At 39.9% G+C, this 144179-nt stretch overlaps 3 protein-coding genes across 4 annotated transcripts; all 3 read left to right on the top strand.

Moving 5' to 3' along the window:
* The first annotated feature begins 54354 nt into the window (after nucleotides 1-54354).
* Nucleotides 54355-58205, top strand: LOC104228722 (uncharacterized). The gene is made up of 4 exons (XM_009781248.2): nucleotides 54355-54534; nucleotides 56590-56739; nucleotides 57028-57159; nucleotides 57571-58205. Exons 2-4 carry the CDS (start codon nucleotides 56635-56637, stop codon nucleotides 57826-57828), a joined length of 495 nt encoding a protein of 164 aa, XP_009779550.1. The 5' UTR covers nucleotides 54355-54534; nucleotides 56590-56634; the 3' UTR covers nucleotides 57829-58205.
* Nucleotides 58206-76980: 18775 nt separating this feature from the next.
* Nucleotides 76981-78643, top strand: LOC104228721 (transcription factor bHLH30-like). 2 transcript variants are annotated; one of them, XR_011406623.1, is made up of 3 exons: nucleotides 76981-77203; nucleotides 77309-77398; nucleotides 78055-78643. XR_011406623.1 is itself a non-coding variant. In XM_009781243.2 (2 exons), the coding sequence occupies exons 1-2, from the start codon at nucleotides 77060-77062 to the stop codon at nucleotides 78532-78534; spliced, it is 624 nt and encodes a 207-aa protein (XP_009779545.2). In that variant the 5' UTR covers nucleotides 76981-77059; the 3' UTR covers nucleotides 78535-78643. The 2 variants fall into 2 exon arrangements, 1 of the variants encoding a protein (XP_009779545.2); XM_009781243.2 differs by lacking the exon at nucleotides 77309-77398.
* A 395-nt stretch (nucleotides 78644-79038) lies between these two features.
* Nucleotides 79039-87851, top strand: LOC104228720 (AP-4 complex subunit mu). Its single transcript, XM_009781242.2, has 13 exons — nucleotides 79039-79246; nucleotides 80339-80433; nucleotides 83449-83652; nucleotides 84295-84411; nucleotides 84533-84661; nucleotides 85063-85192; nucleotides 85385-85488; nucleotides 85606-85710; nucleotides 85903-85997; nucleotides 86195-86282; nucleotides 86385-86445; nucleotides 86571-86644; nucleotides 87540-87851. The coding sequence occupies exons 1-13, from the start codon at nucleotides 79189-79191 to the stop codon at nucleotides 87636-87638; spliced, it is 1359 nt and encodes a 452-aa protein (XP_009779544.1). The 5' UTR covers nucleotides 79039-79188; the 3' UTR covers nucleotides 87639-87851.
* Nucleotides 87852-144179: the final 56328 nt, after the last annotated feature.

Below are 144179 nucleotides of genomic sequence, written 5' to 3'. Positions count from 1 at the left end.
CACGATGCGCGCAAATATATATGGATTATTGTGAGAATTTAAACATGATGCAAATTCCCTTTGGACCATGAAGGTTGTCTTTGGATGGTGATGATGATGTCCTTAGACCATGATGTCCCGGGCCATGAATCATGAGATAAGGGATTCACAGGCCATGAAATGATGTTCTCAGGCGATGAGAATGGTGCCTATGAACCATGACGCCTTTGAATAATGATGTCCAATATTAAGAGATCCTTAGACCATGACATGGTGTCTTCAGGCTATGAGGATGACGCCTTCGAACTATGATGCCTTTGGACAAATTGGTTATATATCAGCCCATGAGATGCAGAGACATGATGCTAGAGGTAATAACAATACAAAGTTTAGTCTTGTTTGGGAGCAGAGCTTAACCCCGAGAGAAGAGGACAATGCAAGGTTTAGAATAGAGCAACACTTATGCAAAGGGAGATAGTGCTTAGTCTCATGAGAAGGCAGTGCTTAGACTTATGCAAATGGAGAGGCAGAGCTTAGCCTCATGCAGAAATTGAGACGAGGCTTAGTCTCATGCAAAAAGAAGGCAATGTTTGGACTTATGCAAACAAGGAGGCAAGTTTTAGCCTCATGCAAGATTTGAGACAGTGTTTAGTCTCATGCAAGTGGAAGTCAATGCTTAGCCTTATTTAAATGAGGAGGCAGAGCTTAGCCTCATGCAAGATTTGAGACAGTGCTTAGTCTCATGTAAGTGGAAGGCAATGCTTAGCCTTATGTAAATGAGGAGGCAGAGCTTAGCCTCATGCAAGATTTGAGACAGGGTTTAGTCTCATACAAAGAGAAGGCAATGCTTAGCCTTATGCAAATAGGGAGGTAGGTCTTAGCCTCATGCAGGAATTGAGACAGGGCTTAGTCTCATGTAAGGGGAAGGCAATGCTCAGCCTTATGTAAATGAGGAGGCAGGGCTTAGCCTCATGCAAGATTCGAGACAATGCTTAGTCTCATGCAAGTGGAAGGCAATGCTTAGCCTTATGCAAATGAGGAGGCAGAGTTTAGGCTCATGCAAGATTTGAGACAGTGCTTAGTCTCATGCAAAGAGAATGCAATGCTTAGCCTTATGCAAATAGGGAGGCAGGGCTTAGCCTCATGCAGGAATTGAGACATGGCTTAGTCTCATGAAAGGGGAAGGTAATGCTTAGCCTTATGCAAATGAGGAGGCAGAGCTTAACCTCATGCAAGATTTGAGATAGTGCTTAGTCTCATGCATTGGACAAATTGCAAGTAGGAGCAGAATATTTCTTAGCTAAAGATATATTTGCGCTTGACAGTCCAGTTGTTATGAAGGTGATGATTTTAAGGTGCGCGTACTTGTGGTTATTCCTTGTTCCTGCATCCAAAGAAAAACTGTGAGTTTTGCGGGGGAGGTTGGTTCATGCCTTTGTCTGTTTGCTTTGATCTGCTCTGTACAAGAGTCTTATTCGAGTCACCTTGGGTAGCATTTGGCTAAAAAGAAAAAAGTAAAGTTTTCAAAAATATGTATGCATAGTTATTTGGAACATGGTAATATGCAAATTAGAAATCAGTTAGATGAACCAGTAACTATGACGTTATTAGAGACATTGCGACCTTCATGACATAGAATTTTGAGGGCCCTCCTCAAAATTCTTCCCCAGTTATCTAGACGAATGTTTGGCTATTCCGCGTACAGTGCCGTTGGCTGAACTTGCTTCGGAATTTTGAGGGTCCTCATCAAAATTCTGTCTCAATTTCTGATTATGGGGAAAATAAAAATTTTATTGAATTGTGAGCGAACTCACATAGTTGCCTATGTATCCCCTCTTAAATGGGAATCAGGTCAAGCATAGTTCAATTACATCATATGAAGAAACATAAATAGTTTATACATAGTATCTTTTGATTGCATCTGAATTGATAGGCTTTGACCAGATTTCTCCATCCATTGCTGCGAGTATGAGTGCTCCTCCTATCAATACTTTGTGAACCATGTAGGGACCTTGCCAGTTAGGTGAAAATTTCCCTTTGATGTGGAAAGATCCACTTCAACACCAACTGCCCCGGTGTGAGTTGTCTTGGTTTGACCCTTTTGTTGAAAGCTCTGGATATTCTATTCTGATAAAGCTGACCATGATACACTGCATTCATCCTTTTTCCATATATGATGGCTAACTGCTCATAGTGGCTCCTTATCCATTCTGCATCACTGAGTTCGGATTCTTGTATGATTCTTAAAAAAGGAATTTCTACCTCGGCAGGGATGATGGCTTCAGTACTGTAGACCAGCAAATAAAGAGTTGCCCCGATTGATGTGCGGACTGTGGTGCGATATCCCAACAAGGCAAATGGTAACTTCTCATGCCATTGCTTGTGATTCTCTACCATCTTCCGTAGTATCTTCTTGATGTTTTTGTTGGCGGCTTCAACGGTCCATTCATTTGAGGCCTGTATGCTGTGGGGTTTTTGTGCTTGATTTTGAAAGTTTCACACATGACTTTCATCAGAACACTATTGAGATTGGCGGCATTGTCAGTGATGATGGACTCGGAAACCCCGAGTCGACAAACAATACGATCCCTGACAAAATCTACGATTACTTTCTTGGTTACCGCTTTGTAGGATGCAACTTTAACCCACTTAGTAAAGTAATCGATGGCCACTAAAATGAATATGTGCTCGTTCAAAGCAGTGGGTTCGATTGGACCAATGACATCCATTCCCCAAGCAGCAAAAGGCCAAGGTGCACTTGTTGCATTGAGTTCGTTTGGCGGCACCCGTATCATATCTGCATGTATTTGGCACTGGTAGCATTTCTGGACATACCGGATGCAATCTATTTCCATAGTCATCCAAAAGTATGTGGCTCTGAGTATCTTCTTGGAAAGAACAAAACCGTTCATATGCGGGCCGCAGGTTCCAGCATGTATTTCCTCGAGTAATTTGGAAGATTCTTTAGCGTCAACACACCCTAATAGTCCTAGATCAGGTGTTCTTCTATACAAAATTCCTCCACTCTGAAAGAAATGATTGGACAACCTCTCTGCAGTGTGCGTTTTTTAGTATGGTTCGCCTGCTCTAGGTACTCTCCTTTCGCCAAATATTCCTTGATGTCGTGGAGCCATGGATTTCCATCTGTTTCTTCTTCGACATAAGCATAGTATGCCGACTAATTGTGGATTCTTACTAAAATGGGGTCGATGAAATTCTTGTCTGGATGTTGTATCATTGAGGACATGGTGGCCAATGCGTCTGCAAATTCATTCTAGATTCTGGGGACATGCTAGAACTCTATCTTTGTGAACCTCTTCATGATCTCTTATACGTGATATAGATATGGCAGTATCTTGGTGTTTTTCGTAGCCCACCCTCCTTGTACCTGATGCACCAGCAGGTCTGAGTCACCGATTACCAGCAATTCCTGAACATTCATGTTGACAGCCAAATTGAGCCCTAATATGCAAGCTTTATACTCAACCATATTATTGGTGCAAAGAAACCTGAATTTTGCGGACACCGGGTAGTGTTGACCGGTTTTCGATTCCAAGATGGCTCAGATACTGACTCCCTTGATATTTTCAACTCCGTCAAAAAATATTCTCCAATCGTCATAGGCTTAAGCAATGTCCCCTTCTACGAATGACACTTCTTTGTTAGGAAAAATACATTTTTAGTGGTTCGTATTCTCCTCCTACAGGAATTTTGGCAAGATGATCTGCTAATGCTTGTCCTTTGACTACCTTCTGAGTTACATAGATATATCGAACTCACTCAGCAATATTTTCCACTTGGACAGCTTCCCGGTAGGCATAGGCTTCTGAAATATGTACTTCAGAGGACACATCCTTGATATGAGGTATGTGGTATAGACACTGTAGCACCCCGAAAATTTTTGAAGTACTTAAGCGCTATTAAGAAAGTTGACGTGTGCTAATTGTACTATTTTATGTGCAGACGAGGACTATTAATATGATGGATATTAATTGAATATGATAATAAGTGTACGATGTGTATTTGAAGTGATATAGGTCATAAGGATAGCCCTTGGGGCAAATTAAGATGGAAATTATATGGTAGACTAAAGTTCCAAATGAGTACGCACAAGACCTAACTTTGGACGATCATATCGATATATTTATAAGGAGTTATGTGATGTAAAACATATAAAATGAAAGGTATTTGAGTATAGTTTCTAAAGCTTCAAACCGTTCGTCATTTGGACCTTCCTACAAGAAGTTATGACCAAATTACCAAAGGCTAGCGGAGGAGTGTGCGAATGCGAAGCATCCGAGGCCGCGTCCGAAAAGAGGGGCTGGCAGTGAAGTGCTGCCATAGTGTCCAGGTCAGCATCCGAGCTTCGAAGAGGAGTGATCTGCGGATGCGAAGCATCCGAGTCCGCGTCCGAAACCCAGAAATCTGGGCCTATAAATACAAGGTCGGGGGAGGAGAGTATTTTGAGTATTTGGGGGTTAGGGTTCTTGAGGTGAAGGGACGATTTTGAGCTCAAATCAAGTCCAATCAATCGAGGTAAGTTGTTAATGATGTTTTGGGTTGATCTTACTCAATATACATGAGTTCTAACATCATTTTAACATCAAAATTCTAGATTTCATCATCAAATCCTCAAGAACACAAAAATCACCAAAGTTATGATTTTTCAAGATTGATCTACTAAAGGTAATTTCAATGCTTCAAACTCGTTTATTATGAGTAGTTAGAAGTATTTGAAGTATTTGTTACAAGTTTTATTGGTTGAAAGATTTGATTATAAAACTCTAGTTCATGGCATGAATAGTATTTTTGAGAAAATAAGAGAGAAGATGAATGATGAATCTTGGTGATGAAATTGATTGAACACAATGAACCTATGGAATTATTGTTAGCAAAAGATGGAAGTGATCAACTAAGTAATCATCCAAATTGTATATTGTGAAAGTTTTGATTACGGAAGATGATGAATAATAACTTGGTGGAATTGGACATTTGATGTAGTATCATTAATGACTTCGAATGGGTATTAAAATATAAGGATAAAGTTGAATGGTCTAGCTTGTAAATGTATTTGACGATTTGAGTTGTTAGAGGTTTGTAGCCAATTTATGAGCCATATATGGATATTGATTAACATCTTAGGTCATATTTTGATGTAATTAGGATATTTAATTGTAGATATCGACTTGTTGGTGATGTTGAGCTTTTTAAACAACATCGGAATGATGGAAGAGAATTGAAGGCTTGTGAATGTTAATAAAGCAAAAGCGAGGTAAGTTGATTAAAACTTACTCTTCTTGAGGGACTTTCTCTAAAAGCATGTTTCAAGTTAATACTTAAGTTGTTTGCAAATGTGCTTTCGTGCTTGTGGGGACAAACAAGTAGGGATGTCTCCATATACTAATACTATGTTGCATATGTAGTGTCATGTCGTTTTGTAAAATTTTACTTTAAATCTTGTTGGCAAGATAACACTCAAGGTAAATGTTATAAGTTTTTATCAAAACTTATGTATTGACAAAATGATACATATTTGAGTGCTAAAGAAAAGTTTTCATGGAAAGTATTTCTTTTGGAAATTGATGTGCAGAATAGCCCTTGTGGTATCTTTTAAAGGTTGATGTTAAATTGCTAAAGGCTTTAGCACGTAAAAGGCTGTTTATTTAATTTTTGTTCAAATGATTTAGATTTTATACAAATGCTACGATTTGATAATAAAAAATAGATCCTTTGAAGCTACTATGCTATGAATCTATTTTTGAAGTATCAAATGTTTTGGGAGTTACTTGTGTTCACCGAGGTTGACTTTGGATATATTGTGTTCGTCATCATAAAACTACATGTGCCGGTGTAGGCGTAGATCGCCATTTTGTGGTATAGACTACGGCAGAGTGATCTCCCTCGAGAGAGTACTATTTTGTGCTATTATTAGCATGGCTGAGTTGATTCGTACGGCACTACGATGAGACGACCTGAGCAAGTAGGGTATATGATACTTACCGCTGGGTACATAACCTAGTTGAACTTCTTATGTCGGTGATAGTATGGTACTCCCAGTGAAAGGTAATGAAAATTTTCTTATGATTAGGCCTAAGGAGCCAAAAGCGATTTCGATGACTTAAAGCATACGAAATGATTTTGTACAATTTATCCAAAATCTTGGATTGATGTAAATGATTTAAAAGTTTATATTGTGAGTTATATTCACTTGGTTGTTATTTAAAATAACAAGGACCATGAATTGATACAATTTCTTATCGTTTTATATCAAATGTTGGTGTATTATTGTTTTATAAAGTTTGTCCCAAGAACTTAAGTAGAGAGAGTCTATGACACTTATTGAGTACCGATGTGGTGTACTCAGCCCTTAGGGTCCCCCCTCCAGGGCCCTGCTTACTTTGCATGTTTCAGGATGATGTATGATATGTGGCATGCGGTCAGGCCAAGATGACTCTCTTTCCGAGGTATTATGAAGCACCACTTTTATTTCGTGGTAGCTATCATGTTCTTCCTTATTTTATTTTGTTGGAATTACTCCAACTGTTGGTTCTATTCTTTGGTATAGAGGCTCCATAGATAGTTGTGAAAGGTTATAGTAACGGGGTTGTACACGACATACATGAAAGTGTATTTATCTTACTTAGTCTCATTGTTATTATTATTATGAAAGGGAGTCATGTGTGATTTTGAATTGGAAAATATTTTATCATTTAACTTGAAAATGTATAAGATTTTCAATGAGCTTCCACAGTTAAATTGGTTTTCATGCATATGATTTGGGTGCATCATATGGGTTGGTTCACTCGAGTCGGGTAGTGTGTCGGGTGCCGGTCATGTGGATTTAGGTCGTGACAGGCACAAAAGTAGTGCCTCAATTTTTGAGTTATCCATGTCAAAGCACAGCAAGTGCGTTCCAGCAGAGAGTACCGTGTTCATAAGGGGTAAACTTCTTACTCAAGTAATATATAGCTTGCTCATTTCTTCCCGTCTCGTCATGTTGTCCCAAAACACAACCGAAAGCCCCATCTAATACAGAGAGGTAGAGTAGCAGTGGTCTACCAGGATCTGGCGGGACTAGGACTGACAGTGCAGATGGGTATTCCTTGATTTTGTTAAAAGCCTTCTGACAATCCTCGGTCCAACTAATTGTAGCATCCTTCTTCAGCATTTTGAAAATTGTTTCACATATTACCGTGGAATGTGCTATGAAACAGCTGATGTAATTGAGGCATCCTAGGAAACTCATCATGTCCTTCTTATTCTTTGGTGGTGGTAATTCTTGGATAGCTTTAACCTTTGACGGGTCCAATTCGATTCCCCGGTGGCTGACGATGAATCCCAATAATTTTCCGGCAAGAACCCCAAATGCACAATTTGCGGGGTTCAACTTTAGATTGTACTTCCGCAGTCGGTCAAAGAACTTTCTCAAGTCTGCTATATGATCTATGGCCTTCTTGGATTTGATGATGACGTCGTCAACATATACCTATATCTCCTTGTGTATCATATCATGGAAGATGGTTGTCATGGACCTCATGTAGGTGGCCCCAGCATTCTTCAGGCTGAATGGCATCATTTTGTAGTAATATACTCCCCATGGTATAATAAAGGCTGTCTTTTCTGCTTCTTCTTCGTCCATCCAGATCTGATGATAACCTACGAAGAAATCCACAAAGGACTGGAGCTCATGCATAGCGCAATTGTCGATCAGAATGTGTATATTTGGTAGTGGGAAATCGTCCTTGGGACTTGCTCTATTTAAATCCCGATAGTCAACACACACCTTGACTTTTCCATCTTTCTTTGGAACTGGTACAATATTGGCTAACCAGGTTGGGTACTCAACTACTTTGAGGACTTTGGCTTTGATTTGCTTAGTGACTTCCTCCTTGATTTTTAGGCTCATGTCTGGTTTGAACTTTTTGAGTTTCTGCTTCACCGGCGGACACATTGGATTGGTAGGCAGTTTATGAGCCACTATGGATGTGCTCAAACCGGTCATGTCATCATATGACCACGCAAAAATATCCTCATATTCTTTCAGGAAACGAGTGTATTCTTCCTTCTCTGACGGTGACGGGTGAATACTTATGCGAGTTTCTTTGATGGTTTCAGAATCTCCCAAATTGACTATCTCGGTTTCGTCTAGGTTGGACTTAGGCTTATTCTCAAAATTCTCAACTTTTTTGATAACTTCCTCAGGCATCACATCTTCTTCTTCCGAGTCACTATCCTTATGTTGCATTGTCTCATTACATATCACAGTTGTTGGTTCATCAAGGTAAGAAATAATAATGCTGTAAAAGAAAAATATGAAAGATAACAATAATAAAATATCAAATTATTTGATAAATGCTGAAACGTTAAACAAAATATCATCTAGATGACTTCAAAATAATGTTTTCCAAAACAAAATACTGAAAGAAAGATGTTTTTAAATCAAAATGCTCAAAAGACTTATTTTTCAAATAACATTAGTAGCCATGCTACCCCGGGACTCGTTTGGCCCTAGATGGTGTGGTGGTCCAGTTCCTGAGAAATACTCTCTTCTCCATCGTTTGAATGGTAAGGCCTTCTTCCTCCTCCTCCTCAACTATCACATTGCAATTCATATCTTCGTCTTCTTAGCCTAGCCAAAGCTTCTTTTTCTTCAGATTCCTATATTGTATCGGCCTGATGAAAGGTCTGACTCAGATACAACATTGGCTGCTCAAGAGGGTAATAGGGACCATGCCATGGTGGTGACTAATCATCATATTCTTGTAATGTATACGAATATCCAAGCCCAAAAGTTGTACCATGACGTTTTAGTTGTATTGGTTTGGTAATGCCTTAGAGTTTCTTCCCAAGCCCTTTGCCGGGTTCATACCCTGACCATGCTAGTATGCTTTCTATTTTGCTGCTCCACCATTTATCTTTCTCAATTGCATTGACACGCTCGATGCGGTGATAAGTTTCTCCTTCTATTCTCTACGACCGAAACGGTTTGATTGGTGTAGATGGGATAGCTCCCATCTCCATGAATGATTACCTCTTAATGATTCCATTCAAATTTCACAACTTGGTGCAAAGTGGATGCGACAGCCCTAGCGGCATGTATCCAAGGTTGTCCCAACAATAGATTATAAGAGGCAAATATGTCTAACACCTGAAATTCGACATCGAACCAAGTAGGACCCATTTGCAAACATAAATTGGTTTCCCCAATCATGGCTCTTTGCGACCCATCGAACACCTTCACAATCATAGTTCCTGCTCGTATTTCATGCAAACCCTTGCCCAACCTTTTCATAGTTGTCAGCGGACAGATATTGAGTTTGGACCCTCCTTCTATCAAAACCATGGCAATGAACTTATCCTCGCATTGCACTGTGATGTGCAGTGCCCTGTTATGGCTCAATCCCTCAGGTGGCAACTCGTCTTCGTGAAAAGTGATCTTGTGGCTCTCTAGTACTTGCCCCACCATGTTGGCCATTTCTCTGCTGGTGATATTGTTGGCCATGTACGCTTCATTCAACACTTTCATCAGAGCATTCCTATGCACCTCAGAATTTTGTAGCAGGGACAGGATGGATATCTGGGCGGGAGTTTTGTTCAGATGATCAACAACAGAGTATTCGCTTGCCTGTACTTTCCTCCAGAGATCATCTGGACCAGTTTCAATGATGGGTTGTTTGGCAGCAGCTTCCTTGCTTGTTCCTCCCAAATTTTCAGGTGTATAGATTCTTCCACTTCTGGTCATCCCTTATGCAGCACCAAACTCTTCCATTTTTGCTTTCCCTTTTCTCCTAGCTTTGGCAACATAATCCTAAGGTACGTCATTGGAATTGAAGGGTGGTGTGGATGCCACCGTCACAGTGAAGGGTGTGACTACTTCTACTTCAAATGGAGTAGGTGTAGTTGTAGGTGATGTCACTTCGATTTCAAATGGAGCTGATGCGGCTACCTCAACTTCGACCGGTGGATGTATCTGTACCACAATAAGAGTGAGTGTGACTACAGGTTTCTTAGGGTCGTCACCTTCCCGAATAAGCCCAATTGACCCTTCAGGATCCCATTTCATCAGTTTCTATCACATTTACTCCTTCACCCCTATGATCTGGGAGGGGATTATTGTGGACATTGGGTGCGGCTTCCTTTGCTTGTATGACTTTGGTATAAATCAAGGTCTGAATCTTGTCTTTAACAATGCAACATTCATCAATAGTATGCCCCTTCATGTCGGAATGGTATGCATATGTTTTGTATGGGTTGACCCACTGAGAGGAGTTTTCCATGGCGGCGACAGCGGGAATATGGGAGACATATCCAGCAGCCTTTAGTCTTTCATATAGCTGGTCGATGGGCTCAACAATAGGGGTGTATTGTCTCGGCGGCTTGCGGTCGAAATTGGTTCTGGGTTTTTGATAGTTTTGATGGGTTGGAGGTGAATAATAATAGGCTGGCTGGGTGTTATAAGTATGGTAGGCGGTAGCGGGTTGAGGATATCTGGGAGGTGAATGTTGGTATGTTGGTGGAAGTGTTTGGTATATGCGTGGAGATATTAGACCTTGGGCTACCATCGCGGCCCCTATCTCTTTCTTCTTTGATATACCTCTCGATTGTAATATTTGTTCGTAGCCTGCAACACCTCAAAATTTGTTACCATTCCGCTTTTAATCCCTACTTCAATCCTTTCTCCAAGTTTGATGATATCAGAGAACTTGTGATTCTCGATGACCATTAACCTCTCATAGTATTATGGATCCTGGGCCCTGACGAAGAATTTGTTCATATGCTCTTCTTCTAGTGTCGGCCTGACCTTTGCAGCTTCTGACCTCCATCGAGTAGCTTACTCGCGAAAAGTCTCCGTCGGTTTCTTCTTGAGGTTTTGTATGTAGAAGACATCTGGTGCATTGTCTCTATTGAACCTGAATCTATCCATGAAGTCTGATGCCATGCTTACCCAATTAACCCATTTCTTGGGATTTGACTTATGTACCAAGATAGGGCGTCTCCAGTGAGACTTGTCATGAACAGCTTCATGCGAATCCTTTCATCCTTCCCGACCCCCATGAGCTTGTCACAATATGTTCTCAAATGTATCTTTGGATCGCCTGTTCCGTCAAACATCTCGAACTTAGGAGGTTTGTAACCCTCCGGCAGTTCTACGTCCGACTGAATGCATAGATCCTCATAATTCAGACCCTCAATTCCTTTGCCTCCTTCAACACCCTAGACTCGGCTTGTGATCTTCTTGAGTTCCTTTGCCATATTCTTAATGAGCAGGTCCTTCTCGGCAGATTTTGGAGTGTATGAGATTGGTTGAGTAGAGTGGGGTAAGGTTTCCACGTATATGGGATTGATTTGGTGGGTGCCGGGGGTTTGAGTGTAGTGGTAATCATTAGTTGAATTTTGCGGGTCAGGGATAGGTTATGGGGTATTCTGAGGAGTATGATAAGTGGTTTGTGGGTGTTGACTCAGGAGATGCTGGTGTTGAGGGGGTGTCGGTATGGGTAGGGGATTAGGATTTTGAGGAGGTGTTGTGTATTGGTAGGGTGCAGGAGGGTTTTACGGACGTTGGTTTGGTGTGTTTTGAGGAGGTACTGGGTTTTGAGCATTTTGTTGGTTAATGTCTGGGACGTTTATGGTGAGGGAAAGGTTTTCCAAGTTGCGGACCTGCTCGAGCTCACCTTGCAATTCTAGTATTTTCTGTTCCAACCGCAGGATCAAATCATTTTATGTCGGAGTACTCCGACCGTCTAAAGTTTCCACATTCTCAGTACGTGTAGCATTATCTTTCCTAACACCACTCATTTCATCCATCTTAGATTTTCCCTTGCTTTTCACATTACTTGGAGGAGGAGGAGGTGGAGGGCCTCTGGATCTGGTGTGATATGCTGACGATGCCAGTATGTGTTAACCAACCTTAGGGGATGAGAATAATCAAAAGAAAGAAAACAAAAAGTAACCAAGTCAATAAAGATTCTGAAAAGTATTTGCAGTATTTAAATTCGCGGCCTAATTTAGGAACCTCGTTGTGCCCGAGGTAGGCCTAGAGACAAGTAGATTTGGAGAAATTTAATGCCGATAAATGTATCATTTTATTAATGTAATAAATAAGATGAACCTAAAAACGACAATAAATAAATAAATGAGTCAGTAACGGCATTTGCCTTATTACATTCGAATTCCGAAATAATTCTAAAAACAGATAATCTTAATCTACTTGGTCCTAGAGGGACCTTCTCCAGGCTTGACCCTCTCAGCTCCGTCGATCAGATTCCCCAGGTCGCGCATGTCCAGCAGCAGATACGCCCTTGCTAGGTGTCCTCCTTCATTTCCCTCTGTGTTCTGATAGTCTACGGCCCTTTTCCTCATCTTCCCTTCCAGTTCCATTAGACCCTACTCCAAATATTCCAACCTTTATGTCAACCTTGTAGCCATTTCCCTCCACTCATTAATTGACTCCGTGTCTATCTTGTGTTGTTCCAAGTGCCTGGCCTCGGACTCAAGGACTCTTTTGCGTAGCCTCTTATACTTCACATGTGCTTCAGCAGCTTCATCTATGACCCTGTTTCCTTAACCGACCCCTAGCTCAACTATTCCTGCTATGCTATCTTCCAACCATGATGGGCAGAAGTACACATGACCTGCGTGATATCGATTTGGCTCGATGGTATCCTTTTCCACGATAATCTTCAAATGCCACATGTGTTGGGCCTCATATTTGTATGGAATGGCATCGTCTTGGGAATCTGCTTTGTAGTGACCCATTTTGGAGACTCGCCGTATGACTTGTTTTCTACCAGCTTGTCTCATGACTCTGATAGGAACATAGGGATATATGCCCCTTAACCTGATCAACACCAAATACGGAACATCCCTGGATCTGATGATGAATTCACTAGTAAGGAACCACTCGATCATCCAGTGAACCTTATCCTCGGTCAAATTACTGAAAAATTGTACCCATTCTGTAGCATTCTCTGGTTGCGCAAACATGTCTGGGAAAAAGGTCATTCTTTTCGGATGGTGGAAAGCCATGTGATCATTTGGTCTCCGTGGAAACTCTTGGCGGTATTGGCCTCTCTGAAGATGTTCTAACAACCAAATCTGCAGCAGCAAGTTACAACCCTCAAAATGCTTGAACCCTTTCTTGCAACAATCCAGAGCCCGGTATATTTCTGCTACAATCATCGGAACAATAGTATATGTTTGTCCCTTGATCCCTTCCATTAAATCTTTGGTTACCATGGCCAACCTGGTGTGAATCATATCTCCTTGGCTTGGAAACACTATCATACCCAGAAAGCAGATGATGGATACGAAAACCCTACGATGATTCCAACCCAGGGAAGTGATAGAGAATTCGTCATGAAAGATACAATAAAATTTGTTGTATCCATATCGTTCATAGAGGAAGTCAAAGGGTATGTAGGACTTCTTCAGGCATGCCTCGATCAACATGTTATTTGGCTAGATGTCTAATAACGAAGGTAGGTTTCCGAGAACCCTTTTTACGTGATTTTTGTCGCTTGGGGAATGGTTTTCCTACCAATCCAGCAATAACGGTGGTATATTTTGGACCATGCTGAACCTGGGGACTTCGTGCCTCAATTTCAGCAAAATAAACAAAGTTAGACCCTTTCCCCCTCCGGATTCGACTACTTATACATTAACGATTAGCATGACGACATTTATCTCTCCAAAAATACACATATCGTGGTTGCGCCCGTTGAGATTATGGAAACCCCGGTGGACTTTGGACAAGGTTTTTCTTAGAGGGTTATTATGCAGACAATATATTAACCCAGGCTAGGTTTGATCATGATGCATGTGCAGTTATTATCAGAGTAAGGTTTTTATAGAAGTCTAGACTGTTACTCCCAAGTGGACAACTTGAGGTGAAAAGGCACATAATCATCGATTGCACCGCTGATCGACTAGTTTTACGACAAATAAGCCTTTCCAAATTCAACAGGGTGATACAGGAAGAGCGCAGACACTCATCAAGTGTTGCTATGGTATTAATTATGCATGAGTGGAATATGATGTTGAGCATGTGTTTATGCAAAAAGAAAATAACACGTTGTCAAGTATTTGCACGATGAGAATGATAAAATGCGCTATTTAATAATTGTAAAGGCATTTAAGAAAGAAAACAAGGAGAAGAGTTAGTTTCCATAATAAAAAGCAATAAAACAAAAAAGAAGAAATTTAGTGAGCATAATTGAATGAAGGAAGGCAAATAAGTTCATACAGAGTGGAAAGGGAAAGGGGTTCGCAAGTATTAACAGAATAATAAGACATGCTTATTGAGAAAAACTAATTCACAAAACAAGTTCATTATGGTAAGAGCCTATGTATATCCCTAGCAGAGTCGTCATGCTGTCGAGCCCCCTTTTTCTCGCGAAATAGGGTTTCGACATTTTAACAACTCCTTTTGATAAAGTAGGGAAAAGGAATTGGTTGTTAGAGTTGCCACCTAACAGATTAAGGAGCGTTAGGGCACCTATAGCAAATAACTCAGATTATACCAGTTTGCATCACCAGAGATCGGGTAAGGGCTCAAATTACCTTGAGGGGAAGGAGTTAGGCACCCTTTGAGGTCCATAACGGTGGGTCCCGATAGAACTTAAATTATGCAAATTAGTCTAAGGAAGCGAATAAATTATTTAATAAGGATGGGGGGTCCTAAATTTTTTAGCTTATAGGATCACCCCGTGCAATATAAATAATACTTCATAACTCTCCCAAGACGGGGGTGTTACTCATATTATTCAGCGGGCACAAACTATCATCTCCTGCTACCCGATTACTATCATTGAGTTTTTATCTAAAGCGCTCTAGTTAATTATAACTCATGTCCTATGCGTGCACTACCCGTCCCTTTACCTAAGGTCCTAGAGGCATTGGGACCTCTTTAGGAAGGTCCTAGACTAGGCCTAAGATTCTCAAAACTGTAAAATACTAGGCGACAAGCAAAACAATTAGGACTTTTTAAATAAAGACAGATATGGGCTCAAGTTAACCTCCGTATGTAAACAACAAATGCACACAACTAGTTTAGCAAGCTTTAAGAATCTTGGAGTCCTATGGGCAGGATATCTATGTGATGAATAGGCGAGCAGTAGTATGTAGAGTCAGTTCTTAATGCGAGTGTTAGGGCCTATATATATTTGCCTACTGATTTTAATTCAGTACAATATCTAGGCGTTTCATACGTTAATGAATAACAGTAAATCAAAATCATAAGTCCAGAATTATTGTTCAATCCTATAGGCATGTTGTCTAAGTGATTGACAGTGATAATCGAATTCCGGATTAGTTAATAGAATCCTATAGGCATGACTTCTACAAGTGTGATGATTATTACCCTATAGGCATGATTTCTAGGTTTGAACTGGTTTTAATCTTATAGACATGATTTCTATCATTGAGCTGACTTTAATCATATATGCATGATTTCTAGCATTTTTATCCTATAGGCATGATTTCTAGAATTGAACAGTATGTGAGCGGGAATTTATACACATTGAGCCAGAAAACAATTAAGCCAAATATTGATCCTATAGGCATGATTGCTAACACACGTTTATTGGACAGATTGATACACCTAAAGACATGATTCTCAACAAATTATAATGTCAATCCTATAGGCAGGATCTCTAGTATGTAAACATAAGATAGGACTTTTGAAACAACATAAATGAGATCCTATGGGCAGGATTTTAACCCAATTTAGCAAATGAAAATAAGAAACCCTTCCCGATTTTAAATACCCCAGAGTTGTTTGTCACAAAATTATTACAGACCAGATTAATGAATGAATTACATAATAATAATGAAATAAACTATAGAGACCCTACAATAGGCTCAAATACACCGGGGCAACCCAGGACTTCAAACCATAGCAACTCCAAGGCTCACTTTCACAGATACAGAACAAATCACACAAAGAATCCAGATTTCTAGTGTGTCAAAGTTCCCAAGGGCTTCAAGGACCCAGGGCAATGCTCACACGAAAGGCCAAATGCTCAGAAATAGTTCAAAGGAGGTTAGAAACCAAACCCCAGTGTGTTAGAGTTCACACGAGTCTCACATGGACCCAGAGCAGTGCTCACATTGAGGAGGTGAAGGATAGAACCTAAAGGACTTAAGAATAGGAGTTTGAGAGTAGCAGCATATAAAAGGAGACAATGGTAAAGGATAGATTTTAAAACAGGTTTGATTTTAGAAAAGCCATCATGACAGAGTTTAAAACACAGAATATAGGCAGAATTGTATTAAGAAGATAAATTGGCAAGATTTTCAAAGTTGTTCATGCACAGTATCTAATGAGTTAAAGTATGAAAGGCCTAATTAGGCTAAGTGTACATGCTAACATTTTAGGACAACTTTGTTAAATCACAGAAAATATTTTGACAATGTATTAAGGCAAACAGTCAGATAATTACATAAATCCAAATGGATGCAAAACACATTAGAAGGCAAGTTATCAGGGCACATGAATGACAGAGAAAGGTTTAATAACACTACAAGTTTGTAAAGACTCAGGACTGATTAACTTATGAGCATACTAGTATAATCCTAAAGATGCTAAGTTCAGGATAATTTCAGAACTAGCAAAGCAGCATACATGAAAGAAGTTTAAAGACTTTAAGTTAACCTCTAAGAGAATTCATATTATTCAAAAATAACCAATCTCAAAACTTACAATATCAATTATAAGACTAAAGGAAATCGTAGGAACATAAAAGTAGTAAAATCATGCTCGGAAGGGACTTTAAACATGTTGGATCATAAACACAGTTCATAGATACATAGAAAGGAAATGTCAAAAGGATAGTCTACCAGTTAGACAAGAAATACACCACAATAGTCGAAAGCCTAGAATTACTTGGCCTTGGCTTTCAGTCGGCCAAGACTAGAAGCAAACGAGAGAGCCAGAAGAATCAGAACCAAACCCTAAGTTTTCAATGAGAGTATATTGATTTTCGTCTGTCTTAAAGGGGAAAAGAGAGGGGTTTATATAGCCTTAGACTAGGGTACGTAAACATGAAAATAATCAATCAAATTATTTAAGGAAAACTCATAATATTATTAAGGCAAATCAGAAATAACAGTAATCAAATAGGTCTGGGAACAACTAAGGCAAGTAGCCATAGACAGAATCAGTAAGAGGAGCGAAAAAAGAAACCCTAATTTTAAGGGTAAGTAAAGTTAATCGGAATAATCAAAGGAAAATAAAAATGATACGCACATAGACAGATATATGAAACATTGAAAAAAAATGTTAATCGAAAAATAAGAACCCTTAACAGATCTGAGCCCTAATTTAGGGCCAATGATTTAGGCAAGACAATATCACGAAAATAGAAGGCAGATATATAGGAAGGTTAAGATACTCAACCAAAATAGGACCAAAACAGATCTTAGCGAGATCTGAGCCCTAATTTTAGGGAAAATAAATTAGGCAAAATTTTTTAACGGAAAATCACAAAGAAATAGACATGCAAGAACATAAAGGAGTTTTTAAACAAAAAATAAGAAAAGTATAAATATATCCTTAAAAGATCTAAAACCCTAACATTTAGGGTAAATAAGAATATAGAAAATATCTCAGAGATTCGTACATAGAGAGAGGAAAAATGAATGCAGATGAGAAAAGAGGAAGGTTCGAACCAGATTTGGTCTGAAAATAGAGATATCAGCTTGCCATGTTGGGCAAGCTACTAGGTTATATCATAATCGAGTAGCCAGTAGTAGGAGATATACAATAAGGTAAGGGAATCGTTGACGAATTCCATCTATGGGTTGGAATCGAAGGGGAAATCGGTTTACGGCGCTAGGTAATTTGGGTTGGTTTAGGTAGCCTAGGTCCGAAAAATAGGAATTTAGGGCTATTAGTTAAATAACCATTTTTAATTAATAAAATAATTCGTGAAAATGATAAATAAAATAGTAAAAATATTATTTGAGCATAAAAATGGTTAATAATAATTATTTAATACTATAAAAGTATAAAAAGTTGTTTTTTGCATAAATAGAGTGATATAAGTATGTACAGGATATTATTGCAAAATGTACAATTTTAACCTAAAGATGCAAAATATAATTATAATAAATGCATCAAAAATATTTTAGGCTTAATATGGATATAAATGATGAAGTTAGATGTTAAAATCATCATAAAAATAATTTGTGATGCAAAATATGGGAATAAATTGATTAAAAAATCTTTCAAAATTATGGAAAAATTAGGAAAAATACTTGACGATGCTCATGCACTATTTTAAAAGTACATATGCATACTTGAAATATATGAGGGGAAAAATGGGTATCAACAACTTTGATATTGTTCGATATGCCCAAAGAACCTCGGGCAGAACTTCTCTCACTTTCCTTTTTGTGTTGTTCAACCTTTTCTTCAAGTTTTGGATGATAGTCTTGTTTGTCGATTTGGTCTGCCCGTTCCCGCTCGGATGATATGGCGTTGATAAAATCATTTTTATTTTGTGTGCTTCGAGGAACTCCGTTACCTTGTTGCCGATGAATTGCTTGCCGTTGTCGCATACAATTTCGGCAGGTATCCCGAATCGACACACGATGTGGTCCCAGATGAAGTCAATAACTTCCTTTTCTCTGACCTTCTCGAAGTCCTGTGCTTAGACCCATTTAGAAAAGTAGTCAGTCATAAAAAAAATGAATTTAGCTTTACCTGGGGCCATTGGTAGAGAACCGGCGATGTCCATTCCCTATTTCATGAAAGGCCACGGGGACAAGATTGAGTGAAGTTGCTCTCCGGGCTAATGAATCATTGGTGCAAACCTTTAACATTTATCAAATTTTCTAACAGACTCCTTAGTGTCCTTTTCCATGCTATCCCAGTAATACCCTACTCTAATAATTTTACAAATCAAAGACTCGGCGCCGGAGTGATTCCCACAAGTGCCTTCGTGGATTTCTCGTAGAACATAATCGGTGTCTCCCGGCCCCAAACATACTGCTAATGGTCCATCGAACATCCTCCTGTATAATGTTCCATCTTCATCCAATGCGAACCTAGCAACCTTGGTTCGTAGAGTCCTTGATTCCTTATGATCCGATGGGAGATTTCCATTTTTCAAATACTCGATATACTTATTCCTTCAATCCCAAGTCAAACTTGTAGAATTTATCTCAGCATGACCCTCATCGACCACAGATCTCGATAATTGGACGATAGTCCCCGGGACATCTCATCTTCTTCAATCGATGATCCCAGATTTGCAAGTGCATTAGCCTCACTATTTTGTTTTCGGGGCACGTGATCTAGGTTCCACTCCTTGAAGCGGTGCAATGTCACATGTAACTTGTCCAAATAACTTTGCATTCTATCCTCTCGAACTTCGAAGCTTTTGTTTACTTGGTTCACCACCAACAGAGAGTTGCACTTGGCTTCGATGACTTCTGCCCCCAAGCTCTTAGCTAGCTTGATACCTATAATCATGGCCTCATACCCGGCCTCATTGTTAGTTAACCTAGAAGTTTTGATAGATTGTCTGATAGTGCTTCCTGTGGGTAGATTCAAAACAATGCCGAGTCCAGACCCTTTCACATTCGAGGCACCGTCCGTGAAGAGGGTCCATACCCGGATTTTGTACCCGATTTCAGTAGAAGTTCCTTTTCCACTTCGGATACGAGGGTTGGCGTAAAATCGGCCATGAAGTCAGCTAAGATTTGAGACTTGATGGTCGTTCGGGGTTGATATTCGATATCATACCCGCTAAGTTTGATGGCCCATTCGACCAATCGGCCCGATAACTCAAGCTTGTGCAAAACATTTCGGAGAGGATAAGTGGTTAACACACATATGGGGTGACACTGGAAATATGGCTTTAATTTTCTAGATGCGCTTATTAATGCAAGTGCCAATTTCTCTAGGTGTGGGTATCTAGTTTCAACATCTCCTAAGGTTCGACTCACATAATAAATAGGGAATTGCGTACCTTGCTTTTCTCGAACTAATACACCACTTACCGCTACTTCAGACACTGCCAAGTACAAATACAGCTTCTTATTTGCCTTCGGAGTGTGGAGTAGAGGTAGGCTTGATAGGTGTCGCTTCAATTCCTCCAATGCATTCTGACATTCCGGGGTCAATGCGAAATCATTTTTCTTTTTGAGTAAGGAAAAGAACATGTGGCTCCGATATGATGACCTCGAAATTAATCGGCCCAAGGCGGCTATCCGTCCTGTTAGCCTTTGTATAGCTTTCACACTATCTACAATAGTGATATCTTCGATGGCCTTGATCTTGTTGGGGTTGATTTCGATTCCCCGATTTGATACCATGAAGCCGAGGAACTTGCCCGACCCGACCCCAAAGGCATATTTTTCTGGGTTAAGCTTCATGTTGTACTTCCTCAAGATTTTGAATGTCTCCTGCAAATGAGTAAAATGGTCCTTTACGCGCAGGAACTTAACTAACATATCATCAATGTAAACTTCCATTGATTTACCTATATGTTCATCGAACATTTTGTTAACTAGGCATTGGTATGTAGCTCCAGCATTTTTTTAGCCCGAAGGGCATTACATTGTAACAGTATGTTCCAAATTTAGTGATAAATGAGGTCTTTTCCTGGTCCTCCAGGTACATCTGGATTTGATTGTACCCAGAGTAGGCATCGAGAAAGGTAAGGATCTCGTGACCGGTCGTGGCATCGATAATACGATCGATGTTAGGCAGTGGAAAAGAGTCTTTAGGGTATGCCTTGTTCAAATCCTTGTAATCCACATACATTCTAAGTTTGTTCCCTTTTTTAGGGACTACGACTACATTGTCTAGCCATTCAGGGTATTTTACCTCCCTAATGGACCCTATTTTGAGAAGTTTAGTTACCTTGTCCTTTATGAATGCATATTTTACCTCGGACTGGAGCCTTCTCTTTTGTTTCACTGGTTTGAACCTGGAGTCGAGGCTAAGCTGATGTGTTGTTATCTCCGATGGGATCCCTGTCATGTCTAAATGGGACCAAGCAAAACAATCTATGTTATTGATAAGAAATTGAATGAGTTTTTTCCTGAGTTCGAGGGTTAATCCCGTTCCCAGGTATACCTTTCGCTTGGGTAGATGCTCAATGAGTATCACTTGTTCCAGCTCCTCGACCGTTAACTTGGTTGCATCTATTTCCTCGAGAACAACGAAGGTTTGAGGAGTAAGGAAATCCTCTTCTTCTTCTTCGATTACCTGTTCCTCCAACTTGATCGAGGCCAAGGATGGTGATTTCTATTTGGCCATCTGCTTGTCTTTGGTGTTCGATTTTTTTGAAGTTGAAGGTACTGGTATCGGTGTCACTTAGTCGACTGCAAATATTTCCTTTGCAGCGTGTTGTTCCCCATAAACTGTTTTCACCTCATCCACTATTGGGAATTTCATCATCTGATAAAGGGTCGACGGTACTGGCCTCATGTTGTGGATCCATGGCCTCCTGAGTAGTGCATTATATCTCATGTCGCCTTCAATGACATGGAATTTTGTATCTTGGATGGTCCCTGCCACGTTCACTGGTAGGATTATCTCCCCCTTAGTTGTTTCGCTTTCCATGTTGAATCCGTTTAGGACCTGAGGTGTAGGCATAATTTGGTCCTGCAGGCTAAGTTGCTCTACGACCCTCGATCGGATTATGTTTGCTGAGCTACCTGGATCCACTAAAACACGTTTAACTTGAATTTTATTTAACAAAATAGAAATTACCAAGGCACCATTCTATGGCTGGGAAATGCATTTCGCTTCCTCGTCATTGTATAATAGGACGCCCTTGGGCACATAACTCCAAGTCTGTTTTTCTCTAGTGATCGACACCTCGGTGCGTTTGAATATGGGCCCTTGTGGAACATCGACACCGCCAACGATCATATGAATTATGTGTTGTGGTTCTTCTTGCTCATTTTTTCTATTTGTGTCTCTTTCTCTGAAGTGATTTTTAGCTCGATCACTGATAAACTCTCAAAGATGACCCTCGTTGAACTATCGAGCTACCTCCTCCCTTAACTGTCTACAGTCTTCGGTCCTATGGCCATGTGTGCCATGATATTTACACATCAAGTTTGGATTTCTTTGAGAAGGATCGGTTTGTATAGGCCTGGTCCACCTAGTGTATTTGATCCTTCCAATAGCCGATACGATCCCTGATGCACCAACACTGATATTATACTCCGACAACCGAGGTGCTTCTGCGTGATAGATATGTTTATCAAAACCATTCTTACTCATAAGTCCCTGAGAATTCTGTCCTCAATCGTTTCTTTGATCATTTCGAGGAGGATTGCACCCCAAACCGTTATTTCTTCGATTCGCAACATATGGCTAATACCATTCCCTATTTAATCTTGGTTCCCTGTTTGTATCCCTCACGGCCTTAACTGCCAATCTATTTGGATGAACTGAGTCTGAGGGGGCTCCCAGCTGGTCGTCCTCGACCCTGATCTTCGACTGATAGCGATTATATACATCTGCGCAAGTCACAGCTGGATACTCGATCAGATTTTGCTTCAACTGTCGTGACGCGATCGAACTCCACTCATTCAACCCCTATGTAAAAGCTTGCACGGCCCAATCATCCGATACTGATTGTAATTCCATTTGCTCCATTTGAAATTGGGATACGAACTCCCTTAGCATCTCATAATTCCTATATCTTATCTTTAAAACGTTTGATTTCCTTGTCCCAACCTTTATGGCCCCGGCATGTGCTTTTACGAAGGCGTCTCCTAACATAGCAAACGAATCGATAGAATTCGGTGGCAAGTTTTGATGCCAAATCATTGCTCCTTTTGACAAAGTTTTCCCAATTTTTTTCAATAATACCGACTCGATCTCATCATCATTTAAGCTGTTTTCTTTAATCCCGCAAGTGTACGAGGTAATGTGTTCATTAGGATCGCTCGTCCTATTGTATTTAGGTATATCGGGCATACAAAACTTCTTGAGAATGGGCTTCGAAGTCGCGCTCAGGGGAAATGGCTTTTGCACGAATTTTTTGGCATCCAATCCTTTCAAGACTGGGGGTGCCCCGGTATTTGATCAACGCAGGAGTTATACGTCTCTACTTTTTTGTAGTTATCCTCAATCTTTTTCTCCCCCGACTCGATCCTTTTGGTAAGCTCCTCAAGCATCCTCATGATCATGGGATCAGTCCCCGAGCCATTATCGTTTGATCTTTCTAGCATCGGCTCAGCACAGCGAGTGATTTCTGGTTCGACCTCACTTGGAGTTTTATGCTGACTTTGAAGCTGAGTGGTAGCAATATGTTGAGCTTGTAACATCTTGAATATTACTTGGAGGCTAACTCCCCCATATCATATGCCCTGTGTTCCTTGACCACCAGATCGGACTTCCCTATGTACATTCCCTCCGAGGTCTGCGCCTAAATCTGCATTCAAAGCAATGTGTGAACTAACATCGACTGGTTCAAAATTTGGCACTTCCCCAGGGTTAATCGGCGGTACACATGCTCCCGGAGCAGCTACATTATTGTTTTCCCCATGAAATCCAAGACCATCATCGTCGTGTAGGGGTGCGTTTGCTGAGTTTGACATGTTTTAACTTGAGAACAAAAATTCTTGACAAGAACAAGCGTGAAAATAACGTGTGTTATCAAAATCAGTACTAAAATAACCTTTTTTATCTTTAGCCCCACGGTGGGCGCCAAACTGCTTACCTCGAAAATACGAGTAATAATTAAACTTGTTTATGGTTTTAAAAATATGTGATTTAATTCAATACTAATTAATAACCAAGAAATCAAACGTATAAGTTAAGGAAATAAGTTGAATCAAACTAGTGCTTAGGCCAATATTGACCTCGAGCTGTGATGGCCTCGAGGTATGTCCACAAGAACAGTAAAGTAAAGACAATAAAGCTAAGAGATAATTCTGATGAATAATGAGAAAGAAAGTAAAAGAGTATATTCTTTTGTCAGTGATTGATGATCGTTACAAATGATTGGGGTCCCCTTTATTTAGTAGGGGAACCCTAAATAAGGTATATTTCTATTTACAGTAAGGAATCTTATTGGGACAACTGTCTACCATCTAGTACAGATCCGTACTAACTCGTACAAATCTATTCCAAAATTTACGCCATGATCTTGGGGATGTGGAGGGAATCTTGCTCTTTCTGTTACAAAACCACAACGGTATTATCTCGAGGTCGGTCACGTTCGGCCTCGATATTCGTCAGATGCTTTGATCTTCGAACTCTGCCATCAGCCTCGAACCCAGTATACTTCGGACTTATTCTTGAAGTGGTTCCTTGAGCCCACTAAATCGAGCATACTTAATTTTGACCGTATACAGTAGTACAATTCATGTGCTACATTCTTCGCATAACAATTATGAATTGTGATCGGGTGAAAATCATTTACATCCCTTAAATTCCCTTTAAAAATCAAACTCATCCCCCTACTTTAACAATAGTTATTTTCACCCTTCTATTCTACCGTAATGTCTATTTCACCCTTGATATTTTTAGTTTTTCATATATGTAATAACTTTTTTGTCATATATATGATATTTTTAGTTCATTGGAATTATAAATTGAATAATTATTTTATAAAATCTATTATTACTTTGTTATGGTTATTATTTTTATATTTCGTGTATTAAGTATGTATATAATATTTTTTCCCTCTTATTCTTTACTGTGTATATAGATTTTTGAGTTTTACTTGTTATTAATAAGAAGATTTCCAAGTTGTAAAATAAAATTCATGTAAAGTATAAATAGATAGCTTTTAGGAATTTGTTATAAAATTTGCTTATATTTTCATCCTTTTTTATTACATGCATGGACTAATTTACGGAATTTTCACTTTCTTTTATTCTCAATTTTACAAATCGATTTCGTTTTGTTTGTTATTAATAAATTTATTGATACTGGTAAATTATTTATTGTAATATTTTTATTTTCTCATTTTCTTATTATTGAATGTCATTATGCTTGATTGCTACTTCACATTTTTATTTCAAAAATAATATTTATTTTTTATAGATAGGATCATAACATATATTAAACCAAAAGGGTATAAAAAAGAGATAAATGTTGTAGAGGGCAAAATATGCATCTTAGAATATCAACTTTAATATGAGGATGAGAATGATTATTGTTCAAAAGTGAGAATGTATTTTATTTTCAAAGCAAATTTGGGATGTAAATGATTTTCACCCATTGTAATTCATGTATAACTAGTTTATAAGTCAGACGATTCATAAAGAAAACTGGTTTACATGTTTTAACAAATTTTAAAATTATGAGGTTTAAGGTGATTCTTTGTCACGACCTAACTTTTCCTCTGTTTGGGTATCGTGATGACACCTAGTCTTAGGGATTAGGTAACCTAACTCGTATGCAGCAATAATAAATGAAATTTAACAGTCTCGAAGCAGTAATCTCTACAAAACTTATATTTTTCTAAATCCGGCAGTACAAGTCATAAGTTCTACGGAGTTCGCTACAACTTCTAAATATAATTGTTTGGAAACAAATACAACAGTGTAAATACAAAGTAGGAAGGTGATTCTGAAGCCTGCGAATGTAGCAGCAGGTTTACCTTGAGTCTCCTCGGCAAGAATCTGCTCAGCTATTAACGATCAATACCTGGATCTGTACAAAAAAATGTACAGAAGTGTAGTATGAGCACACCACAGCGGTACCCAGTAATTATCAAGATTAACCTCGATGGAGTAGTGATGAGGAACAATCAAGACACCCACTGGTTTAATAAGTAGAACAAGTATAAGAGTAGAAACAACATAACATGATATATATATAAAGACTACGCGATATGGCTAACAATACAGTAATTGCAATAAGGAAAGAAAACAGCAAGTAATAGCGGAACACCATAATAAAATACAGAAAAGTGAACGGAAACACAACCCAAATCCGAAATCACAAATACAGTAAAGACAAGTCATAACTCAGCAACCATGACAGCTTTCACATTAGGTCTTAGCCAACAAAATTCAATCAATTAGTCAAATCGTTCAAGTGATAACAATATTTCGAAATATACTTCCTTCAAATAAATATTTTTCAAAAATAGTTCTTTAAAAATAAATACTTTTCGAATATAATCTTTTCAAGTAAATATCCTTCGAATATAAGTCACCTTGTGACATATTATCTCATATTCTTACAATACGGGTCTCAATAACTGGACCTTAATACTTGGCATCATATGCCCTCATCACACCTCATAATCATACTGACAACTCACGTGCCAAATAGATCCATTCTCACATGGAAGGCAAATAAACAAGGGTGTGCGTCTATACTCAGCAATACCACAAAGCATCTTATCCAATAAGGGTGCTTAGCTACGTGTATGTATGTGCAGGTGTCCTAATATAGTTCGTACCAGCCAGTAAGTATAAGGAAAGGAACGAACAGCACGTAGGATTTTTAAAAGAATGTAAGTATAGAAGATCAACAGGTCAGAACGCAGATATAACAACAGGGGATCTCCCATGATACCATCTCGTAGTCCCAAGCGTAAATGTGCAGGGGGATCTCCCGAAATACCGCTCCGTAGTCTCAAAGTAAATATGCAATGCTGGAGGATCTCCCGAAATACATTTTCGTAGCCCTAAAGTAAATATGCAGTACAAGGAAATCTCCCGGAATACTGTTCCATGGTCCCAAAGTAAATATGTAGTATAAGGGAATCTCTCGGAATACTGTTCCGTAATCCCAAAGTAAATATGCAGTACAGAGGGATCTCCCGAAACGTCGTTTCGTAGTCCTAAAATAAATATGCAGCGCAACCAATAGAGATAACAGTCACAGCACAACAGAAACCTCGTGCATCACCACAACAAATACAACAGCAACAATGATAATAATACAAGTACGACGAATGGATCAACTCAAGAACTCTAAATTACAAGGAAATGGTAGAACTCATTCACAAGGAATAACCACAGTAAAGAATGCTGGGCGTAAAGAGAGCAACTAACAAGGCAGGAACTAATATTCCACAACGATTCCACAATGTACAGTTCGACAACAGGGAAAAACTAACACGAGTCAAATAGTTCCAATTAAGGGCAAGTCAACTAAAAATGGGTTATCTAGACTTCTTTTAAGGTTGGGCAATTACGAAGAATATTCAATAATTCAATTAAGGATAGACAACGGAAAGGTAATCATAAACTCAATTAAGACTAAACAATTATAGGAGGAGATGATGATAATTTCAAATAAGATAAGCAATTATGAAGGGATAGCATGACAATAGAAAAGGTAAAATCTTCAGCAAGGTCAAATAAGAGTCAAATAGGCAATAAGAGTAAATCCTAAACAATTAATTCTAATTTAACATGTAGATGTGAAACTAGTAGATATGAACTCAGTCATATGAAGAACAACTTCCTACCACGTGAGTATAAGGACATAAGAACCCTAAAAGGCCAACTATCCACAAATAAGTCCGAGCACGAACTCGTCACCTCGTGTACATGGATTACAATCAACATAGAAGACTCAAATTCTAAGGGGAAGTCCCCCACACAAGGTTAGGTAAGATACTTACCTCGAAGATAATAACCGATACTCTAAAATGAACTTCTCAGGTGAATGACCTCCGGACAGCTCAAATCTAACCAAAGTAACTTCAAATCACAAATAAAACTCATAAGAAAATATTCCGGATCATAAAATCTCAATCTTTAACAAAATCTAAAAATCGGTCAAAAAGTCGACCCCAAGCCCGCACCTCGGAACCCGACAAAGTTTACAAAATCTGAATACTCATTCCCCTATGATTTTAACCATATAAAAATTATCAAATTCCAATACTATTTTTGAAATATGATTTTTTATTTTGAAAGTTTCCTTCAAAAACCAACATTTTCCTCAACTCAAAACACAAATTAAATGATGAAAATGAATATAAAATCATAGAATATGTTACATTCTAGGTGAAGAACACTTACACAATCGATTTGCTTGAAAAATCCCGAAAGAAGCTCCCAAATTCGAAGTCCAAAACTCAAAATATTAAGAAGATGGCCAAACCCTCGATATAAAGGATTCTGCCTAGCACTTTCACGTCTGCGGACACTTAAGCACATCTGCGCTATCACATTTGCGGGCAGACGTTCGCATTTGCGAACTTGACTTACAGGCTGTAATGACCCAGCCAGTCGTTTCATGAGTTACCGCTCTGTTTCCCCTATTTTTGCTTCTTTATGTCTTGTTCAGCTGTATTATGTGTTATCGGGCTGGTTGGTTCGGGTTCGGAGTGGTTTTGGAAAGAAATAAGACACTTAGTCTCTTTTGAGTAAGCTTAAGTTGGAAAAGTCAACCGGATATTGAATTATGTGAAAAAGGTCTCAGATGTGAATTTCGATGGTTCGGATAGCTTCATTAGGTGAATTGGTACTTAAGAGCGTGATCGGAATGTGTTTTGGAGGTCCGGGTAGATTTAGGCTTGAATTGGCGAAATTGGAATTTTGGCGTTTTCCATTTGATAGTAGAAATTTTGATATATGGGTCGGAATAGAATTCTGGAAGTTGGAGTAGGTCCGTTGTGTCATTTGTGACGTGTGTGCAAAATTTCAGGTCATTCGGACGAGGCTTGATAGACTTTTTGATCGAAAGCGAAATTTGGAATTTTTGGAATTCTTAGGCTTGAATTCGAGGTTGATTTGGAGTTTTAGTGTTGATTTGAGTGATGCAAAGGCTCGACTAAGTTTGAATGATTTTATGGGATGTGTTGGCATGTTTTGTTGAGGTCCCGAGGGCCTCAGATGAGGTATGAGTGGTTATCGGATCAAGTTTGTGAATTTGAGAGTTGCAGATTTTCTTTCAGTTCTGTTGTAGTGTCTTCTTCTTCGCGTTCACGTGAGAAGGCTCGCGATCGCGTAGATAAATTATAGAGGCAGTCCAGGTTGTTCTTCGCGTTCGCATATTTGGGGCTACAATCGCGAGAGTTGTGTAGGTAAAGCATCGCGAACGCGTGGATTAAGTCATGTTCGCGTAAGTTAGGTGGACCAAGGCTGGACCAGGCATTTGTACATCGCGAACGCGGTCCCTGGTCCACGATCGCGTAGGATTAGGGGAGTTGTGTATCGCGTTCATGTTGAGAGAGACGCATTCGCGTAGGGTTAATTCTGAGTCAGCAAAGTTTGTGCTTCGTGATCGTGATGGTCTTCCCACGATCACGATTAAGGAAATTTACTTGGGCAGAATGTTTAAATAGCCATCTTCGCGAATTTTAGGCCATTTCTCTCCATTGTTGGCCGGATTTGGAGCTTTTTGAGAGGGATTGAAGAGGGAATCGAAGGGAAACACTTGGAGGTAAGATTATTGAACTCAATACTCGATTCTATGGTGATTTCTACCTAATTAGACATGAAACTTATAGGATATAAAGCCAAAAATTGAGGGACTAGGGCTTGAAATTGGAGACTTTGATTTGATGATTTGAGGGGCCGTTTGTGGTCGGAATTTGATGTATTTGATATGTATGAACTCGTGAGAGTGTAAAGATTCTAGTTTTGTGATTTTTGTCAGAATCCGAGATGTGGGCCCGGGGGTCGGGTTTGGCCAATTTCAGGATTTTTGATGTAAATTGGTTATTTTCGAGTGGGCTTTGTTCCCTTAGTATATTTTGATGGTATGGTACTATTTTTGGTTAGATTTGGAGCATCCGGAGGCTGAGTCGAGAGGCAAAGGCAACGCGGGCTAGAGTTTGGACCGGATTGAGGTAAGTAATGATTGTAAATGTTGTTCTGAGGGTATGAAACCCCATATTTTATATCGTTGTGCTACTGTGAGGTGACGCACATGCTGGATGATGAGCGTAGGGTCAGGCACCATTAGGGATTGTGACTTGGTCCATCCTGTATGACTGTTAAGTCGCGTATTTGTTTAAACCTGTTTGATATCATTGTGTTTTGGAAATTATTACCATGTTTTGGTTGAATGCCATATTTGGGCCTCGTGCCAACTGTTTTGGACCCTTAGGGGCTTTTTACTATTATTTCTCACTATTTTGACTTAATACCTGTACTCACTCACGTTGTATTCTACTATTTTCATAACTCAGTCGTATTTACTTCATTTTGATATTTTTAAATGATATTTTGGGCTAAGCATCATATTTTACTGTTGCTCGAGGGGCTTGAGAGATTTGTGACTGATTGAGAGCGAGGGATTATATTGTGAGGATATTATGGGATCGGGCTGTACGTCGCAGCATGTGTACTGATTGTGATATATGAGAGGTCGAGGGCCTGATTTGTTATGCCACAAGATGGCTTATTATAGCGCTTGGGTTTTGGAGCCCCTCCGGAGTCTGAACACCCTAGTGAGCGCGGGTACCCAGTGTGAGATGTGATATTGCCTCAGGGGCTGTTGTTGTTTCATGTTATTGCTCGAGGGGTTGATTACGAGTGATTGTGAGGTAGCCCGAGGGGCTGATTCTGTTCATATTTTTTCCCGAGGGGCGGTTGTGATATATGTTTTGCCCGAGGGGCTGTTTACGTTTCTAGCCTTTTACTCACTGTTTTCATCACTCGATTGAAACTATTGAAAGTTGTTTTAAAATGTTTTACTGAACTGAGTTGTTTTACGAGTTTTATTGCTTTACTATATTGTTTTGGACTTGAACTGTTTTATTGTAGCGTTATGACGTGGTTTATGTGTTTTCTTACTGCTCAGCTGCTTTTACTTATATTACTTACTGAGTTGGCGTACTCACATTACTCCATGCACCTTGTGTGTAGATCCAGGAGTCTCAAGGCACGATAGTGAGTGTTGATCAGTCATCCAACAGGTCTCCGGAGTTAACTAGGTAGTTGCTTGGCGTTCGCAGCCTAGTGCTTCTCCTTCCTATCTTATTTAGCTTTATATTAGCTTTTGGTTTTCAGACTATGTTGTCCTTTCTTATTCCTAGACGAGTTGTAGTTGCTCATGACTGGTGACACCCCGATGTCGGGTTGTGTTTGTTTCCGCACTATTGATTTTAACTTATATTTGGGATTTTAGCTGATTAATGGCTTTTAATGACTTATTATAAATGTTTGGTTGGTTTTAGGGGTTTGTGTCGGCTGGCCTAGTTTCAAGATAGGCGCCATCACGATTGGGTCAGTTTTGGGTTGTGACAAGTTTGTATTATAGCCTAGGTTACATAGGTCTCACGAGTCATGAGCAGGATTAGTAGAGTCTCACGGATCGGTAAAGAGACAGATTATTGGGAGGCTCCAGAACCTTTAGGAAAAAATTCATATTCTTGAATTCTTGTCGTGCGAATCTGTTGATTCTAGTATTAAAATTCTGTTATTCTATTCTCTCACAAATGGTGAGGATACATGCTACTAGTCAGGATGGACGACCACCAGTACCACCAGCTGGGGCCACTAGAGGTCGAGGACGCAGTCCAGGCCATGGTAGGGACAGGGGTGTAGCCTACATAACAGCTAGGGCAACACCTGTAGATCCACCAGCCGCCCCAGTTCATGATCAGGTCCCAATTGTGGACGCTCCAGCAACACCAGATTAGGCATCGGGTGTGCCTATTGTGATTCCAGTCCTTTAGGAGGCCCTGGCCCAGATTCTATCAGTGTGCACTGGCCTAGCTCAGGCGGTCTTAGTTACTATAGTCGCAGCTACTTCTCAGGTCGGGAGAGGCACTCAGACTCCCGCCGCTCACACACCTGAGCAGGTCGTGCAGGGAATTCAGACACCGGGGGCACCTCCAACCCAGCCGGTTGCAGCTGCTCAGGGCTATGTAGCTCATGTTATGCTAGAGGACGAGCAGCGCAGATTGGAGAGGTTTGGTAAACTTCAGCCTCTGACTTTCAGTGGTACAGAGGGCGAGGATGCCCGGGGTTTCTTGGACAAGTGTTAGAGGATGCTTCGGACAACGGGTATTTTGGAGACCAGTGGGGTATCATTCACTACTTTTCAGTTCTCAAGGGCTGCACTTAGTTGGTGGGAGGCTTACGAGAGGTGTAGGCCGGTTGGTGCAATGCCCCTTTCTTGGTAGCAGTTCTCCGTTCACTTTCTGGAGAAGTTTGTACCTGAGTCTCACCGAGAGGAGCTGCACAGGTAGTTCGAGCAGCTTTGACAGGGCGACAGATCTGTTATACTGTATGATATACGGTTTTTTGAGTTGGCTCGTCATGCGGTCTGGTTGGTTCCCACAGATCGAGAGAGGATTAGGAGGTTTATAGATGACCTCAATTTTCAACTTTGGTTGCTTATGACCAGAGAGAGTATTTGGTGCTACCTTTGATGAGGTTGTTGACATATCTTGACATATTGAGATGGTTTGTGGTCGGGAGAGGATCGAGAGGGAGGCTAAGAGGCCTTGTGGTCAGGGTGGATTCAGTGGTACTCCTCACGGGGGTCAGTATCAGCATGGCAGAGTCCATCCATTTAGGCCTGTTCAGTCAGCTCGCCCAGGTTATCATGGGGAATGATTGGGCCATTGTTCTCATAGTTCTCATCAGGGCCATTCATCACTCAATGCCCTTCCAGCCTAGAGTTCGTCCCGTTCTGCATCAGTTCAGGGCTCTTCTATGCCAGGTTCTTCTAATAGTCATCCTGGTGCTAGGGGTTCCCTTCAGTCCCCGTCTCCAGCACTAGGGGGTTGTTATGAGTGTGGAGAGTTGGGTCACATGTGGAGGCAGTGTCCTCGTCGTTTTGGGGGTTCATCTCAGCAGAGGAGTCAGCCATCAACTTCAGCACCAGTTACTTCACCACCCACCCAGCCAGCTAGGGGTGGAGGACAGTCAGCTAGGGGTCACCCTAGTGGGAGAGGTCGATTAGGTGGTGGTCAGGCCCGTTTCTATGCACTCCCAGCTAGACCCGATGCTATTGCTTCAGATGTTGTGATTACATGTATTGTCCCAGTTTGCCACAGAGATGCTTCTGTGTTATTTGATCCTGGTTCCACTTTTTCATATGTGTAATCATATTTTGCTTGTTATTTGGATACGCCCCGTGAGTCTCTTGTTTTATTTGTTCGTGTATCTACTCCAGTGGGCGATACTATTATTGTGGACCGCGTATATCGGTCGTGTATGGTGACTATTGGGGGTTTGGAGACCCGAGTGGACCTTCTGTTACTTTGTATGGTTGACTTTGATGTGATATTGGGCATAGATTGGCTATCTCCGTGTCGTGCTATATTGGACTGTCATGCTAAGATAGTGACATTAGCTATGTCGGGCATGCCACGGATTGAGTAGCGAGGTTCGACTGATTTTGTCCCCAATAGGGTGATTTTATTCTTGAAGGACCAGCGGATGGTTGGGAAAGGTTGTCTTTCATACTTAGCCTTTGTGAGGGATGTTAGTGCAGAGACTCCTAGTATTGATTCTGCTCCTGTATTGAGGGATTTTCTTGATGTGTTTCCTGCAGACCTGTCGGGCATGCCACCAAACAGAGATATTGATTTCGGTATTGATTTGGTGTCGGGCACTCAGCCCATTTCTATTCCACCGTATCGTATGGCACCAGTGGAGTTGAAGGAGTTGAAGGAGCAGCTTCAAGAACTCCTTGATAAGGGGTTTATTCTGCCTAGTGTGTCACCTTGGGGTGCGCCTATTCTATTTGTGAAGAAAAAGGATGGCACAATGAGGATGTGCATTGATTACAGGCAGTTGAACAAAGTCACAATCAAGAACAAGTATCCCTTGCCTCGTATCGATGATTTATTTGACCAGCTTCAAGGAGCGAGAGTGTTCTCCAAGATTTATCTCCGTTCAGGTTATCACCAGTTGAAGATCAGGGACTCAGATATTCTTAAGATAGCTTTTAGGACCAGATATGGTCATTATGAGTTCATTGTGATGTCGTTTGGGCTGACCAATGCCCCAGCAACGTTCATGCATTTGATGAATAGTGTGTTTTGACCTTATCTCGACTCGTTTGTGATTGTTTTCATTGATGATATTCTGGTGTACTCGCGTAGTCAGGAGGAGCATGCAGAGCATTTGAGAGTTGTGTTGCAGAGATTGAGGGAGGAGAAACTTTATGCAAAGTTCTCCAAATGTGAGTTTTGGCTTAGTTCAGTGGCTTTCTTGGGGCATGTGGTGTCCATTAAGGGTATTCAGGTTAATCCGAAGAAGATAGAGACGGTTCAAAGTTAGCCCCGACCGTCCTCGGCCACAGAGATTCGTAGCTTCCTTTGTTTGGCGGGGTATTACCGTCGGTTCGTTCAGGGATTTTCATCGATAGCATCACCCTTGACTAAGTTGACTCAAAAGGGTGCTCCATTCAGGTGGTCAGATGAGTGTGAGGCGAGCTTTCAGAAGCTCAAGACTGCCTTGACCATAGCTCCAGTGTTAGTTTTGCCATCAGCTTTAGGTTCATATGTCACACCTCCTTTTTTCCTACACCCCGGAAAGGGTATAAGGGAGTTTTTTCCAACTTAAAATGACAATCGAAACGGGATTCATTTATTATTAAAAATTCAGAGTCGCCACTTGGGATAATTTATTGTGTCCCAAGTCACCGGTTCAAATCCCGAATCGAGGAAAAGATTGACTCTATTTTACAGTCCGCGAACACAAAAATCCAGGTAAGGAATTCTGTTAACCCGGGAGAAGGTGTTAGGCATTCCCGGGTTCCGTGGTTCTAGCACGTTCGCTCAACTGTTATAATTGGCCTATTATTTGATTTTAATACATGTTTTAGCCTATGGTTCAATTTTAACTTATTAACCGCTCTTATTCATTTTTAGGAAGATTGCAACGTCATTTAAAATATGTCTTGAACCACGTCACATAAATGCACCCGCGGTCCACGACACATTTTATTTAACGTTGTTGGGATTTGGATTACATGAAATGCACACCCGAGTTTAGGAAGGTAATTTCAAATTACGCGCCTAAAGCAACTACGCATTTTTCAACTTTGCGAGGGCCATAGAAAATTCGCTAAATGGCATGCCTCGAATTCTAAGGATTTAAAATTAATTAAATGAGGGCCATGAGTTTTGATGTTTTATTGTGGATGGAGTGGTATAAATTGATAAGTACAAAAGGCCTAAAGAAATGGATTAGCTACATGTATATCACTGGAGCCTTTTGTTATAGCATACTACAATTCAGAAAGGTGGAGTTGGCATTTATGTGAAAATAACAAAAGACAGGTGCCAGCTTTGGGTTCATCTCCATATCATCTTCAAAAGACCGACTTTCGTTTTCAAATTCTAGAAAGAAACTAACAAAATTTTATAACAAAATAATGAATCTTAAATGACCATATGAGCACAAAAAAAAACCATGCTGAGAACTATTCGGATGAACCAGAAGGAACAAAACAAACATGGACATACAAAAATGCATTTTAAACTTGATTATAACAAAGAACACTTAAAGTAATTAATTTATTTAACACTATGCTAAAGAGAAAGTTGTAGTATCACCACTATAACTTCTACAGTACCATTTTGAAGCAGAAGTAGTTGAATCTTCACATGGTTAATTTAAGAAAATATGCAGCCAATAATATAAACTGAAGATAAGATCCTTCTACTAACGCAATCTATTTTTTTTACATCTTAATGTTGACGAATTGTTCAACATCACATACTTCTTTAAATTTTAAAATATGAACATGGTGCTACATGAGCTTGAAATCTAAATGTAAACAAAACAATACCTGTTGGTTACAAGTCATGAGCCAAGAAAAATAAAAAAAAAAGTAAAAAAAAAATGAGACAGAGTCATGAACATACTAAAATAACGTTAACATTTGCGAATCTCAATTCACTCAATCAAAGAAACATCATTCATGCGAACAGATTAAATACGAAAGAAACTTTATCAAAAGAACCAAATCAATTTGTTTCTGCTTCAATAAAGATGCTCCGACATTTTTTAACTCAAGAGCTTGAATTACATACCTACAAGAGAGTGAATTCAAATCAATAAAATCTGAAATTTGTAGAGTCAATACAGCAGCAACAACAAAATTTCTATCAACTCTTCTTCAAACCCAAGATTCAAGGCCCGAAATATTGAAAGAAAAATTTAATGAAAATTTTCAACCTAAATTTCTCTCCTCCCTCTCTTCTTTTTTTTTTCCTTCTTCTTCTCAAATTCTCTTCTATTTATAGAAAAATTTTCAAGATTTTTCAGATTTTTTTTAAAAAATATTTTATTATTTTTTAATTAAAAAAATCCCACTTACAAATTGCTTTTATTTTTTTTTATAAAAAGAAATCCCACCTTTCTTTACTTTTATTTTTTAAATTCCAACTTTAATTACTTTTATCTTATTTAAAATCCCACTTTTTTTTACTTTTTAAAAGAGAATTCCACTTATTTAACTTTTCTTAAAAAAACAATCCACTTTCTTTTGCTTTTCTTTTAAAAATGCTACTTTCTTTTACTTTAAATTTTTTTAATTTTCAGATACCTTTATATTTATTTTTTAATTCCAACTTTCTTTTACTTTTTATTTTTTTAAAATTTTCACAAAACTTTACTTTTATTTTTTTAATTTTCTACTTTCTTTTACTTTTTAAAAGAGAATTCCACTTACTTTTACTTTTATTTTTTTTATTCAATACTTCCCTTTTTCTTATTTTTTAAATCACTCCTGAAAATTAAAAAAAAATTAATATTTTTTCTGAATTTTTTTTATTTTATAATAAAAATAAAATAATATTAATAGTAATAATTCACCTTTTAAATTTTGTATTTTTACCCTATAATAAAAAGTGTAACAAAGCTAAAAATTGTAGGTTAAAACCCCTAAAATATTTACATAGAAGAAGTGATAAAAAATTAAATATTATCAAAAATTAGGTGCTCACAGCTGCCCCTCTTTGTTTGGAAACATGAAGAGTTTTCAAGCAAAGATAAGGTGAGCCATGTGACTAATTTTTGAACATATTTTTATTCAAAAGGGAAGAAATAAGGATAAGAGAAAAGAGAAAGGGTGCAACCGAGTCTTGGTTTTGGACAACCTACATATCCCGGGTTATAGGGGAATCAGGTTGCGTGTAGTTCAAGAAGTTTTGGTAGCTGGTACTACCGAAGAGCTGTGATTTTGTTGCTATTGTTGTTGTTTCTGCTTACTGAACTCCTTATTATACCGTGACAAAATAAAAGAAGCCAGACTAAACTATGATATACGAATTACAAGAATCCTATCTATATCTTGAACTTGCAGTTTCTGCTGCCCTGCTGACTTGTACTCTCTGAGTGAGATTCCTTTGTTGCTGACTTGAATTGCATTCTGAGATGCTTTCCCTTTGTTCTTCAAGTGGGCTCCTGATTGTTGTCTTCCTTTGAACCTTGCTGCTTCCCTTCGTTCTCCAGGTGGGCTCCTGATTACCAACACGTGCGCTGCTTTTCCTCGAAACTTGAACTGCTTCCCTTTGTTTTTCAGGTGGTTTCCTGATTGCTGAACTCCTTTGAACCTTGTTGCTTCCCTTCGTTCTCCAGGTGGGCTCCTGATTGCCAATATTTGCACTGCTTTTCCTCGAAACTTGAACTGCTTCCCTTCGTTCTTTAGGTGGGCTCCTGATTACCAACACTTGACTTGTTGCTTCCCTTCGTTCTTCAGGTGGGCTCCTGATTACCAATACTTGAACTGTATTCCCTTGCTCTCCAGGTGGGTGCCTGATTGCCAAAACTCGAATTGTATTCCCTTGCTTTCCAAGTGGGCGCCTGATTGCCAAAACTTGAATTGTATTCCCTTACTCTCCAGGTGGGCACCTGATTGCCAAAAATGGAATTGTATTCCCTTGCTCTCCAGGTGGGCTCCTGACTGCTAAAACTCAAATGTATTCCCTTGTTCTCCAGGTGGGCTCCTGACTGCTGAAATTTCAACCGTCTTTCCTTGTTCTCCAAGTGGACGCCTGATTTTTGAAACTTGGTCCATCTTCTTCTTGAAACTGCTTTTCTTTAACTTGTTCTGCCTCGTTCCTCCAGGTGGGCGCCTGATTACCAATACTTGTGCCAATCTTCCTTGAAACCTGATTTGTTTTCCCTTGTTCTCCAGGTGGGCTCCTGATTGCCGAAACTCGAACTGTTGTTCCTTGTTCTCCAGGTGGACGCCTGATTGCTGATACTTCAATTGTTGTTCCTTGTTCTCCAGGTGGATGCATGATTGCTAGTACTTGGTCATGCTCTTATTTTTGATATCCGTGTTGTTCTCCCTATTCTTCAGATGGGCACCTGACTTCAACAAAAATAGACAAAATAAAAGAAAATTTTCTGCCCCAGTTTGGTAGCTAGGCGCATCTGTGAGTTTAAACTGAATCACATCACCAAATATTACTAAGAATTTGAAAGCTAGGTCCCACTATCCAGGGGATCCTAACAACTCTTAACTAAACGACGATTTTAAATCTAAGCTATATCTTGTTATCTAAGGAGGTCTTAAACTACTCCCCATTATCCAGGAGGGTCCTGGGAATTCTTAATTAAACGACAATTTTAGAGCTAAATAATATCTACTGAAGGGTATGTCTTATGCTAAATCTTGTTATCTAAACCAGTTTTAAACTACGTCCCATTATCTAGGCGGGCCCTGACAACTCTTAAATCAAGTCTTATTTTAAGAGTGACATTTCTACGGCTAAATTATATTACCCTACAACAAGAACTTATGCTAAACCTTGTTATCTAATGGAGATCTCAAAGCTAGGTCCCATTATCCAGGAGGGTCCTGAAAACTCCTAATTAAATCATATCTTAAACATGCGAACTTTAAAACCATCTTATTCCTTGGGATACATTTATGCTAGATTTTACTACTCATGACTGTTTTAAATTTTAAACTAGGTCCTATTTCCAGGAGGGTCCTGACAACTCCTAACTAAATTCTATCTCCAGAATGAAAATTTTGAAACCAACTTATATTCTTTTGGGGTACATTTATGCCAGATCTTGCTACTCAGTCGTGTATTTTGAATTTTAAACTAAGTCCCATTTTCCAGGAGGGTCCTGAGAATTCTGCGATCAAACCTGCATGGTACTTGTCTTCCTTACATGGTGTTTCCTGAAACAAATGCCATCTTTTCCCCTGTTTCAAATCAAAGAAAATCTTGTCAGTTTAAACGTGGCGGTTAGTTGTGGCATTCTTGCTGGGGGTGGTTTTCTCTTTGCTAGGCTCTGCTTCGTTTCGACTGCCTTGAACATGGTCGAAGGATTGTTTTGACCTTCTGACTGATCCTTAACTGCAGGATCCTCAATTGTTGTTCTCCATTTCTGACCTTTCTATCTGGACTCGTATATCTCCCACGACATTACTGAACCATTCCACCTATTTAACTTTTGCTGACACCATATGTCCCACTTTTCATCATATCATCTCTGGCATGTTCTAGTCGCATTTTGCTTTGTGCAATTTCGAAACTGGTAGTAAGCTTTGAAATTCTTTCTTATTTGTTGAAACAAGGCTAAACTTGGAAAAATTAACAGCAATGAAATGCAATGATTTTGGGAACTAAGAAAAGAAGAAAATCCGAATTTGGATGACTGTTGGAGATAGGAAAAAGGAACTTATCTAAGTGGAGTCATTGACACCAATGATCATGGTATGCATTTTGGATTAATCGACCCAGTCTATTTAACCAATCTCTTTTCCAATTATTTTACTTTGTGCTCCAAGATGTTCCACAACCCAATTTACTTTCCGCCAACTTTACGGATCTTGTTTGACTGCAGTGCCCTGAAGGGTTTTCACCGACAAAACTCTCTCATTTGTTGATTCCTCAATTCTTTGTCGCCTGATGGTGCCCGTGAAGGTTTTCACTAATAAGACTCTCTTATTTTTATTTTCTCTCAGCTTTCGTCGCCTCATGGTGCCCGTGAGGGTTTTCACCAATAAGACTCTCTCATTTTCATTACTTTCCCTGCTTGGACCAAAGTGTTACCTTGATATGAATCACCTCTATTTGCTAGACTTGGCATCTCTCGAAAACTGATCGGAAGGTCTTTCTTTGGACCGTAATGTGGGCTTTTGGATGAGGTTAGAAAGAAAGGGTATCAAAGGCTCAAAACAATTTGACATGGGTTTAAAATTACAACTTTTGGAATCATATTTCTTATTACAAATACAACCTCTGCCCCAGTTTCTTGCTTGGGGAACTTTTGACTTTTATTTTACTATGACCGAACCGTAAAGCTGCCTACGTATCCTTAACAGGAATCAGGTCAAACGTAGTTCACACCTGAATTTCCTTGTTGTTATACTTTTCACTTCTTTTCTTTTCCCTTTTTCTTTCTTTTTCATGATTGATTCCAAAAGAGGGGTATGAAAGAAATAAATAAGGCTCAGAAAGGGAAAACAAAGGGTAAAGTGTTTAGATAGCAGAACAAATTGTCTTCGTCATTTCAATCTTCGAAATAATGCCAAATACAAACAATCAGCAATTATAACAAAGAAATCATACATAATATCTTTTTACTGCATCAGAATTGATAGTCATGTCTATGCATTTTTCTTCGATATCTGTTAAACATAAAGCACCATTGGACAATACTCTAGTTACAATGAATGGCCCTTGCCAATTCGGAGCGAACTTGCCTTTTGCCCTAGCCTGATGTGGAATGATGTGTTTCAGCACTTGCTGGCCCACTTCAAACTTCCGGGGACGCACCTTTTTATTGTATGCTCTTGTCATTCTCTTTTGATACAACTGGCCATGACACACAGCTACCAATTATTTTTCATCAATCAAGCTCAACTGCTCCAAACGGGTTTTGATCCACTCATCATTATCAATCTCAGCCTTAGCGACAATCCGAAGGGACGGGATTTCAACTTCCGCAGGTATCACTACTTCGGTTCCATATACCAACAAATAAGGGTTTGCACCTACTGAAGTACAGACAGTAGTGCGATAACCTAGCAACGCAAATGGTAATTTTTCATGCCATTGCCTGAAACCTTCTACCATTTTCCGAAGTATCTTCTTTATGTTTTTGTTGGCTGCCTCAACTGCTCCATTCGCCTTGGGACGATATGGGGTGGAATTGCGGTGTGCAATCTTAAACTGTTGACATACTTCTTTTATCAAATTGCTGTTAAGATTAGCACCATTATCCGTGATGATCACCTCTGGGATTCCAAATCGACAGATGATATTTGAATGAACAAAATCGACCATTGCTTTCTTGGTTACAGACTTGAAAGTTTTGGCCTCAACCCACTTGGTGAAATAATAAATGGCTACCAGAATGAATCTATGCCCATTGGACGTTGCTGGCTCAATTGGTCCTATGATATCCATGCCCCAAGCAATGAAGGGCCATGGTGCCGACATCGTGTGCAATTCCGATGGTGGAGAATGAATCAAATCTCTGTGTATCTGGCACTGATGACATTTGCGCACAAAACTAATACAATCTCGCTCCATGGTGAGCCAATAATAACCTGCTCGGAGAATTATCTTTGCCAGCACACATCCGCTCATATGTGGTCCGCAGACTCCTGAATGTACTTCGGACATGACAGCCGTAGCTTGTCTAGCATCTATGTATCTTAACAATCCAAGGTTTGGTGTTATTTTATACAAAACTCCTCCACTTAAGAAGAATCCACTTGCCAACCGTCGAATTGTTCTCTTTTGATCCCCCGTGGCTTGCACTGGATATATCCCCATTCTGATGTACTCCTTGATATCATGGAACCATGGTTCGCCATCAAGTTCTTCTTCAATCATGTTGCAGTAAGCATGCTGATCTCGTACTTGAATGTGCAAAGGATCGACATAGGCTTTGTCCGGATGGTGCAACATTGACGCTAGGGTAGCCAAAGCATCGGCGACCTCATTATGGACCCTTGGAATATGCCAAAACTCCACTGATCAAAACCGTTGACAAAGATCATGCAAACATTGTCGGTATGGTATGAGCTTCAAATCGCGTGTTTCCCATTCTCCTTGAATTTGATGTACCAGAAGATCCGAGTCTCCTAAGACCAAGACTTCCTGGACATCCATGTCTGCAGCTAGCCTTAAAACCAAAATGCATGCTTCGTATTCAGCCATATTATTGGTACAATGAAAACGAAGCTGAGCTGTAACATGAGTGATGCCCTGTTTCAGAAATAAGCACGGCTCCTATTCCCACTCCTTTCATGTTAGCAGCCCCATCAAAGAAAAGTTTCCAACCTGGTTTTTCGACCTATTCTAGTTCGTCAATATGCATCACCTCTTCATCGGGAAAATAAGTCCTCAGTGGCTCATACTCTTCATCGACCGGGTTCTAGGCCAAATGATCGGCCAATTCTTGGGCTTTCATCACAGTCCGAGTCACATAGATGATGTCAAATTCTATGAGCAAAATCTGCCACTTCGCAAGTGTTCCTGCCGGCATGGGCTTTTGAAAGATATACTTCAATGGATCCAAGCGTGAAATGAGGTAAGTAGTGTAGGATGACAAATAATGTTTCAATTTCTGTGCCACCCAAGTTAGGGCGCAACATGTCCTTTCCAGGTGAGTGTACTTAACCTCATAAGCCGTGAACTTCTTGCTAAGATAGTAGATGGCCTGTTCTTTCCTGCCTGTGACGTCATGCTGCCCCAGTACACAGCCAAATGAATTTTCCAGGACAGTCAAGTAAAGAATCAAAGGTCTCCCTAGTTCTGGTTGTACCAACACAGACGAGTTAGACAAGTACCTCTTTATCTCGTCGAATGCTTCTTGACACTCATCAGTCCACTTGATCGCATCGTCATTCTTCAGCAACTTGAAAATAGGCTCACAAGTTGTCGTGAGCTGAGCAATAAACCTGCTGATGTAGTTCAACCTTCCTAACAGACTCATCACTTCAATCTTGTTCCTCGGAGGTGGCAATTCTTGTATGGCTTTGATCTTTGATGGGTCCAATTCGATGCCTCGCCGGCTGACTATGAATCCTAACAGCTTTCCGGATGGAACACCAAATGCACACTTGGCAGGGTTAAGCTTGAGGTTGTACCTGCGAAGCCTCTGGAAGAATTTCCTCAAATCCCCAACGTGGTTGGCCTGATGCTTTGATTTTATGATCACATCATCTACATATACCTCAATCTCCTTGTGTATCATATCATGAAACACGATAGTCATGGCCCTCATGTAAGTTGCCCCAGTGTTCTTCAAACCAAATGGCATTACCCTGTAGCAATAAGTCCCTCATGGCGTGATGAAAGCCGTCTTTTCTGCATCTTCTTCATCCATTAGAATCTGATGATACCCGGCATAGCAATCCACAAAAGATCCTATCTCACGCTTGGCACAATTATCGATCAAAATGTGGATATTGGGTAGTAGGAAGTTATCTTTTGGACTTGCTTTGTTGATATTGCGGTAATCGACGCATACTCTGATCTTGCCGTCCTTTTTCGGTACAGGCACGACATTAGCCAATCAAACAGGATATCGAGTGACCCGAATAACCTTTGCATCCAACTGCTTGGTAATTTCTTCTTTATTCTTCACACTCATATTAGTTTTGAATTTCCTCAACTTTTTCTTGACGGGAGGGAATGCTGGATTGGTAGGCAATTTATGGACCACTAAATTAGTGCTCAAACCCGGCATGTCATCATATGACCATGCAAAAACATCTTTGTACTCGATGAGTGCTTTTATTAACTCTTCCCGGATCTCTGGCTCGAGGTAGACACTTATTTTAGTCTCTCGGACATTGTCTGTGTCCCCTAAATTGACGACTTCTGTATCATTCAGGTTGGGTTTGGGTTTTTCATCGAAGTGAATTAACTCCTTACTAATCTCTTTGAAGGCTTCATCCTCATCATCGTATTCTGATTCGTATTCACGATCTACTTCTTGAACTAATATTTCGGAATCAGATTGATTTTTAAGACTGGGCTGAGGATTCCTTATGCATGCCATGTCATTAGAACCAGCGTAAAAAGAACTGTATAGAAAAGAAAAGAAAACAAAAAGGAAAACCATCAGGAATGAAGAAGAAAGTGAAATTGTATTTCATTGAATGATAAAAGATAACAAGGTTTGCACACTCAAACAGACTGGAAAAAAATGAAATCTGGATTACAACCCTGGAATAATCCGTACAAACTTAAAGGAAAATCAAAGCAAACTACCAAGACTCCTTCCGAGTAGGGAGAGGAGTAGCCTTCCAATTATTAAGCTTTGTTTTTTTCCCGACAAATTGCACTTCCGCATTGCTAGAACCTTCTCCAATTTCCACCATGTTCACACTCTCGAACAACTTCTCAAATCTCTCAATTAACTCCTTGTCAGGATCAATCACAGAACTGGGAATTGTTGTTACTGGGCGACTCCTCATACCGGACTTGACAAATGATCTAGAAAGACGTGGGACCGGCTTTGGAAGGACCCATGCCCTCTGTTTCAATTTCCTGGCTCTTTTTATGTCTGTGGTTGTGGGCTTGAATCCCAGACCAAATATTCCCAAGTTTTCAGGAAGAGACACGGGTTGTATGATGCCTTGCAGAGCTGATCCCAAACCCTTTCCTGGTACAAAACCATTCTTCAGCATTTCATACGCTACCATGACTGATGCAGCGGTTATCTTTAGATTTGGGATACACTTCCCTTCTGGAACTTTCTCGACTGACATTGTGTTAGAAACTTGGTAGACCCATGGTCCCTTGTCATCTTCCATTTCAATGAATGGCACAATGGTGTTGTTGTGAGCGCAAAAATTATTTTCGCCGTGCACAACTATTTCCTGTCTGTCCCATTCAAACTTGACCATCTGATGGAGTATTGATGGTACTGCTTTAGCATCATGAATCCACGGTCGCCCTAATAGCAAATTGTAGGAAACAACTATATCCAGCACTTGGAATTCCATTGTGAATTCTACTGGACCTATAGTCAGCTCCAACATTATGTCCCCGACGGAGTCTTTGCCCCTGCCGTCAAATCCCCGCACACAGATAATGTTCTTATGGATCCTCTCATCTTCTACTTTCAGCTTGCTTAGAGTGGAGAGAGGACAGATGTTCGCACTTGAACCATTGTTAATCAATACCCGGGTAACCACGGAATCCTTACATTTCACTGTAAGGTAAAGGGCTTTGTTATGCTCAGTACCCTCTACGGGCAATTCATCATCGGAAAAAGTGACTCTTTTTACTTCAAAAATCTTGTTGGCTATCTTTTCCAAATGGTTTACCGAGATCTTGTTGGGGACATGGACCTCATTCAAGATTTTCATCAGCGACTGACGGTGCTCATCTGAATGAATTAGCAATGAGAGCAATGAGATCTGAGCGGGCGTTTTCCTCAACTGCTTTACAACAGAATAATCATACACTTTCATTTTCCTCAAAAATTCCTCTGCCTCTTCTTTAGTTACAGCTTTTTTTATCGGCGTTGGATTATCTTTAGCTCTTCTTAACTCCTCGGGAGTGAAACACCTTCCTGAGCGAGTCAAACCTTGTGCTTCACAAACTTCTTCTTTGATTTCTTTCCCTTTGTAATCACTGTCACCCATTCATAATTCCAAGGAACAGCCTTGTTGTTGATCACTGGAAGCTGAGTTACTGGTTTTATAATAACAGGCTCTGTGCGAGCACCCTTCACGACCACAACAGGTTTACTTGCAACCCCTGGTACTACCACTTTAGCTTTCTCTGGTTTCACTGCAACAGTGTTTGACGACCCTTTCTCGGCTACCACAGCTGGCTTATTGTCTACCCCTTTCAACTGGACCATTGATTTCCCACTGGTTACCTTCTCCTTTGAACTATTTTCGCTGGAACGGATCATCATTACCGTCTGCGAGGGTTTCTTAGGATCCTCTCCTTTGTGTACCAACTCAATCATGTGGGTCTCATGGTGAGCTGGCAGTGGATTATGATTGATATTTGGTGCTTCTGGGGCCTGGACCTCGATCCGATGAGTATCAATAAGCTCTTGCACAGTTGTTTTCAGTTTCCAACACTTCTTTGTATCATGCCCAGGGGCCCCTGAACAATACTCACAACTCACCGAGTGGTCAAGATTTCTAGGAGGGGGATTTGGCATTTTAGGCTCAATTGGATTCAGCATGCCCAACTGCCTCAACCTGTGGAAAAGACTGGTATACGATTCCCCCAGTAGAGTGAAAGTCTTTTGCTTCTGTAACCACTCATTCTTGAAGGCTTGGCTTGGTCGGAAACCCGTTCCGGGGGGATATTTGTAGGCTCTTGGGGTGGATATGTGTTTTGTGGAGCTGGGTATGGATTTTGTGGAGCCGGCGCACACCATTATGCGTGTGCCGGGGTTTGGGTATAGGTTTGTGCATGATGGACGGAAAAATGGGGATCTGGCGGTGGGCAGTATTATTGTGGAGGGCTATATGGAGTGTGGGGGTAATTTTGGTGGTAGGGTCAGGGTTGGTTATAGTAGGGTGATGGGCCTCTAGATCCGAACCAGGCTCCGGACTCAATTGTCGCAACATCTTTTTTCTTCTTTTTCCCAAGTACACCCCCAGTGCCGTTTTGGATGGCCTGGGTAGTTGCCTTGATTGCTGAATAACTCATGATCTTGTTGGACTTAAGTCCCTCCTCGACCATGCCTCCCATTTTTACAGCCTCATTAAAAGACTTGCCAATTGCGGACACCAAATGACCAAAGTTGTTCGGCTCTAAAGCCTGCAAAAAGTAATCAAACATCTCGCTCTCTTTCATTGGGGGATCTACCCTTGCTGCCTGCTCCCTCCACCGGAAACCATATTCTCTTAAGCTTTCACTGTGCTTCTTCTCTAGTTTAGTTAAGGACAGTCGGTCTGGAATGATCTCAAGATTATACTGGAAGTGACAAGCGAACGCTTGTGCCAGATCATCCCATGTGTACCATCTTCCGTGATCTTGGTGGTGTACCATTCCAATGTTGATCCACTCAAACTCTGACTGAAGTAAGCCATTAACAATTCATCTTTTCCTCTAGCTCCCCTCATCTTACTGCAAAAACCTCTTAAGTGTGCTACTAGATCATCGTGACCATTGTATAGATCAAACTTGGGCATCTTGAAACCTGGCGGCAATTGCACATTTGGAAACAGACATAGGTCCTTGTAGGCCACACTTACTTGACCTCCTAATCCTCGCATGTCCCGGAATGACTGTTCTAGGCTCTTAACTTTCCTGAACATCTCCTCATGTTCGGGATTTTTGGCTGGTCTCTCAGCTTCTCTTGGGAGATCAGAACGTGGATTATAGGGGTAGGTTTCGGGAGCTTTAAAGGTGGGCTCCGGGGGGTAGTACTGGTTGTCCTGAGCTTGGAACATAGGCTCACTCAAGGATCTATGGAGTGCAGCTGGTGGAGATGCCACAAAGATAGGGGTGACTGGCGGAGAGGGGTATGGAATTGATTTTGGTAGTGGAGCTTGTGGCATATGAGAAGTAGTGCCATGGTAATGTTGGTAAATGGGAAAGCTTGGATCGATGGCAGGATGAGCCTGAGTCGGTGGTGGGGTGGAAGCAGGGTTAGCAGGGTAAGCGGGGGTGATTGTCCTTTAGACCAGGCCTGATACATCTCGACCATCTGTTGCTTAAGTTTGAGCATCTCCTCTTTCATTTTACTGACTTCCAACTCCTCTACCTCAACACTTGTGTCGACATCCGGGATAGACATGATTTCTGGTATTGGTCCTTTTGATCTGGTTTGGTAATGATAATATGCCAGTATCCTCTAGATAAACTAACTGCTTGAATTCTCTACAAGACAACAAACTTGTTAGTTTTTAGAGTTTAACACATGCAATTACACGTTGGGATGCAATGCACCTAGGCAATTAACCATTTTCTATCATGCATTTGCTTCGGTTGCGTGCATCATTCCGGCCTCTCATAATTGTGCCCCTTCTTTTAAGCTTCCTTTATTCTATCCTCCTTTATTTATTTTTCATTTCCCCCTTTTCTTTTTAGTGGTGGTCGAATCCTATAGAGATTGCCTACGTATCATGTCCCCGCATGAATCAGACCGTGTGTAGTTCTAGCAGATAAGTGCACAAGTAAACAGCTCTAAAAAACAAATGCTTCCATTACAAAACTCAAAACTAACAAATTCCAAAAGACTAACAGATTCTGATGCAAAGACGAAATACAGACTCTGAAAATAAGCTATCATACTCCAACAAAAGGAAATACAGAACAGAAAGAAAATACAAACTCAACATGACTGACAGACTTTAACCGAAACGGAAATACAGACTTCATGAGAAATCATGAATACATCAATGCTCCTAGTGCCCGCGGGACATCATTCGGTCTCGCCGAGGGCCTATATGCAAAATCCCTTTGAAGTCGGTCCAAGTCACTCATTATCTGCTTAACAAATGTCATCACTGCTGCGAAGAAGGTAGTGCGAGTCATATCTTCACAGATCTGGCACTTCAAACAAATACAAATAATTATCTAAAAATGCCACGAAATTCTCAAAATTGCACACAAAAGGAAAATTGTTTTATTTTGAATTTTTTGGGAGTAATTTCTCATATAGGGAAAAAATCACGTGCTTACAGTGAGGCTAGGCTTTTGGGTACATACTTGGTGCAGGATGCTTTAGACAAGGTAAAGGTGATCTAGGAGCATCTTCGTACAACGCAGTCGAGACAAAAGAGTTATGCTGACAAGAAGGTTCGTGATGTGTCCTACATGGTTGAGGAGAAGGCTCTATTGAAGGTTTCGCCCATGAAGGGTGTTATGAGATTTGGAAAGAAGGGAAAATTGAGCCCTCAGTTTATTGGGCCTTTTGAGGTGCTTCGGAGAATTGGGGAGGTGGCTTATGAGCTTTCCTTACCACCCATCTTGTCGAGTGTGCATCCGGTATTTCATGTTTCTATGCTCCGAAAGTATATTGGCGATCTGTCGCATGTTTTGAATTTCAGCACGGTTCAGTTAGACAGTGATTTGACTTATGATGTGGGGCCAACAGCTATTTTGGAGCGTCATGTTCGAAAGTTAAGGGATATAGCTTCAGTGAAAGTATAGTGGAGAGGTCGGTCTATGGAGGAGGCTACCTGGGAGACCGAGTAGGAGATGCAAAGCAGATATCCTCACCTATTTGAGACTTTAGGTATGTTTCTTGACCCGTTCAAGGATGGACACTTGTTTAAGAGGGGGAGGATGTAACGACATGGCCGGTCGTTTTATGAGTTACCGCTCCGTTTCTCCCATTTCTACTTCTTTATGTCTTGTTCAACTTTATTATGTGTTATCGGGTTGGTTGGTTCGGGTTCAGAGTGGTTTTGGAAAGGAATGAGACACTTAGTCTCTTTTGAGTAAGCTTAAGTTGGAAAAGTCAACTGGATGTTGACTTATTGGAAAAAGGTCTCGGATGTGAGTTCCAATGGTTCGTATAGCTTCCTTAGGCGAATTGATACTTATGAGCGTGATCGGAATATGTTTTGAAGGTCCAGGGTAGATTTAGGCTTGAATTGGCGAAATTGAAATTTTGGCGTTTTCTAGTTGATAGTGGAAATTTTGATATAGGGATCGGAATGGAATTCCGGAAGTTGGAGTAGGTCCTTTGTGTCATTTGTGACGTGTGTGCAAAATTTCAGGTCATTCGGATGAGGTTTGATAAACTTTTTGATCGAAAGCGGAATTTGGAAATTTTGGAATTCTCAGGCTTGAATTCGAGGTTGATTTGGTGTTTTAATGTTGTTTTGAGTGATTCGAAGGCTCGACTAAGTTTGAATGATGTTATGAGATGTGTTGGCATGTTTTGTTGAGGTCCCGAGGGCCTCGGGTGAGTTTCGGGTAGTTATCGGATCAAGTTTGTGAATTTGAGAGTTACAGATTTTCCTTCAGTTCTGTTGCAGAGTCTTCTTCTTCACGATCGTGTGAGGAGGTTCGCAATCACGTAGAGCAATTGCAGAGGCAGTCCATGTTGTTCTATGCATTCGCGTATTTGGGGCTGGGATTGCGAGAGATGTGCAGGTAAAGCATCGCGAACGCGTGGGTTAAGTCGCGTTCGTGTAAGGTTAGGTGGACCAAGGCTGGACTAGGCGTTTGTTCATCGCGAACGCGGTCCCTGGTCCGCGATCGCATAGGAGTAGGGGAGCTGTGTATTGCGTTCGCGTGGAGAGAGATGCATTCGCATAGGGTTAATTCTGAGTCAGCAAAGTTTGTGCTTCGCGATCGCGATGGTCTTCCCGCGATCGCGATTAAGGAAATTTACCTGGGCAGAATGTTTAAATAGCCATCTTCGCGAATTTTAGGTCATTTCTCTCCATTGTTAGCTGGATTTGGAGCTTTTTGAGAGGTATTGAAGAGGGAATCGAAGGGAAATACTTGGAGTTAAGATTTTTGAACTCAATACTTGATTTTATGGTAATTTCTACCTAATTAGACATGAAATTTATGGGATTTAAAGCCAAATATTGGGGAATTAGTGCTTGAAATTGGAGACTTTGAGGAGTCGTTTATGGTCGGATTTTGATGTATTTTATATGTATGAACTCGTGAGAGTGTAAGGATTCTAGTTTTATGATTTTTGCCGGAATTCGAGACGTGGACCTGGGGGTTGGGTTTGGCCAATTTCGAGATTTTTTATGTAAATTGGTTATTTTCGAGTGGGCTTTGTTCCCTTAGCATATTTTGATGGTATGGTACTGTTTTTGGTTAGATTTGGAGCATCCAGAGGCCGAGTCGAGAGGCAAAGGTATCGCGGGCTAGAGTTTAGACCGGATTGAGGTAAGTAATGATTATAAATATTTTCCTGAGGGTATGAAACCCCGGATTTCACATCGTTGTACTATTGTGAGGTTACGCACACACTGAATGATGAGCGTGGGGTCGTGCACCGTTGGGAATTATGACTTGGTCCGTCCCGTATGAATGTTACGTCGCGTATTTGATTAAAACTTGTTTGATATCATTGTGTTTTGGAAATTATTACCATATTTTGGGCCTCGTGCCAACTGTTTTGGACCCTTAGGGGCTTTTTACTATTATTTCTCACTGTTTTGACTTAATACCTGTACTCAGTCACGTTGTATTCTACTGTTTTCATAACTCAGTAGTATTTACTTCGTTTTGATATTTTTAAATGATATTTTGGGTTGAGCATCATATTTTACTGTTGCCCGAGGGGCTTGAGAGATTTTTGACTGAGTGAGGCCGAGGGTCTGTGTTGTGAGGATATTATGGGATCGAGCTGCGCGCTGCAACATGTGTACTGATTGTGATATATGAGAGGACGAGGGGCTGATTTGTTATGCCAGAGATGGCTTGTTATAGCGCTTGGGTTGTAGGAGCCCCTCCAGAGTCTGAACACCCCCAATGAGCACGAGTACCCAGTGTGAGATGTGATATTGCCCGAGGGGCTATTGTTGTTTCATGTTATTGCCTGAGGGGATAATTACGAGTGATTGTGAGGTAGCCCGAGGGGCTGGTTCTGTTGACATTTTTGCCCGAGGGGCGGTTGTGGTATATGTTTTGCCCGAGGGACTATTTACGTTTCTATCCTTTTACTCATTGTTTTCATCACTCGTTTGAAACTATTAAAAGTTGTTTTAAAAGGTTTTACTGAACTGAGTTGTTTTACGAGTTTTATTTCTTTACTACATTGTTCTGGACTTGAACTGTTTTATTGTAGCGTTATGACGTAGTTTACGTGTTTTCTTACTGCTCAACTGCTTTTACTTTTATTACTTATTGAGGTGGCGTACTCACATTACTCCCTGCACCTCGTGTGTAGATCCAGGAGTCTCGAGGTGCGATAGTGAGTGCTGATCAGTCATCCAGCAGGTCTCCGGAGTTGACTAGGTAGCTGTTTGGCGTTCGCAGCCCAGTGCTTCTCCTTCCTATCTTATTCAGCTTTGTATTAGCTTTTGGTTTTTAGACTATGTTGTCCTTTCTTATTCCTAGACGAGTTGTAGTTGCTCATGACTGGTGCACCCCGATGTCGGGCTGTGTTATGTTCCGCACTGTTAATTTTAACTTATATTTGGGATTTTAGCTAATTAATGGCTTTAAATGACTTATTATAAATGTTTGGTTGATTTTAGGGGTTTGTGTCGGCTGGCCTAGTTTTACGATAGACGCCATCACGACCGGATTAGTTTTGTATCGTGACACATGCCAAGGACCGCATCTGCAGACAATTAGCAGCATCAGCGGTGCCGCAGAAGTGATAACAGGAGCGCAGAAGCGGACTCCTTCGCTGATGCGATAGACCAACCGCAGAAGCGGTTTCACACCTGCATTCCAGCATTCGCAGAAGCGAGCTAGCTTCCAGGCCTCAAAGATCGCAGGTGCGATCAGGCTCACGCAGAAGCGGAGCCATACCTGCGCTCCAAGGTCACAAGTGCGAAAACACCAAAAATCAGACATGCTCCAAAACCATGCAAAACACCCAAAACTCGTTCGAAACAGTCTCGAGGCCTCCGGGACCCCCTATGCACACACAAACAAGTTCTATAACCTAACGTGGACTCGCTCGAGGTCTCAAATCATATCAAACAATGCCGAAAATGCAAATCGCGCCATGAATCGGACTATGAACTTCCAAATCTTCCAACTTCAAAAACTTGTGCTGAAACCAATCAAATCAACCCGGAATGACGCCAAATTTTGCAGACAGGTCCAAAATGACATAACAGAGCTGCTTCAACTATCGGAATCGCATTCCAACCCCGATATCATAAAAGTCAACTATGGGTCAAACTTCAACTTTTCCAACTTTCGTCGAAATGCCTCAAATTACCCTACGGACCTCCAAATCCGAATCCGGACGCGCGCCTGAGTCCAAAATCACCATACGAAGCTGTTGAGATCATCCAAAATCCATTCCGGAGCTGTTTATTCAAAAGTCCAATTCCGGTCAAATTCTCACGCTTAACCTTTCAAAACTAGAATCATTCTTCCAATTCGACTCCGAATCCTCTGATAATTGAATTCAACCATGCACACAGATCGATACACATATTATGAAGCTGTTTAAGACCTTACGCCGCCGAACGAAACTTAAATTCTCAAAACGGCCGGCCGAGTCGTTACATTGAGCAAATAATTTAAGTAGGATAGAGTAAGTTTTCAAAACTTTCAATTCCAAAATGCATGATTGACATCATAATGTGGATATCGTTTTAAGTTATCGTGGTAGATTTCTTTGTTTATATCTTTTGAGCATTCTCCCATCTATTTTTTTTGTATATGAAATACTAGACGTTTTGACAATATCTGATTGAAACTGAAAAAAATATAATATCTGAAGTCAAAAGAAAAAGAATCCTGGGAATTTTTACACATAATACTCTTTACATTCCAAATTAATGTCCTATAATACGAGCTCAAATTTAATTTTAGTGCAATTTTTAGCATTGGTTTATTTCTTTCTAAAAATTATAGAAGTTTTGTTAGTAGGAGTATCTATACACTCTATTAAAAGCATGAATATTCTTAGCGAAATGTCGTTCGCCGTTTTTACCCTTTAAAAAATAATTTTAGATTGGACAAATTTGTACTTTAATAATTTTTTAATATTTAGGACTTTAAAATCGACTAAAATATTAGTTATTGATTCTTTCTTTTGAATTATATATGATTTCCTAAAATTTAGAAATTTAAATCGAGTAATATTCTACTTATATATTCTTTCCTATTACAATTACGTAAACTACAACAAAATGATCCTTTATAATCTTTCAAATTCAAAAAGACAATTTCTTTTCCCCGTGGATCCTCGAACCGATTATAATTCTTAGTTCCATTACATTTAGAGTTCTTTATTTAATTTCTTTTAATCTTATGCTTTCTCCAAAGTACTACAAGATTGCCCCTTAATCCGTTTAGTATTTTTATTTTTAATTATAATCTAATTCTTTAATTTTAAATCTATTTTTCAAAAATTTGGCCAAAAGTGAATAATCACCATAACTTAAATAAGATTAGCAAAAGATGGTGGAAATTTGTACATAAGATAGCAAACAAAGATTCATTATATAACAAATTGTTAAAAGATTATATTCTATATTTATTTATACTAAAATAAACAAAGTTGGAATACATGTAAGTTTAATAATATAGATTTAAACGAATTGAATACTTTTATGAGAAATTTTTTCTTTTATTGAGTTCGTTATATATGATCAATAATCATTATTTTCAAAAACTTATACTTTTTCTTAACTTTTGTTCCGTAACTCAAACAAACTTGTAATATAAATATTTATGTATTTTTCTGAAGATTTAGTAGAAACACTAGTAAGTTTAAAAAGCATATAAAGGTGACAATGTGATGTACATCCCTTTTTAAAAATAAATAAATAAGTAGTGTCTAAAAGGAAGAAAGTAATAATGTCGGAAAAGTAAGAAAAGAATAACAGCACCACTGGACCGGGCGGCACAAACAAGGGGAAATCGAAATTACATTTCAAAACTCATTATTAATATAATATAAAATAATATGCAGGAGTATATTTTTAAAATTTTCGGTGTAAGAAAATTGAAACTGAAAAGAGGGAAACTAAACAATAATAAAAGCAACTTCTTCTTTTTCTTCCTCACCCAAATCAATATACGTGTACAAGAATAAAGAATCTTCGATTACTTGTATAAAGGAGAGACTTCACATTTTCCTAGTGGGTGTTTCAACTTTGTTTGAGCTTCTTAGCCGGTATGTTCTTCTTTCATTTTCTTTCTTTTATCCATATTCTGTTTTTTGTGTGTGGATAATTTTGTTGAATTTGTGCTAAATATTTTCAGTTGATGCTTGTTTGACTTTGAAAGTACATTCACTGCTATGCTTCATATAGGTGTGAGATTTAGAGAATTCTTAAATGTAGAGAACCCTAAATTTGTCCTAAAAAGTAAATTGCTGTTTAGTGAATGAAACTGGCCTAAATGAAGCAGAAATGATATAGATGAGTACTGTTGCATTTTGGGGGAAACTATTATCTCCGCTTTTTACCTGATTAATCGAATCAAATCTCGTCTTTAGAACTCCAATGGAGCTGTTTGCTAGATATTACCCCGATTTTTAACGAGTTAACTACATTGGCTCCTAAAATTTTTCGTATGTGTTCACTCTCATAATTGAAGCAAGTTCGATTTTAGAGCTGTTAAGTGTCATTTGATATACTTAAAGGAGCTATCCTGCCACTCATAAAACCTATAATTGTAGCAATGTCAAATTTGCTAAGATAGAAAGCTATATATCTAGTCCTTTCTTTAGGATGTGACCATCATCTATGAAGAAAAGGATTTGTGTTTTTAGAGAATCACCAATGTGCTATGCAAAGTAATGAAACATCACCTGTTGAAGAAGATCCCGTCGATTCAATCTCCTAATCTTTCTTAAGAATCATCTAGGCCAACTAATCGTGTACTCCCAAAGCCACTACAGCACGAATAAAGCACGTATAAATCCTGCTGGGTTCAACTAGACCGAATCGTTACTTTAGAATGAGGTAAATACTGAGCTATCATTTACTGTCCTCGATCAGGATCTACCAATAGCCACTATAAAGGGTGCAAATGGTCTCCACAGCGAAGTGTATAAGTCCGAAGTATCCATTGAGATTTAAAGTGAGACTAGAAGGAAATACATATACACAAACCTATACCTATGTGGTGGATTATCAAAAGTCATTTGCGCCGGAGATGAAGATGGATATAGTAACGGTGTTGCTATCTCTAGTTGCAAACTCTGATTGGTCTTTACTGTAGTTCTTAAGTAAAGAACGCCTTTTTTACCTAGATATCTTGCAAGGAAATTTATACGGAAGTTCCACCTGCTTTAGCATAAATCTAGGAAAAACAAAGTGTGCATACTGAAAAGGCATTATATGAGCTCAAAAGATCTCCTTGGACATGGTTTGGAAGAATTAGGATTGCAATATTGAATATGAAGTACAAACAAAGCTAGGGTAATCATACATTGTTTTACAAGCATTCGGCCTCAAGAGGAGTCACGTTGTTGGTAATTGGGACTGTTCTAGATGAAAAAGAAGCTATATTTTAAAGTATTTAGAAAAAGAGAATTGGAAATAACGGGTCAGGGAAGTTAAAAGCACTTACTTAGGATTTAGGAATAGAGGATCCAAGGAAGTAAACTCTTCGCAGCAAACATATACTGTTGATCTACTAAAAAAACAGTTAAAACTTGGTTTTAGACCTTCAGACACCTATCGAACCAAATCCGGAAAGGCGTCTATGGAAGGAGAAGCACCAGTTATCACAATATGTAGTGTAGGGGCAGTGATTCAATTAATTGTACGGGGTAATTGAGAGTTGTTATGGCTCAAGATTTTCTATGAGCCCTGAATATTAAGTTGGAGAACCGTGAAGCTTTATTGTGACAATAACTATGTGGTCAATATAGCTCGTAACCTAGTTAAACATGTCAGAACTAAACATGTCAAAGTTGGCAAACATTTCATAAAAGAGAAACTTGAAAACGAATTGATTTGCAGTCCCTACGTTTACAAAGGGCCAAATTGACTAAATTGGTTTTGTTGAAATATCTGCTAAACTGGGCCTCCTTTTTTTTCTTCCTTTTCCCTATCAAGAAAAGAGGGCCAATTTAGCAGGTACTTATAAGTGTAATTGCATGAGCTGTTCACTAAAATGACTACTTTCAAGTCAAGTCTTGCCTGATTTATGTACTTGCGTGGTCACTTTCATCCTTCTTTGGATATATTGATCGAAGGCCATTTCATGTTGTTTTCAGCCAAGGTACTTTGCCGAGAAAGCAGATGCAAAGCAGACAAAGGAGATGACAAAAGTAAAGTTAGGCTCAGAAAAGCGTAAGGAAGAGGAAAGCCAAAAAAGAAAGCAAGATAAAATCCCGGAGACACCTAAGTCAAGCAGCAAAACATCTGTGAGCGTACATCTTCCATTCTCTTTAATCATATCCTGTTTTCTGAAGCTAAAGGTTGATTCATGTAAATGAAGGTCTCAAGTGGAGAACCATCTTGCTGCTAAAAGAAACCTGAAAAAGACTTAGAAGAACTTAAAATGTAATGTAGACTCGAAAAAAAAAAAGATGCTAAAATCTCTAACTTCCACAAGCAGACAAGTTCTGCCTCATGAGTTCCTTGTTTGAATCTTGCCTGTCCAAAATATTTTTGCCTTAGATTTGAAGTTGAGAATCTTATTTTTCTTATAGGAGTTTGAACCTTCCACGAGTAAATCGCCAGAAAGTGCAAAATCCAATGCCTCAGTTCCACAGAAAACTAAAAAGGGATCTGGCAAAGCCCAAAGTGATGGTCTCAAGGGAAAGAACAGGTCCACGGATGAAGTGAGTATAATTGGCTCTCTTTCGGAAACTTTTTCATAAAACTTGTATTTCTAGTATAAGCTTATGCACTTGGGTTACCATGCACTTATTGAACGTCCTACTCTGATGTCGCTCTGTATTAAGATTACATTTTCATACATTCATATTTTCCAAAAACAATTCACTTGAGTTTCCTTTTATCAACAAAAAAAGAACTGAAGAGCATCTTCAACAGATTACTAGGTTGGTGGGTAACTATTTGAGTAAGAAACCTGATTTTTTTTTTTTAAAAAAAGGAGACATCTTCAACAGACCAAAGGAGAACTTGGAGGCATTAAATAAAATTTAATGGTTTGGAAACACGAGTACGTAGATATTTATATACGTAATCCTTCAGTGATGTGTAACAAAACTCATTGAGAATGTTGGCAGGACACTCAGGTGACCATTACAGCTGAAAAATCTGCACCAAGCACACGCCGAGTGAAAATTATGCGTGAGCTTGGTTTGATGGCTCCTTCTGGGTCTCCATTTCATAAAGGGGAACATGTTTCTTCATTTATTCCCAAGGGACGTGTTTCTGCTCCTTCCAGGTCTTCATCTCATCCTAAGGAACGTCTTCCTCCAATTCAGAGAATAATTGTTTGTGGTCTATCTGCTGCTAGATCCGCGGATAATGTTATGAAGTAGCTTTTGTTTCTCAATTGTTTGATCCCTGGTAAGTCAGAGTTAGACATGATATAGAATACTCAAACTCCCAAGGTATTGCTGAAGTTGTCATATGAGAGGGGGATTTGGGACTGTAAGTTCGTGGGTGCATAGGCGGAGTACTATGCGCCCACTACTTTTTCTGGTGCTCCGCACCCACATTTTATTTTAGTGACGCGAGTTTAAACTTAGTATTAAGATGTATCTTTAGAACATTTTTACTACATGTATACCTCGAACAAAAGACAGCGGATGCAATACACCTGCTGCCTTTGCCAGTGTGTGGCGAAGTTGTAATACCAATTGTAGAAATACACTTCTTTTTGTGTTCCCCTTCATAGTGGATGCAGCTAAAGAAACCTGAGAGTAATTGAGGGCTACCCTCTTAAAAGCAAAATACAGTTCACTTTGCACTTTCTTGTCGGAATGCTTTGATGGGGTTACTTTGTTCTTGTGCCTACATTTGGCTGGTTTTGTTTTTATTGATATTTGTGATTGAGAAGTGAAAGATAACGTATAGTTTCTCTACCTTTTCCCTTACGTAAAGGAAAATTAGTGCTTATCTAGGCTAATAGTACACTCAATTCTTAGAAGATTATAATCTTCCTTCTTGTAAACTCTTCATTTGTCTTGATGTACTCTCGAGCAAATATGACAACGAATAAAGATATTGCACATGATTCTTCTGAACACCATGAATTTTCACTTGCCCGTACCCTCATCGAGCAAGTGATCTGTATGAACCTTGGAAACGCATATAAAGACTGTGTAGAAATGAATATACGTGTTACTTATTGTCAGGATCCGGATTTCCCACGTCGGGACAGTGATGGCGCCTAACTTTTCAGATGCTAGGCAAGCCAATAATTAGAGATTTATACACTAAGAGGTCGTTTGGTAGAGTGCATAACACAAAATAATGCTTGCATTAGTTTTGTGTATTAGTAATACCTTGTTTGATATACTTTTTCAACTTATGTATAACTAATACAAGCATTATTAGTTACATCCTATTTGGTATTATCCTGTGTATAGCTAATGCATAGCAAAACCATGGTATTAGTAATACCAAGGCTATCAATGCATGCATTAGTATGTCTAAAGACCAAATTGTCCTTAAAGTCCCTTAAAATAAAGAATATAGAGGGCATTTTTGTAAACAATTAATTTTTTTAAAAATTATGCAATGCATTTTAGTTTTTAATACACCACACCAAACAATATATAAAAAATAATCTCTGCATAACTAATGCTTGCATTACTAACACATGCATTACTAATCCCTGCATTACTAATACACCATATTGAGCATTATTCTTATACACTCTACCAAACGACCCCTAACTTCTTAAACAATTTAGTAAATAACAACATTTATACCATAGCACATTTAAGGAGTGCGGAATTTTATAATAACCCAAATACTTATATACAACTCCCCAGAATTTGCTGTCACCATTCACGAACTTCTAAGATTCACTATAAATACTGGCTGAAAGAAAGTACAACTGTTTTCGAATTTAAAGAAACAAAAAACTGAAACAACTGGAAGGGAACTCCAAGGTCTGCGAACGCCGACAGATCTTCCTTGGGTCTCCTGTAGAATTGAAGGCAGCAACTCAACTCGGGTCAACACGGTCCAATACCGAAATTTGTACAAAAAGTACAGAGTGCAGTATCAGTACAACCGACCCCATGTACTGGTAAGTGTCGAGCCTAACCTCGGTGAAGTAGTGACGGGGCTAGGATAAGACGCATACATAAACCTGTGCAGTTAAATAATATACGAGCACAATAACAACTAATAGAAGCTAAACAAGTAATAACGGGAGGGGAAGCATGCTAAGGGGTTGCAAGATAAAGAATCACAAAAATAGAGGAATTTAAACAGCTAGTACACCTTGAACCAGTAATAACAAGTAAACACAACAAACGAAAAATGCACGGCATCACCCTTTGTGCTTTTACTCTTAACCTCTCCATATAAAATAATAGAAACGTGCACGGCATCACCCTTCGTGCTTTATCACTCAACCTCACCATAATAAATCATAGAAACGTGTACGACATCACCCTTCGTACTTTATCACTCTCCCTCACCAAAAACAAGGGACAACAATAATAGGAAGATAGAAATGACTACAACAAGTCTTACTTCATCATGTAGTTCCACAATACCAACCTTAACTTTGAGTCAATACTCAATCAAAACCAAATTCAGTAAAACATGATAGGAAATTGCTCAACACATCGAATAGATAATCTAAATATGAATAATATGATCAAGAATACAACATTTATAAGAATAAAACTCACTCACATGCTATGACTCGACAACAACGTATAAGTACTTGTCACCTCACCTATACGTTGTACTCAACATCTAAACACGTAACAAGTAAGCAAATAACACCTAATCCCTCAAGCCAAGGTTAGCCACGACCCTTACCTCGCTCCCACGGCCAAACTTAAAGCTCAATCACCGTTTTTCCCTTTACACAAGCCTCCAGACCAGTAGAATCTAGCAAATTACCAACCAAACAATTCAATTTAAGCCTTAGGAACTACCCACGATTGCAAGGAATTCAATTAAGTCCATTTTTGAAAAAGTCAACAAAAGTCAACACTTGGGCCCGCTTGGTCCAAACCCGAAATTCGAACCAAAACTCGATTACGCATTCACCCCCGAGCCCGGATATACAATTGGTTTTGGAATCCGACCTCAATTTGAGGTCTAAATCTCCAAATTTTGAAATCCCTAGTTTCTACCCAAAAATCCCCAATTCCACCATGAAAATCTTAGATTCTAGGTTGAAATCTTGTAAAATGAAGTAAAAGATTGAAAGAAACGAGTTAAGAATCACTTGCCTATGAATTGGGGAAGAAATGGTCTTTGAAAAATCGCCTAGAAGGTTTCTTATTTTGAAAATTTGAAGAATAATTGAAAAATCCCATCTAAGCCCCTTTTACACAGCTGCAAATGTCATATTTACGACCTGAGCTTCGCAACAAATGCGATAAAGGTATCACAAATGCGAACCTGTCGCATTTCTGCTTCTGTCGCAAATGTGAACATATTGTTCGTAAATGCGGAGCTGGGATCGCAATTGCGACCCCCTTCCCCTTCCCCAGACCAACTTCGCAAATGCGAAGGATTGTTCGCATTTGCGAACATAGGCTGGCCCAGCTTCTCTTCGCATTTGCGATGAGAAGCTCGCAAATGCGACCTCAACAGCAGTCGCAAATGCGAAGCTTAACCTCGCATTTGCGAGGTCTGAGGCCTGCAACATAGCTGAGAACACCAGCAATTTTTCTAAGTTTCAAATCACTCTGTAGCCCATCCGAAACTTACCCGAGCCCTCGGGGATCCAAACCAAACATGCACACAAGTTTTAAAGCATCATACGAACTCGTGCGATCAAATCGCCAAAATAATACTTAGAACTACAAATTTAGCACCAAATCATATGGAATTCTTAAGAACACTTTGAAATTTCTATTTTCTCAACCGGACGTCCGAATCACATCAAACCAACTCCGTTTCTCACCAAATTTCACAGACATGACTTAACTATTATAGTGGACATGTACCGGGCTCCGGAACCAAAATACGGACCCGATACCAAAAAAATCAAACATTAACTATTTATTAAAAACCATTAAATTTTCTGACTTATAATTTTTAACAAAAATTCATAACTCGGGCTAAGGACCTCCGAATCTGATTTCGGGTATACGCCCATATCTCATATTTCGATACGGACCTACCGGGACTGTCAAAATAAGAGTTTGTTTCCGTTTACTCAAAACGTTGACCGAAGTCAACTAAATCAACTTTTAAAGGCAAAAATTATTATTTTCATCAATTTTCCACATAAAAGCTTTCCGGAAACTCACCCGGACTGCTCATGCAAATCGAGGATGAATAAGATGAGGATTTAAAGGCCTCAGAACATCGAATTGGGTTCTAAAACACAAGATGACCTTTTGGGTCATCACATTCTCCACCTTTAAAACAACCGTTCGTCCTCGAACGGACATAGAAAAGTACTTGAGCCGGTGAAAAGGTGGGGATATCTGCTCTGCATATCGGACTCGAACTCCCAGGTAGTTGCCTCAAAAGGCTGAACTCTCCACTACACCTGAACTGAGGGATAACTCTTCGATCTCAACTGGCAAACCTGCTGGTCTAGAATAGCTACCGGCTCCTCCTCATAGGTCAAATCCTTGTCCAACTGGACAATGCTGAAATCTAATATGTGGGATGAATCGCCGTGATACTTCCGAAGCATGGACACATGAAACACTGGATGTATCGCTGATAAGCCTGGTGGCAACGCAAGTCTGTAGGCCACCTCTCCCACTCGCTCAAGGATCTCAAAAGGCCCGATATACCTAAGGCTCAACTTGCCCTTCTTTCCAAACCTTATTACACCCTTCATGGGTGATACCCGAAGCAACACTCTCTCTCCGACCATGAATGCCAGATCACGAACACTACGGTCGGCATAACTCTTCTGCCTGGACTGAGTTGTGCGAAGTCTATCCTGAATGATCTTAACCTTATGCAAGGCATCCTGTATCAAATATGTACCCAATAACCGAGCCTCACCTGGCTCAAACCATCCAATAGGCGACCGATACCGTCTACCATATAATGCCTCATAGGGAGCCATCTGGATGCTCGACTGATAGTTGTTGTTGTAGGCGAACTCTACTAGCGGAAAGAACTGATCCCACGATCCTCCAAAGTCTATAACACATGCGCATAGCATATCCTCCGAGATCTGAATAGTACGTTCGGACTATCCGTCCGTCTGAGGATGAGATGTAGTGCTCAGCTTAACTCGCGTGCCCAACTCATACTGCACTACCCTCCAAAAATGCGAGGTGAGCTGCGTACCTCGATCCGAAATAATAGATACGGGCACACCATGAAGGCGGACGATCTCACGAATGTAAATCTCTGCCAACCGCTTTGAAGAATAGGAAACTGCCATATGAATGAAATACACTGACTTGGTCAGTCTATCCATAATGACCCAAACTGCATCAAACTTCCCCTGAGCTCGTGGGAGTCCAACAACGAAATCCATAGTGATACGCTCCCACTTTCACTCAGGAATCTCCATCTTCTGAAACAAATCACTAGGTCTCTGATGCTCGTACTTAACTTGCTGACAATTTAGACACCGAGCTACATATGCAACTATATCCTTCTTCATCCTCCTCCACCAATAATGCTGGCGCAAGTCCTGATACATTTAAGCAACGCCCGGATGAATAGAATACCAGGAACTATGGGCCTCCTCTAGAATCAACTCAAGAAGTCCATCCACTTTAGGCACACAAACACGACCTTGCATCCTCAAAACTCCATCATCTCCAACCGTAACCTGCATGGCATCACCGTGCCGCACTATGTCCCTAAGGACAAACAAATGAGGGTCATCATACTATCGCTCCCTGATGCGCTCAAACAAAGAAGACCGAGCGACTGTGCAAGCTAAAACGTGACTGGGCTCAGAAATATCCAACCTCACGAAGTGATTAGCTAAGGCCTGAACATCTAATGCAAACGGTCTCTCACCGACTGGAATGTATGCAAGACTACCCATACTAGCTGACTTCCTACTCAAAGCATCGACCACCACATTGGTCTTCCCGGGATGATACAAGATGGTGATATCATAGTCTTTCAATAGCTCCAACTACCTCCTCTGCCTCAAATTGAGCTCCTTTTGCTTGAACAAGTACTGCAAACTCTTATGATCCGTGAACACCTCACACGATACGCCATATAGATAGTGCCTCCAAATCTTCAGCGCGTGAACAATGGCTGCCAGCTCCAAGTCATGAAATGGATAATTCTTCTCGTGAACCTTTAGCTGCTATGAAGCATATGCAATAACCTTGCCACTCTGCATCAATACTGCACCAAGTCCAATACGAGATGCGTCACAATATACTGTATAAGGCCTCGAACCTGTGCGCAACACCAACACCGGCGCCATAGTAAAAGCTGTCTTGAGCTTTTGAAAGCTCGCCTCGCACTCGTCTGACCATCTCAACGGGGCACCCTTCTGGGTCAACCTGGTCAATTGGGCTATTATAGATGAGAAAACCTCCACAAACTGACGGTAACAACCCGCCAATCCCAAGAAACTACGGATCTATGGCTGAAGTAGGTCTAGGCCAATTCTGAACGACCTCAATCTTCTTAGGATCCACCTGAATACCCTCTGCTGATACAACATGCCCCAAGAAGGCGATTGAGTCCAACCAAAACTCGTATTTTGAAAACTTTGCATACAACTGGCTATCTCTCAGTGTCTGAAGTACGATCCGAAAATGCTGCCCATGCTTCTCTCGGTTGCGGGAGTAGATTAGGATATCATCAATAAACACAATCACAAATGAATTCAGGTAAGGCTTGAACACCCATTTCATCAAATCCATAAATGCTACTGGGGAATTTGTCAAGCCAAATGACATCACCAGGAACTCATAATGCCCATATCGAGTCCGAAAATCTGTCTTAAGGACATCGGATGCCCTAATCCTCAACTAATGATAGACAGACCTCAAATCGATCTTCGAAAACACCGTAGCATCCTGAAGCTGATCAAATAAGTCATCAATCCTTAGCAATGGATACTTATTCTTGATGGTGACTTTGTTCAATTGCCGATAATCTATGCACATCCTCATCGATCCATCCTTTTCTTCACAAACAACACGGGCGCACCCCAAGGCGAGACACTAGGTCTAATAAAGCCCTTATCAAGCAAATCTTGCAACTGCTCCTTCAACACTTTCAACTCTGGCGGGGCCATACGATATGGCAGAATAGAAATAGGCTGGGTGCCCAGAACTAAATCAATACAGAAGTCAATATTCCTATCGGGTGGCATCCCCAGCAGGTCTGCAGGATATATCTCCGGAAACTCCTGAACAACTGGATAAAATCCATGGAAGGAACCTCTGCACTAGAATCGTGGATATAAGTCAAATAAGCTAGACAACCCTTCTCGACCATACGCCGAGCCTTCATATAAGAAATAACCCTGTTGGTAGAATGACCAAGAGTCCCTCTCCACTCTAATCGAGGCAAACCCAACAAGGTTAAGGTCACTATCTTGGCATGATAGTCCAATATAGTATGATAAGGTGACAACCAATCCATCCCCAAAATGACATTGAAATCAACCATATCAAGAAGTAGAAGATCTACATGAGTCTTAAGACCCCCAATAATAACCACACATGAACGATATACATGATATACAACTATAGAATCCCCCACCGGTGTGGACACATACACGGGAACACTCTAAAAATCATGAGGAACAACCAAATATGACAAATAGGATGATACATACGTATAAGTAGAACCCGGATCAAATAATACTGAGGCATCCCTACTGCAAACTGAAACCGTACCTATGATAACTGCGTCAGATGACTCAGCATCAGGCCTGGCTTGAAAAGCATAGCATCGGGGCTGGGCCCCACCACTCTGAACTACATCTCGAGGACGGGCCCTGTCTGGCTGGCCTCCACCTCTAGCGGCCTGACCTCCACCTCTAATGCCTCAACCTCCACCTCTAGCTATCTGACCCCTACCTCTAGCTGGCTAAGCGGGCGGTGGAACACCCGGTGCCGGGACAATAGCACAAGAACCCTGATGCTGAGAACTGCTCGATGCTCGAGGGCAAAACCTAGCAATGTGCCTTGGATCGCCACAAGTATAATAAGATTTCAGCTGTTATGGCTGATGACCTTGAAACTGACCTTGGCGACCTGAGTAACCACCCTAAAAACACTGGAGAGGAGGTGCACTGATAGGAGCTGGTGGTGCACTGTAGGCTAGTTGATCGGAATACTGCATATGAGGGCCACGACCACCTGAAACACCGTGAGAAGCCTGAAGTGCTGAATGAAACGGCCTGGAAGGATGGCCTCTGCCAAAAGTACCCCGGCCTCCAGATGAAGTACCACTGAATCTACCGAAGTGACGAGGCCTCTTATCAGACCCCTGACCACTCCCCTAAGCTAAAACCATCTCAACTCGCCTGTCAACATTGCCTGCATCCTGGAAAAAAATCTCACTCCCAATCTTCTTAGCCATTTGCAATCTGATAGGCTGAGCAAGTCCCTCAATAAACCTCCTCCTCCCCTCTCTCTCTCTCTCTCTCTCTCTCTCTCTCTCTCTCTCTCTCTCGGTGGGAAGTATAAGAAGAGCATGACAGGCCAAGTCAACAAATCGAGTCTCCTACTGAGTGACAGTCATAGAACCCTACTGCAGACGCTCGAACTGCCTCTGGTAGTCCTCTCTCTGAGTGACAGGAAGATACTTATCAAGAAATAGCCGATAGAACTGGTCCCAAGTAAGAGCCGGCGACCCACCTTGTCTAGCCAACATATAATCCCTCCACCATTTTTTGACGGAACCCGATAGATGAAATACAGCAAAGTCAACCCCATTGGTCTTCACTATCCCCATGTTACGTAATACCTCATGACAATCGTCGAGATAGTCCTGGGGATCCTCTGAAGATGTACTGCCATAGTGAACTGGAAAAAGCTTGGTAAATTTATCCAATCTCCACAAAGCCTTAGAAGACATAGTTGATCCATCACCAGTCTGTGCTACAATACCAGATGTAACTGCCCCAATTAGTTGAGCTGTTGGAGTCTGAAACTGAGGAACCATCTGCTCTGGATTATGGGTAGCGGGAGTCTGGACTCCTCCTCCATCCTGAGAGATAGCTGGTGCCACAGGAAAGGTGCCGGTCTGAGCAACACTTTCCATAAGGCCCACTAGACGGACCAAAGCATCCTGAAGCACTAGGGTGGCTATGAACCCCTCTGGAACTTGAGCTGGTTCGGCAGGAACAGTCTGGGCTGGAATCTCATCATCAAACTCCGCCTGAGGCTCTGCTACTGGTGCTGCTGCTCGAGCTCTGGGCTAAGCCCTGCCCCTGCCTCGGCCTCTAGCACGGCCTCGGCCTCAACCTCGGTCCCTCGTAGGAGCTGCCACTGGAGCTCTGGCTGCTGCTCAGCTGAAGATGCGGTGCATGTTCTCGCTATCTGCGAGAGAATATAATAGAAGAGTTTAATTAGCATTGATAGAATAAAATCGCACGACAGAGAAGAATAGAAGTGAAACTATTCCTAACTCCATAACCTCTGGAAGATAAGTACAGACGTCTCCGTACCAATCCTCCAAACTCTACTAAGTTTGCTCGTGAATTGTGAGACCTAGGCAACCTAGTGCTCTGATACCAACTTGTCACGATCCGAATTTTCCATTGTCGGGATCGTGATGAAGCCTAACTTTTCAAATGCTAGGCAAGCCAACAATTAGAGATTTATACACTAACTTCTTACATAATTTAGTAAATAACAACAGTTATACCATAACAGATTTAAGGAGTGCGGGATTTTATAATAACCCAAATACTTATACACAACTATCCAGAATCCGGTGTTATCATTCAAGAACTTCTAAGAGTCACTACAAATACTGGCTGAAATAAAGTACAACTATTTTCGAATTTAAAGAAATAGAAGACTGAATCAACTGAAAGGGGACTCTAGGGTCTGCGAACGCCGATAGATCTACCTTGGATCTCCTATAGAATTGATGGCAACAACTCAACTGGGGTCAACACGGTCCAATACCGAAATCTGCACAAAAAGTGTAAAGTGCAGTATTAGTACAACTGACCCAATGTACTGGTAAGTGCCGAGCCTAATCTCGGCGAAGTAGTGACATAAACCTGTGCAGTTAAACAATATACGAGCACAATAACAACTAATAGAAGCTAAATAGGTAATAACGGGAGGGTAAGCATGCTAAGGGGGTTGCAAGATAAAGAATCACAACAATAGAGGAATTTAAACAGCTAGTATACCTTGAACCAATAATAACAAGTAAACACAGCAAACGAAAAATGCACGGCATCACCTTTCGTGCTTTTACTCTCAATCTCACCAGATAATTAATAAAAATGGCACGACATCACCCTTCGTGCCTTTACCCTCAACCTCACCATATAAAATAATAGAAACGTGCACGGCATCACCCTTCGTGATTTATCACTCAACGTCACCATAATAAATCATAGAAACGTGCACAGCATCTCCCTTCGTGCTTTATCACTCTCCCTCACCAAAACCAAGGGACAACAATAATAAGAAGATAGAAATGACAACAACAAGTCTTACTTCATCACATAGTTCCACAATACCAACCTCAACTTTTAGTCAATACTCAATCAAAACCAAATTTAGTAAAACATGATAGGAAATTGCTCAACACATCGAATAGATAATCTAAACATGAGTAATATGATCAAGAATACAACATTTACAAGAATAAGACTCACTCACATGCTATGACTCGACAACAACGTATAGGTACTCGTTACCTCACTTATACGTTGTACTCAATATCTGAACAAGTAAGCAAATAACACCTAATCCCTCAAGCCAAGGTTAGCCACGACACTTACCTCACTCCCATGGTTAAACTCAAAGCTCAATCACCACTTTTCCCTTCAAACAAGCCTCCGGACCAATAGAATCTAGCAAATTACCAACTAAATAATTCATTTTAAGCCTTAGGAACTATCCACGATTGCAAAAAATTCAATTAAGGCCATTTTTAAAAAAGTCAACAAAAGTCAACATCCGGGCTCGCTTGGTCCAAACCCTAAATTCAGACAAAAACCCGATTATCCATTCACCTCCGAGCCCGGATATACAATTAGTTTTGGAATCTGACCTCAATTTGAGGTCTACATCCCCAAATTTCGAAATCCCTAGTTTCTCCAACCCCCCCCCCCCCAATTACACCATGAAAATCTTAGATTCTAGGTTGAAATCTTGTAAAATGAAGTGAAAGATTGAAAGAAACGAGTTAAGAATCACTTACCTATGATTTGGGAAAGAAAAGATCTTTGGAAAATCGCCTAGAGGGTTTCTTGTTTTGAAAATTTGAAGAATGATTGAAAAATCCCGTCTAAGTCCTTTTTACACAGCTGCAGATGTCGCATTTGCGACCTGAGCTTCGCAATTGGGAAGCTCACAAATACGAGAAAGTTATCGCAAATGCGAACCTGTCGCATTTCTGCTTCTGTCGCAAATGCGAACATATTGTTCGCAAATGCGGAGCTGGGATCGCAATTGCAACCACCTTCTTAGCAAATGCGAAGAACCCCTTTCCTAGGGATTGTTCGCATTTGCGAACATAGGCTGGCTGCGAAGAGAAGCTCGCAAATGCGATCTCAACAATAGTCGGAAATGCGAAGCTTGACCTCGCATTTGCGAGGTCTGAGGCCTGCAACACAGCTGAAGAACACCAGCAATTTTTCTAAGTTTCAAATCACTCCGTAGCCCATCCGAAACTCACCGGAACCCTCGGGGCTCTAAACCAAACATGCTCACAAGTCTAAAAATATCATACGAACTTGCTCGTGCAATCAAATCGCCAAAATAACACTTGGAACTACGAATTTAGCACCAAATCACATGGAATTCTTAAGAATACTTTGAAATTTCTATTTTCTCAACCGGACGTCCGAATCACGTCAAACCAACTCCTTTTCTCACCAAATTTCACAAACATGACTTAACTATTATATTGGACATGTATCAGGCTCCGAAACCAAAATAAGGACCCGATACCAACAAGATCAAATATTAACAATTTCTTTAAATCATTAAATTTTCTGACTTATAATTTTTAACAAAAATTCATAACTCGGGCTAGGGAACTCCAAATCCGATTTCGGGCATACGCCCAGGTCCCATATTTCGATACGGACCCACCGAGACTGTCAAAACACGAGTCTGGGTTTGTTTACTCAAAACGTTGACCGAAGTCAACTAAATCAACTTTTAAAGGCAAAAATTATTATTTTCATCAACTTTTCACATAAAAGCTTTCCGGAAACTCGCCCGGACTGCGCACGCAAATTGAGGAGGCATAAAATGAGGTTTTAAAGGCCTCAGAACACCGAATTGGATTCTAAAGCACAAGATGACCTTTTGGGTCATCACATTTAGATTATCAAATTGTATATGTACCGGGTGCATGTCACAAAGGGTAACATCAATTTGGTGTATAGACTTCCTTATTTTCCCAAGTACAAGCGTATTTTCCTCTTTATTTAACTATGAATTTCTGTTTTTTTCTTAATCCAGCAAGGACTTATATGCCTCTATAGTAGCCTGCAATGGAATGCAGCTATTTCTGACGGATAGCTATGTTAGCTAGGCCACCTGCCTGATCAAGGTTTCTTTCTTTCCGCTTTGACTTGTCTTCCTTATCTTTCAATCTGGACTTGCATGTGTTCCGCATATGACTATTTCGAGTGATTGCTGCTATCTGGCTTGAGTTAGACAAGCAGATAAGGATCTTATGCTACCGGTGACCGGCCTGTCTATCTAGTATCTAGTACTAGGACTAGTAGAGTAGAGGCACTACTGGGCGGGGCTTCCTCGATCACAGCTTCTCGCTTAGCTAACTGCCATACAAGGATGCAAATCAACTCCTTATATAGAATGCAGATCGACACATTCAATGAAGCAGCCAGTACGGCAGACAAGCTACTTTCTTATTCGAAAAAGGATTTCTGGTGACACGAAAGCCGTGCTCGACGCTCTCTTTCCTATTCCACTGCGCTAAGTGGTCTTTCCCTTTCTTGCTGGATGACTACTATGGAAAAAGATGACGACTACTCCCAGTCTCTGGTCAATCCATGCTGATGCTAGAAGAGCTATTCCCGCCGCCCACCCGAAAGAGACGAGGAAGACTAACCGCCATCCTGCTCGAACCTTTGCTGCCTGAGTTATATAGCTGACTGCGAGAAGGAAGGTTCAAGCTATGGCTGCCCCATGGGATGCTCATTTGAAACCTTTGTCCGGTCAATGCGAGAAAGAGAGAAGTGATGTAAACATAAGAATGGAAGGTTTGCTTGTCAGCTGTCGGGCCAATGAGGCTCTTCTAGCTTTACCTACACGGCAAGGGAAAGATCAAAGGCAGTTCCAAAAAGGAGTTCCCTCCTTTTTTCTGTGAGCTTGGTTTACTTGACCGAAGGGTGCAGTAGAACCTGAAGGAGAGGAATAAATACCTGGTCTATAATTTTGACAAAAGGAGGACCGCTATTGGGAAATATCTTCCTCCTCTTGGTCGTCATCAAAGAAGTTGACGTCCGGGGCTTCCTCTTTCCCTTTAAAATAAAACCGGTGAAGTCCATCCTAAAGTTCAAAATCTACATCCAACACCAGAGGTTCCTGATGAGAACAAATTGTAAGGCGTTGAAAGAAACCCTTAAGAAAGATGTCCCTCGCTGCAAAACATATTTTCGCTAGATGGCAAGCCCCTCTTTGACTTTGATATAGAACACATAAAGGGGGAGAGTCACAGTCTCCCTTATTTCCTAACAATAAAATTCTATGAATTAGTTCCAAGAAAGCGGCCGTTCACGTCAGGAATAGAGGCCGTTAAGGATGTACTTGCTTTTCCTTTTTTTCGTCGAGATTGGGTTGGTGTTCAGTGTACCGCTTGTGACGCCTATGCTTTGCAAGCCTACATAGGGTACAAGATCGAAAAGAATGCATTGGATGGATGCCCGGGCATTGAGAAGGAAGGACGCTTTCAGAGGCGAAAGGCCATGGGGAGATACCGTCTGTGATCCATGGATCTCCGATCGGGAAACCGTATCCAAGCTCCGTGGCTAGTCTGCGCTCTTTGGACTCTTCATTATATGCTTCCTCTGAGGAAGCCAACAGTGGCGGATTTAGGGGTCACCCGAACCTCTTCGCCGAAATATTACACTATATATGTAAGACAAAATTTATTTTTATCTTTATATATTAAGTTTTGAACCCTTTAACACAATTTAAAAGTGTAATTTAGTGGTCAAAGGGGTTCAAAACTTTCATAAGGTCATAGGTTCAATTTTCAGTAGCTACCGAAATATTTTTTTGAACCCCCTTCCTGAAGATCCTGCCTCCGCCACTGGAAGCCAAGCCTTGAAATTCTGGTTTAACAAGTATTACTAGCTTGATTGGTGTTGGTGCTATAGACTATAGTTGCATTGCTAGTAAGTTAGAAGCGTAAGATCTTGAAAAGGTTTCTCAAGAAATATCAACTCCTAAAAATGTACATTGATATCGAGCTTCAGTCTTCTCAAGATAACTTTATGGGAACCAAAATAAATCCTCTTTACAGTTTCAGTGAAAACCCCAGTTGCGTAGCAGTTTCAAAGACGAAGCCAGAATTTGAAGCTTATGCATTTTGCATTCGAGTCCACTTAAGTTACTAGATTTTAAATTAATAAATTTGTACATATAAAATAAATTTCTTAAAATATATATAGAGTTTGGAACAAGATTAATGAGCTCGACCTATTCGGTACATTAACCTCTAGCTTCGCCCCCGATAGCAGTAAAAGATGAACATGGGTTATTTAGTCACTAAGTACCAAATAAGTTATTAAGTTACTTCTGGTACTAAACATGAACATGGGTTTGGGAGATAGATTCAAAAAGCTACAAGGTAAAATTCTTCGATAAAACCGGCTTACAACACGTACCTATTGCAATCTTAAAAAATTGAAAGACAGCCTTGTATTTATATTTAGGCAAGAAAATTAACAATCCACTAAGAACCCATACTTTGTATCTGTTCTACCTAGGAAAAGATAGAATCCCAAAAATTGAAAGTTGCATTCATATATCGTTTATGTTCAATCTCGTATAGATACTTCTATTATATTATACTACTAACTTATAAGTGATAGTAAGAATATCGGTAGCAGTTACATATATAGGGACATTTGTAGGGGTGAAATTAATTAAGTTGGAATGGTAGTGAAAACGAGTAAGTTTGAAACGAGGATTTGAGTAGATGAACTCAAATGAAGGATTGCGATTTAACAGAATGATCTCAAAAACTACATACATTCGTGAAAGAAAATTTAAACTTGTTTGAACAGTGAAAGTGTGTGAATAAAAGAAATACAATCCATTCGTTGTTGGAATAGAGCTTCTTTGTTTGCATAGTGAAGCATCATGTGTGGATTGCTGTTATGAGCATCATGTGTGGAACCCAGTGAAAGTTAGCAAGAAATATTGTCAAAATGTTTTTGAAACAGAGATGGTTTAGCCTTTTATGGCCATGAAATCCTAAGTACTTTCTAACTACTAAATGTACACATTGGACTATTTGACATGACAAGAGCCACTTCTTAGGACATCAAAGCTCTGGCTCTTCACTTTTTCTATTCTGATCCATGTCTCTTCACTTCTTCTCATTCCTTTTTCCATTTTTTTCGGGAACAGTTTCTCTATCTCCACATGTATGGTAAGATCTGTGAGAATATACTGGTTGTTATTATTATTGTATTTTTTCCTTTTTTTTTGATATTCAAAGTTAAGTTATTTGAATGGAAGGGAGACATCCATTTACCTGTTGAACACTTTCTTGCCTTCTGATTATTGTCCCCCTAGTGAGGGTATTGGTATCTTCCTGTTTAAAAATAGGATCATATTTGGTTTTGACTATGTGGAGGGAACTGATAGAGGTGCTTAATTTAATTATTTTGAAAATTGACATAAATTTAATTTCTCTCTCTATTTTCTTCCTATTAGCCATTTAATCAATATGGAATATAAAGGTTATTTTGTCCTCCGATCAATAAATCACTATCCAAAAAAAAAAAAAAAAAACTCCGATCGATTAGTCTTTTGAAATATATTTTCCCCTAGTTCTTGCATTTTCAACCATAAGGTTGAAGAACGTTATTCTCAATACCAATCCAAGACTACTTTAGATATAAGGACGGTATGAAACATGACACTATGCGATTTAAAGTTGACCAATTGTACTTCTCCTTCCGTTTCAAAAAGATTGAAGAAATTTTGATTACGAAAACAAACCTTCAAAAGATATTCTCAATTTGGGGATTGATTTCTTAACCTTTCTAAAATAAGATTTAGATAATTAGACTTCTTTATAAATTTTAACCTTTTTACACAATGTATTAAAAAAAATTATACTCAAAAGGAAAAACTGTTTTGACTCCTCACCAATGAGATCACAACATTTTAACAGATATTCGAGAAAAAGTAGAGCGAGCGAAATTTGCACCAATAAGAAAGAAAAAAAAAGTAGGGTTCGAGGACAGTAATAGCAAAAGGAAATAACAAGGAAAAGTGATCTTCTGTGCTAAGCTATGGTAGAGGAGGCAAAGTGGGAAATGTCGAATGAGTAGTTAACATCAAGAAATTGAGAAAACTTGAGCTGGGGACCCAAAAATCCAGAAAATCCCAGAAAAACCTGTGTCAAGTAAAATGCCAAAACTGATAGGTCCGAATATTTGTGCAGTGTTATACTCTGTCTGAGATTTTATGGTGTAATCTTTACTCTACGTATGCTTGATAGTATATAAAATATAAGTTATATGCACTCATCGTATAAAAAATGTTTACTCAATTAATACAACTTGTTTGGATTGTATATTATACTGTATCGTATCGTTATTTTAAATGTAATTTTTTTATTGCTTAAATTTTATTGTATCGTGCTGTTAAATTCGTCGTTATGTAGCAAAGAAAAGCGCCGCCGATCTAGTGCAGTGGCTTCGTTAATTTATTTTTTTCTCTCATCTTGCCTTTTCTTATTGGAGTATTAAATAATCCTATTTTATCCTTTATCTACCTTTTTATATAATAGTTCTACCTATCCTACTTTTCTTTGTAATATTGTAAGTTTATTCTTCATATTGCTGATGTATGACATTATGGAAATTAAGGGAAAACTCTATTTACAGTGCAGTAGTATTAAATTTTTGTATACGATCAGTATGTACTTAAATCGAATAAAATAAAATAAAAATAGAAGGGAGGCAATGAGAGTCTGATACGCTGGACTTGCTGCAATCAAACATAACATTTGGCTATTTACAGTCTGCATAATAAAACAACATCTCTACACCCCCAATAAATTTATTTCTCCATTTTTTGAAACTCTATATTTTTAAGAATAGGAGTATTTGATTTTACTTTCGATTTGCAGTGCTAAAAGTACTGTTCAGAATCAATCTGATTAGTATATTAGCAGTAGTCCCCTCTCTGAATATTTTCATCCTTGATCTCTCCTTTTCACATTTTAATTACAGATTTCTGACCCCACCTCCTTCTCAAAATTATATTCATTATCTTATTGTTTAGAAATAAGTAATAAATTAAATGCTGAAAAGTACATACTCTCTAGTTCTGTCTTGTGAACATTGTAAACTCATAATATTAGAAGAATTTTTTTAATGTGTAGCACACACTAATTAAAGACGACAGAACGGACAAACTTTATGACAAAACGTAAAGCATATTTCAGAGAAATCACTGTTTAATTGAATTCTCAACTTTTGCTATTACTATGTTATTAGGGTTTTTGTTGTTCATAGATTCCTATGGCTATGCTAGTGTAACATGAGGCTTGCTAGGGTCACATCATTGGATAGTTAATTAACTGCATCTTTGGTGATATACTAATTCGATCCGAGCTTTTGGAATTAAAATAAATTCAGGAGCAAATCGCGAAATCTTAGTGATTTTCTCTATCTAATGAATTGAGAGTCCGCTTTAAAATTATCCTCCCTGCAGTCACCCTGCAAGTATATGCTTCAACTTGAATCATACAAAGGTAGATTAAAAGTCATTAATTAGGAACAGTGATTGCAATTTATAGAAATGATATTTCCTTTCTTAATGATGAACATTAATGTTTTGCAGGAATCCATTAAAGTTGGTATAAGCAAAACATAGGCAAGTCCTTGTGAATGTAAATAATATATTTAAACAATATAATGGATTTAATAATTGCAGTGAAATTTTCTTTACTCATCAGCATATTATAAAAAGTTGTAACAGGTACTTGTCTTATTTTTTGATTGCTATTCCATTTTTAATGGACAATTACACATAGTTATCTAGATAGAAAATTCTTTTAATATGTCAGCATGCAAATATTAAGCTGTTACATAGTATTAGTTAGCATAGAGTACAAATATCTAACTATTTTTCTGACACATACATGGAGGTTAAATTGTGATTTTTTACAAGTAATAAGGTATTCTAAAGGGGTTAAGTTATATATATTGAGAGTGTAAGAACTTTTACACTATCGGATTATACCATATTGGTTATTCACTCTATTTTTTCAAGTTATTATATCTTATTTATCATAAATAAGAATACCTATTATTGTAGGTAAATTAACCTAATTGTGCAAAAGTATCATTCAAGATAAAAGTACAGAACATAAACTCATTCTTGAAACTAAGGACACGTTTGTCCATAAGAAAATTTTTCTTTTCGAAACTCATCTTCAAAATATTATTTGGTTATAAATTGGATTGATTGAATTTTTTTATTGAAGATAAGTTTCAAGTTTGAAAAGTGGTAAAAAATTACTTTTTCAAGTAAAAAATTATTTTCCCTCATAAAATTACAATATTTTTTTAAGTGAAATGCATATCCAAACATAATTTCAAATTTTATCCTTTTTCAATTTAACTCCAAATACTTCTATCTTTTTTTTTTTAAATCATAGTAATTTTTATGTCCAAACGCCTATTAAATACTCGTACTCTTTTTTCTTGAGAAAATTCAAAATTATCAATAGAAAATAAGGGAAACAAAGAATCAGTAATCTCTTGAAGTGGTCTTTTCAAGCTGAAAATCTGTCTCATTCCATAATTTACCTTTTAACCGCCAACGGTAAAAAGTCAGTCCCACTCTTAAGGCTCGTCTATATCTATGTTCCAAACTATCCAAACAAACGCCCTTTCCTCACCTGTCTTTCTGTCTCTCTGTTTTCTTTCTTCCCCCCCCCCCCCCCTTCATTTAATTATATATATATATATATATATATGTCATCATCCCAAATCTTTCTTACGTACCCAATTCTGATCTTCTTTCATAATAATAACAATAGTAATCTCACAATCATATCTTTCTTTCTTTATTATTAATTATTTAATTCTCTCCTCTTTAAATTCCCTTTAATTTGCCACCTTCTTTATTTCTTCTTTCTTTAGGAAGTTGGAAAGTGAAAATGTTATCTTCATTACAAGGTTGTAATGGATTTTTACAGCGTGCAAATTCTGTGCAACTTCTTCATCAGAGAAATTGCAATATGGTTGATGAATATGGAAAATCAACAAGGAAAAATAAATCAAAAGATGCAGCTTTAACACATGCCATGGCGGAACGTAAACGTAGAGAAAGAATAAATGCTCATCTTCATACTCTCAAGAAACTCTTTCCCCATCTCCCTAAAGTATGTTCTCTTCCCTTGCTATCACTATTGTGCATATAAAAGTCTCTGTTTTGTTTTTTGTTTTTATTCTTTTATAGATGTCTACTATGTGTTTCTGCGAGGAAGCCTCGGAGCAACAATAAAGTTGTTTTCATATGACCTATGGCTTACGGATTCGAACCGCGCGTGGAAGTAGTCACTAATGCTTGCATTAAGGTAGGTTAACTACATCACACCTTTTAGGGTGCGGCCATTCCCGAACCCGTGTCAGTGATACCTTTTCTTCTACCTCGGTTCAAGTGTTTCTATTTTGGATATCAAAATCTATGTTCTAGTTGCATGACCAAAGGCATATTTTAATGACACAAGCAAAAATACACCGAGTTTAAGTTTCACGAATAAATGGTGTGCGAAATATTTATACAATCAGATAGATTACAAGATAACTATATATAATAAGTGGAACTGCATTGATTGGCCTATATAATTTATACGAAACCACACATTTGTACCTTCAAAATCTTTGAGAATACATGGACGTTGGGTCATTTTATTTTTTTCTTTCGTCCAATTTAGAAATGTGTAGAAAATAAGAATTACTTTCACTGATTTGGGACACAATTGAATTAATTAATTTAATTTGTTAACATTAATATTATTAGTATATATTTTCTTATCATTAAGTGATATAGTACTTAAATAAGTTTTAACATGACAAACATTTTATTATTATGTATTGCAAGGCTTTCGAACCTGTAATAGGTGTTTTCATATAAGATTTGATAGAAATGATATTACTAATTTGCTATTATGTATTAAGCTACACTTAAAATATTACTGTATATAATTCAAATTTGTACGTGTCAATGCAGAAGGACAAGTCAAGAGTGCTAACTGAAGCAGTCACTCAACTTAAGGAACTAAGGAAGAAGGTAGCCCAACAAATGGAAACCCAAAAAGATAGTGAAGGAAACTACAATGGGTTGTCATCTTTCTTTTTACCCGGTGAAAATGATGAAGTATTACTAAATTACCACGAAGAAAGTGACAGTGATGAACGAACGGTCAAAGCTACGGTTTGTTGTGAGGACAGACCGGGGTTGAACCGAGACTTATCAACGGCGGTACGATTAGTTCAAGGGCGGATGATCAAGGCGGAGATGGCGACGGTCGGAGGCCGGACTAAGGCGGAGATGGTGGTGGTGTTGTGCAAGGTTGGTGGAGGAGAAAAAGACATTGGACAACTTAAACGGGCTTTAAAGGCCGTTGTGGAAAATAGGGCTTTGGGCTTGGGAAGTTCTCTGAATTTGGGCCGTAGATTGGGCGATAATAAATGGGCTTGTTTTGGTTAACTTGATCTATCTGCTTGTAAACGGGCTTGACTTTGTTTTGATGAAAAATGGGCTTGTTGAAGGTTTGACCTTAGAGTTCACAATGTATAACATATTGTGAATGGCTAACTTGGCTATTTATAGGTGTATATGTGTCTCTCTTTTTTTAATCTAATGTGCATTGTATTTACAAGGTTTATTGGACTTTCTTTATTTTTATGTTATATTTTGACTTCTAGGGTAAACCAAAAGAAAATTTTGATCCTTTTCATTGATCACACGATTAACATTCCATTTAGAATTACACGCTCATTATTTTTTATTACGTGTTAACATTATAATTACACTCCATTTTTTCCTAATTCCTATTGACATATAACAGTAATATGTAAATAAAAAAATGAAGTAAGCTCTAATTAAGAGACACTTGCTAATAAAAAAATCCACAAGCAATAAATGGTGACCAAGATAAATAATTCAAACAATTAGAAAAAGGAAAAAGAAAGGGAAGGAAAATGGAAAAAGGCAACGACAAAAGCATGGGGATTGGTTTACTACAGCAAAGCGAAAAACGACGTCGTGTGTGTGGACCGGGTTGGTAATTCCAGGCAAGAACACAAGTATCAGATCAAAACGAAGGAAATAGCAAACTCACAGAGCTCGCTCAAAACAATCATGATTTCTCAGTTCTTCGTGCTTTCTCAGAGAGGCGATAGCATCGTCTTCCGTGACTGTGAGTTTTTTCCTTATCTCTGCGATTAACAATGTGTATTGCATAATTATTTCAGATCTCATTCTGGTATAAACTATAAAGAATTACATTGTGGTTTTCGCTTCATCGATTCTCAATTCGTAGCTAAGGATTGAAACTGCACTTATTTTTACTTAATGAGCACTTGAATCAAGTTTCAGTTTGCTGATCTGGAGTATAGAACTAACGAGCTTAAACTAGTTGGTCGCTCTGACTTTTTTTTATTTTTATTTTAAATTTTTGGTAAATTTCTATGGAATACTAGCTGTTCTTTTGGTTTATAGAGTTCTGGACTGTTACAATTTCGTTACATTTTTCTCGCTATAGGGCTTAGTGTGCAATGGATTGACTGGATGATTGTGACTTTAGGCTCACGAAGTGCTATATAGTGGTGAATTTGGCAGTTTGTTAAGGAGTAGGTCAAATGAAACCGAGCTTAACCAAGTTGAGTTATTTTTGTCAAATTATGAGATATTTTGCAAATAAAGTCTGGCTAATCTCTTCGCCTTACTTTGAGCTTAAGATGTCAGGTTTCATGTTTAAGTCATGTTTATTTATAGCTGGATTCGGAATATTGTCTTTGTTCGGAGTGGAGTTGGGAAGGGGGGGGGAGTAGGAAAAGAAAGGAGTTCAAATTCTCCAAAGTGCGTGATTGTTTGTTTATGTTATTAACACTGGGTCTTCATTGTTGTGAATGTAACCAATGCCTGTTGAGCACGGTTTTAGTGCTTGTGATGTGTTCGTTGGAAAAACTATGAAATAGTGAATTCCAGCAGTTACCTTCTTTTCCAAAAGAAAGTAAGGGCACTGAGGACAGGGAAATGGTTTATGTAACTAAGTTAACTGCACATAGCGATTGGAGCTCTCGTGGTAGTTCTTTCCTTATTTTCATTTTTATTGAGATTAATGATTCACACTCTTTCCTTATTTTCATTTTTATTGAGATTAATGATTCACGCGGATCATCCGCCCTTATCTTTTGGAATCACTGCCCTTATTTTCTTATTTTTGTTTCTCTGCAATATAAATGAGGCTGAATCTGATGAGTTTCCCTTTACATTTACATGAAAGCAGATCGGGGTGATGTACCAAAAGGAAGTGCAGAGATCTTCTTCAGGAAAGTAAAGTTTTGGAAAGAAGACGGTGGAGAGGAAGCACCTCCTGTATTTGTAGGTATTCTTTTCTTTTGTAATAGATGAAATTTCCGTATCTTTTGTTGAAAAGAGTTATAAAAAAAATTGTAAAGCAATGACTTATCACCACTTCTCTTTTCTGTCATTTATATCTGAAAGAATTTCCGATTATCAGTGTGGTAGCACATTATCCATCTCACTTCATTTTAATTAATAGAAGAATTCCCTCTTAGGATTGGTTTAAGAGGAGCAGAATTTTTAAACAACTAGAGACATTCAACTTCATTGATCAGTCTACCTATATAATATATTAATATTATAGAAAAACGTTCGACTCCAAGTGTCCGTTGAGCAGTTCGGAAGTAGTAAAACGAGTGAATGAAGGTCCTCAGTAAACCATTCTAAACGCCACAGTCTAGCCCGTTAGGCTTTCCCTGACTCATCGCACTGACAAAATTCTATTATCCGTATATGGCCCTAAGCAGATCAGTTTCCTTATAGTAGGAGGTTTCAAACGTCTCCTCAATTTTTTTTTTTTTTTTTGATGAAGTAATGTATTGTATTAAAAGGCATCAAGAAGATGCAAAAGGTTACAAAATAAAACTTGGTTAACTCCATATGGAAAAAAAAAATTCTAGAACCTTGAGTTAACCAAGAGCAAAAGCAATGGTTAACTAAACCATTGAGAGAGAACTAATGAAGTCTAAGAGGGGAATAATATCATTTACAGGGAAAGGTTACTCCAACTAAAAAGACTCATTAAACATTTAGACTTCAGTTGACCGTTGGAGTTGAAATGCCATCAAAACATCTTCGATTCCTCTCTGTCCATGAACACCAAAAAATACATGCCGGGATCATTTGCCAGATCTTCTTGATGGATCTATCAACTTTCCATAGGCTCCAACTAAGTACTGCTTCCCTTATGGTGTGTGGAATTGTCCAGCTGATACCAAAGAGTGCAAGGAACATGTTCCAAAGATCTGATGCCACTGTGCAGTGGAGTAGCAGGTGGTTAACCGACTCAGAGTTTAGCCTGCACATGTGGCACCTATTTGCCAGCTGAAAATTCCTTCTGCAAAGGTTATCCTGGGTCAGAATAGCTTCATAGAGGACTGTCCAGGAGAAACACTTGACTTTTGTTGGCAGCTTTGTCTTCCATATTAGCTTTCATGGCCAAGATTCGATCATATCATTCGAGTGTAGATTCCTTTTCCAGAGTTGCCCCACCGTAAGCTGTCTGAGACTTGAGGATTCCCTCTAGCATCTTCAACTGTATAGGTCTAATAGCTGATTTAGCTCCCAATCCTGCATATTTCTTCTGAAGTGGAGATCCCATGTGTTCCCTTCTCTATTTTGTGCTATAGAAGAGTTAGGGTCAGAGGCAATCTGGTAGAGGCCTGGATGAGAATCTTTCAGGCGTTGATTGTTGAGCCATCTATCCTTCCAGAATTTAATGCTGTTGCCATTCCCAAACTTATAGGATACTTCTTGAAAGAATGCTTCTTGCAGGTTGTTGATGTGCTTCCATGGGCCAACTCCATGTGGAGCTCTATTTTGCTTGGTGCACCACCTGTCTTGTACCCCATTTTTAGCATTAACTACCTTCTTCCATATGCATGTTGATTCTTGAGCATACCTCCACCACCATTTCATGAGCACACTCTTGTTGTGCTTGGTCAAGTCTCTGATTCCCAGACCACCTTGGTTTTTTGGCATGATCACTTTTGGCCATTTCACTAAATGGAATTTATGACCTTCACTGTTTCCTTCCCATAGGAATGATCTCCTAATTTTGTCCAGTTGTTTCTGCACCTTATTTAGCATAGGGAAGAGGGACATAATGTAGGTGGGGATACTGTCTATAACACTGCTGATTAAAGTTAGTCTACCACCCATAGACAGATATTGCATTTTCCATGTTGCCAATTTTTTCTCCACTCTCTCTATTACTCCATTCCATATCTCCGTTGCCTTGTATTTTGCTCCTAGCGGGAGGCCTAAGTAAGTTGTGGGAAGGGAGCCTATATTGCAACCCATTAAGTTAGCCAGCTCCTCCAAGTTAGGAACCTCATTCATTGGGTAGATCATGCTCTTCAACATATTGATGTGCAGCCCTGAGATTGCTTCAAACAGAAGTAGAGTCAAGTTTAAGAATTGCAATTGAGATCTCTCTGCTCCACAAAATATTAAGGTATCATCTGCATAGAGTAAGTGAGTGACTGTGACTGAGGTATCTATGTTGTTTCCCACCCTGAACCCCTCAATCTACTACATTTGTTTTGCCTTATCTAGCATTTTACTTAAGCCCTCCATGGCTAGGATGAATAAGAATGGTGACAGAGGGTCACCTTGCCTTATTCCTTCCTGAGGGGAGAAAAAGCCCACTGGAGATCTATTCACTAGTATTGAGTACTTGACTGAAGTAAGGCTGTATTTTATCCATCTGATCCATCTGATCCCAAACCCCATGGCTTTCAACATTGCAAATAGGTAGGACCAGTTGACTTTATCAAAAGCCTTCTCAACATCTAGCTTGCAGAGAATTCCGGGGATTCCTCTTTTCAATCTATCATCCAGCATTTCATTGGCTACAAGTGAGGCATCTGTGATCTGCCTATTCTTCAGGAATGCGCTTTGCTCTCCAGAAACCAACTTCCAAATTACTATCTTCAGTCTCTCAGCTAGAGTTTTGGCAACAATTTTGTAGATACTTCCAATGAGACTGATAGGTCTGAAATCTCTGAGTTCTCAAACGTCTTCTCATATTAAAATCCAAATTATTCTTCCTCATTCATTAAATGCAGTTTCTATTGGATTTGTTGATTTGTCAAGAGGATTTTTTATGGGCGAGTATGGAGTTCATCAATTCAAGGCTTCCCACATATGCCAGCTTGAAAAGATTTCAACTGACAGATAATTGGTTAAAGGGGAGCTGTCAACGACCATTGTTTTGTTTATTATGCGTATTCCTTCTGCATGAAGCATTCAGTTTCGCAAACTGCAACTATGGAAAGAGGTGCTAATATTGTTCTTTTTTTTTTCTTGCAGAATGTGGATGGTGTGAACTACTTCCATGTGAAGGTAGTTGGTCTGCTTTTCGTCGCGACATCTAGGACAAATTTGTCGCCTTCTCTTGTATTGGAGCTTCTTCAGAGAATTGGACGTGTAATCAAAGATTACCTCGGTGTTCTAAATGAAGATTCGTTGCGTAAAAATTTTGTGCTGGTGTATGAGCTTTTGGATGAAGTTATTGTAAGCCACTTGCCTTGTGCATATTTTCACGATCTTGCATTTCTTTCCTCAGATAATCTGCAACGAATTAGACCCTCTGCCCATTTGTTTGGGACAATTTGATTTTTTAAATTTGATGCCAATGAATTCAATTATTATTATTATTATTATTATTATTATTATTATTATTATTATTATTATTATTATTATTATTAATATTATTTTAATTTTGCAGTGTGAAGTTCTTCATCAAGTTCACACCGTATTATCATAGATTTTTTCTTAACTCCTTAATTATATCTACAATAATCATATATTCCTACCTAAACTCTTTTATATAATTACATCTTATAAGGTTTGTCCTCAAGTTCACAATATTTTATATATTGCGACATAGAAACTTAGGCAACTATGACAACAAATGACTAGTTTCTAAAACAGTGAAAGTTTTCTTTAACTGAATGTTTCTTTTGGGTACTGTGCAGGTTTTGATTTCTTTGGCCCCATTAGGCATTTATCTCTTGAACAACATTATCCTTACTTTGTTGATAATGTCTTATGAGTTATTATCCGCTCACAGAAAATCCTGATTTATCTGAATCGTCTGTTTGAAGTCGATATTATGTTCTTAAAATTTTCTTTATATTCTCCTTTTCGTGACAGGATTTTGGTTATGTGCAAACAACATCGACAGAAATCTTGAAGTCTTACATATTTAATGAGCCAATTATGGTTGATGCTGGCCGTCTGCCACCTCTTGGTCCTGCTGCCATGTTCATGGTATTTTATGCTAACTTGGAAGTGTTGTTCTTTAAAAGACCAGACCGGATATTAATTTTCTTCATTTTCATTTGATTTATAACTGTACCTTCGTTTATGCTATTGACCTTGTTAAATGCAGCAAGGAACCAAAAGAATGCCAGGGACAGCAATTACTCAATCTGTTGTGGCAAATGAACCTGGGGGAAGAAAGAGGGAGGAAATTTTCGTGGATATAATTGAAAAAATAAGCATTACTTTCAGCTCAAGTGTGAGTTTTCTACTTTGATTCTGAAACTTCAATTGTTTCTCTCCTGTTGCAGCAACATCATGGGATGCTAAAGCATGTCTTGATTTGCTCATTGAAGGGAAAATTACTCGGAGTAAATGCATAGGAAAGATTGTTGAACTGAAACCTTTTAATTTTTGTTGTTGTTTCCCTATGAGAAGATATTAGGATGGTTAATTCTGATTTATGTTAATCAAGCATCTCTCAGGCACTCAAATAGATTCTTTTTCTGATACTGATTAATTAAAAGGTTTAATCTCATTTGATTGTAGTAAGTTATTTTTTGTTAAGTACGATTCCAATAAAATATATTCTTTATACGTGTAAAATGCATGGTTTATCTGTCCTTTTAGTACGTTTTCTTATCATTACAATGAATACAGGGATATATATTGACTTCTGAAATTGATGGGACCATCCAAATGAAGAGCTACCTTACTGGTAATCCAGAAATTAGATTAGCTCTAAACGAGGATCTGAGCATTGGAAGGGCCGGTGGGAGATCAGTTTACGGTAATCTAATGTTCTAGTCACTAATGGACTCCTGCATTTTTTCTGCAGAATGATGATTCACCATATGTTAATTATCTTGCAATCTGAGAATTGTGTTGCTTCTAAATTGCATTTATTTCTTGTATTCCACTTATCCATGTGGTGCAATTGGTATGATCTAAGAAGTGATGATATCACATTTTATTCTAATAGATTATGGAGGTTCGGCTGGTTCTGGAGCAGTAATACTGGATGATTGCAACTTCCATGAATCTGTGCACCTTGATAGTTTTGATGTGGACAGGACCCTGACTCTGGTGAGTGACATTAGAAGTGAAGTTAGAGAAAGCATGTTCTTGATATATTTATTATGTTTTTGTGATCGATTGTTGTTTCCCTGTGAGATCTGATGCTAAATCTTGCTGCTTTATTAGGTTCCACCTGACGGTGAGTTCCCTGTCATGAATTACCGGATAACCCAGGAATTCAAGCCTCCCTTTCGCATTAATACTTTGATTGAGGAAGCTGGATCACTTAAGGTAGACAACATTTACCTCCAATTTGAAAAAACTAAAACTCCTTGTAATAAGTTGTGGTTTGGGTAGTTGTCTGCATATTTGTTGTGTCAAGGAATAGAGTGATAGCACACGCTTTCTGTAACCTCTTTTTTGCTTTTTGTATTGTCAGTTTTATGAGTATGTAGATAACCGGGACTTCTTTTGCTCTATTAGGCTGAAGTCATCTTGAAGATCCGTGCTGAATTTCCTTCAGACATCACTGCGAATACAATCTTGGTGCAAATGCCGCTGCCTACATATACAAGCAGGTAGTCTTCACTTTAACCCTCTGCTCCGGAGCATCTTTATCGACTTCTTTTTTTTTTTGCTGGCATTTCTTTTTGGGGCATTCTCATCGTCAACTGGGCATTCTGGTACTCTCTAATCTTGCATGTCATTTGGAGTATTTATTATGTTGAAGGTGCACCAAAGTAACTGACCTTGTCTACTCTCACCAACTTTGTAGAGTAAGCTTTGAGTTGGAACCTGGAGCAGTTGGTCAAACAACTGATTTTAAGGAATCCAATAAGAGGCTTGAGTGGAGTTTGAAGAAGGTAATATATCCATCGTTCTCAAGCAATTCTTCTTACCTAATCTAGGCAGACGTATTATCTGAAGGTTCTTTAAAATAATTACTGATCTGCAATTTGATACAGGTTCTCGGTGGGTCAGATCATACATTACGTGCCAAGCTAACATTTTCGCAAGAGTCACATGGTATAAAGAAGAAATATGCCAATCTCGTTTATTATTTCAGTACCGTATCCTGCAGTTCTGTTACCAAACATCCCTTCGATACATCGTGACTTGATTCTTGTAATTCTCCTATGGTCCTAATACAGGAAATATCACCAAGGAAGCTGGACCAGTGAGCATGACCTTCACAATCCCAATGTATAATCCTTCAAGGCTTCAGGTAAACAGTTATCTGATTAGATTTCTAGTCATAAGTTACAAGAAAAACAGCATCTCACCTAGTAGGAGTATTAAATTTGTCTGTTCATTATATACCAACTCGAATTTTGTTTTGGTTTAGGCGAAGAGCTTCCTTTTGATCTTTTTCTCTTCTCCTATGTTCTAGTAAAAGGATTACATTAAATGAAATAAATCAATGATAGTGTCTCTGGACAAGGAATTGTTAGAAGGAGATCCTTTTGGACAACAGCTAACTGAGAAAACAGAGGTGGGGCTGCATGAAAATTTCCTCAAAGTAGTTGTTTCATCAATTTAGCTACCTCATCTCTTCAGCAGAGGTGTGATATCCATTTTGAAGGAATTGAGATTTGAGCTGGAGAGATGAGTGAGGTAATCACATCAAACAAGGTTTGTTCTCGAGAGAGGCTGTGATAGAGATTGTTTGTCAGGCTGTCCTTTGTGATAATTAAGGTTGGAAGGCTTGTATAAAGGGGAAGAGAATGATTCGGGGTAGGGAATGAGGGACATATGTTCAATAACTTCATTTGTCAGACTGCCCTCTGTGATAACTAAGGTCGTGGAAGGCTTGTCTAAAGGGGAAGAGAATGATTTAGGATAGGGAGTGAGGGACATATGTTCAATAACTAATGTGATGTGTTGAACTGTGTTATACGTTGGTCAATGTCATCTAGCTCAAACAGATACAAAAACCAAACTTTTAGATGTTTCCAGACATGAGGCAGATAACCCTGCACAAGAAATAAAAACAAATAAATAATTGTTGGATAAATAAATAAATGGTGTAGGTGAAATCTTATCTCTTCTCCACAAGTGATGGATTGGGGTTTGTTAATTTTTTATATATCTCTAGCCTGATATCTGGATTTTTGTTGCAGGTGAAATATTTACAAATCGCAAAGAAGTCAAAAGCATATAATCCTTATCGGTGGGTGAGATATGTGACTCAGGCCAATTCCTATGTTGCTCGTATATGATGGCTATCGAGGCCTTTTCTAGCATTATTCCCTTGGTTTCTCCTTCTCTCTCACGTTTTCACATGTTCCAAAACTTTTTTTGCCCATTCAGTTGAGGTTATCTTGAGTTCTATATAGTCTTTGCTAACACTGTTTTTGGGCTTTCAAATTTGTGTACTAGATTGTCTAGATAATGATTCCAAAAGGAAAAATAAAAAACGTGTTCTCTCGTGATTCTCAATTTTAAACATTGTGCAATTAGTTGAAAATTTTGCTAATGTGACCCCTGAAATACAGATGAGACATAGATAGTAGTATTGTTGGGTACCTTGTAACGAAGTGGGATTAAATGAATTATAGCATAGAAAGTTGATGAATGTAATTACTTGCCAGTAATCAGCAACATGGTATTGCTTATTTAATATTTAGTCCATGGCTATCATGGCCTATGGTACTTGTTGAAACTGTTGGTGCAATCATGGCCTATAGCCTTCAATTCGTGAACGCGGGATTTATTTATTTTTTCTCCAACTTTTGCTGTTCTTGAGACGAAGAAAGGTTCGAAACTATGGTGTTATGCCCATAATTTGACCAGTGATTTAAATTATTCTGCTTTAGAATCTATTGTTTGGAAGTGAGAGCGAGCTGGGGACAGAAGTAGAATCCAGCAACGTTGGCCCCCAGAATAGCTTCCTATTAGAATGTGGACTACTAGTAAATATCTTAGGTGTCTTTTGAAGTCTTTATCGTTAATGTATCATTGTGAGAGCTTCCATATTAGTCTGATCCAGAGAAACGGGTTTTGGGCCCACACAATCGTGGGAAATTAACGTAAATAGTCGTGTATAATTTATGTATATCGGCAGGGGTTGTAAACATTTTTGGTCGAACTTCCAACTGTGAAATTAACCAAAATTATTAACCTTTGTAGAATGAATTATAATTGATGGAATGGATCCATACGGGTAACAATTGATGCAGACAAGTAATGCAGAAGAATAAATCCTTGTTAGGAAGACATATTCATGGGAATGGATTCCTAAAAGCATGCTTTTCACAATGGCTTCGTAAAACATTATGCAAACCCAAGAACTAGTAATTAAGATTCTTTCAAAAAGTATCACATTTTTATTTATAGTTAGATGGTGATGAACTGAAAAATAAGGTAGCTTAATCCCTACCTACAGAATGGACTCAAAGCAACCTGTAAGGCTAAAACTAAATCACCGACAAGGAATTGAAGCTGAATTCCTTTGATTTTCATGTTTCTTTTATAGTATTAGTGAGTATAGCTATTTTCAAGACCAAAGATAAAAACTTTCAATTGTAAAATATTTCACCTGGTGTGAATATTTTAATGTTGATTTATACACAACCTGTCAAACATTTAATTCAAACAGGCCTTGCAATCTTACCAAACACTTCATTATGCATGTCAAAAATTCGGAGTAGAAAGACTCTTTTCTAGCTGTTAGGACTGACTGCAATTAAGATAACAGAGTAAAACTTCTATAAATACCTCTTCGTTACACTTTTACTTGTCCCCTTCTACAATAAAGCTCCATTTTAAAAAGGATAAATCACTAGAACAATTCCATGTGCCCAAAAGAATGCGTCACCTTGAAAAAATAACACATTTAGCATGAATATGGTTTGTTTTAATAAGCAAACAAAACACAGAATTAACATAAAAATAATTTATAAAGTCGTGATCATCTGACTGGTTTAGAAAAACAAGAGGAAAACTAGAGAAAGTTAGAAGTATTGCTCCTTGAAGGAGGACGAATTGCACGTTTTAATTGAAAAAGTTATTAACATCTCTGACTATGGTTACTTTGAATTTTTTTACTTCAAAAAAAAAAAAGAAAAAAGAATTAGCATGAATTCTAGAAAACAAGGATGAACATTGTTTACACTCAAAATCGGATAACAATTGAATTTGTAAGTGGTTTTAAGGATATGCGGATTAATTTGACACAAAGCGATAAATTAAGTTGCAATTGAAATAAACAAGGATAAAGTAAATTCAAATCACACGATTTGAACAGTTACAGTCTTGGGACGTCTGTCACACTCGAACTGGATGCACTTCGATCGATCTTAAGATATAGAAGAATAAGAGCTTAAAGAGAGAAATAATAATGTATTGCTTTGGAATGTGTGTTACAATGTGTTAAACGGACTATCAAACCCCCTTTATATAATGGAAGAGTCCTACTTTAGGTACAATTCTATAAAAAAATCTCTTGATTTGCTGATTGCCGGTTCCTTGTTGATACGTGCCGAGATTCCCGCTGTAATATCCTACCAGTCACGGATATTTCGGTCTTCTGTTGGTTATGCTAACGATGTTTCTTCGAGTTCGTTCGGGGTTAGGGTCAATTCCAGGATCACAAACTCAATGTTCTCGAAGACAAGCGTTCTGACCCCAGGTTCTAGCTCGGTGGGACTTGGAGTCGATCTTCAGTCCTTTATTGCCAAGTTCCGAGCCTGACCTACCATGTCGTAGGTGAGCTCGATTTCAACCGTATACAGATAGTTCCCTCATTTCTCGGAGAGTAGGCGACGAGAAACGACATGAGCTTCCGATTCTTACTTTGATACCCCGCGACAGAAACGACAAAACAAAAAAACATCTCGTTAGTCAAGTCTTAATGGCATTAAATGCTTGTCAGTTGTCGGTCGGCCACTCCTGAATGCGAACCGTCGTTGAAAAACTACAAATACCCCCTCCTTTGTTTATTCAAACTTTACATCCAAACCTTCTATCTTCATACCTTAGAGATCTTAATATTCTCTAGCATTTATATCCCGGTTATTTGAGATCTTTTACAAGAACTTTTGTTCGTCTTCATTCCAAACCATCAAGAGTACTCCTTTAACTTCTTCTTTTTCCTTATTTTCTCCTCCATTTTCAAAGAAATGGCAAAGACCTCAAAAATCATTCCCAAAAAAGAAACTCCTTCTGCCTCGCGGCCGGCTACCGAGGGGATCATTTCGCGTACTACTGTCAAGGAACCAGTACAGGAACCTCCGTTGAAAATGTTCGTCCTTGGAGGATGTTCGGCAACCGCCGATTTTAAGGTTGAAAAACCTTCCCCCGTGCAAGGCCGGTGTGAGGAGGTCTCGAGGTACATATGCTCGATAACTGAAGAGGTCCTCCCTATGGTAAAAAGGATTGAAATTGGGTTGACAAGCATGTGGTGGTTCCCCGAACCCAATGAAGACATCACCACCCACGTCGAGGGATACTTAAGTGTTTACATTTATCCCTTTACACTAGGCCTATTGGATCCGGTCATCATCGACTTCTACAAAATATATGAGGTATGCCTCGGTCAAATTCACTCTTCATTCTGGAGGATCGTAATCCTTCTTCGGTTCTTCGTGAGCAAGATCGATGGATGCTCGTTCAACCGTCGATCACCTCATGCGTCAATACAGTCCTCGACTCTTTCAAGGGGGAGGGGGAAGGGAGAGGCTAATCAAGCTCGTGCGTCAGGCTAGTAAAGCCCCGTTCTCGAGTATTGATGAAGATCGGGATCGAGGCTGGCTAGGCCGTTTTGTCCGAGTAACGACCTCGGACTTGATCCCAGCTGAGCGCATGCCATTTCCCGAGAAGTGGAATATATCATGTAAGTAAAATTTCATTTCCAAAATTTTATTTTACTCTTTTTTTCTTCCTTCTTATTGGTGCTTTGTGGTGGTGCAATTGTCGCTCGGGTCCCGAATACAGTCCCTCGACTCAAGGAGTGGGTCGAGGGCATCGTTTTACAAAAGCCATATTCTGAGCGTTCATGGCGTGAACTTTCGAAGGCCAGTGGGAGGCCCTTTCTCATGGTAAGATTCCTTTCCCGAGTGAGTAATGTTTGGGTTCCTCTCGTGTTGTTAACTTCTCACTTGTTTCATTTTCTTTTGCAGGTTTATCCAAGAACGTCACACTGAGGCCTCCATCCGGTAGCGAGAACTTCCCCGCCGAGTCCCCTGCTCCGAGATAGGGTGATGAGAAGAAAAGGAAAAGAGCTCTGAATTCTCCGAACTCAAAAAAGAAAAAACCAAGGAGAAGGCTGGTGTGCAAATCAATAGAAAACACCAGCACCCGAGCGCTATCTTTTGGCTCACTCTACCGGCTGAGGGACGAGTCCGAAGAAGAAGGAGAAGCATTTGACATGGTGGCCTGTGAGCCGTCGTAACTCCAGAGGCAAGGGGCCTCTGAACTAGAGAGAGACGAGGCTAAATTGCCTCAAGTTAGGGAGGCCATAGCCGAGGCTTTCCAGCCAGAGAGAGGCGAGGCTGATTTGCCTCAAGGTAGGGAGGCCGACGAGGAGGCCATGATCGAGGCTTCTCTGGATGTGCACAATGCAGTGAAGGATGCACTCGGTGTGATAGACACCACCGAGTTGCCTTCGTTCACTGAGTCCATGTATAACGAGGCTCAGACAATGAAAGAACGGCCCAACGAGGGGCCCACGAAGCGGAGGACCCCTCCGCGACTTTTTTGATGGCGTGGATTCTACCGCACGGAGGACGTCACCGGATTGAGTGACTTAGAGGTGCAGAGGAAGAGTCCATCTTCAGGAACAAGAGGGCCTTCCTCAAGCCCGAAACTAATCAATCGGTTCCCAGCTCCGAGTGTGGATCCTCGGAGGGTTCAAGCGGATCCGAGGAAGGAGGAGGCTCCGAAAACCCTGGCGACGAGGCGGGCTCTGGTGAAGACCTGGCCGTTTAAGTGCCTTGTACATTTTTATTTATTTTTTGTATTTTTGTATTTATGTACTTTTTGTCAAGGCTGTGTGGCCTTTGTAAATACTATATGTATATATGATACACAACTTCTTTTTCCCTCCAACAATTTCTTAGTTTTGTTTTCCTTTGCTTTATTATTTATATTTGAAAGGATCGAAATGCATTAGCATGAAATAGTTAGGTCATGTTCGGAGGTTCGAACAAGCTTTGCCTTCGACATCATTTTGTTAAGGCATCGTGGGGGTTCGGTCTGACCGGAAACTTTTCCCCAAAGTATTTATAATTTTTTAGATCATAGTTTGATGAGGGTAGCCTTTAGAACCGGTTAAGAAATTTTGAAGGCCTTATTTTTTGTTACGGGTCTCGGACGTCTCCGAGCCTTTTTAATACAACCATATCTTTTTTAGCTTGGGTGTTTCCTAGTGGGCTTGTTACCTCGACTTATCTGAGCTTGCCTAATATAACGGTCCCCAAATGGGGATGGCCGTAGCCTTTAAGGTTCGGGCGCCGCCTAATAGGTCTTGTACCCCCGGGCTCTGATAGCCCGGGCCATCCGAGATTATCTTTGGTTGACAGTCCTCGAGTGGGAGCGATTGTTTGAACCTGGATTAGGCGTCCCTTGGGCTCAATACCTTTAGGGGATCAGATGTAGTAAATTCTTTAAAAAAAATAATTTTTTAAGGGACAAGATATTTATAGGCAAGGTAGAGACTTTTTTTTATTCTTGTGCATAATAGTTACACATGTGTACAAGCTTTGTGCCAGGGCTCGAGTAGTCTATGCGGGCACGGTTCATTTGACTGTTTGGCCCTTACAGTAAATCCTATCGATCGAGCCTAGACAGTTCAATCACAAAGTTTCTTTCCTTGCTAAAGTCGTTAACCGAGGGTAATGCCCCTAGTGTTCGAGGTTAATGATAGAGAAGCCTGGAATACTGTAGATGCGATCTTTTACACGGATTCACGACCGGCCTTCGATTCTAAGTTAGCACGATCTACTGTTGCCTCATTAAAAACCTTGTCGGAAAACCTATTTGGGATAAAACCGATTCAAGGGAAAAAGAGTGCAACACATGCTTTCAGGCCTAAAAATTGTATTGTTCCTTGTTGGTTACCTGCAAGTGTTGGTTCAAAATGTAAATAAAAGAAATATATGGTGCCGTACCTTAGCAGTAATATCGTTTCAAGTGAGTTATATTCTAGTTGTTCGGTAGTTGCTCGTCGTTCATTGCTCCGAGTTTGTAGGACCCCTTTCTGGTGATCTCGATAATTTGATACGAACCTTCCAGTTTGCCCCCAACTTCCCTTCATTCGGGTTTTTGGTGTTTTGTGTAACCTTCCTTAATACCAAGTCCCTGACATTAAAGTGTCGAAGGTTGGTTCTTCGATTGTAATACCTCCCGATCCGTTGTTTTTGGGAAGCCAACCGGATGAGGGCGACTTCACGCCTTTCATCTAACAGTTCCAGTCTCGTATTCATGGCCTTGTTGTTGGACTTTTCGGTTGTATATCGGAACCTGAGACTTGGTTCCCCCCACTTCGACCGGTATTAGAGCTTCGGTGCCGTAAACTAGTGATAACGGGGTGGCCCCGGTACTGGACTTCGAGGTCGTACGGTATGCCCATAAGACTTCGGGTAGGATTTCCTTCCATTTTCCTTTAGCGTCGGTTAACCTCTTTTTGAGGTTTTGGAGTATGGTTTTGTTGGTCGATTCTGCTTTTCCGTTCCCACTAGGGTAATAGGGTGTTGATAGGATCCTTTTGATCTTATGATCTTCGAGAAGCTTGCTTACTTTGCTGCCGATGAATTATTTCCCGTTGTCACACACGATCTTGGCCGGCATTCCGAACCAGCATATGATGTGGTTGATCTCGTCTAAGTCACACCTCTATTTGAGGTTATGAAATGGTTGATGCAATAGTAATACCCAACTGAGAGTCGGGATCGAATTCCATAGGGATCTATATGAATGGGATTTAGGAGTATATATTGTGGTGAATAAGTTTGAACTATCTTAGATTGCACTTCCACAAATATAGTTTTGTTTTACTTCTAAAATTATGCTAAGGTTTGTAATTCTAAAATTATGAAACTAGAGAATATTGTTTTTGGATGTTTTTTAAAGATATAAAAAGGTCTAGGGCTATGACCTTCACCTAGGTGTTTGCCTAACGGGTTGTAGACTTTAAAGCTTGTTTTGTCGGTGGGGGTGTATTATAGCTATCAACACCTAATTACCCACTCAATACCTCTCAGTAAGAGTGTTATTTTTCCCAATTTAGCTTTCTCAAGTCCAAATGGGTATTGAACCAAACCGTTGATAAAATGCTCAAGTCGGGTTTTACTATCTCTAGGTTCAACCCTTTAATTGGGACTATCAATCTCTTGATTTCATCCCAAATTCTTGTTAGCTAAGTTTTCCTAGACTAAGTTTCTCTTTCTCAAGTAGAGACCAAGTCAAATTGGCATGAACTAATGTTTGCAACCATTAATTCTACAATAACAATCAAGAATAAGGTTAAATGATAAACACCCAACCATAAACAAGCCATAAATTAAACACCCATTAGGTTTACACACTAGGGTTAGGTCACAACCCTAGTTAAAAATCTAGCTACTCATAATGGGTATGGAATAAAACAAGGTAGAAAAGATGATAAAACTCATTTTCAAAGATTAAAAGATAAAAATCCAATGTTAAAACCAAAGTAAGCTAAAGTTGCCTAAAACAGCAAAGAAAAACGGCTACAAGAGTTTCTATCTTCAAAACTTGACCTAAATTCTTGAAACTATTCTATTTATATATACACAACTGGAAATTTCGGAAAAAATGCCCTTTTAGAGGTTCTGCAGCCGCACAATTCCATGTGTGGTCCGCACTTTTCTTCAGACTTGACAGGAGTGGAATATGCGGCTGCACAATTCTGAAATGCAGCCGCATGTCTCATGTTCTGCGGTCTGCACAAATCTAGGTATGGCCGCATAGTGCTCTTCTGTGGACCACACATTTCTGAGTGTGGCTGCACAATAATTGTGCGGTCCGCATATTGCACTTGGGATCTGATGGATTTCCTTCACATTCTGCGGCTGCAGATGGAATTCTGCTATCCGCACTTTAAGCCTTTGTGCCTGATTTTTGTCCTTGAGTTCAGATCACTCCTTTTTGAGCTGGATTTCATCTTTGTGGCTCATTTTTCAATATTCCTACAATTAAACATATTTCATCAGTTTTCGGGAATATAATTAGACACTTTTGGACTAAAATGAAAGTTAAAAGGCGCTAATAAGTAGTCAAAATCCCCACTTATCAACTCCCCCAAATTTAAGCTTTTGCTTGTCCTCAAGCAAATAAAGTAACTCTCACCTCCACAAGTTAAGATCTATTCTAGCTAATCTAAGATGAATCATCACACATAAATTGGGACCAACAATTACCCACAACACTTATGAATTATCAATAATACAATGATTTGAATTTTTAAGCACAAATAGTTCTAATGTAAAACTTAAGCATCAAGATTTGACTTTATTCATCAAGGAAGTTCGCTCTGTCATGTAGGTCATTGTGGATCCCAAACTCCTCCTCTTCTATTCTCCGTTAGCATATCTCACTTAAGAATGTAGCACTCAATTCAAGGATTTGTGAAGAGTTCGCTCATCTCTCTCAAAAGAATGTCACAAGTACGACTCTAAGTACCATATGCTTGCCCCTCATGTAAATCACCACTAATGTAAGTTCACTCGGCTTGAAATTATGTAGGGCTTTTTCGGAATGTAATGAAGGCTTTTGGACTAAGGTAGGAAATGTTTGAATAGAACTGGTTCATCTTTCTTTAAGCACTCCATTTTCTCTTTTTGGCTCATGTTTTGTCGACTCTTTGAGGAATTTTCTTTTTCCTTAGGGGAACTAGAGAGACTTAGCATCACTCTTTCTTGGTCATTATATTCATTTTCTCCTTCTTTGTTTTCTCCATGCTTTGCATTGTTGCTTTTCTTTGAAACCTTTCAACTTTTCAACTTATTCACTTTCTTTTAGCATTTTTATTTTGTTCTTTTTTTATTTTTCTTTGCCTTTCCTTTTCTTCATTTTTTTTCTCTTTTTGTTCTTTGATACCACTTTCAAACTCCTCGTCTCTCCCCCAAACTTATGCTTTAACCAATTATTTCTCAAGAGTGTTAAGGAAAGCTTGGGTGCCAAGAAGAGTCACCACAAAATGGGTAATGGCTTGTAACATGGTTATCAAATGAGAAAGGTCTTAGGCTCAAATGGGTTGACTAGGGATAGCAACATTGGTGGGACATGAAAAATTTCAAGCGGGTCAAGGAGGGCCTACAATCACTTCTCCTACAATCACTTCTCAAACCAAGCAAAACTTAGAATTTTGCCTAGAAATACATTCGAGGCAAGTTCTAGACCATTCATATGGGTACTTGGACTTGCAACAAAACATCTCACCTCACACATCTGGATTGTTAAAGAGAATAGAGTCGAGGGCCCACAATAACCATATTCAATATTGAAATCACTAATGGTTGTCAAGCCCCCTTTTTTCTCGCGAAATCGGGTTTATGACATTTGGGAGGACAACTCGTGAGAAGAGTCACCACCTAATGATTAAAGTGCATTAGGACACTAAAAAGGGTTTGTTTTGAGTAACCAAAGATTGGGTAAGGACTTGAAATTATCCCAAGGGGAAGGTGTTAGGCACCCCTCAGGATCCACTAGTGTGGTTCCCGGTCAGACAATTATTGTGACTTTAAGCGCAAACAACACGTAGGCGAATAAGACTTCAAATAAGAGGGGATTTTGCACATGATGGTTACAAGTAAGAAAACTAAAAGAGTTGATTTTGAAGAAACAGTTTGAAATGTTTAAAAGGGAGAAATAAAGGAAGGGGGGGGGGGTCCTAGGTTTATTAATAATATGGATCACCCCACACAACATCCGGTAATCACTCCTCAATGAGGGGCTACACGTGATGTTACCGCGTGACCATCATATCTATATCTACCCTTCCCGCCTTTTTTAAGGTATTAAAGCGCGGAATGGTCTCGTTTACTTATTGCATGCTATTACCCATCCCGATCCTATCAGTCCCGGAGGTATTTGGGACTACTAATCCTAAAGGGAGGAGATATTGGGCTTATTTGTGGTTTTAAAAGGGTAAAATACTAAGGCGACATACAAAATTATGTATAGCAAATTGGGGAAAGCATACAGCAAGTAGAAAGGCTCAGATACACCTCCTTTAAACAAAGAAAGCAAGTAAGTAGCATGACTTACACATACTATTTAGGGCCTGATTAAACTTAAAGGTTGAGGCAGACTGATTTATCACATAATTTAGATAAGAAACCCGAATCAGGCCTGCCTGTTGGTTGTAGTTAATAACAACAGATTCAATTTATAAACTTTTACCCTATGGCTTGCCTAAGTGTTGGACGAAAACCCTATAAGCATGATATCTACAGACTTCAGGAACAAGGATATGAGATGATTACATACTGATTTAAGAGAAGCTGACAGTTATTAAAGAAGGGCGAGTTTTAGCAAAAGATCATAAGTTCTGCAACTGGTAATGCATCAGTATTGCCGGTTTTAGACTTATAAGCGAGTGAAACAGTTTAGACTTGATTAATAGCTCCTATAGGCATGCTTTCTATGCGTTGTTGATTTTAAACACTTTCATAGACATAGTAAAATGTAGAAACCCTATAAGTATGATATCTAGGTGCTGAATTTCGTCATGACCTAATTGCGGTTGATTATTAAGACCTACAAACATGATTGCCTAATGAAGAATGGATATGCAAGGTTCAGAAAGACGTATAGGCATATTCTCTATGTGCATATGCAGAATTTAGATTTTTAGGTAATTATAGACATGATATCTATATGAGAGAATGCAGGATTACTATAGACATGGTATCTATATGAGAGAATACAGGATTCCTATAGACATGGTATCTATATGAGAGAATGCAAGATTCGAGAAACTCCTATAGGCAGGATATCTACCCCTTTTGCATACATGGTTACCCCTCCCTTTTTCACTAGCCATCCCCAAGAGTTTACTACAAAGTTATTACAACCCAGAAAAGTAAAGTAAGAAAAAATACATTGGAAATTAAAAAGTACAACCAATGAGAGCCTGATTCAAACTTCTTGTCTGAAGTATGAAGTAAACCAACTCCAAGAGGTCATATCTCAAAGCCTTTCTCCCATTTGGGGTGTATCAAAGTTCCCTAAGAGTCTCATATGAACTCTAGGCAGTGCTTACACCCAAATGTATCACCAGATTAGGACATAGTGCAGTGTGGAAGGGCCAGCCCTCAGGTGTCCAAGTTCAGAGGGAACTCAAGGTACCAAGGCAAGGCTCACAAGAGGGGGCAGAACTTAGGGACTAAGAGAGAGTGCAAGTGCATGAATAGAATTCTGAGAGGGGAAAGGGAAAGGGAAAATAACTCACATCAATACACATAGGGGTATAGCAAATGGGGAGGTGGTAAATAGGCAAAGACAGGCTGATGGGCATACCCAGCAATGGGAAGTGTTGGCACACCCATAAGCTTGTTAGAACACACTGTTTAGAGGTTAGGATCCCCTAAGGGACCAAGTTCAATCCATGGACAATAACTTACATATTGCCATGTTTTAATCCATAACTCAAAACACATAAGAGTGTAGGGAGCAGGGATTCATAGAAGAAACAGATAGAAAGAAATCAGCATGCTAGTTTAAACATTGAACTCTACAGAAACAGTAAATAAACATGGAAAACACATTGTTGTGATGCTGAAGCTTAAATTTGAACATACCAGTTTCAAAGAAACAAATAAAGGAAATGCAGTAGGTCTTGTAAACAGGCCACAGTACAGACAAGAAGAGAATATCTCGAGAGAGTGTGCGTTCAGAAGGATTGTTTTTTTTTTGTGAAGAGGGTCGTGCCTTTTATAGTGCAAAAATCTGGCAGAAATAAGGTAAGAAAGCAATTAAGGAACTGAATATCAATCAAGAATCAATCACACAAGACTTCCTTTAATTAAGGAATTCAGATTCAAATGGGTAAAACTATTTAAGGAAAGTAATTAAACAAACACTTTTGTCCAAAGTAGGCAATTAGGGGCGAATACATAAAAGTTATTTAAGGACAGGGTTTTGAAGTATACGGTTGTACAAATAAGGTAAAAATCAATTAACAGCCAGTAAATCAAAGGCCAGGGATCTTGTAATTATTGACCCATGAATGAACCAAGTCGCAAAAGCTGAGAAGGGTCTTAACTTAGGTCGAGTCACAGAGAAAATTCGCAAACAATGGAAAGAAATCAATCAGACCATATTCAGAGAGAAGTATGAACTAATCACAAATTTGAAAGCCACTTTAGAGGGAAGTTCATTATATATAAGGAGAATACGAACATGTTAAGAATGAAAGAAGATTGTCGTGTCGTTGTAAAATCGGTAGAAAAATCTAGTGTAGAAGAGTTTAGCAAAAGGTCAGAATCATATGAAAATAAGGATGTCCAAACTCAGTTCAGAGACCCGAAGTTGGTCTGAAAGAATTAGGGATTTTGAAATGAAACCCGAGTTCAAGCAAATCACATAACCAAACTTGGAAGACCCCCTAAATTCTAGGGTTTTCACCATTAATCAAGTACAGAGATGAGAAGGCAAGTGATCAAAACAGGCTCAAAGGTCTCAGAGAAGAACTGAAACCTCTTGCATGTTTCTTTCAGCAGCAGAAACTCATGAGAAAATAATGATAGCAAGTAATACGCAGATCATAGTAGAAGAATTCAAAGAAAATAGAGTAGAAAAAGCTAATACGAAACATAATGGAAAAAACTGATAAGAACAGTAGAAGAAGCATGCTAAAAAGTAGGTGGAACTTAAGAACATAGTAATGAAAAATACAGTAGGAGAAACACACCAGAACACTGTAGAGAAGAAATACAGTAGAAAAAGCATACGAGAATACAGTATAGGAAAATACAGCAGAAGAAGTATACAAGAACATGGTAGAAGAAAATACAAGGACACAGTAGAGGCAAATACACACAAAAAGGAAAAAGGAAGTCAGAGAAATATTTAAATATTTTCCGAAAAACCCTAGATCAGAAAAGAAAGATTTTGAAAGTAGTTTTTTATTTTGAAAGAATAGTCAGGAAAATCGTTTAAGACCTTAAGGAAAGCATGGATCTAGAACAGATCTAAGGAAATCGAAAAAAACCTCGAAGGGTTAGGGTTTTAGAGGAACCCCATTAGTGAGAAAGGCTTTGAAGAGTCACCGATCTAAGTCGGAGATGCCAAAATCAGGCTCGAACAACCATGGTACGCCGAAATAAGGCCGAAGATGGCCGTGGAACTCAAATCAAATGAAGCCTGGGCCAAACTTCGTCGTGGTCAGGCCTTGAACCTTCAAAAACCAGGCATGCAGGAGCAAAAGGAGGTGGGTATAGGGCTTCCACAGCCTTGGAAGCCATGGATTCCGGTGGCTTTCAGGTCGGAAGCGGTGGAAGGCGGCTAGGGTTTGAGAAGCTTCGAGAGAGTTTGAGAGAATGCAGGGGTTTCAGAGGCGGCTGGTAGGTGGAAATGATTAGGGTTGGGGGTGTTGGTGAATTTAAAAAGGTAAGGTTGAAATGTGGCCGTTGATCATTTCGATCAACGACCTGGATTAAAAGAAGAGCCGGGCGGGTCATTCAAACGGGCTGTGGGTCAGGTAATTTTAGGAATTGGGCTGGGGTTCAATTGAGTTTAATTGGAGTAGAATTTAGGCTACAATCGAAATGAAATCTGGCTAGATTTTAAATAGCCATTTTCCCTTTTTTTTATAATAAAAATAGTAAATTAAATCCTATAAATAAATTGAATGTACTATAATGATTTATCAATTTAAAAATACTGGACTTAATTTTATGAGTATACATGCAATCAAATCATAAAAGAGGCTAATATTGCAATTATGCAATTTTATCCTTAAAAATACCAAATAAATTTGTAAAAAATGTGTAAAAAATATCTGAGCTATATTTTGGTAAAAATATGAGAATGCAATAAATGAATCACCAAGATGATAATTTTGGAGATAATTATTGGGTTTTTCTTGATAAAATAGGGCAGTAAATTGATTTAAAAATCTTTAAAAAAAATAAGAAAAAATAATGTAGCTTTGGGGTATACTTATATATGCATATACATGCTATTGAAAAGGCATTTTACATATAAAATATACACGGGAAAAAATTGGGTATCAACAATGGTTCGACTAAATCACTCGATGATTGCTTAAGTCAACACAAGAGTCAAAAGGTCATTAACTAGAGCTATTTCTTTCCAAGAACTTGTTTTTAATCATAAGCACGTAGTTAAGTGTGTTGGTACCAAGTGAAACATGCTTGACTCTTCTAATTTTACTCAATTAGGTCCTCTTATTCATTATTACTACTATTCCTACCTAAACATAAAAAGCGGACTCAGTCCCTTAAGAAGGTTGTCACACCATCCATCGTTGGAAAGAGTCACCCGGTTCACACAAAAACTACCTTTGGAAAGAACTGTGACATTAAAACCACCTTATTGATCACTTAAACATGAAAAGAAACTACTAAATTAAAAAGAAGCTATTAAAGTAAATAAGAAGCTATTAAACTAAACATTGACTACTAAGATAGCAAAATAAAAAAGCTACAAAGTAAACTACTTAAAGCATAAATGAATATACAAGAAATAAAATAAAAAGAGAATGTTATCTGTTATTACAAGCCAAATGTCAAATATCATCAAAATCAAATAAACTCCACCCCCCGAATAAGAATAAGCATTGCCCCCAATGCTTAATAAAATAAAAACAAGGAAGGGAAAGAGTAGAGAGGACTCCCTATGTGGTCTTGGACATCTCTGTGTCCATAGCAATGTCACCGCTCTCAGGCTCCTCTAACTGGATCTCATCATCCTCTGTTCGGGGAGTAGCTGGGTTGGAGAACATCTGTCGTACCACCTCAGCAGTGTGGGCAGCGAGGTCTGGCTCCTCAGACTGGCCAGCTAGTGCCACTGATGCTGATGGTGCTGCTGGGTCTACTGGTACTGCTAGAGTTGTCTCCATCAGTAAGTCAAATGGAAGGTCCCCAGCGGTTGCTATCCTTGTGATTTCTTTCCTCAATTTGTCCACTGACTTCTTGGACGCCTGTGATTTTTTCATCTTGTATACCTACTTCCCAAGCTCCTCAATTGCTCTCCCATATGCCACCAAAGTGTCCATGATGGTCTTTTGATTTTCCAATATCTTCTTCAATGTGTCCTCCACTATCGGAGAAATCTGGGGTACTAGAGTAGAAGCATGTGCTGAACAGCATTGGATATGTCAGACAACTTTACAATAGCTGTCTGCATCCAGTTTTTGGACTCGCTAGTGTCTGGGAGACTCGCAGCGCAGAAAATGGATAAGTGGATAAGGAAGGAACTGATGCTGACGACCGTGAAGATGGAGGTAGAGGCATGGCAGTTGTAGTGGTGGAAGGCCCGACTACTGTGGAAGGAACAACTGCTAAATCTGCAACAACCACCGACGGCTCATCAGACTAGCCTACGATAGTATTCGACTTACCCTTGTTCTTAGGGTTCCTCGGGTCCTTCAAAGAGTACCAAGTGAAAGGCTTCTTTGCCCAAACTTTCGTGTCAAAGCTCTTGGACTCCACCCCCGCATCTGTAAGATACTCTATGATAGTGTTTGGATATGGGTAGGAGCTGTCACCTTGCCTACCAACTAGAGACATGTTGATCGACATGATGGCACCCACATTGATTGGGTACCCGGCCATGATGGAAGTAACTAAAACTGCTCGTGGGACTGGGAGATTGTTCTCATTCTGGCTTGGATCTATTCGACTGCACACAAAGGTCTGCCACCCTTTTGCTTCAAAGTTTAGGGTGTTCAGGTGAATAGGAACCCCTGCTATGATCCATGGTGGTGGAGGTCCTGGGGCTGCCAAGATCTCAGCTAGCCAAGGGCGAGCTGCATCACCTATTTGAAACTTCTCCAAGTATTGTACCGGCTCCACATCCTCGTGCCCCAGATATGTGTTCAGGGAGGTCTGATCAAATCTAACTTTTAAATTCCTCACTTTAGTCACCTTAGTCCCCTTCTTGATATATGCCACATTGGCGTAGAATTCTTGCATTAAGTGCTCCTTGGCATCCACCACAACTTGAGTGAAGCATGTCCACCTTTTTCTCTCCTGAAACTGTCTTTCCATATTTGGATTGTACCTATCCAATCTTTCAGTACAAATTGCCGCTCAAGAGCGAGCGATTTCTGAGGCCACCACTCTCGGAACTTGTTGAAAGCAGTCAGACTCATAAATCTGTCTTCCCAGACTTCTTTCTTCTTTGATCTCTCAAGGCCGACAATTATGGTATCACCCCCTCGACCATAATTTGGAATATCATCATCAACAGTAGTGGCTGGTGCGTCAGGGGCATGTGTAGAAGAGGGATCTGAACCCTGAATGTCATCTTCCGAACCCTCAGAAGTGCTCTCTAAGAAGGAGGGCTCATCTCGGAGCTGATATCTCCCCTGAAGTTGCAGTGACTGTGATTGAGCATCAGGCAGCTCTTCCACAGAGTTTCCCTCTGAGGCTTCCCTAGACGGGACATAAAAACTGGACTTAGTAGGCACTGGAGCTCTCCCGGCTGTTGGCTTTTTGGTTATAACTCTTTGCACGAAGAGTGGTAGGGTACCCCTGCCTCGGCCTCGGGAGGGTTCTCCCCTCCCCATGAAGTTTCACCTCGTCCCCTAGATCTAACCATTGTCTAAAAAACATAGCAACATGGATCAGTTATTAAGAGTATCAGAAGTTGCAGATAAAACAATATGCAGGATGGGGGAAGTGCGGTCCACACATTTTTTGGGTGCGACCGCAGATTGGTTTTGTGCGGATTGCACAATTTGGAAGTGCGGCTGCAGTGGTGATTCTCTGGTCCGCACAATTTTAAGTGGGACCGCACAATAGGAATACGGTCCGCCCATTTTTGATTGCGGCCGCACAATTTTCAATTCAAATGTGCAACTCTCTGACAACAGAGAAACCCATGATCTGCGGACCGCACAATATTTCTGTGGCCGCGGTTCAATTTCTAAGGACCGCACAATTTCAAGTGTGGTCCGCATAATCAACTTATACCAACTGCCCTAAACTATTAACTGCAGACCACACAATTCAAAAACACATCGTCAGTACTCTTAGGGCTTCTAATTTTGCACACAAATTTGACACGGTAATACACATTTAACATAATAAATAGTTTATCCATCCCCCAAATAGCAACTAGGAAGTTACCCACACAAATTTAAGCTCACAGATGAAGAATTTGACATTAGGTCTAAATATAACTAAGTTAATTATGAACAAAATTAAGAGAATTGAAAATTTTTAAAGATGAATTGTACATACCGGTAATGAAGTGATGCTAAGGAAGAATCAAGATGATGAAATTAGTGTGAGATGCGTGAACAAATGAGTGCACTATGCTTGACTTTGTGTTAAGTTTTTCAGAGTTCGTAAAGTTGTAACTGTAGAATGAAGGCTTCTATTTATACTTAACATGATTTGCCCAAGGTTCAAGAGTCGATTGCGGCCGCATAATTTCATTTCCGGTCCACACTCTTTTACCTAAAGAACATTTTCCTTCTGAAGATCTGCGGTCCGCAAAATTTTGAGTGCGGCCGCAGATTTTTTTGCGGACCGCACAATTTTGAGTGCGGCCAAAGATTTTTGTGCGGACCGCACATTTCTTGTGCGACCGCACTTTGGCCATTTCTCTGACAGGAAAACTTCAGAGAGTGTGCACTTTTTGTCATCCAATTGTGCGGTTCGCATAAGAATTGTGACGCGCAGATCTCTTTCTGCTTTGGCATGCAAAATTGTGCGGTCCGTACATTTTCCACACTTAGGCAATTTTTTTAGCATAGTTCCTGCAAAGCACACTCATTCCTGCAACACTTCAAAACCAGTTAGCACAAAACAAGACCTATCTAAAGAAGAAGAAAAAGAGAAAGAAAAAGAAACATGAGTTGCCTCTTAAGAAACGCCTGATTTAACGTCGCGACACAATGCAGATTACCATCATCATTTGAAATGAATCACTGCCACGATGTGGCCATCACCAACTTTTCTAAGATAATGTTTCATCTGGTGACCATTGACTCTAAACACTTCATCATTTTTATTCTTCAAGTCCAATACACCAAAGGGTGTTACACCCACAACCTCGAACGGGCCACTCCATTTAGACTTCAATTTTCCCGAAAACATCCGTAAATGATAATTGAACAACAACAGAATATTAACTTCTTTAAACTCCTTGTTCCGAAAGTACTTGTTATGTAGGTACTTCATCTTCTCCTTGTATAGGGACAAACTTGTGTAGGCATGGTACCGAAATTCATCTAGCTCATTCAATTGTGCCACCTTTAAGTATGCGGCGACATCCCACTCAAGATTTAACTTCTTTAAAGCCCACATGGCTTTGTTCTCAAGTTCAATTAGAAAATGACAAACTTTACCGAACACCAACCGGTATGGAGACATTCCAATCGGTGTTTTATAGGCCATCCTATAAGCCCATAGAGCATCATCGAGTTTCTTGGACCAATCCGTCCGGTTAGCATTCACTATTTTGGACAAAATGCTTTTTATCTCCCGGTTGGATAATTCCACTTGACCGCTTGATTGAGGATGATAGGGGGTCATCACTTTATGAGTGACACCATACTTGATGAGTAAGGTATCGAAAGCTTTGCTGCAAAAATGTGATCCCCCATCACTTATGATAGCCCTTGGAGTAACAAATCTTGTAAAGATGTTCTTCTTCAAAAACGACACCACACTTCTCGCTTCATTGTTGGGCAAGGCAACGACCTCAACCCATTTGGACACATAATCAACAACGACCAAGATGTAGGTGCTTCCATAAGAACTCACAAAGGGACCTTTGAAGTCAATACCCCACACATCAAAAATGTGAATCTCTAAAATGGTGGTGAGGGGCATTTCATTTTTCTTTGAGATTCCACCGTCCCTTTGACATTCATCACAAGGCTTGACAAGATCACTTGCATCCTTGTAGAGAGTGGGCCAATAAAAATCACAACTTAACACTTTGGCTGCCATTTTTCCTCCACCATGGTGACCACCATAAGGCAAAGAATGAAAAGCCCCAAGAATTTCAACTTGTTCCTCCTCTGGTACACATCTTTAATCACTCCATCCGTACAAATCCGGAAAAGGTATGATTCATCCCAATAATAGTCTTGACAATCCTGTTTGAGCTTCATCCTTTAGTTTGAAGAGAACTCAACCAGAATGATACTACTCACAAGATAGTTATCTAGATCCATGAACCAAGGCATCTCTTTTATAGAAATAACCAAAAGTTGCTCATCAGGGAAGGAGCCATTGATTTTAAGGCCATCATGCGGCCTCCCTCCTCCAAACAAGACAAGTGGTCCGCCACTTGGTTTTCACTCCCTTTTAGATCTTGGATATCAATATCAAACTCTTGCAACAAAAGTTCCCATCTCATCAAACGGGATTTGGAATATTTCTTGCTCATGAGATAACGAAGTGGCGCATGATTCGTATGAACAATCACTTTAGCACCCATCAAGTACGGGCGAAACTTCTCCATAGCAAAGACAATGGAAAAGAGCTCTTTCTCCGTAACGGTGTAGTTGACTTGGGCACTATTCATGGTCTTTCTTGCATAATAAACTGGATAAAATATCTTGTTGATATGTTGCCCCAAAACAGCTCCAACTGCTATATCACTTGCATCGCACATGAGCTCAAAAGGAACGCTCCAATTTGGAGTGATGATAATGGGAGTAGTGGTCAACTTGAGCTTTAGCAACTCAAAGATCTCATGCAATCATTATTGAAATGGAACTTAGCATATTTCTCCAAAAGCTTGCACAATGGGTTTACCACTTTAGAAAAGTCCTTGATGAAATGCCGGTAAAATCCGCGTGGCCTAAGAAACTCTGCACGCCTTTGACTGAAGTTGGAGGTGAAAGTTTAGAAATCACCTCAATCTTTGCCTTGTCGACTTCAATACCATTCTTTGAGATTTTGTGGCCAAGGACAATGCCCTCCCCAACCATGAAATGACACTTCTCCCAATTGAGCACCGAGTTTGTTTCTTCACATCTTGCCAATACTTTGTCCAAGTTTTCTAAACAATCATCAAAAGAATTCCCGACCACCGAAAAGTTATCCATGAACACTTCAAGGAAATCCTCCACCATGTCCGTGAAGATAGCCATCATACACCTTTGAAAAGTCGCCGGTACATTGCATAACCCAAATGGCATCCGCGAGAATGCGAAAGTACCATAAGGACATGTGAAAGTAGTTTTCTCTTGATCCTCCTGAGCAACAAGAATTTGATTGTAGCTGGAATACCCATTAAGGAAATAATAGAAAGCGCGACCGGCCAACCCATCAAGCATTTGATCTAGGAAAGGAAGTGGGAAATGATCTTTCCTTGTGACTTTGTTGAGCTTGTGATAGTCCATACAAACTCTCCACCCGATCACCATTCTTGTAGGAATCAACTCATTCTTGTCATTAGTGACCACCGTCATGCCCCCTTACATGGCTTCATTGAGTCTCCTTTTATATTCAATTGATGGTTTGACATCCTCCTCCAAGTTAATCTTGTGCATGCAAAAAAGGGGGCTTATCCCCCGAATATCTGCCAAAGTCCATCCAATAGCATTCTTCCTCTTTTGTAGCATTGTCAATGTAGAATCTACCTGCACATTAGTCAAACAATAGGAAAGAATAATCGGTAAAGTAGAAGAAGGGCCAAGAAATTCATACCAAAGATATAGAGGCAATGGCTTCAACTCTAAGATGGGAGGCTCTTCAATTGAAGGCTTTGATGGAGGAGTGGTTCTATTCTCAAGATCCAAGGACAATTTGCGAGGCTCATAAGTGTACGACCCCATCCCTTGCAAAGAGTTCACACATTCCACGTAACCTTCCATTTCTTCATCATCACAATTGAGCAAGACGGCCTCCAAAGTATCATGAACATTCATCACGGAACTTTTTTCATCAATAATCACATCGGTCACCAAGTCCACGAAAGAGCACACTTCATTGCTATTGGGTTGCGTCTTAGAATTACACACATGGAAAACCACTTTCTCATCACCAACCTGGAAAGTAAGTTATCCGACTTCACAATCAACTAGAGCCTTCCCCATAGCAAGGAAAGGTCTCCCAAGAATAATCGGCACCTTATAGTCAACCTCACAATCAAGAATAACAAAATCCGCTAGGAGAATGAATTTATCAACACGAACCAACACATCATCAATTATACCCAACGGTCTCTTCATGGTACGATCCTCCATTTGTAATCTCATAGATGTGGGTCTTGGTTTCCCAATTCCCAAAGTCTTGAAAACCGAATAGGGCATCAAATTGATACTTGCCCCAAGATCACAAAGAGCTTTAGCAAAGTCGGCACTCCCAATGGTACAAGGGATTGTGAAAGCATCGGGATCTTCTAATTTATGAGCCATTGAATGCACAATTGCACTAACTTGATGAGTCATCTTTATAGTTTCACAATTCATCGACCTCTTCTTTGTCACCAAGTCCTTTATGAATTTTGCATAACTGGACATTTGCTCCAAAGCCTCAACTAATGGCACATTAATAGATAGACTCTTCATCATGTCAATGAACTTTTTAAATCGATTCTCGCCATTTTGCTTGGCAAGCCTTTGAGGATATGGTTGAGGAGGCCTAGGCATTGGTGCCTTAACCTTGGGCACTATCGGTTCCGATATGTCAACAATGTACTCCCTAGACTGGTTCACTTCCTCTTGAGACTCCTCCACATTGTCATCAATATCAATCCACACTTCATCATTTGCTTGCACCATATTATCCGGAATCTCATCTTCTTGTACCAATTGCTCATTATCCACAAGTTTCCTTTGATTTGAGGTGGGTGCATCCCCACCTTTTCCACTCCTTGTAGTAACGGCGATGGCATGTCCCGTGTTGTTCCCACCCTTTAGGTTCACCACCGTGTCACTTGGTAGTGGTCCCTTAGGACTAGTGTTTAAAGCTTGGGAGATTTGCCCCAATTACAACAACAACAACAACAACAACAACAACAACAACAATAACAACCCAGTATAATCCCACTTAGTGGGGTCTGGAGAGGGTAGTGTGTACGCAGATCTTACCCTTACCCTAAGGTAGAGAGGCTGTTTCCAAATAGACCCCCGACATCCTTCCCTCCAAGAACTTTCCACCTTGCTCTTGGGGAGACTCGAACTCACAATCTCTTGGTTGGAAGTGGAGGTTGCTTACCATCAGAGCAACCATCAGTGGAGATTTGCCCTAATTGAACTTCCAAATTACGAATTGAAGTGTTGTGAGAGGCTAGTTGGGCATCAAAGTTGGCATTCTTCTCCATCATTTATTTTAACATGTTCTCAATTTGTCCCATCTCATTGTTGGAATAGCTTGGACCGTGGGAAGGATAAGGAGGTGAGTTGCTCAATTGTTGATACATCGGGTGACTTTGAAAGCCCGACCCCCGATTGCCTTGGTTATTGTTCCAATCCCTTTGGTTGTTTCCTCCCCAATGCCCTTGACTATTGCCACTCCAATTGCATTGGTTATTTTGACCATTCCAATTTTCTTAATTGTTTTGACTGTTCCAATTCCCTTGGTTGGTACCACCATTCAAATTACCTTGGTTGCTAGAATTCCAATTTCCATGAGGTCGCCATTGTTGTTGATTCGTACCTTGAGAGTTGTTTCTTTGACCTTGGAAGTTGTTGACATATTGCACTTCCTCCTCTTGTTCATTGTAACATGCATCTTGATCAAACCCATTATCATCTTGCATATAATTCTCTACACGGTTTTTCACTTGTGGATCAATCTCTTGATTACACCCCAATTCCTTATTGGACTGATTTTTCTAGACTTAAGTTCTCTTTATCAAGAAGAACCCAAGTCAAATAGGCACAAATTAGTGTTTGAAACCACTAATTCAACATGGAAAACACAAATCAATCCAAATATCAACTACCCATAAACATCTAAGCCTTAAATTAAAAGACCCATCAAATACCCACACTAGGGTTGAGCCACAACCCTAGGTAATGGGTCTAGCTACTCATATGATGAAAGAAAACAGAGAAATAGATGAAGAATAACCCATAAGATTTAATTACAACCTAATAATTGAAGATTCAATGATAAACCCACTATAAAATTACTCAAAATAGTTAAACATGGCCGTTCACGTGCTCTGGTCTTTCGTAGATTACAAAAGATACCCTAAAAATGAGAAAAAAAAGTATTTATACTAGGCTAAATTTTCTGGACAAAAATACCCTTGACGAGGTAGTGCGGTCTGCACAAAATGCACTGTGGACCACAATGAGGCTTCTTGGCTTAATTGAATCTGGCCACAGGGGGCCGCATAAAATGCACCGCGGTCGCGATGGCATCAGTTGCGGTCCACACAAAAAGGACCGCGGACCGCATTGGCCTTCATCTTCAAACTCCTAACTCTCTGAACTCCCATCTTTGCGGACCACACAAAATGGGTTGCGGCCGCAAAGAGGCCACTGCGACCGCACTAAATCCTCTGCGGTTCGCATTGCCTTAGGCTCCAAAAGTGCACCTCTCTTATTCTCCTCACTACGGACCGCACTAAATGGATTGCAGCCGTAGTGGATCTATTTTAATTGTGCTTGGACTTGTTCTTGGTACTTGTGCATGTTTCACTCCTTTTTGAGTTGGTTTTGACTAATTGTCACCTTTTTGACCAAACCCTGCAACAAAGTACAACATGTTATGCCTTTTGGACTATTTTGTATACATTTTTAATCAAAACTCAAGTAAAAAGGAGTGTAAAATGGACTAGAATCCCTAGTTATAAACTCCCCCAAACTTAAGCTTTTGCTTGTCCTCAAGCAAACAAAATAAGACCCACCTCTTAAGAGTAAATCCAAGAAAATTCAGCTGTCCTAAAGTGACCTCATCTAGCATCAATTGGGACTAACAATTGCCCTTAATTCAAATGAATCATTAACAACATTCGACCTTCTAAACACCATGGATTTAGTGCGACACAAGAGCATCAAGAGTTGACTCAACCCATCAAAGAAACTCTTTCTACTACTTTGGTCATTGTGGAACCCAAACTCATACTCCTCAACTCTCCCTAAGCAAACCTCACTTTTAGATTGTAGCACTCAGAACGAGGTTAGTGGAAACACACTCATCTCTCTCAAAGAAATGCCACAAGTCCGGCTCTAAGTACCATAAGCTTGCCCCTTATGTGAGTCACCATTAATGTAAGCTTCATTCAACTTAAGATCATATAGGGCTTTTGTGGAGATATAGTGAAGGCTTTTGGTTCAAGGTAGGAAATATTTGGTCTAGGTAAGTTCCATCTTCCCTTAAGCACTTTATTTGCTTCATTTTGGCATACATTCTCTTGACTTTTTTAGTCATTAAGTTCTTTCTGAGGGGTTATAGAGACACATTGTCGCTCTTTCTTGCTCATTTCAAACCTTTTTCTCCTTTCTCAACTTTTCACGCCTTTCCTCTCTTTACTTTTACTGAATCCCTTCATTTTTTATTTTTTTTCTACATTGATCATTCTTTTTATCTTTTTGATTTTCTTTCTTTTTCATTGTCTTTCCTTTTCTTCATTTTGTGCCTTTTACCTCTTTGTTGCATTCCTCGTCCCCCCCCCCAAACTTATGCTTTTGCCTTGTGCTAAGGAAATATCGGGTGCCAAGAGAGGGTATTTTTAGAACGGGTAAAGGCTTGTATCGTGGTTTTTGAAAGAAAAAGGTCTTATGACTCAAAAGGGTTGACTAGGGATATTAACATTGGTAGGCTATGGAAGTTTTCAAGACATCATTCGGATCAAGGAGAGCCTATAATCACATTTCAAGTCAAACTACACTTAGAATTTCACCTAGACAAACATTCAGGGCAAGTTCTATGCCAATGGCTCGGGACTTGGACTTGCAATTCAAATTCTCACCACACAAGCTATAAGATTGCTAAAGAGACCGAGTTGGGGTCCCACAACAACTTTAGCTAAGATTTGAGAAACACAATGGTCCCAAAAAACCACTTGATGATTATCGGCCAACACAAGAGTCTCAAGGTCACAACTTTCACCATCCTATACACAACAATTTGTTTTTGACTATAGGATCAAAGGCAAATTTGTTAGGCCCAAGTGAAACTTTGCTTGAGGCACCATTACTCATTAGCTACTATTTACCCAAAAAGAACAAAAAAAAATAGACTCAAACCCTTAAGAAAGTTGTCATGCCATACATCATCGGGAAGAGCCTCCCGTTTCACACAAATTCCACCTTTGAAAAGAACCGTGGCATTAAGAAAACCAAAGGCTTATTGAACGCAAAACTCAAAATAAGAAGCTATGAAAGAGAAAATGTGGAAAGTAGAATGAATATGTACAAGATGGGATTTATATGAATATACATAAGGGGGGAATGAATATATACATCAGAAAGTAACTTTATATACAGACCAAAGTTGCAAAGTACGAAAAGTAAACTAGAATGGTAAAATTATGTACATACCAAAAGTAAAAAGAAAATAGTGTCATATATACAACCCAAATCATCCAAATAGGGATACCCCCTCAAATGAGAGCTAGCATTTTCCTCAATGCTAACTAACCAAAAATAGGTCAAAGTAAAAGATAGAGAGGAAAAAGAAACTCCCTATTGGCCCTCCGTCTGCATAGGATCTTAAGCTTGGGTCCCTGGGTCCTCGGACTGCTCGGGAACCTGTGACTGGCTCCCTATAACCTATGTCTCCACTGGGACCTGGGCCTATACTGGGTCCTGGGCCTGCACTGGGGCCTGAGGCTGGCTAAAGGAACCTCCCTGCGGCTCCTCCAACTCTATCACAGCATCATCAACACGGGGAATCACCCTCTTCCTCTTTGCTGGACTCTCTGTCTCCTGATCCGGCTCAGGCTGGGCTGCTGGAGCTGGGCCATGCAATAAAAGGTCAAAGGCAAGTGACCAGCCTTTAATCTCTCCACCTCCACCCTCAACTCTTTCACCGACTCCTTGGATGACCAGTCTTTCTCAGTTTCTTTGTTTCCTTGGTCAAATACTTCAATGATTTTCCATGTGAACCCCTAACATCCAATATCAATTGTTGGTTCTCCAGGAGCTTCTTCTGGTTCTCTAGAAGCTCCTTGAGAGTGTCCTCCACTGACTGTGGGACCTGTGGTGGAGGAGGTGCAGACTAGGCTACCACCGATGTAGAAAGTACAGACAACTTAGAAGTGGCTGCCTGCATCCAATTGTTGATACTGGAGAGGGTCTGGATCAAGCGGTGGGCAGTCAAAGGATATGCTTGATCATTGCCAACTCAACGCTACACTAAGGTAGGAGGAGCTGGTCGCAATAGCTTTTACCCGATATGAAGGTCGGATCGAATTCCTCAGGTAGCTAGTAGTGGAGTTGGATTGTCTGTCTATCCTAGAGATGTGTTTGTACTCCTAATGTCACTTTAAACATTTTTGGGTTTTCAAATTATAACTATTTTTGTAAAACTATTGATTAACACTAAATTATGCTACGAGAATATTGCTAAGTTGTATCTAATGGGAAGAAGGGCACTAGGGTCGTGACACTACCTAGGTGGCTAATTGACGGGTAGATATTACTAAGGTTCGATTGACATAATTGGGGCTTATGCTATAACCGTTGCACAATTTTACCCACTCTCACACCTCTCGGTAGAGAAAGTGACTTTGCCCAATTAACTCTCTCGAGACCAAATGTGTAAGCAAATTAGACCAAGCAACTAGGGTTTAAGTAGGGTAATTACTCTCTTGAGGTTTAACCCGTTAATTGAGACTATCATTTCTCATGAGTCCATTCCAATTCCTTGTTGGGTCAATTTTGGGGTTATAGACTCTCTTTCTTAACAAGAGTTAAACCCACAAAGCTTAAATTAGTATTTGCAACCACCAATTCTAGATTAAAACATAAAACCAACCCAAATAGCAAACACCCATAGTCAATCTAACACTAGATGGAAACACCCATCAATTACCCACACTAGGGTTGAGCCACAACTATAGCTAATGGGTTTATCTACTCATGCTAGATAAGGAAATTGAAGAAATAGATGAAGAAATAAGCATATTGATTAATTGCTAAAATTTAATTGCAAGAATTTATCGTAAATGTAAAGCAAAAGTGCCAAAAATGGCTACAAAATACGTTCTCACGAGCGCAGCTCTCTACTGATGTATCTCCTCCCCTAAAAAATGGTAAAATGTTCTATTTATACTAGGCTGGAAAAACTGGACAAAAATACCCCTGCGGGGTCAGTGCGGGCCGCATTAAATGGACCGCAGTCGCACTGGGATCACTCCTGCTTCTCTGAACTTGGACTCCGCGGACCGCGGCCACAGAGGGAGCTGACGCGGTCCGCGCAACATGACCGCGGACCACATGGCACTAGCTTTGCAAACTCAATCTCTCTGAACCTCATGACCGCGGACCGTACAAAAGAGTAGTGCGACCGCGATGCCTTCACAGCGGACCGCGAGATGTGTACCGCGGCTGCGCTTCTTCTAGTCCTGATTTACCAACTCTCTGAACCACCTAGTGCGGCCGCATTCCACTTTGCGCGGTCCGCACTAGGCCTTCTTTTCTCAATATTTCTTGGTCTTTGATACTTGAGCAGGTTTCACTCCTTTTTGAGCCGATCTTTGACATTTCGTTACTTTGTCGATCAAACCTGCGATCAAGCACAACTTGTGAGCCTTTTAGGACTATTTTGTAACAATATATGATCAAAGCATAGGCAAGTAGGGGCATAAAACATGTTAAAATCCTAATTTATCAACTCCCCCAAACTTAAACCTTTGCTTGTCCTCAAGCAAACAAAATAAGACTCACCCCTTAAAGGAAAATCCAAGTAATTCCAGTTGTTCTAAAGTAACCTCAACAAGCATCAATTGGGACTAACAATTGCCCTCAATACGAATGGATCATTAACAGAATTCAAACTTTGAGAAACTACGGATCAAGTGTGACACAAGAGCATCAAGAATAAACTCATTACATCAAAGAACTCTCTCAATTACTTTGGTCCTGTGGACCCCAAACTCATACATCCTCAACTTTCCCTAAGCAAACCTCACATTTTTAGAGTATAAGCACGCAAACCAAGGTTAATGGGAAGTCACTCGTCTCTCTCAAGGAAAGGTCACAAGTCCGGCTCTAAGTACCATATGCTTGACCCTCATGTAAGTATCCACTAATGCGAGCGTCATCCAACTCAAGATCACATAGGGCTTTTATGGAGTCAATGTGAAGGCTTTTGGTTCAGGGTAGGAAAAGTTGTTGGTCTATATGGGTTCCATCTTCCCTTAAGCACTTCTTTTGATTCATTGTGGCACAGTTCTCTTTTACTCTTTGAGTATTCCACTCCTTTTCAAGGGGTTAGAGAGACACATTGTCACTCTTTCTTATACAATTCAAAGAATTTCTCCTTTTTCTACTTTTTTCCACACCTTTTTTACTTTTGTTTTTCTTGAATCCTTTTTTATTCTTTGCACATTGGGATTTCTTTTAGTCTTTTTCTTTTCTTTCTTTTTCATCGCCTTCCTTTCCTTTTGCTTTTGTTCCTTTTACCCCTTTGTTTCCTTTCTTGTCTCTCCCCCCCAAACTTAGACTTTTGCCATTATTTAAGGGACGATTTGGGTGCCAAGAGAGGGTATAATTTAGAACGGGTATAGGCTTGTAGCATTGGTTCTTGAAAGAAAAAGGTTTAAGACTCAAAAGGGTTAGCTAAGGATTATATCATTGGTAGGCTATGGAATTGTTCAACTATTGTTTGGATCAAGGAGAGCCTATAATCACTTCTCAAATCGAATTTCACTCAAAATTTTGCCTCAACAAACATTCAGGGCAAGTTCTAGACCATTGGCTCGGGACTTGGACTCACAATTCGATTTCTCACCACACACACTCAAGGATTGCTAAAGACATAGAGTCGGGGGCCCACAACAACCTTAGACACGATTGAGCACACAATAGTCCCGAAAGACCACATGATGTTTGTTTGGTCAAAACAAGAGTCTCAAGGTCACTACTTTCACCATCCTAAACACAACCACTTGTCTTTGACCATGGGATAAAAGGCAAATGTGTTAGGCCCACGTAAAGCTTTGCTTGAGGTACCCTTAACTATAAACTACCAAAAATGAGGGAAAAATCAAAAACGGACTCAAACCCTTAAGAAGGTTGTCACGCCATCCATCATCGGGAAGAGCCACCCGGTTCGCACAATACTCCACCCTTGGAAAGAACCGTGATATTAAGAAAACCAAGGGTTTATTGAAAGCGCCAAAACTGAAACAAAAAGGTTGCGAGCCTATCTACTAAGCTAAGAATGAAAAATTTGTACGAAAATAGAAAATAGAATGAATATTTATAATAGGGGATTAGAATATACAACGGGGGATGAATATATATACAAAAATATAACTTTATATATAGACCAAAGAGAAGATAAAAAGTGCAATAAAAGTAACTAAATGTAAAGTTATATACAGACCAAATAAAAAAATCAAACAGAAACATAAACTAAGTCAACTAATATATACAATCATTTAGATAAAAAGTAGGGCGCACCCCCACAAATAAAAGCTGGCATTGTCCCTAATACCAACTAAACAAATAAGCATAAAAAAATCAAGAGGAAAGGATATAGAAGCTCCCTAAGCCTTGTCTGTCTGCATGAGAACATGAATGGTCCCCTGGTCCTCTGTATGTACGGGAACCTCAGACTGGTTCCCGGTCTCCTGCTGCTCAGCTGCTGGGACTGGGGCCTGGACCTGTACGGAGTGAATATCAGGAACATCCTGTGGCTGATTGGAGGAAGCCTCCGGTGGATCCGCCAACTTGATGATCGCCTCATCTGCACTGGGGAGCTTTCTCTTCTTCTTTGGAAGCTGTTGTGTCTCTACTACTGGTGTTGTTGCTGGGGCTGGATCCTCGAATAGCAAGTCTAAAGGCAGCTGGTCTGCCTTTAGTTTGTCAACATCCTCCCTCAGTGCCTTCACAGACTCCTTCAGGGCCTTGCTATGTGAATCCACTGCCTTAGCCAAGGCAGCCTGAGAATCGAGGATCTTTTGCTGGTTGGCAAGAATCTCCTTAAGTGAATCCTCGATAGATTGGGGCACCTGCACTAGTTGTGGTGCCAATTAAGCCGCAATGGTAGAAGTCAAGGTGGAAAACTTGGAGGAAGCAGTCGCCATCTAGTTGTTCAAGCTATGAAGTGTCTGGCTCAGCTGGTTGGCGGTGATAGGATGGGCCCGGGAAGATGGAATCCCCGGGCCAGCTAAAGTAGAAGGACCAGCAGTAGTGGAAGGTCCGGGAGGCATGTCAGCAACTATGGAAGTAGGCTCATTGGAGGGCTCTACCGCAACCGGCTCTTCAGACTGGCCGGTTGGGGCAGAAGCAGGCGGTTTGTAATTTTTGTCCTTGGGGTTGTCTGACCCCTTCAAACTGTACCATAAGAACGGAGCGACAGGTTTGACCTTTACGTCAAAAGGTCTCTTCTCCACCTCCAGGTCCTGGAAATACACAGTGAGGGTGCTAGGAAAAGGATAGTTCCGGTCATGCTCAACCCTACTGCAGAAATGACGTGAGACATCACATTTCCCACGTTGATAGGATATCCTGCCATAATAGAAGCAACAAGAACAGCCCAGGCAAGTGGAATAGTCTGATCATGGGTAGTGGGGTCGAGCCGACTGCACATAAAAGTCAACAACCTTCTAGCCTCAAAGTTGAAAGTTCTCCGAAGTATTTTGGCCCCTGCTTGCAACCACTTTGGAACCGTACCCGGGATTGCCAGGTATGAAGCTAACCACAGACAAACCTCCTCGCCCATTGCCAACTTTTCATTATAAAGGGACTCATCTTCATCATTGAACCCCAGGTATTCATTTAGTGCCTTCCCGGTAAATACTACATTTTTGTTTCTCACTTTGGTCACCTTAGTGCCCTTCAAGATGTGGGCCACATTGCTATAGAACTCCTTGACCATATGCTCATTCACCTTCATATAATTATCTTTAAAGAACTCCCAACCCACTCGAGCCTGAAACTGTCTATGTACATTGGGGTGTAGGGGTAGGAGGTCTCTGTCAATGAAACTCCTCTCAAGAATCAATTTCCGTGCCGACCACCATTCCCTAAACTTGTGGAACGCCACCTGGCTGACGAATCTATCCTCCCAAACAGAGGGATTCCTAGTCCTGTCAATACCCCCAACCTACGGCACACCACCCCCAGTAACTCCCCGTCTCCCTCGTCACCTCTAGCACCCTTTCCAGATATTGATGTTGTGGGAGAGGTAGAGCATTCATCCCCACTACCTACCGCTGAGCCTTCAGATGACCCAGAAGAAATGTTGATTGAGGCTCGAGCATCGAGGGAAGATGGGGGAGTGCCTCTATGTATGGCGTTCTCCGGATATGAGATGTATAGAGGGACTGAATCTGAAGAGATCTCCCGGGAGGGCTCGTACTCACTCCCCGAGGTGTCAAGGGCTCTATCAGTCGCTTTGATTGCTTTTCTTATGTCCTTTATGTTTTATCTAGCCTGGGGAGTGAGTTTTACCATCCGTTGGTTACCTCCCCGGGAGGAATTACCTCGTCCAGGTTGTTTGGCACCTTTACCTCATTGTTTGACCATTATCTGCAAGCATACACATTTAACATGGTTAGTATCAGCACAGGCAGTGAAACAAGTCTTGAAATTGAATTGCAGACAGCAGGTTAAATGTTGCAGAAACAGTTGTAGAACATGGCACCGCGGCCTGCACAAACAGGAGTGCGGTCGCACTGGGGGCACTGTGGACCGCGCAAAGGCGACCGTGGTCCGCATTGGGACAAGCTTTGCAAACTCAATCTCTCTGAACCTCATGACCGCGGACCACACAAAAGAGTAGTGCGGCCGGAGAGCCTTCACCGCGGACCGCGAGATGTGTACCGCGGTCGCGCTTCTTCTAGTCCTGATTCACCAACTCGCTGAACCACCTAGTGCGGCCGCATTCCACTTTACATGGTCCGCACTAGGCCTTCTTTTCTCAATATTTCTTGGTCTTTGATACTTGAGTAGGTTTCACTTCTTTTTGAGCTGATCTTTGACATTTCGTCACTTTGTCGATCAAACTTGTGATCAAGCACAACTTGTGAGCCTTTTAGGACTATTTTATAACAATATATGATCAAAGCATAGGAAAGTGGGGGCATAAAACATGTTAAAATCCTAACTTATCAATGCTGCAGGTGAGGGAATATCTGGGGTTGTAGAAGTGGAGTGTCCTGGGGCCATGTCTAAGGTAGCTGAAGGAGGCTGAGTAAGAGCCACTACTACTACTGGCTCTTCAGACTGGCCAGTAGAAGCAGTGGATTTGCCCTTGGGGTTCTTGCTTTTAGGGTTGTCATCACCCTATAGGCTGTACCAGGAAAAGGGTTCCTTCGGCTTCACCTTCACATCAAATCTCCTTTTTTCTACATCTTCATCCTCAAAATACATGGTCAGAAATTTCGGGAAGGGGTAGGATCTGTCACCTTCATTCACCACCCGGGTAATCACCCTGGACATCACATTCCCGATGTTAATCGGGTACCCCGCCATGATAGATGCCACCAATATAGCCCGGGAGATAGGGAGAGAGTTGTCGTTAGTGGTTGGGTTTATCCTGCTACACACAAATGTTTCCACTCTTTTGCTTCGAAGTTCAGGGTCCTCCTTAGAATTTTTACTCCCGCTGTCAACCATACTGGGGTAGTACCTAGGATTTTCAAGTACTCAGCTAACCACAGACGGGCATCCTCCCTCAAAGCTACCTTCTCTAAGTACAATGCCTCATCCTCCTCCGGGAAGCCCAGGTAGTCATTGATCATTTTTCCGTCAAACTTTATTTTTAAATTTCGCACCTTAGTCACTGTAGTGCCGTTTTTTATGTGGGCAACATTGGTGTAGAACTACTTGACTAAGTGCTCATTGGCATCCTCCACGTGGCCTATGAAATAGTCCCAGCTTGCTCTCTCTCTGAACTGCCTCAGCACATTGGGGTTATGAGGAAAATGGTCCTTTGTAATGAATTTTTGCTTAGGTATCAACTTCCTCTCGGGCCACCATTCTCTGAACTTGTGGTAGGCCACTTCATTCACGAATCTATCTTGTCATGCTTCCGGTTTCCTGGTTCTCTCTACTCTTCCTACTTGTGGCTCACCCCCTCCTTCTTCTATGGGATCCTCATCGGATATTGAAGCTATAGGTGAGGTAGAATAGGCATTGCCACTGCCCGCAGCTGAGCCCTCAGATGACTTAGAAGAAATTTGCACTGACATTGGGTAGTAGGGGTGCCCGGAGGTGTATCTCTCAATCTGTTCCTCTCCGGCCAGTCAGGAACATATTCTGGCACGAAGTCTGGGTCGGATGCCTCCCGGGAGGGCACATACTCACTTCCCAAATGGGAAGAAACTCTGTCAATAGACCTTATTGTCTTCCTGGTATCTTTGATAGCTTGCTGGACTTGTGGAGTCAATTTGATCATGCCTTTTCCTCTCCCCCGGGAGGACTCTCCTTTTCCTTGTTGTTTTCTACCACCGCCTCGTGATTGAACCATTGTCTGCAAGTGGAATTCAGTTAAAGCTTGTTAGTATCACAGTATCAGAAGAATTAGCAAAGAAAACACTTGCAGACACAAAAAAAAAATAGTTGCAGACTGCAGACTGTGAACAAAACACAAAATGCAGTGCGGCCGCAAAGGGACCATCGCGGACCACACAAAATCGCACCACGGTCTGCACTGAGGTGTGGGTCAAACTACCCACTCTTTGATAAAGGCCACTGCGGACCGCACAAAATCCACCGCGGCCACGGTCCTCAACTTTCAACCCTTCTGAAGTTATTCTATCGCGGTCCACACAAAATGGTATTGCGGACTGCAATGAAGCACCGCGGACCACACAAAATACCATCGCGGACCGTGGTAAGCCAAGAACAATAATACCAACCTAGGGTTTCAAATATTTGTCCCGATTTTCGCCTAAAATCACATATTATAGATCCCCTATGTGTTTAATCAACTTTCTTCACTAACTAACCCTAATTTAAACATTATTAAGCAAAACCTATGCATCGATTTAAAGAACAGGGAAGAAATAAAAGAAAAACTAACTAATTAAAAGAAAATAACAAAGTTAAAAACTAAGAAAAAAATTAAAATTACCAGAATGAGATGCAATGTAGATTAATGAGACTCAACAGTTGAATTTGAGCAAGTAGGAGTGATGAACCATGATTTTTTTCTATTCAGTTCACAAAAGAACGAAAAGTTTAAAATGAAGGCCTTAGGCCTTATTTATAGAAAAAGGACCTGGGACCCACATCACCTACCCACTGCAAACCGCACAAAATCGCACCGTGGTCCGCGGTACACAGAAACATGAGGCAGTGGGGAGACGTCCACCGTGGACCGCAATAAATACTGTGCAACCGCAATGGTCCACCGTGGACCGCACAAATTGCATTGTGGCCATGGTGGAAAACTTCAAAGACTCCTCCTTTTTGACCAATCCACTGTGTGTACCGCATTGAAATGTTTCCCCCGCACTAAGGCCTTTGCGGCTGCAAGAAATGCACTACGGGCGCAGTGCAAACTTCAGAGAGTGCATATTTTTCCCAACTTGGTCATACACTACATCAAAATAATCCTACATACATCTCACAACCAGTTACTCCAAAAGCAGATCCTATACTGCAAAGAAAATCAAAGAAAAACAAAAAGAAAGACACATGGGTTCCCTCCCAAGAAGCACCTGATTTAACGTTGCGACACGACGCAGGTTACCATCAAATCACTTTAGATGGAGCAGTGCCACCACGTGGCTGTCATTAATCTTGCCCAGGTAGTGCTTGACCCTGTGCCCATTAACTCTGAAAATCTCCCCATTTTTGTTCTTCAAGTCAAGTGCACCAAACGGAGTCATAAACACCACTTCAAAAGGTCCACTCCATTTTGACTTAAGCTTTCCTGGAAACAGAGGTAACCGAGAATTGAAGAAGAGAACCAAATCACCCACTTTGAACTCCTTGCCATGAGCATATTTATCATGAAGGTACTTCATCTTGTCCTTGTACAAAGACGAACTAGAGTAGGCATGGAAAATTCGTCAAGTTCATTAAGCTTCTCCACACGAAGATTTGCTGCCACATCCCATTCAAGATTCAACTTCCTCAAAGCCCACATGGCTTTGTGCTCTAACTCAACCGGTAGATGGCAAGCTTTACCAAACACAAACCGATACGGAGACATACCAATCGAAGTCTTGTAAGCAGTCCTATAAGCCCATAGAGCATCATCAACTTCTTTGACCAATCGGTCCTATTTGCATTGACCGTCTTTGACAATATACTCTTGATTTCCCTGTTTGAGACTTCAACTTGGACACTCGCTTGAGAATGATAAGGAGTAGAAACTTTGTGATTGACACCATACTTTGCAAGCAAAGTGTCAAAAGCACTATTACAAAAATGAGGCCCCCCATCATTTATGATTGTACGAGGAGTGCCAAACCTAGTAAAAATGCTTTTCTTGAGAAACACAACAATACTCCGGGCCTCATTGTTGGGTAAAGTTACGGCTTCAACCCACTTTGAAACATAGTCAACCGCCACAAAAATGTATGTGTTCCCATACGAGCTAACAAAAGGGCCCATAAAATCAATGCCCCATACATCAAAAATATCAACTTCAAGAATGGTATTGAGAGGCATCTCATCTTTCTTCGAAATTCCACCCGCTCTTTGACATTTGTCACATCTCTTCACAAGTTCACTTGCATCTTTGTACAAAGTTGGACAATAAAACCCACAACTAAGAACTTTTGAAGCCGTCCTCGCCCCGCCATGATGGCCACCATAGGGAGAGTAATGACAAGCCTCTAAGATACTCAATTGTTCCTCCTCCAGGACACACCTTCGGATCACACCATCCGTGCAGATCTTGAACAAGTACGACTCATACCAATAGAAGTCCAAACTATCCCGTTTGAGCTTCTTCCTTTGGTTAGAAGAGAGCTCGCATGGGATTATACCAGTCACAAGAAAATTAGCAACGTCCGCAACCATGGCATACCATTCACCGATACAGAAAGGAGTTGCTCATCGAGGAATGAATCATTGATCTCTAGGCCATCACGAGGCCTCCCCTCCTCCTCCAAGTGGGACAAGTGGCCCGCCACTTGGTTTTCACTACCCTTCCGTTCCACAATCTCCAAATCAAACTCTTGAAGTAACAAGACCCATCGCATCAGTCTAGCTTTGGAATCCTTCTTCGTTATCAAGTACCGGAGTGCGGCATGATCGGTATGAACTATGACCTTGGCACCTATGAGATACAGCCGAAATTTCTCCATCATGAACATAATAGCCAAATGCTCTTTCTCAATCACCGTGTAGTTCACTTGAGAATCATTCATTGTCTTGCTTGTATAGTACACCGGATGAAACATTTTGTTCATTCTTTGACCCAAGACCTCCCCAACCGCAACATCACTCCCGTCACACATAAGCTCGAACAGCAAGCTCCAATTGGGTGCGGTAATAATAGGAGTGGTCGTCAGCTTGTGCTTGAGAAGTTCAAAGGTTTGCATACATCTCTCATCGAATACGAACTCGAAATCTTTTTCCAATAACTTGCATAAGGGATTCACTACCTTCGAAAAGTCTTTGATAAATCTCTGGTAGAACCCCGCATACCTAAGAAAACTTCTAACTCCCTTGACAGAAGTAGGGGGAGGAAGCCTTGAAATCACATCAATTTTTGCTTTGTCCACCTCTATACCATGCTTTGAAATTTTATGTCCAAGAACTATGCCCTCCTTAATCATGAAGTGACATTTCTCCCAATTAAAACAAGATTGGTTTCTTTACAAGGGGCCAACACTCTATCAAGATTTTTCAAATATTCATCAAACGAGTGGCACAACACTAAAGTCGTCCATGAACACCTCCAAAATATCTTCCACCATATCAGTGAAAATGGCCACCATACAATGTTGAAATGTAGCCAGTGCATTACACAACCCAAAAGGCATCCTAGAAAAGGCAAACGTGCCATATGGACAAATGAAAGTAGTCTTCTCCAGATCTTCCGGAGCAATCAAAATTTGGTTGTACCCAGAATACCCATCCAAGAAATAGTAGAAGGCATGCCCAGCGAGTCGATCTAACATCTGATCAAGAAAAGGCAATGAAAAGTGATCCTTGCGGGTCACTTTATTCAGCTTGTAGTAGTCCATGCATACCCTCCACCCGGTGACAGTCCTTGTAGGAATCAACTCATTCTGCGAATTTGTAACCACGGTCATACCACCCTTCTTCGGCATATGTTGCACCAACGAAGTCTAAGAGCTATCATATATGGAGTACACAACCCCGGAATCCAACCACTTATCACCTCCTTTTTCACAACTTCTTGCATTGCCTCGTTCAACCTCCTTTAATGTTCCAAGGAGGGCTTTGCATCATCTTCCAGAATAATCTTGTGCATACAGAATGTGGTGCTTATCCCCTAAATATTAGCTAAGGTCTATCCAATTGTCTTTTTCCGCTTTTGAAGTACCGCCAATGTGGCATCAACCTGCATGTTAGTAAGACAAGAGGAAAGAATAACTGGCAAAGTTAAACTAGAGCCTAAGAATTCATACCTGAGGTGTGAAGGCAACAACTTCAACTCCAACACCGGAGGTTCCTCGATTGAAGGTTTTGTTGGTGGAGTCTTCCTATTTTCAAGATCCAAAGAGACTTTTCTAGGCTCATAAGAGTAAGAGCTCATTCCATGTAAAGCATTCACGCACCCCACTCGGCCTTCATCCTCGTTTACACCAAGATTCAACAAAACTACCTCTAGAGGGTCCTCCACATTGATCATTGTACTAGTATTATCAACTATCACTACCGTGACAAGGTCCACAAAAGAGCTCACTTCACTACTGTTGGGCTGCTTCATTGATTTGCACATATGAAAGACCACTTTCTCATCCAATGGTGCAAGGAATAGTGAAAGTAGCGGGATCTTCTAGCTTCGGAGCCATCGAGTGCACTATTGCACTAACTTGGTGGGTCATCTTGATAGTTTCACAATCCGGGGATCCTTTCTTTGTCACCAAGTCTTTCATGAATTTAGCATAACCCGGCATTTGCTCTAGAGCTTCCACCAAAGGCACATTAATGGATAAGATCTTCATCATGTCAATAAACTTCTTAAACTGATTCTCATTTTTCTTCTTTGCGAGCCTTTGAGGATAAGGTGGAGGTGGCCTTAGCAAAGGAGCCTTGGACTTAGGCACAACCATTTCCGGCATGTCTATTACGTGTTCCCTAGACGGGTTCACATCATTCTGAGTTTCCATCTCGGTATCTTGGATATCAATCCTCACTTACTCATTCACATTCTTATCAATCACATTTTCAACCACCAAAGGAATCTCATCTTCTTGCAACTCAACTTCATCACTCAAAATTTCTTTTTGTTTGGAGGCATTCACATCACCGCCTCATCCACTTCTTATAGTTACTGCCATAACATGATTGTTCCCACCCTTCGGGTTAACTACCATATCACTTGGTAGAGTCCCCTTAGGGAGAGTATTCAAGGATTGGGAGATTTGGCCTAATTGAACCTCCAAGTTTCTGATTGAAGTATTGTGGGAAGCCAACTAAGCATCAGAGTCTGTATTCTTTTTCATCATCTGTTCAAACATCATTTCAATTCTCCCAATTTCATTGTTGGAAGAACTAGGACCTTGGGATGGAAATAGGGGTGGATTGTTCGGTTGTTGATACATTGGGGGCCTTTGAAAGCCTTGCCCCAGATTTCCTTGATTGCCATTGTTCCAACCACCCTGATTGTTGTTACCACCCCAGTTGTTGTTGTTGCCATTTCAATTACCCTGATTGTTCTGATTATTGTTCTAATTGCTCCAATTGGAATTTTGGTTGTTGTTTTACCAATTACTATTCCCTTTTTGTTGTTGATTGCCCCAATTGCCTTGGGATATCCATTGTTGTTGGTTGGAAGAATTGCCCCTTTGGCCTTGATAGTTGTTCACGTATTGTACTTCTTCATTCTACCCATCATAACCATCATCTTGGAATCCACCACAATCATTGTCATATTGATCTGAACTCTCTTGGTTCTGTTGACCTCTTTGTCTTCTTTTGTTCACAAACATGTTGATACCCTCCATAGCATTTACTTGACGCGGATTTTGAACCTGTTGTAACAGTGCCTTTGCTAGCTGGTTTATTATTGTTGTCAGCTCTGCTATCGCCTGCCCGTGATCATGTAGCTCTTTGTGCAAGTGAGTGACTATGGGGTCACCCTGTGGCACATTGGCTCTACTTTGCCAAGCGAAGGACGTGCCAACCATCTCGTCAAGAATGTCACAAGCCTCATCATAAGACATCTTCATGAAATTGCCTCTAGCAAGTTGGTTCACTATGCACTGATTTGTTGTGTTAATGCCCCGGTAAAATGTCTGTTGTATCATTGCCTCAATCATATCATTATTGGGATATTCCTTTACTATGGTTCTATATCGCTCACATATCTCATGTAATGGTTCGATGGGCTCTTGCTTGAAAGATAAGATCTCATCTCTCAATGCTGTCATGTGCCCCGGCTAGAAAAACTTTATAATGAATTTATCCACAAACTCATCCCAAGTAGTGATGGAATGGTTAGGATGTTGTTCGAGCCAATCCAATGCCTTCCCTCTAACTGAGAAAGGGAATAGTCTCAACCAAAGTGCATCCTCTGACACATTAGTTTGCTTGCTCCCCCAATAGGTATCCACGAAACCCTTGAGATGTTTGTAAGCATTCTGATTGGCAGCGCCCGTGAAATAACCTCGTTGCTCCAACAATGTCAGCACACATTTGTAATTTGAAAGTTGCTCGTCCGGATCCGGGGTGGGACAATTGAACTTGCATATCCTTGGTTGGGAAGCACTCGAGGAGCCACTCTTGGAGGTGTCGGGGGAGGGTCTGGAATATTATCATTGGCCTGGCAGCCTCTCCTTTGTCCTTGAGGTACAATAGGAACCTCATCATCAACATTGTCATCTACCTCCTCCCCCGATGGAAGATCCCCAAGAGGTGCGTTGTTTGCTGCCATTTTGTACCTAAAGTTATGACACACACAAATTAGTAACGCAGAAGGAAAGAAAAACAATACACAAAACTATTTAGATAGACAGCCAAACCGTTAGCTCCTCGGCAAAGGCGCCAAAAAGTGATCGTAACCAACCCTACATTCCTACGGAGTGGCGAGAGCGGTCGAAGCAGCTTTTACCCGAGATGGTGGGAATCGAATCCACAGGGAGCTAGAAATGTGAATTGGATTCCTATCTAAACTAGAGATGTGTAGTGCTCTTAATTACTCTTCCAATCATCTTTTTGTTAGATATTACTTCTAATATGTATGCTAATAATAAGCTAAATTAAACTAAGAATGATTGCTTGTAGGGTTTTCTAATTAGTTAAAGAGGCACTAGGGAAGTGACTTTCTCCTAGGTGAATATTTGACGGGATCTAAAGCCTAAGGCAAAGACGTTATGTTGGGGATTGTGATATAGCCAATGCATGAATTTACTCACTCTATACCTCTCAGCAGCTTGAGTGACTTTTCCCTACTTGACTTTCTCAAAACCAATTGGGTGTCATAATTGTGCAAGCAATTTAGGCTCAAGTCGGGTATTACTATCTCTAGGTTTAACCCTTTAATTGGGGCTATCAATCTCTTGATTACACCCCAATTCCTTGTTAGACTGATTTTCCTAGACTTAAGTTCTCTTTCTCAAGAAGAACCCAAGTCAAATAGGCACAAATTAGTGTTTGCAACCACTAATTCAACATGGAAACACAAATAAGTCCAAATATCAACTACCCATAAACATCTAAGCCTTAAATCAAAAGACTCATCAAATACTCACACTAGAGTTGAGCCACAACCCTAGCTAATGGGTCTATCTACTCATAATGATGAAATAAAACAAAGAAATAGATGAAGAATAACCCATAAGATTTAATTACAAGCTAATAATTGAAGATTCAATGATAAACCCGCTAAAAAATTACTCAAAATAGTTAAACACAGTCGTTCATGTGCTCTGGTCTTTCGCAAATTACAAAAGACACCCTAAATATGGGAAAAGAAAGTATTTATACTAGGCTGAATTTTCTGGAAAAAAATACCCCTGCCGAGGTAGTGCGGTCCGCACAAAATGCATTGCGGACCGCAATGAGGCTTCTTGGCTTAATTGACTCTTCCCTGAATCTGGCCAATTTGGGCCGCATAAAATGCACCGCGACCGTAGTGGCATCAGTTCCGGTCCGCACAAAAAGGGTCGCGGACCGCATTGGCCTTCATCTTCAAACTCCTAACTCTCTGAACTCTCATCTTTGCGGACTGCACAAAATGGGTTGTGGCCGCAAAGAGGCCACTGCGACCGCACTAAATCCTTCGTGGTCCGCATTGCCTTAGGCTCCAAAAGTGCACCTCTCTGATTCTCCTCACTACGGACTGCATTAAATGGATTGCGGCCACAGTGGGTCTGTTTTAACTGTGCTTGGACTTGTTCTTGGTACATGAGCATGTTTCAATCTTTTTTAAGCTGGTTTTGACGAATTGTCACCTTTTTTACCAAACCCTACAACAAAGTACAACATGTAAGCCTTTGGGACTATTTTGTATACATTTTTAACCAAAACTCAAGTAAAAGGGAGTGTAAAATGGACTAGAATCCCTAGTTATCAAGCCCCAGTGAAGAATCCCCGTTGCTCTAGCAATGTGAGCATTACATCCGTGATTTGAAAATTGCTCGCCCTAATGAGAGGCGGGACAATAGCACTTTCACACCCTTAATTTGGCAACACCCAGTGTGGAGCCACTCTTGATAGAGGTGGGGGTGGAACGGGAATGTTGTCTTGAGGCGGTCGGCCCCATCTATTTGCTTGAGGTTCAAGAGGAACCTCTTCAACTTGGTCATCTTCCACGTCCACATCCCCCATAGGCATATTTCCAAGAGGATCATTATTGTTGAGAGCCATTGTTTCACCTACAATTGCTTCACAAAAAAAGATTAGTAACTCAGAAGGAAAAGAAGACAATTCACACACAAAACCAAATATATAGCTAAATCCGTTTTTAGCTCCCCCGGCAACAGCGCCAAAAATTAATCTTGTCCAAGTCATACCTCTATTCGAGGTTATGAAATGGTCGATACAATAGTAATACCCAACTGAGAGTCGGGGTCGAATTCCAAAGGGAGGTATATGAATGGGATTTAGGAGTATATATTATGGTGACTGAGTTTGAACTATATTAGATTGCACTTCCACAAATATGGTTTTGTTTTACTTCTAAAATTATGCTAAGGTTTGTAATTCTAAAAATATTAAACTAGAGAATATTGTTTTCGGATGTTTTTCAAAGATAGAAAAAGGTTTAGGTCTATGACCTTCACCTAGGTATTTTCCTAACGGGTTCTAGACTTTAAAGCTTGTTTTGTTGGTTGGGGTGTATTGTAGCTATCAACACTCAATTACCCACTCAATACCTCTCGGTAAGAGCATGATTTTGCCCAATTTGGATTTCTCAAGTCCAAATGGGTATTGAACCAAATAGTTGATAAAATGCTCAAGTCGGGTTTTACTATCTCTATGTTCAACCCTTTAATTGGGATTATCAATCTCTTGATTTCATCCCAAATTCTTGTTAGCCAAGTTTTCCTAGACTAAGTATCTCTTTGTCAAGTAGAGACCAAGTCAAATAAGCATGAACTAATGTTTGTAACCATTAATTCTACAATAAAAAGCAAGAACAAGGCTAACTAATAAACACCCAACCATAAACAAGCCATAAATTAAATACCCAATAGGTTTACATACTAGGTTTGGGTCAAAACTCTAGTTAAAAATCTAGCTACTCATAATGGCTATGGAAGAAAATAAGGTAGAAAAGATGATAAAACTCATATTCAAAGATTAGAAGATAACAATACAGTGTTAAATCACCAAAGTAAGATAAAGTTGCCTAAAGCAGTAAAGAAAAATGGCAACAGGAGTTTCTATCTTCAAAACTTGACCTAAATTCATGAAACTATTCTATTTATATACAATTGGAAATTTCGGACAAAAATACCCTTTTGGAGGTTCTACGGCCGCACAATTCCATGTGCAATCCACACTTTTCTTCATACTTGACAGGAGTGGAATCTGTGGCCGCACAATTCTGGAATGCGGTCGCATGTCTCATGTTGTGCGGTCCGCACAAATCTAGGTGCAGCCACACAGTGCTCTTCTGCGGACCGCACATTTCTGAGTGCGGCCGCATGACTGACTTTTGCGGCCGCACATTGCTTGAACCTCATATGCACACTCTCTGAACTTCTGCTCTTTGGTAGCTTCTGTGACCGCACAATCACATTGCACTTCGGCTCTAATGGATTTCCTGCACATTCTGCGGCTGCAGATGGAATTCTGCGGTCCGCACTTTATGCCTTTGTGCCTGATTTTTGTCCTTGAGTTCAGATCACTCCTTTTTGAGCTGGATTTCATCTTTGTGACTCATTTTCTTATACTCCTACAATTAATCATATTTCATCAGTTTTCAGGAATACAATTAGACACTTTTGGACTAAAATAAAAGCTCAAAGGCGCTAATAAGTAGTCAAAATCCCCACTTATCAGTGGTCCCAAATGAAATCGATGACTTCCTTCTCCCTAACCTTCTCATATGCCTGGGCTTCCACCCACTTAGAAAAATAGGCATTCATAAACAATAAAAATTGATCCTTACCGGATGCTCATGGAAGGGGGCCAACGATGTCCATTCCCCACTTTATGAACGGCCATGGTGACAAAACCGAATATAGCAGCTCCCCAGGTTGATGAATCATCGGAGCATGTCTTTGACATTCATCGCATTTTCGTACGAACTCCTTCGCATCCTATTCTATATCGTTCCAGTAATAGCCGACTCTGATTATTATTTGAACCAATTATTCGGCGCCCTAATGATTTCCACAGGTGCCTTAGTGGATTTCCCTCAGAATGTACTCGATATCTCTTGGACCTAGACATATCGCGAGCGGGCCATTAAATGTTCTTCTGAAAAGGGTTTCGTCTTCGGACAAACTAAACCGCGCTGCTTTCATACGCAGGGCCCTCAATTCTTTTGGATCTGAGGGCAGTTTCCTGGTCTTCAGATATTCTATATATTTGTTTCTCTAGTCCCAAGTTAGGCTCGTTGTGTTTATATCGCCATGACCTTCTTACACTACCAATCTCATGAGTTGTACGAGTGCCCCCGAGTTGAATTTGTCATCCTCGGCCGATGAACCAAAGTTAGAAAGGGCATCGGCCTTGCTGTTTTGATCCCGAGGTACGTGTTACAAAGTCCACTCCTTGAACTGATGTAATGTTACCTGCAACTTATCCAGGTACCTTTGCATTCGTTCTTCTCTAACCTCGAACGTCCCATTAACTTGATTCACCACGAGGAGGGAGTCTCACTTAGCTTCGATCACCTCCGCCCCCAAGCTTTTAGCTAGTTTAAGACCTGCAATCATGGCCTCATATTCGGCCTCATTGTTAGTCAATTTTACAATCCTAATATATTGTCTAATAACATTGCCTGTTGGTGGCTTCAATATGATGCCAAGTCCGAACCCTTTTGCATTCGAGGCGTCGTCCATAAAGAGGGTCCAGATCCCCAAAGACGTCCCATAGTTTACCAACAACTCTCTTTCAACCTCGAGTATTAGGGCCGGCGTAAAGTCGGTCACGAAGTCTGCCAAAATTTGAGATTTAATGGCGGTCCGGGGTCGATATTCAATATTGTACCCGCTGATCTCCATGGTCCATTTGGCGAATCTTTTCGAGAGTTCGGGTTTATGCATTATATTTTGCAATGTGTAAGTAGTCACAACACATATAAGATGATATTAAAAATATGGTTTCAGCTTCCTAGAGGCGCTTAGCAAAGCGAGCGCCAATTTTTCTAGGTGAGGGTACCTAGTTTCGGCCTCACCTAGAGTCCTACTAACATAGTAAATTGGAAATTGCATACTTTGTTCTTCCCGGACCAGGACTCCACTTACCGCTATCTCCAATACTGCTAAGTACAAATATAGTTGTTCGTCTATCTTCGGCACGTGAAATAGTGGTGGGCTCGATAGATACCACTTGATTTCCTCCGAGGTCCGTTGGCACTCCAGGGTCCATGAGAAGTTACTCTTCTTCTTCAGGAGTGAGAAGAATCGGTGGCTCTTATTGGAGGACCTCAAGATGAATCGTCCCAGGGCAGCTATGCGTCCGGTTAATCTTTGCATGACCTTCGCGTTGTCCACAACCATGATATCTTCAATGGCTTTGATCTTTTCGGGGTTGATCTCGATTCCCTGGTTGGATACCATGAATCCGAGGAATTTACTTGATCCGACTCCAAACACATAGTTGCTTCATATTTTATTTCTTCAATATGCTGAAAGTTTTCTGCAAATGTTTTAAATGGTCCTCTACTCGCAAGGACTTAACCAACATATCGTCAATGTAAACCTCTATTTATATTCCTATCTGTTCCTCAAACATCCGGTTTACTAGGCATTGATAAGTGGCACCAGCATTTTTTTTATCCAAATGGCATCACGTTATAGCAGTATGTGTCGTACTTAGTGATGAAGGAGGTTTTTTCTGATCAACCAGGTTCATCCGCATTTGGTTGTACCCGGAGTCGGCATCAAGAAAACTGAGGATCTCGTGGCCCATCGATCATGCGATCGATATTGGGCAAAGGGAAGGAGTCCTTGGGACATGCCTTATTCAAATCCTTATAGTCTACACACCTTCTTAATTTATTCCCCTTTTTAGGGACTACCACTACGTTTGCTAACCAATCCGGGTATTTAACCTCCCGAATGGATCCTATTTTAAGGAGTTTAGATACCTCGTCCTTGATGAAAGCATGTTTGACCTCGGACTAGGGACTCTTCTGCTTGACCAGTGGAACTTCGGGTCTAGGCTTAGTTTGTGGGTGGTTATCTCCAACGGGATCCCTGTCATATCAAGGTGGGACCAAGCGAAATAATCTATGTTAGCTATAAGAAATTGAAGTGTTTTTTCCTAAGCTCGGGACTTAACCGGTATACCTTTCTATCGGGTAGATGCTCGATCAATATGACCTGTTCCAGCTCCTCGACCGTCGATTTAATGGTGTCGGAATCATCAAGGGCTATAAAAGACCTGGGAACCCCATAATCATTGTCTTTATTAGTCCCTTGCTTCTCCGATTGAGTTGGTCATTCCGTTGTACTTAAGAATATCGGGCATGCGGGACTTCTTAAGGATCGGTTTTGGAGCTGCGCTCGAAAGAAAATGTTTTTGCACAAACTTCTTGGAATCCAGGCCTTTCAGTATTGGCGGTGCTCCCGAAATTTGGTCGACCCTAGAATTGTAGGTTTCTACCTTTTTGTTATTAGCTTTGATTTTCTTTTCCCCTGATTCTATCCGTTTTGTCAGTTCCTCGAGCATTTTTATGATCTTGGGGTTAGTCCCTGATTCATTTTCATTCGACCTCTCTACGACCAGTTCGTCCTTGCAGGTGACTTCCTGGGACGGATCTGGTTCAATTCTGCTCGGTGGTAGCTTTGGTTCTACTGAGCTATCGCCGCTTGTTGAGCCTATAACATTTCGAAGATCATTCGTAAATTGATCCCGTCTCCTTCAATGTTTTGTGTATTTTGAGCTGCAAATCAGGCTCTACCACGGACGTTATTCTCGGGGTCGGTAAGCAGATTTGTATCGATAGCCACATGCGAGTTAGCATCAATTGGGTCCACGACCGGAATTCTAATGGGACCTAGGACCTACCGGTGGTATCCCGTCACTAGGCACTATGTGTTATTTTCATCGTGATGACCAGACTCGTTGTCAATAGATAAGGGTGCTGATTGTGAGTTGACATTTTGAGCTTTAACTGAAATTAGAGGCACTTCAAAGAACAAGTGTAAAGTAGTGTGTGTTATGGAAATTTGTATCAAATAACCACTATTATCTTTCGACCCACGGTAGGCGCCAAACTGTTTACCCTCAAAATCGGATAACAATTGAATTTGTAAGTGATTTTAATGATATGCGGATTAACTTGACACAAAGCGATAAATTAAGTTGCAATTGAAATAAATAATGGTAAAATAAATTCAAACCACACGAATTGAACAGTTACAGTCTTGGGACGTCTGTCACACTCGAACTGGATACACTTCGATCGATCTCAAGATATAGAAGAATAATAGTTGAAAGAGAGAATAATAATGTACTGCTTTGGAATGCATGTTACAATGTGTTAAACGAACTATCAGACCCCCTTTATATAATGCAGGAGTCCTACTTTAGGTACAATTCTATAAAAAAAAATCTTTTGATTTGCTGATTGCCGGTTCCTTATTGATACGTGCCGAGATTTCCGCCGTAATAGTCGACCGGTCATGGATATTTTGGCCTTCTGTTGGCTATGCTAACGATGTTTCTTCGAGCTCGTTCAGGGTTAGGGTCGATTCCGGGATCACGAGGTCAATGTTCTCGAAGGCAGGCGTTCTGACTCCGGGTTCTAGCCCAATGGGATTTGGAGTCGATCTTCAGTCCTTTATTGCCAAGTTCCGAGCTTGACCTACCATGTCGTAGGCGAGCTCGATTTCAACAGTATACAAACATGCACCTGGACACCAAGAACAAAGGTTTTCCTGTTTGCTGCTACCAGAAAATTTCCAGTTAAATCTTTTGTGCTACTACCAAGAAATTGAGGTCCAGGTAATTGGACGTACAAAATGAAAATAAATGATCATGCTTATTACTTTCTTGACGTTGTTTTAGAATCTATTTTCATTTTCTGAGTCCCAATCACCTGGACTTCAATTAATTGCAATGACTTGATAGGTTTGAGGGGGTTGGCAGTTAAAAGTAGATACTCCCTCCGTTTTAAAAAAATTAGCATTATTTTCTTACTAATTATTCATATATTTCTTTAATTATTCAAAGTTTATGAGTGCAGAATTTTAGTTCTTTTAAATTATTCTAACTTAATAATTTTTATATATTCAATGAATTTCTTAAGACAAATATAAAGTTTGTACCAAAGCTACTGGTTCGGTCGAACCCGTAGCCGAAGGGTTGGCTCCGCCTCTAGACACAAATGTGGTATGACTTTTATAAGACCACAAGTTTCAAAGTTTTATAAGGCACACAAATATTAATATGATATGTTTAAGATCACAAATTTCAAAAATCTTTATCTTTTCGTTAAACCTTGTGCCAAGTGAAACTAGGACAAACAAATTGCCCTTCGTTCCAACTTATGTGACGATGTTTGACTGAGCACAAAGTTTAACGGAATTTTTACATACCTATACACTATTGGAAACTTTATTACTCTCCCTACTCAAGTTTCACTTTAATTACCTCCTATATATAAAATTACCAATTATGTACATTTTTAGGATTTAAGGATAATTAATCAATTCCTACAATCACTGTAACATACAAATCTCACTCCCTCCATGTTTCTCTCTCCGTATCCCACTCCTCTCCCCCACGCATCTTGCACAAGAGAGCAGCAATTCCACCATTGACAACCATTAAAAAGCTTTGAAGCTTTGAATTCGAATTTGGGCTTCCAAAAAATATTATTTGTTTGAATTGGGTATTGTTGCAAAGAACTGGGATTCTCTCTACGTCTCTCTCTATCTCACAATCCCTAATTTCAGTAATATAAAGCTAAGGAAAAGAGAGTAACAATTCCACCATTGACAGCCATTAAAAAGCTTTGAAACTTTGAATTTGAATTTGGATTTTTAAAAACCATTATTTGTTTGGATTAGATGTTATTGCAAACAATTGAGAATATGGTTTGGAGTTTATATCTCAATTTTGAGGTTGTCTTGGTGAAGATTAGACTTGATTTTGTTTGAATTCGAGATTGAAACTCTAATAATAATAATAATAATAATAATAATAATAATAATAATAATAATAATAATAATAAGAAGAAGAAGAAGAAGAAGAAGAAGAAGAAGAAGAAGAAGAAGAAGAACTCGAAGAAGAAGAAGAAGAAGACATGACATATATTATACTGCAGAAATTGTAGTAAAATTCTAGAAAAATTATATTCTGTTGTTTATATATTTTTCTTTTATTTATTTAAAAATTGTATTATGTTGTTTATATATTTTTTATTTATTTAAATATTGTATGAAAGTTGAACAATATTGTATAAAAATTATATTTAAGTTGTATGATATTGTAGATGTATATAACTGAGTAGAAATAATATATGAAAATTGTAGATAAGTTGTATAATATCTAATTAGTTGTATGAAATTTATTTTTACTATGTATAAATCAGATACAAAATATACAAAAAACGTATTGTATAAAATTTGTATAAAATTTATATTTAAGTGATATGATATTGTAGTTATATATAACTTGATAGAAAAAATATATAAAAATTGTAATTGTATATCAATTGATAGATGCTCTGTAATGGCTGAAAGTAATGCGTCGTAGCTTGACTCCGAATTTATCATAATTTTGTCGACATTGAAATAAAATATCGTCCACTACTATTAAATTGGTAGATCAAGGGCACCCTCCATTGTATAGGCCAGTGACGTGGAGTGACTATTTAGGGACTGAGGCAAAGTATTTTGACAAAGCACTTTCGTCTGTGCGGCTTTGCGCTCCTCGTATTGGATTTGCCAATCCCAAAGATCATAATAGCGTCCAAGTTGGCTAATTTGACTTAGTAGTTTACCTTTTAATTTTTCTTTTTGGTCTGAAAATATAGTATCTACTTGTGTTCCTTTTAACTCTTTGGATTTTGTTTTTGTTGATATTCTAGAGAAAATGAAAAAGGTGTTAGATCATTTTATCAATGAAAAAGGGAATTTGCACACATAACATTTACGCCAAATTATATTACTTGTAGTTTACTATGATTAGTGATTAAAATGAACTATAATTAACTGGTAACAATTTATGTAAAGCTACATGACATATGTCATGTTAAAAAGCAATTTACAAGATACATTTGAGTTAAAAGAGAAGCAATTAGGCGTTGAAGAAGGAAAGAAATAGGAATCAAAAAGATTTGGAGTGTGGGCGAAAGATCTGGAGAGAAAAGAGGAAAGAGGAGAAAAAAAGAAGAAGGAAAAGGCACAAATAATAGATTTGGGAGCCTTTTAAGGTGGATTGTATATATTTTGTAAACAAAACTTGGTTATGTGAGTAATTAACTAAACATGGGCATTAAAGGTAATAAAGTTTCAAATAGTGTATAGGTATGAAAAAATTCAAGTTTAATTAGGTCACTCATTTGTTTTGTTTTGATTTCTTTGATCTGTTGTTCCTTTCCTGACTTTTCATTACATATTATTTAATTTGTTTTTATTTTTTCTGCTGTTAGTTTCTTGACTTTTTATTTCATGTTTCTTTTATTCAAATAGAAAATGCTTACAAATACAATGAAAAAAATATAATAAGTACATCACAATATTCAACAAAGGATGAAGTAAAAATATTCGTAAATCTGGACATCCTAATCATTATAATCTTATGTTTGTATTGGGAAAAAACTGAGTCTGAATATTGAAGATGACGTGTCATGACACGTGGACTGGTCAAAAGGTCAAAATGCAATAAACAGCCAAGAGGCACGGGAGACAACAGATAGGGGGAAGAAAACAACATAGATGTGGACCGTTACTCAAATAGGTACGACTTTCGTACCTATTCGAGTCATTTAAAAACCGAAAATCGTAAGAAGTTGAAGATACGAATCTGATGACGTAAAAGAGTCTAAATACAACATTAAATATCAAATACGTTAGAATATTTGAATTAAATAGAAATGATTGTGTAACATTTCTTTTAATGTCATTTATTGCCTCATTAAGACAAAGGCATTACATCTTCTCCTAGAATCAACCATAAAAGGAGAAGGAATCAACATCTGTAGACACACCAAATATTAGCGAGATTACACTGAAATACAAAACTACTTATTCTCAGAAATCTTCTATTATTTTAGTCTCATGATTATCAGTAACCCGAATTTCTCTTTATTTCTAGCTTTGACCAAAGACTTAGATTTTTGGTTAAACAAATTGGTTCCGTTACCGGGAATCTGATAATCTTTTCTTTTAAGCTACATTCTATCTGTTGTTACCATCATGTCAAACAACAATAACAACAACAACAGTAACAGTGAAAACACCTTGGGAAACCATGAAAATCAAATCCATCAAAATCAAGGAGATTTACAGAACATTGACGTGGTTCCCTCCCCTCAAAATTCACCAAGTCAATCTCGCGAATGCACTCCTGCTCCTGAATCTCGTGCTGATCAACAAGAGCAATCTGAACATTTTGAAGGGGCAGATGAAGCTTTACAAAAAGTAATTGATGCACGGGTTAGCAAAGCTCTTCAGGCTCTAGTTAGTCGATTACCTGTTGCACCACCCACACCTACACCTAATAATAATACATTGGAGAATCCTCGTTCTGGCCTTGTTAATTCTGGAAATGGAGGAACCCCCAGTGAACCACAGGAAGGAGAACCAGGTAATTCAAATAATTCTCATTTGCAAAATTTAGTACTAACTTTGCAGAAACAGCTTAAGGAATAGAATGAGCGCATCGAGCAAATCCCTGGAGTTCCCCCTTTAATCAAAGGAGTGGATGTGGATAAATACTCACAGCAACCTTGGAAACCAAGTGCTGCTCCCCTTCCAATCCCTAAAAAGTTCAAAATGCCTGACATCTCGAAATATGATGGCACAACAGACCCCCGTGGTCACGTAACTGCATTTACTACATGTGTAAAAGGCAACGACTTGACTAAGCAAGAAATTGAATCAGTGTTGGTCAAGAAATTTGGAGAAACACTCACCAAGGGTGCATTAACCTGGTATTCTCTTTTACCTGAAAATTCTATAAACTCTTTTGCTGAGCTTGCAGATTCTTTTATTAAAGCACACTCAGGAGCTCAAAAGGTTGAAAAAAGAATGGAAGACATTTTCAAAATTAAACAAGGGGACTCAGAGTTGCTTAGAGATTTTGTTGATAGATTCCAACGTGAGAGGATGACTTTGCCTCGTGTACCTGATAACTGGGCTGCAATAGCTTTTACAAGCAACTTAAATGACAAAAGTTTAGAAGCCACGAGAAGGCTTAGAGAAAGCCTTCGAGAGTTCCCTGCACCACGTGGAATGACGTTTATAACAGGTATAGTACGAAGTTGTGAATTGAGGAAGATACCGTACCTCAGTTTCATCATGAAGAAAGGAGCAAATCCAGGAGATCAGAAACAGAAAAAGATCAGGTAAAAATAGGTACGATCCATACATGGGACCTACGGGGAAAGACTCACGGTCAAAGCAGGATAGTCAACGATATGATCAAAAATCAAGGAACAGGGAATCTGGTTCTTCATCAAGATAAATGACCAAAACAAACAAGAGTCACGAGATGATGACAGAAGTTTAAAGGCAAGGTTCGGTGGATATAACTTTAATGTCACTACCTCCGAGCTCATAGCTGTTTTGAGGAGCATGGGAGATAAGGTACGACGGCCAAAAGAGATGCGGTCAAATCCAAATAGGCACAATCCAGACCATTGGTGTGAATTCCACAATGATCACGGGCATAAAACTTCAGAATGTAGATTCTTACAAAGTGAAGTGGATCATCTATTGAAACAAGGGTATCTCACTGAGTTATTTAGTGAGAAAGGTAAGCAAGCCTATATGAAAAATAGGCAAGAGCCACCAAAGCCCCCTTCACCCAGAGAACCGTGAATGTTATAAGTGGGGGAGAAGATATTCACGGTGTAACATATATGGCTTCCAACAAGGTTTCTAAAGTAACGATAACACACGGGAAACGGGTACGACAGGTTTTAGAAAATGAAAGTATTTCTTTCGATGATGCAGACACTGAAGGAGTAATGACCCCACATAACACGCACTGGTAATATCTTTACTTGTACATGATACTAAGGTAAAACGAGTTTTGATTGATCCAGGAAGTTCCGTAAATATTATACTATTAAGGGTATTACGTGAAATTCAAGCTGAAGACAAAATGATACCTAAGGCGCATACCTTGTCCGGGTTTGACAATTCAAGTGTAGTAACAAAAGGATAGGTAATTCTAACAACTTTTGTTGTAGGTGTTGTTAAAGAAACTAAATTTCAGGTAGTAGATATGGAAATGACTTACAATATGATCATGGGGAGACCTTGGATCCATGAAATGGATGATGTCCCATCAACTCTACACCAAGTTATTAAATTCCCATCACCGTGGGGAATTTGCCAAATTCGTGGGGATCAGCAGACAGCCAGGAGTATCAACACTGTTACAGATACGAGCACCGTGAATAAAGAAAAATAGCAATTACAGGAAACAGTTGAAAGTATCAAGGATCAAACCTCAACTGAACAAGAAAAGACAGATTTAGACTCGAGACCTGATACAATTCAAGAACCTGAAGAAAATGAAAATATCAAAACAACAATTAAAGAGATCGAGGCAGTGATATTATTTGAGCAATGGCCTTAACGGAAGGTTTATGTTGGAGCCAATCTAAGCTCAGACATGCGAGATATGTTGATTGAATTTTTAAAAGCTAACGTGGAATGTTTTGCTTGGTCCCATGCTGATATGACAGGGATACCACCGGATGTGATGACTCACAAACTAAATGAAGACCCATCCTTCACACCAGTAAAGCAAAAGAAAAGAAAGCAAGGAGCTTTCAAAAATCAGGTGATTCAAGATGAGGTCCAAAAGCTATTGAAAATTGGGTCAATCCGCGAGGTAAAGTATCCTAATTGGTTAGCAAACACAGTTGTTGTACCTAAGAAAAACGGTAAGTGGCGAGTTTGCGTGGATTATACAGATCTTAACAAAGCCTGCCCAAAAGATTATTTCCCTTTACCGCATATAGATCAATTAATTGATGCAACTGCCGGGCATGAACTTTTGAGTAGATGCATATTCGGGGTACAACCAAATTAAAATGGACCCCAGTGATGAAGAAAAAACTTCTTTCATCACATAAAAGGGGACTTACTGTTATAAAGTAATGCCCTTTGGTCTCAAAAATGCTGGAGCAACCTATCAAAGGCTGGTCACCAAAATGTTCCAAGAACATTTAGGAAAAACCACGGAGGCATATATAGACGATATGCTCGTCAAAACCAAGCATTCTCATGATCATATTTCTCATTTATCTGTTACATTTGAAATTTTACGAAAATTTAATATGAAACTCAATCCAGAAAAATGTGCATTTGGGGTTGCCTCAGGCAAATTTTTGGGTTTTCTCGTTTCTAACCGTGGTATTGAGGTAAATCCTTCTCAGATCAAAGTAATAGAGGAGATCCTTGATATCCTTACGAGTAAAAAAGAAGTCCAAAGGCTAACTGGAAGAATTGTAGCTTTGGGGAGATTTATTCCCAAATCTTCAGAAAAATGTTTAAAAATTTTCTCCGCACTCAAAAAGCAAGATCATTTTGAATGGAACGAAGATTGCCAAAAAGCCCTTAGAAATTTAAAAGCTTACTTGTCAAATCCACCACTATCGGCAAATCCAAAAGAAGGAGAAAAACTACTCATCTATTTGGCCATGTCAGAAGTTGCGGTAAGTGATGTTTTAGTCCGTGAGGACCAAGGTAAACAATCTCCTATCTATTATGTAAGCAAGTCTTTATTAGATGCTGAAACACGATCCACAACTAGAAAAATTAGCATTAGCTTTGATCATGGCATCTAGAAAATTAAGACCTTATTTTCAATGTCATCCCATTGTTGTAGTTACTGCTTTTCCATTACGAAACATTTTGCATAAACATGAATTGTCAGGGAGGTTAGCAAAATGGGCTATAGAATTAAGTGAATACGAAATCATTTATCAACCTAGGACTGCTATAAAATCTCAAGTATTAGCCGATTTCGTAGCTGATTTTAGCCAGGGGATGCATTTAGAAGCAGAAAAAGAATTACAAGTTTTTAATGGTGCAAACCCGGGGACTTGGATTTTATTCACTGATGGTTCGTCTAATGTAAAAGGAGCATGCCTAGGGATAGTTCTCATACCACCTACGGGTGAGACTATTAGACAGGCTATAAAATGTCATTCTATAACTAACAATGAAGCAGAGTATGAGGCTGTAATTACAGGTCTAGAATTGGCACGAGAACTCGGCATAACACAAATTATAATCAAGAGTGATTCTCAACTCGTGGTCAATCAAATTCTGGGGACTTATACAGCCAGGGAGATACGAATGCAAGAATATCTCGAAAAGGTACGGGAACTAATAAAGCAATTCCAAACTTGGAAGGTAATGCAGATCCCAAGAGATGAGAATGTGGAGGCAGATGCTTTAGCTAATCTCGTATCTGCAACAGACGTAGCAAACGACGCAAATGCTTCAGTCGTGCATTTATTTCATTCCGTTCTCGAACCTGATAAGAACGAGGTAAATTTTAATCATTTAACATGGGATTGGAGAAACGAAATTATTGCTTTTTTACAGCGCGGAAGCGTGCCTGCTGACAAAAGAAAAGCTTATGCACTTCGCAAAAAAGCTGCTCGTTATTGTTTACATCAAGGAAATCTTTATCGAAAGATGTTCGGTGGGCCATTAGCAAGGTGTCTCGGACTTTCTCAACAGAATATGTGATGATAGAAGTACATGAAGGACATTGTGAAAATCACGCAGGAGGAAGGTCGCTGGTAAAAACACTGATTCGAGCAGGGTATTATTGGCCTAAAATGGAAGAAGAAGCAAACGGTTTCGTGTCCAAGTGTGATAAATGTCAAAGATACGACAATAATATGCATAGACCAGTTGAGTTATTGCACCTTGTTATAGCTCTGTGGCCCTTTATGAAATGGGGAATGGATATCGTAGGTCCATTGCCATACGCAAAAGGTCAGGTGAAATTTCTACTTGTACTTATAGATTATTTCACTAAATGGGTAGAAGCAGGAGCATTTAAACAGGTACGAGAGAAGGAAGTTAAAGACTTCATTTGGAGAAATATAATATGTCGTTTTGGAGCACCAAAGGAAATCGTGTGTGACAACGGTCCGCAATTCATAGGAGCTCAAATCACTGAATTTTGTCAAAGTTGGCAAATTAAAAGGATAACATCTACACCATACCATCCAGTGGGTAATGGACAAGCGGAATCCACAAACAAGGTCATTATCAACAACTTGAAGAAAAGGTTACAGGATTCAAAAGGTAATTGGCCTGAGGTATTACCTGGTGTATTATGGGCTTATCGTACAACGACAAAAACAAGCACGGGAGAAACACCATTTTCAATGGTTTATGGTGCGGAGGCCTTAATTCCAGTTGAAATAGGAGAACCGAGCACACGGTACGTTCAAGCAACGGAGGAATCAAATTATGAAGAGATGCGGGTGAACCTTGATTTGCTCGAAGGAAGAAGAGAAGCTGTATTAATAAGGATGGCAGCACAAAAGCAAGTAATTGAACGGTATTATAACAGGAAAGCACGCCTC

This window comes from Nicotiana sylvestris, chromosome 4 (assembly GCF_000393655.2).
Source record: "Nicotiana sylvestris chromosome 4, ASM39365v2, whole genome shotgun sequence".
Taxonomy (NCBI): domain Eukaryota; kingdom Viridiplantae; phylum Streptophyta; class Magnoliopsida; order Solanales; family Solanaceae; genus Nicotiana; species Nicotiana sylvestris.
The sequence above is the reverse complement of the archived record's forward strand: the minus strand, read 5'-3'. Positions and strand labels throughout refer to the sequence as shown.

Bases quoted from the DNA above. Each gene is read 5' to 3' on its own strand.
- LOC104228721 (XM_009781243.2), top strand. From the start codon at position 77,060: ATGGTTGATGAATATGGAAAATCAACAAGGAAAAATAAATCAAAAGAT. The intron at 77,204-78,054 runs GTATGTTCTCTT...GTGTCAATGCAG, and splicing joins TCTTTCCCCATCTCCCTAAA to AAGGACAAGTCAAGAGTGCT.
- LOC104228722 (XM_009781248.2), top strand. From the start codon at position 56,635: ATGACAAAAGTAAAGTTAGGCTCAGAAAAGCGTAAGGAAGAGGAAAGC. The intron at 56,740-57,027 runs GTGAGCGTACAT...TTTTTCTTATAG, and splicing joins AGTCAAGCAGCAAAACATCT to GAGTTTGAACCTTCCACGAG. The intron at 57,160-57,570 runs GTGAGTATAATT...GAATGTTGGCAG, and splicing joins AGAACAGGTCCACGGATGAA to GACACTCAGGTGACCATTAC.
- LOC104228720 (XM_009781242.2), top strand. From the start codon at position 79,189: ATGATTTCTCAGTTCTTCGTGCTTTCTCAGAGAGGCGATAGCATCGTC. The intron at 84,412-84,532 runs GTATTTTATGCT...TGTTAAATGCAG, and splicing joins GTCCTGCTGCCATGTTCATG to CAAGGAACCAAAAGAATGCC. The intron at 85,193-85,384 runs GTAATCTAATGT...TTATTCTAATAG, and splicing joins CGGTGGGAGATCAGTTTACG to ATTATGGAGGTTCGGCTGGT.